Source organism: Lactuca sativa, chromosome 8, assembly GCF_002870075.4.
Source record: "Lactuca sativa cultivar Salinas chromosome 8, Lsat_Salinas_v11, whole genome shotgun sequence".
In the NCBI taxonomy this organism is placed as follows: domain Eukaryota; kingdom Viridiplantae; phylum Streptophyta; class Magnoliopsida; order Asterales; family Asteraceae; genus Lactuca; species Lactuca sativa.
In genome coordinates, this window is record NC_056630.2 from 15,380,069 (window position 1) to 15,500,627 (window position 120,559).

General features: G+C 38.2%; 8 protein-coding genes and 1 long non-coding RNA gene across 44 annotated transcripts; 5 read left to right on the forward strand and 4 right to left on the reverse strand.

Moving 5' to 3' along the window:
* Positions 1 to 848: 848 nt before the first annotated feature.
* Positions 849 to 3,881, reverse strand: LOC111905862 (glutamate dehydrogenase A). Its single transcript, XM_023901594.3, has 9 exons — positions 3,626 to 3,881; positions 3,426 to 3,539; positions 2,369 to 2,590; positions 2,205 to 2,279; positions 2,019 to 2,135; positions 1,690 to 1,940; positions 1,536 to 1,611; positions 1,322 to 1,408; positions 849 to 1,227 (listed from the first exon to the last, which is right to left on the reverse strand). Exons 1-9 carry the CDS (start codon positions 3,737 to 3,739, stop codon positions 1,042 to 1,044), a joined length of 1,242 nt encoding a protein of 413 aa, XP_023757362.1. The 5' UTR covers positions 3,740 to 3,881; the 3' UTR covers positions 849 to 1,041.
* A 37,730-nt stretch (positions 3,882 to 41,611) lies between these two features.
* On the forward strand, positions 41,612 to 43,045 carry LOC128127650 (uncharacterized mitochondrial protein AtMg00810-like). The gene is made up of 3 exons (XM_052766308.1): positions 41,612 to 41,693; positions 41,874 to 42,115; positions 42,494 to 43,045. Exons 1-3 carry the CDS (start codon positions 41,612 to 41,614, stop codon positions 43,043 to 43,045), a joined length of 876 nt encoding a protein of 291 aa, XP_052622268.1.
* A 17,340-nt stretch (positions 43,046 to 60,385) lies between these two features.
* LOC111905864 (mediator of RNA polymerase II transcription subunit 31) lies at positions 60,386 to 62,102 on the reverse strand. 2 transcript variants are annotated; one of them, XM_023901596.3, is made up of 6 exons: positions 61,957 to 62,102; positions 61,465 to 61,553; positions 61,285 to 61,382; positions 61,119 to 61,215; positions 60,694 to 61,038; positions 60,386 to 60,574 (listed from the first exon to the last, which is right to left on the reverse strand). In XM_023901596.3, the coding sequence occupies exons 2-6, from the start codon at positions 61,509 to 61,511 to the stop codon at positions 60,562 to 60,564; spliced, it is 600 nt and encodes a 199-aa protein (XP_023757364.1). In that variant the 5' UTR covers positions 61,512 to 61,553; positions 61,957 to 62,102; the 3' UTR covers positions 60,386 to 60,561. The 2 variants fall into 2 exon arrangements, with proteins under 2 accessions (XP_023757364.1, XP_023757365.1); XM_023901597.2 differs by having other exon boundaries at positions 60,677 to 61,038; positions 61,957 to 62,101.
* A 73-nt stretch (positions 62,103 to 62,175) lies between these two features.
* LOC111905863 (polyadenylate-binding protein 2) lies at positions 62,176 to 63,929 on the forward strand. Its single transcript, XM_023901595.2, has 6 exons — positions 62,176 to 62,443; positions 62,587 to 62,689; positions 63,092 to 63,165; positions 63,257 to 63,448; positions 63,543 to 63,667; positions 63,751 to 63,929. Exons 1-6 carry the CDS (start codon positions 62,306 to 62,308, stop codon positions 63,794 to 63,796), a joined length of 678 nt encoding a protein of 225 aa, XP_023757363.1. The 5' UTR covers positions 62,176 to 62,305; the 3' UTR covers positions 63,797 to 63,929.
* A 210-nt stretch (positions 63,930 to 64,139) lies between these two features.
* On the reverse strand, positions 64,140 to 65,711 carry LOC111905865 (pectinesterase 1). The gene is made up of 4 exons (XM_023901598.2): positions 65,229 to 65,711; positions 64,867 to 65,073; positions 64,542 to 64,783; positions 64,140 to 64,341 (listed from the first exon to the last, which is right to left on the reverse strand). The coding sequence occupies exons 1-4, from the start codon at positions 65,709 to 65,711 to the stop codon at positions 64,140 to 64,142; spliced, it is 1,134 nt and encodes a 377-aa protein (XP_023757366.1).
* A 3,517-nt stretch (positions 65,712 to 69,228) lies between these two features.
* Positions 69,229 to 71,286, forward strand: LOC111905866 (superoxide dismutase [Fe], chloroplastic). Its single transcript, XM_023901599.3, has 8 exons — positions 69,229 to 69,400; positions 69,478 to 69,521; positions 69,844 to 69,918; positions 70,005 to 70,365; positions 70,453 to 70,571; positions 70,674 to 70,700; positions 70,804 to 70,827; positions 70,916 to 71,286. The coding sequence occupies exons 1-8, from the start codon at positions 69,337 to 69,339 to the stop codon at positions 71,129 to 71,131; spliced, it is 930 nt and encodes a 309-aa protein (XP_023757367.2). The 5' UTR covers positions 69,229 to 69,336; the 3' UTR covers positions 71,132 to 71,286.
* A 940-nt stretch (positions 71,287 to 72,226) lies between these two features.
* Positions 72,227 to 75,808, forward strand: LOC128125865 (uncharacterized). Of its 33 annotated transcripts, none has more exons than XM_052766058.1 (6): positions 72,227 to 72,635; positions 72,821 to 72,939; positions 73,800 to 73,891; positions 74,130 to 74,250; positions 74,858 to 74,903; positions 75,456 to 75,808. In XM_052766058.1, the coding sequence occupies exons 1-5, from the start codon at positions 72,606 to 72,608 to the stop codon at positions 74,880 to 74,882; spliced, it is 387 nt and encodes a 128-aa protein (XP_052622018.1). In that variant the 5' UTR covers positions 72,227 to 72,605; the 3' UTR covers positions 74,883 to 74,903; positions 75,456 to 75,808. The 33 variants fall into 33 exon arrangements, 6 of the variants coding, with proteins under 6 accessions (XP_052622018.1, XP_052622019.1, XP_052622020.1 ...); XM_052766059.1 differs by lacking the exon at positions 75,456 to 75,808 and adding an exon at positions 75,019 to 75,418; XM_052766060.1 differs by lacking the exon at positions 75,456 to 75,808 and having other exon boundaries at positions 72,228 to 72,635; positions 74,703 to 75,418.
* A 17,468-nt stretch (positions 75,809 to 93,276) lies between these two features.
* Positions 93,277 to 103,560, forward strand: LOC111905867 (superoxide dismutase [Fe], chloroplastic). Its single transcript, XM_023901600.3, is given in 10 exon segments — positions 93,277 to 93,424; positions 93,520 to 93,563; positions 101,266 to 101,340; positions 101,444 to 101,632; positions 101,726 to 101,897; positions 102,002 to 102,075; positions 102,183 to 102,209; positions 103,111 to 103,134; positions 103,238 to 103,345; positions 103,347 to 103,560. Coding segments are annotated over 10 exon segments (801 nt in total). The 5' UTR covers positions 93,277 to 93,393; the 3' UTR covers positions 103,404 to 103,560.
* Positions 94,068 to 97,217, reverse strand: LOC111905870 (uncharacterized). Of its 3 annotated transcripts, none has more exons than XR_008225385.1 (3): positions 96,651 to 97,217; positions 95,805 to 96,008; positions 94,068 to 95,715 (listed from the first exon to the last, which is right to left on the reverse strand). It is a non-coding gene; the product is annotated as an uncharacterized LOC111905870 (long non-coding RNA). The 3 variants fall into 3 exon arrangements; XR_006185715.2 differs by having other exon boundaries at positions 94,068 to 94,469; positions 95,565 to 96,008; XR_006185714.2 differs by having other exon boundaries at positions 94,068 to 96,008.
* Positions 103,561 to 120,559: the final 16,999 nt, after the last annotated feature.

The following is a 120,559-nucleotide window of genomic DNA, read 5'->3' on the forward strand; positions in this document are numbered from 1 at the left end:
TTCATCCCTATGATGATTTTAGTGGATAAACATTTCCTTGTGGGCTTATGTGGAGTGGCAAATGCATTTTATCTGGGAGATATGTTATTACAAGGTTTTGTATTTTTAATTTTTTGGGAGATCATTGATCTCGTGAAAAACTGAAAAAGCAACTCATGTCATGTCCAGGTAGAGCCTTTACTGAAGCTAAATTCCATGCACTGGACGAAGTGACTTGCAGAATTCCTATAGGTTTTGAAAATTTTGAATGATCAAAATGTGACTAGTGTAATTCATGTTGAGTTATGTTGCGATAATAGGGTTGATGTAATGCAGATTGCAGCTGACCCTGTCTTTCATGAATAATGTATCAAGCACAAGGTTTCTGATGACTTAATTAGGACTTCAATTTGGATGTTGGTTCCATTGAATGAATGAATGACTGATATTGGGAAACATCGGTATCTGTGAAAGAAATAAAGATTTGTAAGGGGAAAAGTTAAAAGTGACGGAGTTATGTTACATCCAATCTTGGCATGGAATTTTGGAAACCATCTAACATAGCAATGTAGTTACCATTGTTTGTTTTCTGGTGCAGTTTTTGATATCTAAAATGTAAATGGTCAATTAATAAAGGTTACCACTAGGAGCTATAATTTTATAGTATATGAAATTCGCATTCTTTTCCTCGTTAGGGTTCCAACTGAAACCTTGCAATCTGTCAAATTTCTCTTTCCAATATTCCATTGAATACAGATTAGATCTTACTGCATTTTTCCCCAAAATAAAATCCATCAATTTTACCAGATTACACCAACACATAATTTGTTAAAACTACTCATAGAAAAGCAAAGCAGTTAACCCGAAAATGACCACCAAATGTTATGTGTATTACTCCAATTATGTAATAGTGTGTTTGTGTGATTCACATCACATCACATCACATCATGTATCAGAATGAAAGCAACGAATTCAAGTTCTGATGAGGAGTTATTATTTGTAAATGGAAAAACAGTTAAAACCAAACAAAGTATCAAAACTCAAAAGCAAGTCTTATTGTATCTAAGCCTCCCATCCTCTTAAGATGGTAGCACGTGCAACCCTCTCCACTCCCAATGCGAATGCTCCCATCCTAAGGCTGCAATTGTGGGTGTGACACATGTCCTTGATGTCACGAAAAGCTTGCCTCATGTATTGTATCAAGAATTTATTCACCACCTTTTCCTCCCACATAAATCCCTGAATATTCTGTAAATTTCATACAATTCATTCAGCTTTTTCATACCAACTAACTAACTACATATAAAGCTGTTTTTTCTTCTAATTTAATGCATACAAATACCTGAACCCACTCAAAGTAGCTAACAGTCACACCTCCAGCATTTGCATAGATATCTGGAAGTATTACAACTCCTTTCTTATACAGAACCTGTGTTGTGTATATATGTACCAATCAATAGTAGTATATCTTATCAAATAAAGACCAAAGTTGTAAAACACAAGTTTTTGGGACCAAAACTGCAAAAATCAGCTACACTCAGGGACCAAAATGTTACCTCATCTGCTTCAGGAACAGTAGGATGATTTGCAGCTTCTATGATGAACTTGGCTTTAACATCGTCAGCATTTTCACTTCAATGGACAATTTGAAATTTTAGAAAAATCAGTATTTAAATATGGTAGAATTATTGAAATGGTAGAATGATGAACCTGGTGATAACACCACCTAAGGCACATGGAATCAGAACATCACATTGCTGAAATAGCAATTCATCAGGATCCATGGTTTCTCCTCCATTGAAATCGCTTAAGTCCCCCCCTGTCTCTCTATGTTTGAACAATTCCACTATATCGATACCATTTGGGTTCTTTATAGCTCCAGTGATGTCACTCAATGCAACAATCTTACCACCTTTTTCATGAATCATCCTTGCAGCCCAAGACCCCACATTCCCAAAACCCTGTAAAACTCAACTACGTACATGGTCAACACAATAAAATCTTGAGGACATGAATCCTGTTACACGCAACAATCATACCTGAATAACAAAAGTTGAATCTTTGATCGACTTCCCATGTTCGTTAAGTAACGCTTCCGTGGAAATAACTACACCATACCCAGTTGCAGACTCTCTTCCAAGGGACCCACCAAGTTCCTAGTCATTAAACAAAGAAAGGCTATGAATATTCCAATTATAATTTAATATAATTATAATTACTCTCACCAATGGCTTTCCGGTGACACAAGCTGGTGAATAACCATGGAATTTCGAATACTCATCCAGAATCCAAGCCATAGTCTGTCATTAATTATCCGAGACATGACTTAAAATCTTAATTAGTAAGACAGCTGGCAAATCGTATTAATTAATTCTAGTTGTGTGCAAACCTGAGGATTGGTGCCCATATCTGGCGCGGGAACGTCGATGTTTGTTCCGATGAGATCTTGAAGTTTTTGTGTGAAGACACGTGTCATCCGTTCAAGCTCAGACTTGGTTAAGTTCTTAGGTGTGCATGCGATCCCACCCTTTGCTCCACCGTAAGGAAGGTCCATCACAGCAGTTTTCCAGGTCATTAGTTGAGCCAAGGCGTTGACCTCGTCAAGGTTAACCTTGACAAAATTAACATAAACCAACCATATCAACCAGTTTCAATTTCAAAGCCATATTCAATGACGCCAATAATTAAATAGAAACACAAAAAATATAGATCTAATTGGAAAATAATTAACCGGATGCAATTCACCAAGGCCAACCAACTTCTGAAAATACTTTGAAATAGGAATCGTACTTAAAATGCCTTTTTCAGAATGTAGAACATAGTCGGTGAGAAGTATGATGAATCGTGGTAATGAATCGATTGAGCAACCAAATCAAGAACAGATAACATCAAATCAAGCAAGATGAGATAGATTCAGTTACATTAATTTTGATCAGATCGCGATTTCGTTTGGTTATATTGTTAGGTTTTGCTGATCATAAACATGTTTTGCATGGCATAGGTTATGATCCAAACAGTAAATTTGCATTTAACAGACAGAACTATCACAAAAATTAATCAATTAACAACAGTAAAATTAAATATATATTCCAGACATGATCGGAGAAGTAGAAATGCATTTGACAAACAACAATCAACACAGGAAGATTGCATATCAATCAACACAGTAAAATTCTCACATATTCAACGAATCAACAGTAGTAAAATGAAGTTGATATTGCAAACATAATCGGTGCATGCAGTAGAAATGCGGTTTGACAAACAATCAGTACAGCAAAACTGTAGTTCGATCAGAGTAGAATTCTCAAAAAAACTCAATAACACAGCAAAATGCATATCAATTGCAGAGATGAAACAAGAAGTAAAATCCTGAAAACTAAATCTAAGTTATCACTAAACACAACCATATGACACAGAAACAAAGATCAAAAGATGAATCAAATCACCTTAGGATGATATCTGATTCCTCCTTTCATCGGACCACGAGAATTATCATGTTGAACTCTAAATCCAATATAAGAAACCAATGATCCATCATCCATCGGGATTGAGCACTCCACCTGATCGAAAAACAAAAGCATCACATCAATACTCGATAGCATTCTAAATCAGAACAATCAACTACTTAAAAATCATTTCTACGCACCTTGATTTCTCTAAAAGGGATCAAGAGACTCATCTCGAGCTTTTGATCTACGTTAATAAGACGACAAGCATGACGGAAGTTCCTAGTCGTTGCAGCGAGAGCATTCATGGTCATTGTCTGTGAGAAACAGAGAGAATCCCACAGGTCCGAAACGAAATAGATTGAAGTAAATGAGTAACGCGGTTTTCGAAGAGGATTTTCACAAGAACATTAAGAACAAATTGAGAAGTTTCTGCAATATGTTTGAAGGGTAACTCATATTTATATGTGTATATCTGAATTTGCGTGGTTTAAAGTCTAAACCCTTATTACTCAAAGGGGTTTCCATTTTTGTTTTCTTTATTTTTTTTTTAGATTATTTTTAATCAGAGAGGGACATGGTATGAGTATGTTCGTAAGTTAGTTGGAAAATCACGCGACTGGGGTTAATTATTTTTTTGACCCATTTTTGTCTGAATTATATATCAAATTAAAATATTAATCCTGTCACAATATCTACCCTAATAAATGAAAATGACTTTGCCACATGTCCTCTTCTCATTAATTTGGACACATGGCATTTTCTAGAAATTTTAAAATTTTCTATTTTCCACTTGTCATTTTATTGTATTTTTGATTTTATTAAATTAAAATTCACATTTAATATATATAAGGTAATATATATGTAAGGTATTTATTAGAAAATGGTTTATATATGTAATGTATCCAATGAATTAAAGTCTCATTAATTTTAATAATTCAAAAAATTTCTTATTTTTCTTATAAATTTAAAGTTTTTAAATTGTTAAAATTTTATATTTAATTTTTTTTAAATAAACCCATGTAATACATGGGTCTCACACCTAGTAGATACATATAAAACAAACAATTGATCTTGAACACGTGACAAATTTATTATTTATTATAAAATAATATTATATCAAATCCAAACAGTTTTTACAAGAGACAAAAATAGCGGTCATTCCACGTGGCATGTCATTTATGGAGCATTGACTTAATTTGGTGTAACAGAAAGCAGTGACGTAAGAAGTTTGTTAGCACGTTTTGCGTCGCGTCATCTCCGTTTCCAACTGTTTTCAAAATCGTTTTAACAAATGGATTCGGATGATGATCGCTTAAAATTTGGATTTAGATAATTTGAAAGTCCACTCCACAGTCCACATTATATATACTTGATTTTTATCTTGTGATTATTTCATATTTTAAAATTAAAATTAATTTGATATTTTGATGAGTTTTTTTTTTTTTTTTTTTTTTTAATTTCGTCATTTGCATTTAACTATAAATGAATAAACTTGTTCAAATTTGTTGATTAGTAATCACAAATATGTCTACAAAAAATATTTAAATCCAAGATGTTACTTTGTCACATTGGTCGATTATAGTCAAACTATGTCCTCATATCAACAAACCTTGATATCACGAATCATTTCCTCGATCTTCAAAACTTTGAACACTCTCATTGCTCGTCAACGTGTGCCTGAAATTAAAAGTCAACAATAAAGCTTGAGTGAATTAAATGTTGGCAAGACGATAAAACATATGTTTTAAAAACCAATGTCATGGTAACAATAATGGACAAACGGGTTTGCCCATATTGATTTTTCTTTTAAAACAAAAAATTGAAATACAGATTTTGTATCTTGCTGAAATTTGAAATAAAAAGATGATTTGAATTTTTTTGTTCTTGTCAGTGTTGCCATTGACTTTGATTAATGCACAATTAATCACGAAAGTATGGTGGGTGAATGGGTGTTCGATGGGTTGCAAATGTGAACGGAAATTGGCTTAATAGCACATTTTTTCTCTTTTGAGCGTGTAGAGGGTTCAAATGTGAATCGAAATTGGATTCAATTAAGCGAATTTGAGTGCGAACGTGCATCAGGAAAAGACGAAAGCAACACTGATCGATCGAAAAAGTTTAAGTACATTTTGTCATCTTTTTCTTTTCATTTTCCTTAACTAGGAATTTAATTTAGTTTTTTTTGTCTGTTTTAAAACCAAAATTAAACATAATTTGTAGATAATGTATTTCATATGGAATATGGAGACAATCTATACTAGTTACCTCGTGAAGGGATGTAAAAGTAAAACACATTAATAGCCTTTTTCGTGAAGTAATATGTTCCTAAAGAGAAAGTCACGCGAAACTAGGTGCCATTAAGGGGCCGTTTAGTTTGCAAAAATGTTTATGAGGAATTGGAATTTCTTAAGAAATTGAAATCCAATTCCTTATCTGTTTGGCTAGGAGGAAATAGAATTTGAATCAAATTTTATATTGTGTTTGGTTTATTTGGAGTCTTTTGGTATAAATGTTTGGAATTAGACTCTAATGAGTTTGCTCAAAGACCATGCCACGTCTTTTGGTATAAGTGTTTGGATAAAAATTTGATAATTAAACTATGAATTGTCGTTCGCGGTTAGAATTGGAACTAGTGATGTCAACGGGACCAAACAGGAACGGAAATAGCTGCCTCCGCCCCTGAATCCCCCGTTTAGGTAGTCTCCAATCTCGTCCCCGAATACCTTCATCACCCCACGATCCCGCCCCCGTTCCCTGTTTTATAGGCATAAAATTGACCTTTTTTGCTAAAAAAATGTTATATTTTGGACTAAAAAACTATTTTGTTTAACTTTAAAAGCTTATAATCTAGCTTTTTAACAACTAATTAAAAAAATTAAAATTCCAACACTACAATTTCAACATTACAAAACGATAGATCCAACAAACTTACAGATATAAAATACGACAAATCCAACATTACAAAAAAAGTACGACATGTCCAAAAATATATGACTAATTCACTATCGTAATATCGTATGCTATGAAGTGGAAGAAAGTCAAGAAACCCTAAAATTTGATAATGTATTGCATACATATATTTTTGGACAAATTACACGAATGGTCCCTATGGTTTGGTGTTTGTTACGCGCCTAGTCCCTAACTCCATTTTTTAACCCTGCCAATCCTTAATAGTTTGGTTTAGTGCACGCCTGGTCCCTCATCTAACCTTCCGTTTGATTTTGGAGTTAAAACCCCCACGTGCCTTGCACGTTGAGGGGTATTTCCGTCATTTTACTTATTCTTCATACCGCCAGTTTAAGAAATCGATGCGTTCAATTAAACGATCATACTCTACATTACACAATCGTATACCCAAAAAAACACATAGCTATATTCAAAATCCTTACGTGAAAACCCTAGTAGCGACGACTGCAAGAACGAAGAATCGCAATGGTTTCTTGGTGCATTCGTGGTGAAATGGCTGAAATTGACGTTGATCAAAGTTATGGTATGTTTGATTGAGTTTCGTTTGAATGATATTGACTGTTAAAGGTTTAATTTTGTTAGCTAAAAACGATTCTCTCCTCTACAGCTGGACATCCGACAATGTTTTCAATAAGAATGCACCATGGAGGTGAGTTTACAAGCTTTCCTGGAAGGAAGTATATTCGTGGGAAGCAAACATTTGTTGATTTACTGGACATTGATACCTTTTCCGTTCATGACATTGATGAGATGATGGAAGACCTAGGGTATGCTTCAATAGGTAAACCACTTTACTATTACTTTCAAAGGCCTTTAGGCGATTTAGATTTTGGGTTATTCGCTTTAGCTAGTGATGAAGATGTTCGTTATTTGGGGAGTTTTGTGGCTAAGCATAAGTTAATTGAGGTATATATAGAGCATGACAAAACTACTCTGCACACCTATTTAATGTCCCCAACCCACAGTAAAGTTCGTATAACGGAGATTACTGAACCTCCATCTTGTTCAAAGAGACTGTTCCTGGAGTGGCATAGCACACCTGCTGTTGACATGGAGGATGACATGGATGACATGGAGAAAGAATCGGGTAACGATCCTACACCCACTGGTCATCTGGAGAAGGATTTGGGTAATGATGCTACTCTCACTGATCATATGGAGAATGATTTGGGTAATGATGCTACTCTCACTGATCATATGGAGAATGACTTGGTTAATGATGCTAATGACTTTGGTAAGTTTGGTGAGTTAGAGAGTGACAATGATGAAAGTGATGATAGTGATTTTTTTGTGGACATTGAAAATATATTAGATGATATTAATGTGGATATGCAAGATTTTGAAATGAATATCGACAAAGATGTGGAATGGGTTGGAGGGTCGTCTAACACTGTGGTTGATAAAGGCACACAGGATGAAGCTTTAGAGGTGATTAACACTGACTTTTTAGCATCTGATTCATCATCAGATGAGGGGATTAATGGTCAAAGAAAGAAATCAATAAGAGCAATTCAAAGGGCACATGAGAATGATGAAGCGCTTCTTAGTGAACCCTTCTATATTTTTCAAAAATTTGGTTCAGCAAAGGAGTTTAAGGATAAGGTAAAACTCCATGCCATAGAGACTAGAAGGGAGCTGGCCCTTGAAAAAAATGATAATATAAAAATACATATATTTTTATATTAAATTTATATTTTTATATAAATATACAAACAGGCCCCCACGGGAGTACGGGACGGAAATACCCACTCCCGCCCCACCCTCACCCCCCCCCCCCCCCCCAATTTTTTTAAAATTAATCACGTACGGAATCGGGGTCCCGCGGAAGTTTTTGACATCCCTAATTGGAACATTTGTTATGCTACCTCTTGAAGGTCTGTAAATAAGATCGACAAGGTAGATGTTATAGGTTTTTTTATAAAACTTATAAAAGAGGTCATACAAATGAATGTGATTCAAGATACATTATATTCTTGTATCATATTTGTTAGGTGCATTTTGTGCACCTTTTTGCACTACTTTTAGCCTTTTTTCTATGTATATCCTTAGCATAATTTCGTTGTTTTTATTGCATTTTAGCATATCTAGGTTAATTTCTTGAACAACCTTATTTGCACTCTTTCATGTCATTTTCAGGTGAACCGAAGGTTTGAGCGCACTTTTGGAGGTGCTAGGGAGCGTTGGTGAAGATTGCGGGACGATTGGGCAAGAATCGGAAGAATTAGAAAAATCAAGTTTGGACTAGCATCCAGAGGGCAACACGGGGCGTGTTGGGTTTGCCTTAGAATCAAACACGGGGCGTGTTTGACTATCAAACAATTATTTTTTGACTTCGATGAACACGACCCGTGTTCATTTAGCCTATATGGACACGGGGCGTGTTGGGCTATCTGGGCATTTTTGAGCATCGTACTTCAAATTTGGAATCGAGAATTGAAGGGTTGGTTTACACTCAACACGACCCGTGTTGATTTGCTCTATTTCGACACAGGGCGTGTTCGACTTAAAAACTGTCTTTTTGGCAGTTTTTCCTCTTTTCTTATTACGGGAATGAGGTCATTTTGGGGGCAGGCAGAGCAGAGAAAAAGCATTTTTGAGGAGAAGGAGTTGAAGTTTTTAGCAAGGATTGTCTGTTAAACATTTAGAAACATTTTGATTTCGTATTTGTAAGCATTTTAATTCTCGATTTCATCTTCTAGATTTCTAGTTTTGTTCTAGTCATGTGTGGCTAGAACTCTAATTTCTCCAACTCATGTTTTGACTTTCTAGTTGTGAATCTAACCATATAACTTGATGTTTGTTCTTAATTTCTATCTAATGAATTTGATTTTGCTTCAATCGAATGTTTGATTCTAATTGTAATTCTTATTGGCCATTTGAGTTAGGGTTAGATCACTCCAGTTATCTCTTTTACAAAATCCGTAATTGTTTTGTGAAATTGAACAAGTAACAAGCATTAAATTGATCTCTATTGAATGAATTTAGTGTAAATATTATTCATACACTTTTACACTCCCGAGCTTATGAGGAGTATTGGGTGTTGTTGGGAACATTCACATAAAGCTTCATGCAATCTTCCAATCTAATTCTAAGAGCTTGTTTAGATTAGGTTAGTAAGGTTAGGATTAATCAAAGAGCTTGTTTTGGTTAATTATTATGGTGAATGGAAAGTGTTAGAGCTTGTTAACACTTTCAAGTGCCAACTTAGATAGAATGAAACAAAAGTCTTGTCATCTTGGATTCACATTGTTGAACCGTCATACATGAAGTTGGAGTCTTTATAATATCTGAATTTAATTTGCTCATTCAGCCAATTACTTGTGATTTTACTTTATTTGTCTAATCATTTCAATCAAACCCCCCCCCCCCCCCCTTTTCTTTTGTCTTTTGTGAACAAGTACCTTACGCAAAAAAGGTATAGACTGATTGTCTCGTGTCTCTATGGATCGACCCTACTTGCCTTGTACTACTTTTTAGTGCAATAGAGTAGTGTTACTTAGGAGTATATCGTACCCGTATTATTTGTTGGGTCTGACTCCCCTAACAATATTCATTTGAAGCCTCTGTAACATTTCATCTTTCAACCATTTAATCATAAACACTCAAAAGTTTAATAGTAACGCCTCAAATTTCAAGACAATTTTTTCATTTTTAATTCTCAAAATATTACTCATAAATTCAAGTCATCACATATATTGTAAGTTATTATCCAAACAATATCAAAGTATCCTAGAATCCTCAAATCTCCATAAGCCAACGGATGTATACAATCATGCCTCCGCCTTCCCAGAATATACAGAAATACCTGAAACACATTTTATACAAACACTGTAAGCACGAAGCTTAGTGAGTTACCCAAAATACCACACACACAAATAGTTAGCCTCTCATGGCTATATCTCGATAAGGACCCTCCGGTCATGTGTCTTAGTGAAGACCTCCGGTCTCACGGCTCACTATGGACCCTCTGGTCCTGTGTCTCGGTGAAGACCCTTCGGCCTTACTCACCGGTATGGACCCTCCGGTCATAGCTCAATAAATGCACGGAGTAATATACAACAATAATCACAAAGATAGAATGCATAATATCACACATCTCAGTATAAGCAAATAAGACCCTCTGGTCAATAATACGAATAAGACCCTCCGGTCAACAACATGAATAAGACCCTCCGGTCACACATAAATTACCACACATGTAAGTATATTGAGAAGATTCACCTCGACCGCTACACGCGAAATCCTACACTGTTGTTATCGTTACGCACTAGTTCCTGAACTGGCCAAAACAACCCAACACCATAATAAAAAACTGTGCAAGGCTACACCTCATCTGTAACGCCCCGTTTATTTAAATAAATTAATAAATGTAAGTCCCAGACTAAGTTGTGAAGAATTTTGAAAGTCGAGGGTTAAAAGTGTACATTCGGGACTTAAATTGAAAAGATTTGAAGGCTTAAGGGTTTATTGGTGATTTAGAGATCTATTATGAAAGAAATTTATGGGATTAGGGTTTAAAAGGTAAGTTTTGGATGCAGTTTGTAAAGATTTCTGAGGGGCAGGGTCTATTTGGTATGTTTTGGATTTAGATTGAAAACAAAGTGGAGTGGAGGGGATGAAGTTGAATAATTCGATCATATATTTGAAATAAGATACGGGATATACCCGTATCCTTTCCCCACGTCGCTTCCTTCAACCCTAAACCTAAGAGACCATTTCTTTTACTCCAGCCGCCATCACCATGCGTTACTCTTTCAGCCGTCACCTTCTTCTTCTTCTTCCGACCAGTCAAGAGCGTTGCCTGTTGCCTCACCGGCGAGTACCACCACATAGCTGCCACTGGAGACGTTAGGGAGTCGGAGGAGCCACCGAGACCAACGAAGGAGGCGGTGAACGCCGCTGTTCAGTGTGAATGACTTGAAACTCTAGATTAGTCCACCGAAAACCACCCATCTATCCTTTCTTCTTCGTTCTTTCTGTGACTTGGTGTTGTGTGCGTCAGGTGTTGTCGCCAGCAACCCTATGGTCGCCGTTTGGGTCACCGCCGCTGTTGGTCACCATCTCTAGGATTCCGTTCGTCGCCTGCCACCCGTAGTAGCCGAGTTAGAGATGTATCAGCCTTTAGATCATGTTTTTGAGTGTGCACATAGGTTTGCTTGATTGGGAATCAAGAGAAAACGCCGTTGTCATCGCGAAACCACCACTGCCGCCTCTCTGGGAATCTGTCTTCGCCAAGCACCACCAGGTGGTGGTTGTGTTAATTTTCCGAGCATAGGGGTGGGTGTGTGTTATTTCAGTGATGTATCTGGGATTGTTTATCCGGAAATCATGAAAAGGGCCGCCACCACCACCGTGAGGTGGTGGCTGCCGCCAAGCACAGGCGCGCGGCCACCATGGTGTGGCTGTGTGTGTTAGTGTGTGTGTGTGTTTATGTTTGGATTAAGCATTGTAATTGTAATTAGCTTTGGTTAATAATAAAAAAATAATAATAACCACCACCGTAAGGTGGTGGCCGCCGCTATGAGCCACCATCGACCACCACTACCCGAGGTGGTAGTGGGTGGTGCCCCGCTAGCAAACCCTAATGGGCTTAGAGATTGGTTTTGGGCCTATTGGGCCATGTTTGGGTGGAAAACCCTAATTATGAGTATTGGGCCTTAGACTTATTGGGCCCACTTGTGGGCCATTGGGATTGGATTGTGAATTAAGCCCAAATTATTCCATGTCATTTATCTAGTAGAGTAAAGGAATTAATGGATCAAGTCCTTGATGGGCTAATTGAGAAAATCCTAATATTTGAGAATTTATCAGGACACACACGAGAATTATTTAGTAAGTGAAATATTAAATAATAATCATTGGCAAAAATTAATCTAAGCAATAATGGACTTAATGGATTAAGTCCTTAGTGGATTAAGTCTTTAATGGGTTAAGTGAGAAACACTTAACTCTAATCGTCATTTTATGAGAAACCCTAATTTCATTTGGGGATATTATTGGGCCTTAATGATTGGGTTGTTAATGGGCAGCCATCCAAGAATAATCAAATGGACTAGGGTAATTAATTGGGCTTTAGGGTAAGGCCCAAATGGAAGATTGGGCCCAATTTGGAAAATCAGACCATAGTTTGGGCCTAGAGGGTTGTATGATATTGGGCCCTTAGAATGGGACATGTTGGACTGGACTGGACAATTGGGCTTTAAGGGAAGCCCGTGTAGAGGTTTGGGCCCAATTTGGAAAACTGAGCCATATGTTGGGCTTTGATCCCTAGTTGACTTTGGGCCTATGGATTGGACCTTAGGCTTGCGTAAGCCAAGCTTAGGGTAATGTAGTAATTATCCAAAGTATATAATTATAGTTATGTAGTGGAACCCAATTATTAATTGGGTGTTATTTTGATATTGACAGATCGGGAATCTGTCATCTAGCAGCTGGGGTCGAGTCTGCGGGACTTCAGCAGTTTGGGATTGAGTCTGCAGGACTTCAGTAGTGTGAGGTGAGTTTCCTTCCAGTAGGAGTGGGTCTATGGCCACAATGTCGGCCCGTTTAGTTTGCAGTAGTTCCGGACCTCGATCTGATGCAGTAGTTAGATTGGTTGATGTCTTTGTGATTCAAGCATGTTTTGTGTTATGTGTTCCGGACCCTAGTCCGATGCAGTATGCAATATATGTGTTCATGCTAGTTGATATGTTTATGCTATGTTATGTTCAGTCAGTTCTGGACTTCGGTCCGATGCAGAGGATAAGGTCCCAGTCAATTTCAGACTTCGGTCCAATGCAGTCAGTTCTGGACTTCGGTCCGATGCAGTTAGTTCCGGACTTCGGTCTGATGCGGTTTCTGGAGTTCGGTCCGATGCAGAGGGCAAGGCCCTAGTTAGTTTCCAGACTTTAGTCCGATGCAGAGGGCAAGACCCTGGTCAATTTCCGGACTTCGGTCCGATGCAGTTTCTGGACTTAGGTCTGATGCAGTTTCCGGATTTCAGTCTGATGCAGTGGGCAAGGCCCAGTATGTGCTTTATATGTTATTGTATGGTATGTGGTAGTTTGGGGGAGCTCACTAAGCTTCATGCTTACAGTTTTCAGTTTTGGTTTCAGGTACTCAGTTTTCAAAAGAGGAGCTCGGGGAGATTGCAGTGCACACACCACGGTTTAGCCTGGGAGTTCGACTCTGATATTTTGATAATTGTTATGATATTTTGAGATACACTATTTATGATTTTTATATGATGTTCGATGACTATGGTTTTATTATTAAATTAAATTAAATTTTCAGACTATTTTTTTGGGATGTTTCATCATCACTAAGCCCAAGGGTGACCCGGCTAACCAGGCCCACTACTGACCCAACTCATTGGGCCCACCATGGCCCAAGACTAGAAAGGTTCACATAGGCCCACTAACAACCCAACTTTCCAAATTAGCCCTAACCCCCATATGTGCCTTGTCTCAAGCCCAACGCTTCTCTTAGTCCAACAATACTCCAAGATGGCCCAAAGGCCCAACAGCAAGTCCAACAAACGAACCAAGGATGTGAAGCCCAAACGCAATGATCCCACAACAAGACTACACGGGGCGTACCTCCCCTGGTACGCTCAGTGTACACACAAATCCTGATTGGGACAACTAGTCCTGTACGCGGGGCATATTGGGACTTACACAAGGCGTAATAGTCAGACCCAAAAACTCCATTTGCGACTTAACCACTTCAGCCAAAAGCATCCAAACCTCAGGGAAGCTTCATTACAAGCCCTTAACTAATAAAGTTGGCGACTTTATCAGTTTGCATGTCTTAATGGGACCCAACTTCCAAAAATATCCATTAAGACTCTCTTTACTTATCTTAACACTTGCATGGGGAGGTCTAAATGACCAAAATCTCATTTTTGTGAATCTAGACCACCAAATACTCATGAAAGGACAGGTATTATGCTCTGTAGTTCATCAAACACATAAAGCTTCAAACTTGGGACATAAAACCGTAGAAATGGACCCAAAACCAAAACTATCACAAAAATGAGCAAGTTTCGAAATTGATACCTCTAGAGGATGCTCTAACTAGATTAGAACTCAGATCCACAAGTAAGAAGCACAAGCTTTCCTTCCTTTAAGACTCCTTCTTCACCAAAAGTTCCATAAGAACACTCAAATAAGCCAAAAACCCTCACACAAGCTAGAGAAACGGAATTAGAGTTTGAGAGGGCTTGGATACTTGGAATGGTGGCTGGAAATGAGGCCATCATGTTCCTTAAATAGGGACACTCCAAGATATTAGTGTTTTCTTTATGGACGTTGTACGCCCCGCCTACCCTCTGGTATGCCCAACGAACCCTCTGGTACGCCCAACGTACTAGGTGGCTCCCACGATCATGCAAAGAGCATAAGTATGTTGCGCGTACTCAAGTGTACGCCCGACGTACCCAATTGCCACCCATTTCTCAATAAGGACTAATCATGCCAAAACTTCAAACTATCATATCTTCTTCGTTATAAGTTCATTTCCAACGAACCTTATATCCATGAAAAGGTGGCAAGAAGCCCTACACTTCAAGCAACTCATCACAACCTCAAAACTCCACGAACAAAACCCAAAATTCATAAAAATCTAACCAACGCCTTCACCGATACTCTTGGACGCTAAAGCACAACCTGAACTCTTTTATCACACAAGCTACCTTATCCATATCCAAAATTAGCCTAGACTTTCTCCCTTTAAGCCTCAAAACCTTCTTATACTCAGATTACAACTCACGAGCCTTAAAATCATAAAACGATCCGCCTACCCTCTGGTATGCCCAAAGAACCCTCTGGTACGCCCAGCGTACTAGGTGGCTCCCACGATCATGCAAAGAGCATAAGTATGTTGCGCGTACTCAAGTGTACGCCCGACGTACCCAATTGCCACCCATTTCTCAATAAGGACTAATCATGCCAAAACTTCAAACTATCATATCTTCTTCGTTATAAGTTCATTTCCAACGAACCTTATATCCACGAAAAGGTGGCAAGAAGCCCTACACTTCAAGCAACTCATCACAACCTCAAAACTCCACGAACAAAACCCAAAATTCATAAAAATCTAACCAACGCCTTCACCGATACTCTTGGACGCTAAAGCACAACCTAAACTCTTTTATCACACAAGCTACCTTATCCATATCCAGAATTAGCCTAGACTTTCTCCCTTAAAGCCTCAAAACCTTCTTATACTCAGATTACAACTCACGAGCCTTAAAATCATAAAACGATCCGTGTAACAACCCGTCATTTTCAAATCAATAAGAGTCTAAACCACCTTGCAAATCCTTGTTGTATTATACCCTCTATTACCTTAAGACCATGTTTATAAACTAATAACTAAATGTAGCTTGAATCCTAATTTGCTTTATATTAGTATAGATTAATATAAGTCAAAAGTTAAAATCTAAGCTATGAATAAATACATTAAATAAAGGTTTTGGGTCCAAGCATCCATGAAACATGTAGTTTTCGGTTTGGAATTGATTCAAAAGAGTGTTCACGGTTTGATAAGGACCGAAATCTCAAACCCTTTGACCGAAATCACTTCACTTTTTACTTAAAACCGCAAAACCTTCACCAATTGACTTCTTGGCCGAAAACACTTTCTTTATGGAAGTGTATGACCGAAAACCCAAAGGTTTAGGCCCATTAGGACCGAAAACTATCACTATATATATAGGTGTTTGGCAGTAAAATCAATTCATTTCTCACTTTTCCAATCGTAAACTCCTTCAATTTGCTCTCAAAAGTCATCCGAAATCCTCTCAAGTATCATTCGTAATCATCAAATCTTCATAGGATTTTGTCCATATCTTCATCCAATATTCAAATCATCATATTTTTCCCAAGAACATTCATAATCCCCTTCATATCTTCAAGTGCTTTCCCAAGAACACTCAAGAATACCAGAACACACCGAAAACTCATCAAGCCCACTGAGAACCCCCATTTGTCCACCGAAAACACCTTTCAAAACTCCAAATAATTCTAAATAATTTTGTAAGTATTCCTTACTTAATTAAATCATTATTTAACCTATTATTTAAATTAATGTCTTATTAATTTAAATACGACGTCGGATATAATTATTTTTAGGATAACATTATTTGCACGTACGCTAGCCCAAGGATCGTCTCTACAGTTTTGTTACCCGATCGCGAACACGTACTAAAGGTGAGTTCATACCCCTACGTTTTTACTATTTTTCATGTTTGGGGGGGGGGGAGGAATACAAGTAAAACACAAGGATTCTTGTGTTAACATTCAAACAATTTTTAAACCGTTTCAAATCATTTGCAATTGTTTCAAATCATTTTACCATTGCATTTTATCAAATATATTTTATTATATTGTTGACTCTTTTGTAACATGTCGAGCAAAAGGGTATGACTATACCTTATTCACACTATTAAATTGCAAAGGTTTTCAGTTCATTAAAAGAATATACATTCAAACTATAATAGGTATAGTTTGTGAATCGCTACACTATTTTGCTAAGTCCAACAAACGATACAAAAACAAGTATATAAACTATAATAGGTATAGTTTATGGAACCCTACTCTATTTCACTAATACAATGATACACTACTAAAATAATTATTTTACATTACAAAGCACACTATTATAAGGCAATACATACATTTTCAAGTACAAGAGAACACTACTACACTACATGTAAACTAATTAATATAGGGTTGTGAGGCACTACTTCGGTGTACCCATCAGGGTACATGTCTAAATCCTATAAATTATAACCAGAGTCTCCTGGAGGGTGTAACATCTGTTTCGAGTATCAGTTAGAAAGTACCATTTGAGGGAAATGTTATGCATAGACTCGACGAGTTAGGAGTCCAACTCGTCGAGTAGGGTCAAGGCATTTTGGGCACGGGTTGAAAGAGACTCAGTGAGTCAAGGCTGTTTAAGGAAAACCCCAATTTTAGGGTTTCCCCTTATATAAACATCATTATAAACCCTAGTAGCCTCCATTTTACACCCTAGAAGTTGTTCACAACTGCAAACCTCTTGTGAGAGAAGAGAGAGCATTTGGGAGCTTGTCTTTGGGATTTTGGGGTGGTTTTCAAGCTTGAAGAGGAAGTATCAAGGGAGGAGCTCTAGATCGAGTACCTATTTCGTGTTGGGCATCGGTCTGAGGTATTAATCTGCTACTTTAAGCTTTGATTTCTTTATGGAGATTATGGTCATTCTTGAGGAAATGGAACGAAGTTTGGATATGGACCTATCACAAGGATATGGTTCCAGATCTGGAACTTCTTAGGTCCCAAATATCATAAAGTTGTCTCCTTGGTGCACCCTAACTCTTATTCATGCATTTGGGACTTGTAAGAAGCTTCTTGATGTGGTTTTGGCATTATGAGACTTAGTATGAATGTAAAGTTGACAACTTTACGTGGTATTATCACTAGGAGAATACGGATCTGAAGTTTGGGACCTTAAATCCCACTAGAAAGGACCGAATACGTGGGAACTCGTTGAGTTGTTCTTGTGACTCGACGAGTCGAGAGGGTTCACGGCCAACGATTTACGGCCAAGGATTCATGGTCAGGAGTGTTCGGTTGGGAGTTTACGGCCTTAAACATCAAGGAACTCGACGAGTCTCTCTGATGACTCGGCGAGTTGATGAGTTAAGCAGGAAATCCGACGAGTGGCTAATTGTACTCGACAAATGAAGGTCAATATGGACTGTTGACCTTGACTACAGACATAGACTTTGACCAGGGTTGACCTGAGGGTATTTATGGGATTGTGTCAAGCTAATCACCTGATGATTATGGGCAGTTGAGAAGGATCAGCGTGTAAGATATGTCTGACTTCAGCTTATCAGTTCAGTGTTCGAGAGGTGAGTCTTCACACCATACTATTGGTTCTAAGGCACAAAGGCCAGCCCATTTTATGATAGTTGGTAAAGTTACTATGTAGAGGTGTGTGATATGTATGTATGTGTGATATGCGGTAGAGATAGCCTTTGTGGCTAATGGTATAGACAACCTTTATGGCTGATGGTAGAGATAGCCTTGTGGCTAATGGTAGAGACAGCCTTTATGGCTGATGGTAGAGATAGCCTTGTGGCTAATGGTAGAGATAGCCTTTGTGGCTAACGGTAGAGATAGCTTGTATAGCTAATTGATATGTGCTAATGGTAGAGATAGCTTTTATAGTTATTTGATATGTGATATGTGGCAGAAGTGGCTTTTTTATAGCTAATTAATATGTGCCAATGGTAGAGATAGCTTTTATAGTTATTTGATATGTGATATGTGGCAGAAGTAGCTTTTATAGCTAATTGATATGTGCTAATGGTAGAGAGAGCTTTTATAGCTATTTGATATGTGATACGTGGTAGAGTAGCTTTTATAGCTGATTGATATGTGATAACGGTAAAGATAGCTTTTTACAGCTAATACGATATGTGTTATGTGGATTGTGTGTGGGGTATGATCTGGGGGACTCACTAAGCTTTGTGCTTACGGTTTACAGTTTTGGTTTCAGGTTTCATCGATTTGGAAATGAAGGGCTCGGATTGATTGCAGTGCACACACCTATAATTTCCTCAATGAATGGTTGTGGGACGAACTCTGATAATTATTTTACTTAATGATGATTTGTATGTTTGAAATAAATGGTATCAATGTTTTAGCCATATTAAAAATGAAATTTTTACCCTTGATTTTTGGGTTGTTACAAAGGGAGAGCATGAAATTTGTGTATAGATCTACACGGGATTGACAATCCCGCACCTAAGCTGCTTGCAACAGCTAGCCCGGAAGACCTGGGGTGACAAATTTTATAACATTCTGACGCCTGAAGAACGTCGTAGAGGTCGCTAGGTCATATCAAGCATGGTTATATGAAACTCACAATAATATCAACTAAAGTAATTGTTTACGGGAAACACTACTTCAAGGGTTTTATTTTAATTAATAAAACTACGGTACACTACTATACATTACAGCTGGTGGTATCCAGGCATACATACAAAGGGCTTTTCATACAGCACACTACTATACATTACAACTGGTGGTATCCAGGCATTCATACAAAGGTTTTCATAACAAACACTACTACGATACACTATTTTCCTAGTATAGAGTACACTAGTACTACATACAGCTTGAGGAAAATATACATGATACAGTGTTATTCATTAATAAGACTACATATATTATTATCGAATACAGTAACAAACATACATTTTGGTCTTAAGGCCTAAGACTACTCTTCATTACTAAAGATAATATTGGATTTTCTGGGAGTTCACTATAACATTTTCAAGGAACAAAGCCAAGCTTTTCATCTCAAAAGCATACTTATGAACTCACCAACTTAAATGTTGATACACTTTCAAAACTACTTGTATTCTTAGGGAACCGGTAGACAGGTACACCCACAGGTTTTGAGAAGACGGAGCTTTTAGAGTCACATCTTTTATACTTTTGTTAAACATTTTGATGTCATACAAACTATGTATTGAAAGATATAAATACGATATTTTATCAATGTAATGGTTGTGTTTGCTTTGATTACTATTATGCAATTGTTGTGATACTATACATGACGTCATCCACCCCAAACGTTTCCGCCGTTCTGGTTTGGGGGTGTGACAATCCGGAACAGGATGTTAGAATTCTCCCCCGCTTAAATTAGATTTCGCCCTCGAAATCGCCCCTTATCAACACGTAGAACAAATCAACAACCCTAGGAGTGCAACCGAAAAACTCAGAACATACAACGATCTCCCCAAGGCAACCGAAACCAATCAGGAACTTCCAACCCGGTGAAGGATGAACCCTTTGCCGATGTAGAACCACTTTTGCCTCTTCGAAACCTAGAATCTATATTGGTATGTCTCCCCGAAAGACCGCCTCTGCAGAATATCACCATGTCGATCGCTCAGCGAATAACAGACCTGATAAAACACTTCTAACCCTGATTATCTTGTTACGACTGATGGGAACAAGTCGCTGACTATAATCAACTAATGATCACTCATGCCTGACATATTGGTCGATCCTAAAGGAAAATCAAAAGGAACAGAGGGGTCACCTCTCACCAAGGACCAATCACCGATACTGCTATCAGAACTCATCTGGAGAATGAACCCCAATACTCTGCCCTCAAACACTAAATGAAAACATGCCGATCCACATGGAAACCGAAGCCCTACACTAGGTCTGACCTCCCATCAAACTGACCCATCTCACCACCAATCCAAGGACGATTCAGCTTCGACCCCGAACCGAATGACCATGCCCGTCTGAAACTATCCAATGATATCCGAAAAGACAACTCCAACTACCTTCCAATGCTGAAAACCAAATCCAAATATAGGATTGACTCCCTGACCAATAGTTGGACCGCCAAGGCTACCCTAGCACATCCGGCAATACGACTCCACAGTCGTCCAATCCAATTGGGCTATCTCAACCAATCACACTGTACATGCAATCACTAAGTTCGCTTTACCCCAAGCGAATATTACAATCGATCTGCAGTCACACATCACCTCCAACCTCCGTCGTCTACCGCTTGCTAATTCCATACGTGTCGTGGTCCTCTTCAAACCAAACGAACCGATCCACTCAAGTCTAAAACATCAGATGGAATTCATAACCACTCAGAATGAAACCCATTCGAAAATCCAAAATCCCAACCTGCCCATCCTTTACACAGACAAAGCCAAACTCAAGCACAAGAGTCTAGTCCGACAACAAAATTGGAATCACTCATATCCAATTTGATACTCAACTTATGACCCGAGATTCGCGAATCTACGCGTGCATTACTCTCCAATCCTTCTGATTTGCAACAAACCCTCCCTAAAACAACATATAACGGTTCCTAACCATTGTTGAGACCCCAGTCTCTCCCCTGGTCCGGCTACCAGGTTCCCAAAGACTCAATTGGCAAGGCTCCCCAAGCCTAAGAACCCCTCTGCGTCACACTCCGACTAGTGAATGCTACGGCTCCCCGCAATCTTACAACACTATCTCACTGACTAATGAGCGCTACGTCTCCCCGAAATCTTACAACACTTTCTCACGGACTATTGAATGCTACGGCTCCCTACAGTCTTACGACACTCCCTCACTCGCCATGGGCTCACCCCATGGTTTTCCCCACTAGTCCTAAGTGATTACTCCCACCTGGATCTATCTACTCTCTTATCACCTCACATCCACTAGTTTATCGAATAATCCCATAATCTCATCATCAAACCATCACCATACTGAGTTCACTAAACTCATGCTCCGCTATCCAACATAGATAGGTGCACACGCCTACCCAAATTAAGCATCACTACTCTTGACAAAAATTCTCGTAAACAAAGCACTTTCCCTCAATACAATTTACACTTTTGGACAATCCCCGTCTGGTGACAAATAACTGATGCGTTCACAACTGGAATAGATAATAGTCGCTCGATGCTCCACTTATCATCTAACAAACCCGAGTCTCACAATAGTCCAACAATTTAGGGCATCATACTCGGATACCACGATACACCATCACAGAATCTCACGATAGCTTGCCACGACCATTGATCTTTAACTTGCACAACTCAAAACCTTTGAAGTACTCCAACTCATAATTTGAAGTACGGAGGAATCATCAATGACTGAGAACGCGTTGACGATAATCCAAAACCCCATCCTCTACTAATCAAAACCCATGCGAAATTACACATACTGACTCTGAAGTTGATCAACTACTACCACTCCTAGAATATAGATAACAATCTATACGTTGAACTAGCAAATCTATCAACAATCGAAACTTGACCTCACGACCAGATATGTGCATAATTGGTTCATATTAAGTATACATTTTTATTCATTTATTTGCTAAATTATTGCATTTTATGGATAAAAGGTACTTAAAAGTGTTAAATTATGTTTTTCAGTCCAAAGATGAAGCTCAGAAGCGAAAGGAAGCGGGAGAAACAGTTAGAAGATCGAGAATGGAATGAAGAAGAAAAATACTAAAAATGGCACCTACTCGGCGAGTCAGATCGACTACTCGGCGAGTCTAATCGAAGGATCGAGAAGATAATGACTCGGGATCCCAGAGAGTTATCACAATACGGGGAATGTGAGAGGGACTCGACGAGTCGATTCGTATATTTAAAGATAATTCCACAGATCGATAGAGAGGAGTTCTGGGACGATTCAGAAGAGTTTAGCTACGATTGAGAAGCCAGAAAAACCCTAGAAGACGACGAAGGAAGCTAGAATTCAATCCCGGAGAGTAATTGAGGCAAAATTTCATCATTCCACTTATTCTTTTGTTTTATCATTATGGTTAAGCAACTTGACTTTGTTTGTTTGCTGTTATTTACTTCAATTATGAACTAAAACCTTTAGATTTCTATTTGGGGATACTAAGTTGACAATATGGTTTGATTGATTGGTAGGATTAATTCCAAGTTGGTGAATTTTTGTTATTTTAGCTTGCTAAAGAACCTTGTGTGTGAATAATAATTAATTTTCTGTTAATAGGAAGATAATTGATTAGCATGAACATCTATTGATTATTAACCTCATATGCTATGTGATCACTATGCTATATGTCTAGGATTAATGAATATGAAACTAGAATTAATAAGAAAATTGAGTAAATTCATGCGCAAGCTTGTAAGATGACCATCAAACAAGAAGTTAATTAAAAGAATAAATTAGTTAACTATTGCAAGTCTAACTTAACCCGAATAATTAATCTAGTGAATTTAATTAAATTAGACAATTGGCCACTGTTTAAGTTAGTTTATTTGCTAAGGATTAGGGTAGTGAATACGAATCTAATCACTTGAATCGGTAACCAACAAAAGAATTAATCCATTGCACCATTACCATGAAATCAACCATAGAGTTAACCAAGTTGAACTAAACAGAAGTTCCTTTCCAATTATTGAATTTAGTTAAGTCGTTATTTTCTAGTCTTAAATTAGTAATAGTTAGTAAGTTTCTAGTCTTGTAAAACTAGAGAACACCCCTACTTATTAATTAACTTAGATAAAATTAGTTTTTAATTTAATTTGCCGTTCCTTGTGATCGATACCCTGCTTATTTAGCTATACAACAATTGATAGGTCCACTGCTTTTTGTGTGTTATTTGATAATTAAAAGTAGGTTTAAAACTAAGTGAGTTTTCACACATCAAGTTTTTGGAGCCGTTGCCGGGGAACGGTTCTAAAATTAATATTAAATTCTAGTTTAATCAATCCTTTGTGTGGGATTTATCTTACACAAAGTTATTTACAAAGTAATTCAGTAAGTAGAATTAGTTTCAATAAAATTTTGTTTTTAGGATAACTAGAAAATTTTTCAGTTTTTGCCTTGAACTCGCCGAGTGCACTCGTGCCGACTCGGCGAGTACATCGCTGTTTCAGCTTTATTTTTTTTTATTTCGTTTTTGTTCTTTTTACGCGTTTTGTTTCTTTTGTTTTGTTTGTTTACAGTTGTTTCATGACCCGAGGATCTGATACACCTCTGGTCCCTCCTTTGGAAGACCCAGAATCCGCACTAAGAAGAAGCAAAGGAAAAGCCGTTGGAGAAACCACATCTTCAAAGAACTCACCACTCAAAAACTTAAAATCCGTTTTCAGCAAGAAGAAGAGCAGCAAATCAGGAGCATCCAGTGCCTCATTGACAGTTGAAGAACCAATTCAAGAAGATATCGAGTACAAGACCGAGGAAGAAGAAGAGCATACTTACGAGCACGAAACCGATTCCGAAGAAGAGTTAGCTATCACAATGGCTAACATTGATGAAGTCCCCATGGGGGAATGGAAGAAAAGGATGCGTGATGACACCGGGCCGGGACTTGTGCAACCCGCAATTCCCGCGACCGCTACTTTCAAACTAAAAGGCCATATTCTCGCCCAACTCAAGGAGATAACTTTTTACGGGAAGGATCACGAAGACGCTTACAAGCACTTGGACGAAGTGAATGATGTGGCCGATTACTTCAACGTATCGAATGTTCCACGCGAGACCCAGCTTCTTCGCATGCTTCCTGTCACATTTAAAGGAGCTGCAAAAGATTGGTTAAAGTCACATCCTCCCGGTTCAGTCACCACATGGGCCAAGATGAAAGAAGAGTTCATAGACCATTTCTGCCCGCCCTCCAAGATAGCCAAGCTAAAGAAAGCCATTGCCAACTTCGAGCAACAACCCGGAGAATCTCTTTATGAAGCTTGGGAAAGATACAAGAGCCTACTTAGAAATTGCCCACACCATGAACTTAATAGCCAACAAGAGGTCTCCATTTTCTATGATGGAGTCAATGTCACCACAAGGCAATTGCTTGATTCTCAAGACCCGCTCACAAAGAAGGCGCCCCCGGTAATTAAAGAATTAATTGAAGAATTCTCTAAGCACTCTAGAGAATACGACAATCCGAGAAACGAAGTAAGTCGGGGGGTAGTAAACGCAGCAAATGATAGCATGGCGGCGGTGATAGCTAAGCTTGATAGTCTAGATCGAAGAATGACAAAAATGGATCAAACAATCCATGCTATTAGGGTAGGATGGTAAAATTGTAGAGGCCCCATCTCACAAAGGATTGTGATTTGGATGAGAATGGAAATAAGAAAGCTCAAGTCTTCTATTCAAGTGGTGATCGATATGATGAAAATTGGCGAAAACCTAAGAAGGAATGGCTACCATACGAAGAGTATAAGAAGGCAAAGGAGGAGAAATACAAGCAGAAGGAGAGGGGACTATACCAAAAGGAAGAACCGGTAGAAAAGAAAGTTGATTTAGAAGAGTTATTCACTAGATTCATAGTTGTGTCCGAAAAAAGACACAATGATCACGATGCTGCCATACACGGGGCCAGAAACATGCTTAGGAATCAGCAAGCATCAATTCTCAACATTGAGAAACAGCTGGGCCAGCTTGCGCATCAAGTGAATGATAGAAGACCGGGTCAACTTCCGAGTAACACCGAACCCAATCCAAGAATGGAGAATGTAAGTGTAATAACCTCCAGCAGTGAAGAAACATTTACAGAAGCACTGAGAATCTCCAAGAAGAAGGCAGAAAAGGTAGAAGAATCGGACCCAGCAAAACCCGATCCGACTCGCCGAGTCACTCCACTGGACTCGACGAGTCCATGCGAAAAGGAGAAAACTGTCAGTTCTTTAAAGCCTTATAATCCTCCTCTGCCATACCCAATCAAAGCCATGCCTGTAGAAAAAGTAGAAGCATACAGAACCTTCATGACGCATGTTAAAGCTTTACAAGTTAATGTGCCATTTGTGGAAACAATGCTCCAAACACCTAAGTACTTCAACTTGCTTAAGGGCCTTTTTGCTGCTAGGAAAGATTTGGCTGAAGTCGCGGAAATATTGATGAGTGAGCTACTTGAAAAGAAGGGTGATCCGGAAAATATGGTGATTCCGTGCCAATTTGGTAATGAAGTTTTCACCCGAGCATTAGCTGATTTGGGGGCAAGCATCAATTTGATGCCTTTGTCATTCTTTAAGAAGTTGAATTTACCAAAACCAAGGCCGGTGAATATGAAGATCCATTTGGCGGACAAGACGATAATTCATCCACAAGGCATTTGTGAGGATCTCCTTATAAAAGTTGACAAGTTTATTTTCCCAGTAGACTCCGTGGTAGTTGATATGAAAGAAGACCCCGAAATTCCAATTATTTTGGGGAGATCATTCTTGAACACCGTGTGTGCTTTAATTGATATATGTGAGTCTACATTAACATTAAGGGTGGGTGATGAATCTATAATGTTTAAAGCTATTCCAGAAGCCAAGCAAGAAGAAGAAAAGAATGAAGAAATCTCAATTATCCAATTGGATGATGAGATATTACAAGAAGAGCTTGCACGTTTGTTAAAAGAAGATCCAAGAAAATTTTTGATACACTCTGAAGAAAATGTAGATGTTAACAAGGACTTGGAAGAGTTAGAAAAGCTACTGGAAGGAGCCAATTCAGAAAACACCCAAGAATTGATGGAACCCGAGCAGACTCGCCGAGTCACTTTAATGGACTCGACAAGTCCAGTCGAATTTGACAAAGACTTGGCCGACTTAGATCTGTTTGTTACTAGTTCTTCACATACCTTGAATTTAGATATTATTCATGATTCTTTAGAAGAACAAACAGCAGAAGGAGGAATGGGAATGAAAGTTCAATACGCCGATGTAGCATGTCTTGATACGATTCCGTTTGAAGATGGGTTGAGCACAGGAAAGGATGAAGAGACAAAGGAAAGGAGGGTGGAAGCTGATCAACCATTCACTACTAAACCTAAAGCACGAACCATCATGAAATATGAAGTAATTAAATTTAAAGAGAAGGAGGTGCAAGAGAAGGTGAAAAAGAATGGGGTAAAGCAGAAAAAGAGGAAAAGGGAAGCCCAAGCAGCTGAGGATGATGCTGTGAAAAGGAAAAGAGATGCATTGAAAAGGGCTTACAAGAAGAAGATTCACGCTTACAAGACCAAGTACAAATCACAAAAAGTTAGGCGTGCGTTCCCGATGCTCGAAGATGACGAAACGTAGATGGGAAGGAGTCTAGCTAATGACTCCTTAAAAAGAAGTGCTTGGCGGGAGGCAACCCGTTGTTTAGAGTTTGCTTTCTTTTACTTTGTAGTTTTGTTTAAAATTTTTCCTTCGTTTTTAGAATTTTAATCTTCCAAATCATCGGACATGTCTGCTTGAAAGTGTGCATAGGTTAAGTGTGGGGTGAAATGATTTTAAATAAATAACAAAAATTATGAAAATTATGAATTTTTTTGCAAAAGACTCGCCGAGTCTGACCACGACTCGACGAGTATATATGGATTTCAGAAAAGTTTGACATCGCGACCAGACTCGCCGAGTCTGACCCCGACTCGACGAGTCGGTATTATTTACAGAAAAAAAATAATTTTGAAATTACTTTTACAACCGGTAACTAGGGTTTTAACCCTAAGAATCAGTTTCTTTTCACATACACACTCGTCGTGCGCCTCTCTCTCAACTCTCTCTCAAGCATTCATCTTTGTTCTTCAAGTTTTCTTCAAATTTCTCAAGTATCATCTCAAAAGGTAACAAATTTCTTCTTGTTTTATGTTAATAACATGATTATAAGGCCATCCATGGTAGAAATTGCATGAAAAAACCCGTTTTTGAAAAGTAGTAAATTTCTAGGGTTTTGATTTTTCATGAATTATGTTGTTTAGAATGCTTATTCTGGCCTTAATACGTTAATACTATGTGCCTAGACAAAACCCTTGATGAAATTTCCAGGTTTCATGGTCCAATTTCCATCGACCAGCCGACTGACTCGTGCAGTATGTGCGACTCGCCGAGTCGTACCTGGACTCGACGAGTCGAGTCGGGGAACATATGCGAGACATTTTTTTAATTATACTCTGTGTTTTCTGGGTTTTGTGTATTTGTTTTGCAGAAATCATGTTCAGAAGGGGGCAAAGTTCCAGTGGCAACCAAGGGGATTTTCCGTGGTTAAACTTCCCACAAATCGAGTCCGCTTCAACATTGCGGAAGTGGAAGAAGAAGCTAGCTGATATTAACAAGAAAGAGATCTATGTGCCCAACCGGATAGATTGGGATTGGTTGCAGAATGTTCACTATGAGGAGGAGTTAGCTCCTTATCTCTTGAAGGAGTTTCACCATGAAGGCGAAACAATGATTTGTGACGGGTGGAGCCGGGTCTTCCGTATTCAAGAGCCGGTTTATTTGGAGCTATGTTTGGAGTTTTTCTCCACGGTATCTTTCACCGGGGGAGTGGATGCTTATCACCCGTCCAGCTTTAGTTTTTGCCTTGGGGGAGAATTTCATCAATGCTCTATGGTGGATCTTGCCTGTCGATTAGGGGTCTATGATCAGCCCTTGGTCTCAACACCCATCTTTCGGGCCTTTTTGGCACAAACCCATATGGTGTTTCCCGAAGGAGTTACGAGTACGGGCTGGTGGAATACAATTGGAAACAAGGTCTATATTCCGAAGTCGGCACAGGAAGGGAGCATTCGATCCCCAACACACCGCCTCATTCATCGTCTCATTTCATCCACCATCAACCAGCGAAAGGATGATGACAAGGTTTCCAACCTTGATGTCTTCTATTTGTTGAGCATCATTACACCCGGCGTTTTTTGCAACATTCCTTGGTGTTTAGCTTCATATCTTTCGGAGGGTGCAGTCAAAGATCGCAAAACTTCTAGAATCAATGGTGGGATGTTTGTCACCCGGTTAGCCAACTCATTCGGGTTGATGAACCGCGGTGCGTGGAACTTCATGACGATGATCCCTGCACCTCCATTCAATCCAATTCTTTTCCGGAGAGCGAGGATTATTGAAGATTATGGTGGTGGCCATTATGCCGTTCCGAATAATGATCCGGTTTGTGGTCCCGAAGCACCGGGGAGGAGGGTTCGTTCGAGGAGAGAACGAGATGTTGAGGAGGAGCCGCTGGTGATTCCGGTTGATAACGACGAAGTACCAATGGATTGGTACAATGTGTAGATGAGGCGACTACAAGATCAAATGGCGCGGGGATTGAATTTTAGCAACCAATCTCATATCCAACTTTTTGACCACTTTAACATTCCGCACATTGATCGTGGTAACTTTCCATATATTCCATCATGGGAAGAGGTGATAAGTGTAAGAAGAAGTGGTGCTGGAGGAAGTGGAGCGGGGCTAGATGATGATGATGAGGAGGATTGATTTCTATGCATTTTTATTGAACAAGTTTCAAACTTTTTATTTTTTGTGTTTGTTTTTTATTTGATTTGTTTGATGATTTTAAAACTTGCTTTTGATGTTTAATTGATGTTTGATGCTTTGACAATTTTTCAGAATTGAATTAGGAGTGCTAGCTTCAAAAAGGGTTTAGAGTTATAGAATCAAAGTGAGAAAGAGAGTCAAGAAAAGGAGCGTTAGAGTTGAAGTATTGAGCCCGGTCCTTAGAGATGTTGGCAAGGGAGTCTAGAAGTGAATAGAAAGTATAAAGAGTTTATTGGAAGCTGGATCAGATGCAGAATGTTATTATTTTCATTCGGTGACCAACTCGTCGAGTGCACTAAACTGACTCGACGAGTCGCCCTTAATTCTCACAAATCCGAAGATTTCCCGAAGTAACTCGACGAGTATGGTATATACTCGACGAGTCGTTTGGTTTCATGACGAAGGGGCTGCTGATTTGATGCTGATTAGAGTACCACTTGACTATATATTCTTTCCATATTTATTCCTGAAGATCTTACACTGTTTTCCGCGTATTTGGAGCGACCCACACGAGACGAGACACCCAAGGCATGTATGAGATGTTACCATGTCTAAAGTCAATTGAAGTTGGAGCTAAAATGACAGTGATCAACCTATCGACTGCTATCCCAGGGGAGTTTGTTCCAATTCCCTCTTTAGTTTCTTTTTATGTTTTTATCATACATAATATGCAATGAGGGCATTGCATCAAATAAGTGTGGGGTAGGGGGTTGGTTACATATTAGTTGAATTAGAATCCTATTTTAGGTATAATTTTATAAATTTTGCATACCAAAAATGTTACTTAGGACTTAATTTAGAAAATTTTAGTAAAAATAAAATTAGGATTCCATGTTAGAGTTGTGTTGATAATTGCATGAAGACCCAAATGTTTAGTTGAGCCTATATACGTTCTAGTGCATTTGTGGCTTCCTTATTCTAGTGAAATCATGGGACAAAAACACGACCCTGCTCAGCCCGAGGGATGCAATATGTTTAGCAGCCTAAACCTGAAATGTATCCAGGAAGATTGTTATCATTAGCCAATAAAGGTTGAGATTGAGCGCCCCTGCTTAAGCATGTAGGGATTTGAGTGAAAAAAAAAAGTGAGGTACATGTAAAAAAAAAAGAGAGAGAGAGAATTACAAGAGAAATTGTATGAATTTTGGAGCAATTAAAGTAAAGATCAAAAGATCAAAATTCCAAGAAATCCAAAAAGTTGAAGATACCCGAAAATCAAACAATAAAGGTGGTGAATTCAAAGAGATCAAAGATTAAATTACCAAAGGAAGTGAAAAATTCCAAAAGAGCTCCATAGTGGTATCGAAAAGTTGTAATTCTAGATTATGTATGCTTGGGTTGCTCAATTAAAAACACCTTGAGGGTAAGAGGTTTTCTGCGGATGGATTCGGAGGGTTGCATAAAATGAGCATAGTTTGGGATGAGTGGGAAAGTGTTTATGAGGATTGTGAATATTTGGAGTATGGGAGGTCTTTAGGAAAAAAAAATTTAGACACAAATGCATGCGTTGCGGTCTTGGCATAATGGCTGGGTTAGATTGGAGTTGTTATATATGATTCTAATATGTTTAAAATTCAGTTTTGCTTGGGGGCAAGCAAAAGACAAGTGTGGGGTATTTTGATATGTGCATAATTGGTTCATATTATGTATACATTTTTATTCATTTATTAGCTAAATTATTGCATTTTATGGACAAAAGGTACTTAAAAGTGTTAAATTATGTTTTTCAGTCCAAAGATGAAGCTCAGAAGCGAAAGGAAGCGGGAGAAATAGTTAGAAGATCGAGAATGGAATGAAGAAGAAAAATACTAAAAATGGAACCTACTCGGCGAGTCAGATCGACTACTCGGCGAGTCTAATCGAAGGATCGAGAAGATAATGACTCGGGATCCCAGAGAGTTATCATAATACGGGGAATGTGAGAGGGACTCGACGAGTCACCAATTGATTCGACGATTCGATTCGTATATTTAAAGATAATTCCACAAATCGATAGAGAGGAGTTCTGGGACGATTCAGAAGAGTTTAGCTACGATTGAGAAGCCAGAAAAACCCTAGAAGACGACGAAGGAAGCTAGAATTCAATCCTGGAGAGTAATTGAGGCAAAATTTCATCATTCCACTTATTCTTTTGTTTTATCATTATGGTTAAGCAACTTGACTTTGTTTGTTTGTAGTTATTTACTTCAATTATGAACTAAAACCTTTAGACTTCTGTTTGGGGATACTAAGTTGACAATATGGTTTGATTGATTGGTAGGATTAATTCCAAGTTGGTGAATTTTTGTTATTTTAGCTTGCTAAAGAACCATGTGTGTGAATAATAATTAATTTTCTGTTAATAGGAAGATAATTGATTAGCATGAACATCTATTGATTATTAACCTCATATGCTATGTGATCACTATGCTATATGTCTAGGATTAATGAATATGAAACTAGAATTAATAAGAAAATTGAGTAAATTCATGCGCAAGCTTGTAAGATGACCATCAAACAAGAAGTTAATTAAAAGAATAAATTAGTTAACTATTGCAAGTCTAACTTAACCCGAATAATTAATCTAGTGAATTTAATTAAATTAGACAATTGGCCACTGTTTAAGTTAGTTTATTTGCTAAGGATTAGGGTAGTGAATACGAATCTAATCACTTGAATCGGTAACCAACAAAAGAATTAATCCATTGCACCATTACCTTGAAATCAACCATAGAGTTAACCAAATTGAACTAAACAGAAGTTCTTTTCCAATTATTGAATTTAGTTAAGTCGTTATTTTCTAGTCTTAAATTAGTAATAGTTAGTAAGTTTCTAGTCTTGTAAAACTAGAGAACACCCCTACTTATTAATTAACTTAGATAAAATTAGTTTTTAATTTAATTTGCCGTTCCCTGTGATCGATACCCTACTTATTTAGCTATACCGCAATTGATAGGTTCACTGCCTTTTGTGTGTTATTTGATAATTAAAAGTAGGTTTAAAACTAAGTGAATTTTCACACATCACGACCCAACCTCCTCAAAACTCGAACATTTGCGAACCGAAAGAAACACTGATCACAACAAGATCCCTACCCAATGGCTACCCGCCATGAAGACACTCATTCTCTCCTGAGCACACATAACATGCATCATCTCGCTCTGTACTCTACCTTGACTACCACAAGATCCAAGTCTCATATATTCAGATCGTAGATCCCCATAACCCAATCTTCTGAACCTCAACTCAAAAAGATTCATGATCCTCCTAACAGTATACCTAGTTCTCCCCCACTTAGGGTTTGAACCATCGCCAAGCGGCATACCAACTAGACTACACTATAGACTGGCTCACCATATATACCATACTCGACTCTTAGAACGTACCCCGCAACACACGATGATCTTCCAGATAAAGGCCAAGCAACACCAAGTATTCCGAATCTCAGATGGAAACCTCAGAAACCTCCCAATGTGATTGCCTCCGGTCACCCAGAATCTCATCCAGCTGCACAAACAAATATTTCGACAGCCCTAAAATAGCACTGACTCTTTCTCTGGAAATAATGGACTAATGCACACTTCATTCTCTGAGTCCTTAATCACCACCCCATCGCAATAATTGACATAGAAACATGAGACCTCACTCTCACAGTCGATTCGCAGCATAGACACGAAGGTCGTCGTCCCGAGATATTCCCCCTAGTTACCTGGAACTGTTGCTAGAATACGCCTTACCATACTCATTTGAGGCGCATCTCTGTCCTCGTCTGTCACAATCCCCACTAATGACTCCCTCCCGGCATAAGGAATAACTCAGGGCACTCTTACCATAAAAATCCCTTTCGTTCTAATACCGCAACTATTTGGTATCCCACGGGGTCTTCCTTTAATCCCTGAGATTAGAAGCTCACTCACACTTCCTTCCAACACAGAAAAAGGGAATAATGTAATTCTCATCATAGAAATTTCCCTCATACTCCATAGGCCGATCACTCAACTCAGACTGCAATCCTCCACAACGCATCATTTCCACTCCCTTTTTGAGTCATGCGACTCCAACTGGCACCTCACCAGTCAAATCCCTCGAGGCCTAAACTTTATTTTTCCTCGCAAGGTATACTCCATTTAAGCTCGACCGACAGGGCCCTCTAGCCCCACAAATTACCATATCCACTCTCAGTCTGAACAACCACAACCGGATAACCGGTAAAGACAAAAACACACTCTGCCACGAATCATGGTACCCAAACCATGTTATCTCCCCTCAATCTGCTACTTAGAACCTCTGGAATTCTTTTTGTTTCGAGTATGGGTCCTCTGCTTTTAGTAGTATGGGCCCAATACTATCTTCCACATCTACCCATACTTTCTTCAAGGGTCGTCCCCGATTTCCTAAGTAGCTGGTCAAATTTCCCTATCGACCAGTCTCATTCCACATGCTCGCTCCCCAGCGAATACTCACCGCTAAACAACGCACTCACTGGACTGAAATTACTCCCTAGGCTCTCTTAGGTTCCCATACTCCTTTCACAGCAGCTACTGAAGAACCCCTATCGCTCATGAGTTCCAAAAAGCACAAAGCAAGCAGCAACACCCTCCACTAGCACATAAAACCGCTACGGCATACAACTCCAATTGCTCTATCCACATCACAAAAGGCATCACCAAATTCAGGCAATCCTACCTCTCAACTCCTAGGAGATCTCTAAACATATATATGCAACACTACCAGCTCACATAACAGACATAAAGGCATCTCTCCTAAGTAGGCACACTAGCATGCAATTCTCGGAAGACCCTAGCCCTAAACTAGCATGCAGTTCTATCAGCTCATAATAACAACACATAATCAAGTAAGGGTATTTTGAGAAATCACCGCTCAAGCTCTGGCTGATTGTACACACCGCTTTGGGTCTACTTCCAAAACTCTTTAATCTCTTTAGAAAATCATGTGATGAAAAATTATTCTCTTTTGAAAAGTTATCAACTCCACAGTTTGAGTCCAGACATACCCGAGGGTGCGCCCGAATCCCTCAAACCAAGACTCTAATCCAAACTGTAACGCCTCAAATTTCAAGACAAATTTTTCATATTTAATTCTCAAAATATTATTCATAAATTCAAGTCATCACATATATTATAAGTTATTATCAAAACAATATTAGAGTATCCCAAAATCCTCAAATCTCCATAAGCCGACAAATGTGTACAATCATGCCTCCACCTTCCCGGAATATACAGAAGTACCTGAAACACATTTTACACAAACACTGTAAGCATGAAGCTTAACGAGTTCCCCAAAATACCACACACACACACAAATAGTTAGCCTCTCATAGCTATATCTTGATAAGGACCCTCCGGTCATGTGTCTTAGTCAAGACCCTCTGGTCTCACGGCTCAGTATGGACCCTCCAGTCCTGTGTCTCAATGAAGACCCTCCGGTCTCATTGCTCGGTATGGACCCTCCGATCATAGCTCAATAAATGCACGGAGTAATATACAAAAATAATCACAAAGACAGAATGCATAATACCACATGTCTCAGTATAAGCAAATAAGACCCTCTGGTCAATAATACGAATAAGACCCTCCGATCAATAAAACGAATAAGACCCTCCGGTCACACATAAATTACCACACAGGTAAGTATAGTGAGAAAGCTCACCTCGACCGCTACACATGAAATCCTACACTGCTGCCGTCGTTGCGCACTGGTTCCTGAACTTGCTGAAACAACCTAACACCATAATAAAAAATTGTACAAGGCTACACCTCATCACTAAGCCCAAGGGTGACCCGGCTAACTAGACCCACTACTGACCCAAATTATTGGGCCAACCATGGCCCAAGACTAGAAAGGTTCATATAGGCCCACTAACGGCCCAACTTTCCAAATTGGTCCCACCCCCCATATGGGCCTTGTTCTAAGCCCAATGCTTCTCTTAGTCCAACAATACTCCAAGATGACCCATAGGCCCAACAACAAGTCCAACAAATGAACCAAGGATGTGAAGCCTAAACGCAACGAGCCCACAGCGGGACTACACGAGGCGTACCTCCCCTGGTACGCTCAGTACACACAAATCCTGATTGGGGCAACTAGACCAGTACGCGGGGCGTATTGGAACTTACGCGGGGCGTAATACTCAGACCCATTAACTGATAAAGTTTGCGACTTTATCAGTTTGCATGTCTTAATGGGACCCAACTTCTAAAAATAACCATTAAGACTCTCTTTACTTATCTTAACACATGCATGGGGAAGTCTAAACGACCAAAATCTCATTTTTCTTAATCTAGACCACCAAATACTCATGAAAGGACAGGTATTATGCTCTGGAGTTCATCAAACTCATAAACCTTCAAACTTAGGACATAAAACCCTAAAAATCGACCCAAAACAAAAACTATCACAACAATAAGCAAGTTTCGAACTTAATACCTCTGGAGGATGCACCAACTAGATTAGAACTCATATCCACAAGCTAGAAGCACAAGCTTTCCTTCCTTCAAGACTCCTTCTTCACCAAAAGCTCCATAAGAACATTCAAATGAGCCACAAACCCACACACAAGCTAGAGAAACGAAATTAGGTTTTGATAGGGCTTGGATACTGAGAATGGTGGCTGGTAATGAGGTCATCAAGTTCCTTAAATAGGGACACTCCAAGATATTAGGGTTTTCTTTTTGGACCTAGTACGCCCAACATACTAGGTGGCTCCCACGATCATGCAAAGTGCATAAGTACGTTGCGCGTACTCAAGTGTACGCCCAATGTACCCAATTGCCACCCATTTCTTAATAAGGACTAATCTTGCCAAAACTTCAAACTATCATATCTTCTTCGATATAAGTCCGTTTCCAACGAACCTTATATCTACGGAAAGGTGGCAAGAAGCCCTATGCTTCAAGAAACTCATCACAACCTCAAAACTCCAGGAACAAAACCCAAAATTCATAAAAATCAAACCAACGCCTTCACCAATACTCTTGGACTCTAAAGCACAACCCGAACTCTTTTATCACAAAAGCTACCTTATCCATATTGAAGGGTCTGATAAATGGTTTGGGATAGGCTTTATGTGATTTGTTTGGTTTTGAGTCTGTAATAGTGTTTTGAGTTGTTTACTGTTTTGCCTTGTTTACGACCGTAAACACGTTTACGGCCGTAAACGTGTTTACGGCCGCAAACTTAGTTTGCTGTCTAGACTAGTATTTAAAGGCTAGGAGTTGGTCATTTGTACGGTTCGATGCCATAGAGTTTATAGCTAGTCTTTGAGTTGTACCTGACGATTCAAGTGTTTAATCGTGTGCAAGCTCAATTCATTCATCTTATTGTTGTTATTCTCGACTTGTGATTGTTTGATTACTAGTGAAAGATCCAGATTTGGACCTAACAATTGGTATCAGAGCGTAAACTGGTATCAAAACTCATTCTATTGAGATTTTGTGTGTTCAAGCTGTTATTCTCACTGTTTGATCATTAGATTCTATGTTCTAGGCATTTAAGGAACTAATTTTATCTGAAAACTCGAGTTTTGAAGGCTATTTAAGAGTTTACTGCCAACCGTAAACTCAGTTTATCGTCGTAAAAGGATATATTCAAAAACCGTAATCTCTTAATATTCAAGCACCGTAAACAGGATTGAAGAACAACAAACCCATAAACTGTAAACTCCATAAACCGTGAACTTACACCGTAACCCAATTTACGGTCGCAAACATATCAACCGTAAACTCTCTTTACGACCGTAAACAACTTATTTTCTAGATTAACCGTAAACCTTTTTGGAACTTCAAATCACTTCAATTTAATGGATTCTCAAAATCAAACTCAATTTCAAGAACTTGATGCTGTTATGGGCACTACCACTCGTATTCAAAGGTTAATGTCTGCGGAAGGTTTTCCCGAGTGGAAATACAGAATTGAGAAATACATTAAAATGAAAGATTTCAAGATATAGAGAAGCATTCTTAGAGATCCTGTCAAAGTCACTGTGACAGTTGGAGGTCAACTAATTGACAAGGATATTGAAAACTACACTGATGAGGATTTTGAATTGATTGAGGAACAGGAAAGAGCCTTAGCCACCTTAACCATGGCATTATCTCCTAATATTGCTCAAGGTTTCCGTGAGTACACTTCAGCTAAAACACTATGGGAAGCACTTATTGAGGTCTATGAAGGCAATGAAGATATGAAAGAGAGTCGGCAGGACATGCTAAGACAAAAATTCAACCTGTTCAACTACATTCCAGGAGAGACTCTTGAAGCTCAATTACAAAGGTTCACAGCACTCACAGCTGACATGAATATTTCAGGGATTTACTTGACCAAGTCAGAATTCAACAAGAAACTTCTGAATGCTCTTCCTAGATCATGGGATATGAATGTTGCTGTGATTAAGAAAACCAAGGATTTGAATCGCCTCACTCTTGCAGAAATCATGGCGGTTATCAAGGCCAGTGACATTAATGACAAACAGAGAGGAATCAATCATGTGAATTCATATTCTACTGCAAATCTTGGAATTTCATCTAACAATGCTTTATCATCTTTCATGACTTCCTCAGGTCAAGCTTTCGCATTTCAACAACCTCAGATTCAAACTTTCAATGCTGTACCATCCATCCCTCACCATCAAACTCCAAATGTGCCATTTACCATTCCTCAAACCGTTTCTGCTCCAAATGTGTTAGTTAATGCATCTTCTTCAAACTCCAAAGAATCTGATGAAAATCTGGCTCTAGCCACTGGGCTAGTTAATTGTTATAATGCCTTTGTAGCTAGAGATCTTCCACCTCAGCTATCATTTGCTGATTTGGACCAGATACATCCTGAAGATGTAGAGGAAATGGACATTACATGGCAAATTGCCATGGCTGTTTTCAGAGCCAAACAATTCGCTAAGAAAACTGGGAAAAACAACTGGGCCATGAATACTGACAAGAAGGTGGGATTCAATAAAAGCATGATGAGATGTTTCAACTGCCACGAGCCAGGTCATTTTGCTCGTGACTGCCCGAAACCAGATCGCAGAATCAACAACAACAGGCAGATGGTTGCAGTGGGAAACAATCGTGCAGGAGCTACAGCTAATGGAGAAACAACTATGGTTGCTCAATCATTTGACTAGGAGGACCAAATTCAAGCCCTGAACATCTTAGGACCAGAAAATGCTTACCTAGCTCAAATTGATGATGTTGCTTCAAAGAATACTGATGCTGATCCAAAAGCAGAGATGATGGAACTACAGCTTGCCCTGATGGTATCTACCTCTTCCAAGCCCAATAAAAGCGAGGTAAATCTACCGTCTTGTTCATTTGCTTGTAAAGAATATGTTAACCTTCTTTGTGATGAAATTCAAGTTTTATGTAGGCAAGTAGAGGACCTTAAATATGAGGGTTATCAACTTAGGAAAGGACAAAAACCCCTTAAGGCCCAACTAGAAGCAAAAATAAAGGAATATAGAAAAATTCAATTAGAATACAGTGAAAAATGTGAACTGTATGATTATGTTAAGAGACAATTTGATGCAGTAACCAAAGAACTTGACACTTTGAAAATTAAAAATGAAAAAATTGATGTTTGTTTCAAGAATTACACTGCGTCAAGTAAGACAGTTGAGTCCTTGTATGACACCTAATTAAAATTCAAAGAAAATCAAAACAAGGGTCTAGGGTATGATAGTGTCCCTCCGCCTTTCAATCATAACTACACATCCATTCCTATGACACGGGACGAAATTGACAGGGAGTCACATCTTCGATATGGCAAACCTGCTGGTTTTGTTTCAGGAGGTTTTATTAACATTGAAAGTACTAATGTTTCTACTTCCTCTGCAGATCAACCATTAGATTAGGCAAAGCGTGAAGCTAGAGAATTTATATCTGTTACTAAACCTGATGTTTCTGTCATGAATAATTTTGATTGTGTTTCTGATGTTAAGACTGAAAATGTTTCTTGTGTTGGCTCATCATCTAATACTGTTGAATTTAACTTTTTCGATATGTTTGATGAATTGTTTGGTAATTCTGATGCTTGTGATTCTCATGAGGAACCATCAACTCCACAAGTCAAATCGAATGAGGAACCCTCACTTATTTCTCAATCTAATTCTCATGCATGTTCTTCTAAGAAGAGTAAGAATGTCTGTAAATAAAATAAATCTGAAAAATGCAATACAAGTTCAAATAATAAACATATTTGTTTTAATTGTGGTGTTGGTGGTCACATAGCTAGGAATTGTCAAAATAGGATCTTTGTAAACTATCTGTCACCAAGAGGGGAGAATGAGTCTCGAGGAAGGTCTTTAATTAGAAAATCCTCAAGAACTCGTTCTCGAAATAATGATCAGAAAGATAATAAAAACAAAAAAGGGTTGGTCTTCAAACAAATAAAAAGGTTTTTACTGACAATGCTCAAAAAAGTTTGCCAAAACCGAACAAGGCTCCGCCAAGATCGGTTTTGTCAAAAAGCAATTCTAGATCTTCTACCAATTTTGGTAGAACATCCAGAAGGTTTGTGCAAACTCCTGTGAAGTCTATTTCAAAACCACCAGAGAATGTTGTAAAACCTAAACTTCAATGGAAGCCCAAATCACTTTCTAATTCATCGTTACCACCCTCTGAAGTGATTAGGAATGAAGATCATAATTTGAAATTTTTAAAATCTAAATCAGAAAAAGTGAAAAGGAAACCCAGGACAGTGATGACCTGGGTTCCTAAATCTAAATAATTCCGCTCAATTTGCAGGGACAGTTGCGGAGGAATGTCGTTCGTCCTTGGTACGTCAACAACGGCTGCTCCCGGCATATGACTGGAGACATCTCCTAACTGAGCGAAATTCAGTCTTTTAATGGGGGTTATGTTTCCTTTAAGGGCGGAGATGGTGGAAAGATCACACAGCACGAAACTATTACGAATGGAGTGCAGAGCTTCGAAAATGTCAACTACGCTCCCGAGTTAAAGCATAGTTTGTTGAGCGTTTCTCAGATATGTGACAAAGGCTACTCAACCCATTTTACTGATAAAGAGTGTATGATTCTCAAGCTTGGCATTGTCATCCCAGAAGAGTGGATTATAGTCCAATCTAAACGGGATGGGAATGCTTATATCATCGATATGAACAACAATCTCCCTGAACAAGTCACTTGTTTATTCTCAAAGGTTTCTGAACACAACGCAATGTTGTGGCATCGAAGACTCGGTCATGCTAACGCGAAAAACCTGAATCGTCTTGCGAAAAATGAGATGGTCCGAGGCCTCCCTGTCAGAGATTTTATCACGTTTGAAAAGTGTGTTTCATGTGCTCAAGGCAAACATCATCGGAAACCATACCTGCCCAAGCAAGTCAACTCCATAAGTCAAGTTCTCCAATTGTTGCACATGGATTTATTTGGACCGGTCAACGTCCTGAGCATTAACCGAAGCTCATATTGCCTCGTTGTGATCGATGATTTCTCTCGATTTACGTGGTTCTTCTTCTTATCCAACAAAGCAGGGGTTGCTGATAAAGAAGTTTGTGGTGATGATTGAGAAGCAGACCAACAATCAAGTGAAGGCACTTCGCACTGACAATGGAACTGAATTTAAGAATTCGGTTCTTGATCATTTTTGCGCAGAAAAGGGGATAGTGCGTCAATATAGCTCTGCTCACACGCCTCAACAAAACGGTGTTGCTGAAAGGAGAAATAGAACGTTGAAAGACGCCGCAAGGACGATGCTATGTGATTCCAAACTACCTGGTCTTCTTTTGGGCCGAGGCGATTAACATTGCTTGCTACGTGTAGAACCGTGTTCTAATCAACAAAGCAAAAATGAAGAATCCGTATGAACTTCTTTATGGACACAAGCCTTCTGTCAGCCATTTCCGTGTTTTTGGTTGCCCTTGCACCCTTCTTCACTTAGAATCCAACCCGAAATTTAATGCCAAAGCTGATGACTGTTACTTCGTGGGATATGTTGTGCGCACGGCATATAGGGTTTACAACAAAAGGACGAAGCAGATCGTTGAATCCTATGACGTGCGCTAGTTGGAGGAGAATGAAACAGACGCTCGAGTGGGTCCTGACTGGTTATTTGATTACACATCTCTTTTCAAATCACTTAATGTGTCTTCAAAAAATTCAAGTGGATCCTCTTCTGGTTCAAAGTTAGTGTCTGAAGACGAAGATGAAGAAGTTGTCTACAGACCCCCATCGGTTGAGGGGGAGTTCTCTGCTCCACGTGATGGAGAATCCTCTACTACACCTGAGGGGGAGTCAACTGATCAACCATCTAGTCTAGAGTCTAAATTTCAAGATGAAACTCTTGATGCTAATGCTACACCTCTTACCCCTATTGAAAGACAGTTCATGTCTAGAGATGCTTCCGCTACCACTACAACCCCTATTGAAAGAGAGTTCATGTCTAGAGATGCTTCCGCTACCACTTCAACCTTTATGGAACTACTCTTTCTTGAAGAAATTGCAAATGAGTTTGTAGCAGAGTCATCTAATAGGACTCAATCAGCAGATGATGGAGGTTTCAACATTCACACTCTTCCTGTTTCTCTCAATGATATCAGCCAAGACTTACCTTCCAAAATTCAATGCGATCATCCGATCGAAAATGTCATTAGCCAGCTGGGTGATGGAGTTAAAACCAGAAGTCAAAATGGAGACGTAAATGAATGTATCTACTCTTGCTTTATATCTCAAATAGAGCCCAAAAACGTTGAAATGGATTTGAATGAGACCAGCTGGGTAGACGCGATGCATGAAGAGCTTAATCAGTTTGAAAAACTCGGGGTTTGGAAATTGGTTGACTTACCAAAGGGAAAAAGGGCTCTTGACACGCGTTGGGTCTATCGTAATAAGCAAGATGATTCGGGAGTGATTGTCAGAAATAAAGCAAGGTTAGTGGTTTGTGGGTTTCGACAGATTGAGGGTCTTGACTATACTGAGGTATTTGCTCTCGTGGCTCGGTTGGAGGCTATTCGCATCTTTCTCGCATATGCTTCTTACATGAATTTCACAGTTTACCAAATGGATGTCAAAACTGCCTTCTTGTATGGCAAGGTGAAGGAAGAAATTTATGTTGATCAACCCCCTGGGTTTGTTGACTCAAAGTTCCCTAATCGTGTCTACAAGTTGGACAAAGCACTGTATGGGTTACATCAAGCTCCTCGAGCATGGTATGCGACTGTCAAAAATCATTTGCTCGAGCATGGATACTCTCGCGGCACCATTGATCAAACTTTGTTCATCAAGCATGTGGGTAATGATCAGATACTTGTTCAGATCTATGTTGATGACATTATCTTCGGGTCAACTTGTCCGCAGCTTTGCAAGGAGTTTGAAGGCGTAATGAAAAAATGGTTTGAGATGAGTTCTCTTGGGGAGATGACCATGTTTATGGGGCTTCATGTCAAACAATCTTCTACCGGAATCCTTATTCATCAAGCAAAGTATGTGGATGATATACTGGAGAAGTTCGGGTTCAGAGATGCGAAAACTGCTCTTACACCCACGGCGAAGAGACCTCTACGGGCTCCTAATCATGAAGGCGAATCCGTAGATCAGACGTATTATCGATCGATGATCGGTTCGCTCATGTATCTGACTGCTAGTCGTCCAGACATAATGTTTGCAGTCTGTCAATGTGCACGCTTCCAGGCCAATCCTAAACTTTCTTATCTTATTGCTGCTAAACGGATTTTTCGGTATCTCAAAGGTTGCCCAAAAATGGGCTTTTGGTATCCGAAAAATCCAGAATTTGACCTTTATGCTTTTGTAGACAGCAACTATGGCGGGTGTGAGCTTGATAGAAAATCGACGTTAGGAGGATGCCGATTTCTTGGAGATAGACTGGTCTCATGGCAGTGCAAGAAGTAGCATACGGTCTCTACCTCAACAGCTGAAGCGGAATATGTCGCTGCATCTGCCTGTTGTTCTCAAGTTATATGGATCCAACATCAGCTGTTGGACTACGGTTTGAATTTTCTAGAAACCCCAATTCATTGTGACAATGAGGCTGCTATTCAAATCACTAAAAATCCAGTCCAACATTCCAAAACCAAGCACATTAACATCAAAATTCATTTTATCCAAAATTGTTATGAGCGTTCACTCATCAGGCTTGAACATGTTCACACTGACAATAATGTGGCGGACCTGTTCACAAAGCCTTTTCATAAAGCTCGATTCAATGTGCTTGTGGGATTTTTAAAAACGATTTGTTTTGAGGATTAATTTTTTTTTAATTTGTGCATTTTTAGTCATTTCATTCTCTCCCATGCACAAATTTAGGGGGAGAAATAAACAAAAATCCAAAAATATTTTGTTTATGTTTTATTTTTTTCAGAAAAACTCTAAGAGATTCAAAAACATCAAAAAAAATTCAGAAAATTAATATATATATATATATATATATATATATATATATATATATATATATATATATATATATATGTATATATTCGCTAATAGTTTTGTTTACTGTTGAAGGACTGGGAAGTGATATTATCAAGTGATAACAGACAACCTGAGTCTGCGTAACGTACCCAAAGTTGAAGGGTCTATGCTCTGGTTTGATGCGTCGGTAGGCACGAAAATTTTTAAATGGACATGACTAGGTAGAGCTGAACTTAGGAAATTTATAGACTTGACAAATTTTGACCTAGTTAGATCCATTCAGCCTGACAATACGACGCTCGGATAGGTTGAGCAGGGAGATATATATGGGAATCTACTTGTCACATTAAATGAACCCGTACTTGGAACCGTGGTTTAACTTTTCCTCGATGTGCGGATTCTGTCCTTAATTCCGGTTGGATGGGGCGATTGGTAAATTCCGAAAAATTAGGTCTGTAGAATATCATTTTCTTTCTTTTCGTCTGTTAGCCATATGTTGTCTCCTTTGCGTGACTTCCAATCCGACCTGGTACACAACATATGCAACTCTATTTCTCTGCATGTTATATATGTGAAATACCTCTTATCTGTTAGCCATATGCTGTCTCTTTTGCGTGACTTCTAATCCGACCTGGTACATAGCATATGCAACCTTCTACTTCTCAACCCCTCTGAAGTAATAAGTAATAAAATTCTGAATCTATCCTTTCTTTGAATGGTTGTCTGCTCACCCGGTGTAAGGAGTACTCTGGAAGTTCTTGATGGCCGGGGCATATTAGGAAGCGGGAAACACGTTCCAGTACAATTAAAATTGAACACTCAAAGATTGTCTATAGATCTCACTGCTCAATTTAGGTGGACAACAATATCCCTGGTCTTCGTCAGATGAATGGTCCTTAAGATATAGTATCTAAGGAATTAGGATCAAATATAATTTTTAGGAACTTAAGTTCACCTTGTCTTGTAACAAATAGTATGTCCTAAATTTGTCACAAATTTTTCGTGTTTAAGTGGACCACAATACCGAAGATCGACCAGACAAAGATGTGAATATGAAAGGTACCGAAAAGTAGATAAAGATTGTCTGACAACTTTGATCCCAGTATCACAAGATAAAGTCAAAAGTTTACCTACGCGTATTATTTTGTTAGAATTTCTTTTATTTTATTTTTGAGGTTATTTTATTTTTATTTTTATTTTTCAGAGGTCAACTTTTCTTTTAATTTTTGAAATTAGGATAATTTTATTTTATTTTTATTTTTATTTTTTACTTTTATTTTAATAATCCTCAAAAAGTTTTATTTTTTGTTAAATTCTGTTTGGAAATTTGACTGATAATCTAACAGTGTATGCGGTTTGAAAAGTCAAAGTGGTATAAATGTGGGAGTTTACTCTGGTAAACCCTCTTTACTACCTCCCTCATTCAGAAATCGTAAACAGCTCCACTTTTCTCTCTAATCTTCGAAAATCAAGTGTTAGCTTTCTCAAAATCATTTAGTCCACGTCAAAGGTACGTCAATTCTGACCATGAACTTGTAATTTTTTGTTCAAATCGACTTAGAATCCTAGGAGTAATTTGTGTTCAAAGTCTTTCGGAGTTTACGGTGTTAGAATGTTCATAGACCGTAAACTCATACACTGTAAATTCATAGACAGTAAACCTCGTTTTGACCTTGCGACCGTAAACGGTCCTTTGGTCTTACGACCGTAAACTAGGTTTGACCTTACGGCCGTAAACCCTGTTTACGGTCCATTGACCTAGTTTGACCATAAACTATATTTTGACCTCTGTTGACCGTAAACCCTTGTTGACTTGTTAGTTGGGCAAAATTAAGAAAACCTTGAGTATTTCAATTTTAGATACCTTGTTTTCTTACTTGGCTTGTTTAGTGCAGATAATGGCATATCTTAAGGCAGCTGAGATGCACAACCTTGCAATAGTGTTGGATGATCCACTAGAGGCTCACAGAGATTTCATGTCCATGATGTATCGTTTACGAGAATGCTGCTTGGCCTATGCTATCACAGTGAATCCTGTCATCTATGAAAGTCTTATTCAAGAATTTTGGAAAACAGCCAAGGTGACCGAGAAGAATAAAGAAATGATTATTGAAGCTGTAGTGCAAAACTGCAATGTCAAAATTTCTGAGCAATATATCAGAGACACATTGACGATCCTTGATGAATCTGATTATCCAACTGAAGCTGATGCTGAAGATATTCCAAAAATTCTTGAAAGGATGGGATATGAGGGTTCTTATCCTCCAACCGTGAAAAAGCTTCTGCCCCCTTATTGGCACTTCTTGGCTCACGTGTTCATTAGCTATGTGTCAGGGAGGAGATAAGGAGCAGATGAGATCTCTATCAGAAACACAGGAGCAATTGTGTCTTTGGCAGCCGGCAACAAATTTAACTTCTCAAAATATGTCTTTGATGAGTTTCTAGTGAACATTGGTGCCATGACTCGGGGAAACAGAGACGCATTTCTGATGTATCCTAGATTCATTCAAGCTTTCATTGATGATCAATTCCCTAACATGATCAAGTCTAGTGATAAGATGGACACAAAGTCCTTAGGCCCTCACACTCTTGGTCTTATCAAACAAAATCGAAAGGGCAAAGTGGTGTTTCAAGGTCTACATCCCTTGGTGAATTTCGGACAATTTGCAGAGATCAATGAGTCTTCCGAATCCCATTGAACTTCTGAGAAGACTCTATCAGAGCCGAATTCATCAGAAAAGGTGTCTTCAGAATTTATCATCACTGTTTCCGATCATGAAGATGATGAGACTCCAGCTCCCAAGACTCAAGTTGATGATGAACACGAATTGCAATCTGTTCAAGTTCTGAGTGACTACAATGAGGGTTCGAGAAAAGATGACAAAGAAGATGAGGATGTTGACTTAATGGGATTTGATAGATATGATATCCCATAGAACTTTGGTGGCGATGACGACTTTCTGTCTGAAATAAACCTCGACAACTTGCTTGACAATGTCAATGAAGTTGCTCATGTGGCCACTGAGACAAGGGTAGAAGAAGATGTTTTCGTAGCCCCTCCTCCTGTTTCCAATCTAGCGGTGGAAATAGCAATTCATATGGTTACAATGTCAGGGATTCCTTCCCTTGACACTGGTTTCCTACATCCATGCCAATGGAAGAAGATCTCACCACCACTCAAGCCATTCCTCCTCCAAACAAACATCGTAGACTAGTTTTGAGACTAGCAAATCAGAGTTCAACGACTCAAGGTGCTACAGCTTCACCAACAATCACGCCAGTCATTGTCTCGGCTGAACCTATCAGTGAAGGTCCCAATATTGTATTTGAAGCTGGTGGTTCCTCATTTCAAGCAGATCTCTCACCTCCAAGGAAAAACAAAGACGATGCCTCAGTCAAGTTAGCCCATCTGTTAGCTAAAGAACAGTTTTCTACACCACTTCCTCGTGACAAAGGAATTTTCATCAGAGGTGACAACACAAGAGATGACTCCCCTTCACTCCATGGACTCCAAAGTCAAATTGACGTCATCAATCAGAAGAATGTTGAACTTGATCAGAGAAATATTGAGCTAGTTATCAAGGTCGCAGACCTCCAATCTGAAAATACAGAGCTCAGTATCCAAGTGGCTGAGCTTCGCGAAGAAAATGTTCTGAAGACTAAGCAAATTGCTGACCTTCAGATACAATATGGTCACTTGGCTGCTAACTTCCTGGAGATGCAAAAGAAACTTGAAGACAAGTTTGGTGATGATTTTAAGTCAACAGTTGATGAACCGCATGTTGATCCCCCTATTCCAGACGATCCTAGTATTCATGCTCACACCTCTTCTCAACCAATTAGATCTTCCGTCATTGTGGATCGCTTTGAAGTAGAACCTGAACAAGCTCAAAGGGTAGGTGCCTCAAAGAGTTCCAAGAAGAAGAAGAAGAAGAAGGTTGTTACCGAGGATGACCAAGGCAAATGGCTTTTCAAAAGAAGCATAGATCATAAGGCGCCCTGGGATCAAACACGAATTACTCTTACTGATCTTAGCACTCAAAATTTCAGGGATATCTATGGTGATAGGTCAGGAATCATGTCTTGCGGATTCCATGACACGCAGAACATGTTTATGGTGAGAAGGAAGAGCGGGAATAAGGAACTATACAAGGATGCTCATGATTTTCATTCTTTCACTAAGGTTGACCTCATTGAGTTATCCAAAGCTCCCTTTTCAAATCCCTCAGGAAATCCTAAGACCAGTCAGTTCAAATCTTTCCTGTAAGATCAAGTCGCCAAGGGGTTTCGGTCAATGAAGACTGCAGAGTCGGTTGTCAAGGTTCACTCCAAGGTATTTGATACTTCAACAAAATAGCCAATTACATCAGTGATGTGGCCTGCTACAGCTCAGGTTAAGCAAGTCCCTGTTCTTCAAAATTACCCTGATGGTTCTCTTGCATCCATGCTTTATTGGGTGTATGATGAATCCACGGATGCTGCGGTCATCAAGCTAAAAGAAAATTGCATTCGTCTCTATGAGAAAAGGGATTTACTTCAATTTCACGAGTGGGAATGTCCCATCACCTTGCTACTAAACAGATTGTGGTGGCTGAATCCATATTTGAACCTGCTGCGAAAGAATATACGGCGATGGTGGCTCAAATTATCGAGAAGAAGATGTGGAATGGAGCAATGGGGAAATCTGATGTGTTGGTCGTCAACAAAGACTGAATTCATGCTAGCACCAAACCAAGGGGGAGAATGAAGGGTCTGATAAATGGTTTGGGCTAGGCTTTATGTGATTTGTTTGGTTTTGAGTCTGTAATAGTGTTTTGAGTTGTTTACTGTTTTGCCTTGTTTACGACCGTAAACACGTTTACGGCCGTAAATGTGTTTACGACCGCAAACTCAGTTTGTTGTCTAGACTAGTATTTAAAGGCTAGGAGTTGGTCATTTGTCCGGTTCGATGCCATAGAGTTTACGGGTAGTCTTTGAGTTGTACTTGACGATTCAAGTGTTTAATCGTGTGCAAGCTCAATTCATTCATCTTATTGTTGTTATTCTTGACTTGTGATTGTTTGATTACTAGTGAAAGATCCAGATTCGGACCTAACACATATCCAAAGTTAGCCTAGACTTTCTCCCTTAAAGCCTCAAAACCTTCTCATATGCGGATTACGATCCACGAGCCTTAAATCACAAATCGATCTTGAACAGGATGTTACATTAATTAAGTAATCAAATTAACATATATATATATATATATATATATATATATATATATATATATATATATATAGTAAAAAGGAAGAAGTTAGGAACAGTACTTAACAAGGGTATTGTTCCTCGAGTTACTACTTGATTAGTTTAATTAGTTTTCATGCTTCTAGACACGACCATTCTCTCCTGATCCTCCGCCTCAATCTATCTCTCATCAGTTTCTTCTTTTCCTCTGGTTATGAGGTCCTTCAAACGTCTTAACCACCAAGCGATTGTGTGTATTTTGATTGACTGGAATATCGACATATAGAGATCGAAAGAGGCAAGAATAAGTGAGATGGTGTCGCTATAATCCAATTTCCCCTAAATTTCATCTTTTAAACTCAAAGAACACAGCGACTAAGAAGAATCATAACGACAAATCCTCATAAATGTTGATTGCAAAGAAAGGGCTTCAACAATACTTGCTTAAGCTACAACAACATCCTATAAGAACAAAGTTCTCCATTTCCTATTGTTGGTTTTGAATTCATAAATTGGGTTTTGTTCTATTGAATTGCTTTTAGTTTGATATCTCTCATCGGCTTCTTCTTTTACTCTCGTTAATATAATATAAGTTATGAGTATTAGATAGTTTAATAGGTTTAACTAAATGATTTTTTATATTCTTAAAATTAATGACATTTACTAATAACTTTACATTTTTCTCATGTCATGTCTGTTTTAGTAGTATATAAGTAACATTTTCTAGCAAAAGATATTCATGTGTTTGAAGGGTTGAAAAAAAGTTTTGCCGCATCAATGATTATTACAAATTGCAATGAGATTTTTCTTGCAATAATAGTGTTTAAGTTGAGAGGTAACGCTGTAAAACCAATAACCACCATTGTTACGAAAAAAGTGAGAGCTTTAATTTTTTTTTCTCAAATGACAAAACATTTCTATATTTTTTTTCTCACTAAGCTTCGTGCTTACGGTTTTCAGTTTATTGTTTCAGATACTTCTTGTGCAAAAGGGAAGAGCTCGGGGTGATTGCAGTGCACACACGATATTATTTCGTATATTTTCTTGATTACATGTTTGATGACATAGATGATTCATTTGATTTACTATGGATGTGATGATGTTTTGGATAACAATTTTATTAATTTAAAAATCAAAAAATTTTGGTCTATATTTTGGGACGTTACAGGCCTAAGGTTTTCGAAATGGGGAGGTTAGAAGCTAAAAATGATGCTCAAACTTGATGTTAAAGTGTTTAAATATGGGTAAAACCCTAAAATTACCGGCTTAGGCTGCAGCTGCTGTCACGTTGTGACCCCCTTTCATCACGTCATAACAGTCATCCTGGATACACGTTCTTCATTTGAGATGTCACGTCGTGACACCCTTCATATCATGTCGTGGCATAATAACTCTCATTATTTTACATACTAAATAATCATTATACCATTCATTGATCCATCCTTGATAACGGGTGTTACATAATAACTCTCATTATTCTAGATACTAAATAATCATTTTTCTCGATTATTATAACATAATACTAATAAATATAATTGTAAGTATCATAAGTATCAATTGAGTAGCATAACTTAACAAAAAGTTATACAAAGTTTTTGAATAGTTATAGTTTAATGCTAAATTATATTTAATAAGAATTTAAGGAGGTTTATTTTTTTATTTTTATTTATTTATTTATTTATATTATCAAAATAATATTTCATTACAATAAACCAACTTTATTAATTTTTTTTGTAGCCGTTTAATGATGTTAGTAGAAAGTTTAAGAGTTGTAATCTACTATAATAAATGAAGGTTTTTTGCCACATGTTTTCTTCTTATTCATTTAGATACATGTCATTTTCTAGAATTTTTAAATTTTCTATTTTCCACTTGTCATTTTATTAAATTTTTCATTTTATTAAATTAAAGTTCCACATTTAATATATAAGGTAATATATATGTAAGATATTTATTAGAAAGAGTTTATATATGTAATGTATTCTATACATTAAAGCCTCATTAATTTTAATAATTCAAAAAAATTCTCATTTTTCTTATAAATTCAAAATTTTCAAATTGTTAAAATTTTAAATTTAATTTTTTTTAAATAAACCCATGTAATACATGGGTCTCACCTAGTATAAAACATAACAAATCAATCTAATTAATCAATTTTTTACTTATATCTTTTATGTGGTAGTTGGTTAGCATCCTTTCATAAAAATTTAAACGTTATAATATTAAAACATTAATTCATCTAAATGTTACTAATGTTAGTTCATTAACAATAAGTTTAAAACAAGATGTTTGTATAATAAAAAATACCAACCGAAAAATATATTTATTTCTTATATTTAACACTGTGTGATGAATTTATTTATTTATTTATTATGATATGAAATTAACTAATTTTTATTTATGTTATGATTCAAGATATTTCATTAAATAAGCATAAAAGAGAATTTTTTTCACTACTAGCCTCATATTTTTTATTTGTTAATATATTAAATTAATCACCGTAAATATCATTCACTATATTTTATTAATATGTATTTATTGATATATAAATTAATCATCATAAATATCATTCATTACATTATAAATATTGTCTATTCATTAAAATATTAAATTAACCATCATATATATATTTTTTATTTTATTTTATATATATAAATGTTAAACCTATATTATCTTACAAAAATTGATTTACGAATAATAATTATTTTTGCCATGCTAATCAATTCTCATAAGTTATAGTAAATTTTTTTTAACTAATTGACCCTCTTTCTTATTTATTTATAAGACCAAACTAATATTATATTATAAGTTTAAAAAATATATCGATCTAATTAAATATTGTCCGGTTGCTTTTGTTAACCCTTTACCGTTTTCGTTTAGTTTAAACACCTACACTCTTGTGGTCATGAATGTTCGTTTGTAGTGATTCCAGACATGAGGTATAACTTCATGTTCGCACGAGGGATTAGTCGAGGTGCGCAAAAGCTGACACAAACACCCTCGTTAGAGGAGAATCCTCTTTCCAAAAAATTTAATTATTTTCATAATTACCAATTACTAAGTTACAAAATACTTGGAAAAACCGAAAAATAAGAATTTCAGCGGATGATACACTCCCACCACATGTTGGCTTAGAGATTTGAGATGGTTCGATGGGATACCCCCATGGATACTATACCATTTATTTTTAGTTTGACAAATATTATTAAAAAAAAGAAGAAGAATAATATAAGGTTTAATAACCCACACCAATGTATATTGTATTTCATGATATTTATAATACATACAAGATACAAAGAGATAATAGCAAATCAAATACTAGATTATAGGAGATAATATAAATCTTATCTATTCTTAAGTTTTATCTCTAATACCCCCCCTTCAAGCGCAGAGGTGGTGGACCAACACGTAGTTTGGCATGAAATTGCTCAAATAAGGGACGGGGAAGACTTTTGGTGAAGATGTCTGCAAGCTGTAGATCAATGGGCACAAACCTTGTGTGCAACTTTCCGGAAGCAACAAGCTCACGAACAAAGTGACAGTCAATATCAATGTGTTTGGCACGTTTATGAGATATTGGGTTTTGACTGAGGAACAAAGCACTCCTATTATCACATAGCAAGGTGGGACGTTCCGGAGGCAGAGCAAAAAGTTCGCGTAAGAGATGAGTTATCCACACTATTTCAGCTGTTGTGTTAGCCATAGCTCAGTACTCCGATTCACAACTCGATTGGGAGACAGTAGGCTGCTTTTTAGCACTCCAAGACACCAATTTTCCTCCTAGAAAAATAGAATAACCATAGGTAGATCTCCGTGTTTCGATACAACGTGCCCAATCTGCGTCTGAATAACCAAGAAGAGAAGAAGAACGAGGATGAGTGAAACAGAGCCCATAAGAGAGAGTACCCTTAACATATTAGAGAATCCGCTTTACAGATTGAAAATGATCGATAGTAGGAGCATGAAGAAATTGGCTGACTTAATTAACAGCAAATGACAAGTCAGGACGTGTAATTGTTAAATATTGCAATGCACCTACTAAAGAGCGATATGTGGTTGGATCAGAAAACGGCGATCCAGTGGAAACAAGCATATATGTGGTGGATAACGCAGTGGATACTGGTTTGCAGTCAAGAAGATCAGCTTTAACTAGAATATCATGTGTATATTTGGCCTGAGATAGAAACAACCCATCATCCATATATGAGACCTTGAGACCCAAAAAATAGTTCAATGTTCCAAGATCCTTAACAACAAACTCCGAGTGAAGTTGGGAGATAAACTTGCGAATAAGAGATGGATGATTACCGGTAACAATGATGTCATCAACGTAGACAAGTAGGTACAAGATACGAGAGTCACGTTTGAAGACAAATAAAGAAGTATCAGCTCGACTGCATATAAAACCAAGGCTAACAAGAAATGAGCTTAATCATTGAAACCATGCTCGTGGTGCTTGTTTGAGCCCATACAATGCCTTCTTTAATCGACACACATGATTGGGAAAACGATCATCAACAAATCCAGGTGGTTGCTCCATGAAAACTGTTTCAGTGAGTTTTCCATTTAAGAAAGCATTATTTACATCCAATTGATGTAAAGACCATTTATGTATGACAGCTAGAGACAACACAATACGAATAGTCGCAGCTTTGACGACAGGACTGAAAGTATAAGTGTAGTCAGGTCCAGAAATTTGACTGAATCCTTGAGCAACTAAGCGAGCCTTGAATCTGTCAATAGTGCCATCAGAATTGTTTCTAATGTGATAGACCCATTTAGAACCTACAACATTTGATTCACGAGGACGAGGCGCCAAGTCCCAAGTATGATTAGAGCGTAAAGCTCGCATCTTATCTTCCATTGCAGATAACCATCATGGGTTTTTGGCAGCTGTTTTGTAGCCACGAGGTTCTTTAGAGGCAAAGAGAAGTTGATGTAAGGGAGACTGATGAAGAATAGCAAGATCAACTATATGTCTTGGTTTCACAATACCATCTTTTAGGCGTGTTATCATTGGATGAGTATTGTGATAAGCAGCTGGTGTGGAAGGCAAATTTGAAGATGGAGTCAGGTCATCAGCAGAAGAAGGAGAACCTGCGGTTATTGGCTGCTGTAGCGGTGCAAATGGCATTGTTGTATGATCAGTAGTGAACCAAGGTAAATATGATGGCGAACATAAAGAACATGGAGAATCAGTGGTTGCTGTGTGCGTCGAGTCAGAAGGAGATGAATCTGGAGAGGATGGATTAGATAGCGAAGAGGAAGAAACATCATCAAATTCAGAGAAAACCATCTTTGCTTGATCGGGTGGAGAAGTAATACAAGTGAAAGGAAATTGATTTTCATCAAAAACTGCATGGCGAGTTGTGTAAATTCGTCTGGATGTAGGATCTAAACATTGATAGCCCTTATATTGTGAGCTATAACCAATAAAAATACAAGATGCACTCCTTGGTTCCAACTTGTTTGCTGAGTAGTTACGTAAATAAGGAAATACGGTGCACCCAAATGCTCTAAAAACATTATAGTTGGGAGAGGAGTGATAAAGTAGCTCAAATGGACTTTTGTAATCGAGAAGCTTGGAGGGAAGGCGGTTGATGATATAAGTTGTTGAACAGAATGCATCAACCCATAAAGTAGCTGGGGCACTCGGACTAAACATAATTGCAAGGCCGGTTTCAGTAACATGACGATGCTTTCTCTCCGCTCTACCATTCTGTTGCGGTGTGTGGGCACATGATAAACGGTGATGTGTGCCATTGTTGACTAAAAGGGTGCTAACAAGATTATTAACAAACTTAGAACCACCATCTGTTTGAAAGGTTTTCAATTTACATGCAAATTGAGTATGAACAAAGGAAAGAAAAGTTGTTAAAACCGTAATGAAATCTGACTTGAGCTTGAGTGGATAGAACCATGTAAAGCGAGAGAAATCATCAACAAACACACAATAGTATCGATATCCTTCCATAGAGACAACAGGTACAGGACCCCAAAGATCACAGTGAACTAAGTCAAGAACTTGAGAAGCTCGTTTAGTGTTAAGTTGGAATGGTAATTTCTTGCTTTTGGATAATTGACATGAAGAACAAACATGTGGTTTAGGCAATAAAGATGTAACATATAAAGCACCATTTTTATTCAATAAAGAAATAATGTCAAATGAAACATGCCCAAGTCTATTATGCCACAATTCATGAGATGCACATGATTTAGAAGATTGTAAACTTGAAAGAAAAACTTTGTGTCCTTACTTGAGCACGTACAAACCATTCTCACATTTGCCCCTTGCGAAGATTTCCTTTGTTGCCCGATTCTAAATTGCAAAGAAAGGATTATAAAATAAAACATCAATCGGAGAATCATGCGTCAGTTTACTGATGGATAGCAGATGCTTGGTGATGTTAGGGACAACAAGAACGTCACTAAGTTTAATATCTTGAGAAAGAGATTTGTGACTAATATGTGAGATAGAAGAGCAATTACCATTACCAAACATGAACTGATCATTACCATGATAGTGATTGTTGGAGTCAAGATTGCTGGGGGAAGAAGTCATGTGAGTGGTATCACCTGAATCAACGTACCAATCAGGTGAGTCATTAGTCACATGACATTGCGCTTGAAGGGCCTGCACTAGATTGTTGTTCCCTGAAGTGTTTTGGTGAGCCTAAAAAGTACTTAATTCGGGACAGGAACTTGCATAATGACCATTAGTTCTGCACAATTGACAATGAGGAGGTTGACGTCCCCTACCACATCCACCAGTTTGACCACCACGTCCGCGACCGATGTTATGATTAGAAGTAGAAGAACCCCCACGATTTGACTGTCGATTTGCTATAAAAGCAACAGTAGGAACAATTGAACCATGGATTGCTTTGAGGAATAATTCATGAGACTCAGCCTGAGGGATTAAGTCACGAAAAGGGGGTAGGAGGCTTAATAGCACGGTATATGGTTGAAAAGGTTTCAAAAGATGCACCAAGACCACAAAGAAACCAATGATTTTTGTCAGTTGCATCAACAGGATGGCCAATTGCTAAAAGCTGATCACAAAGACTTTGGAATTTGGCACCGAATTCAGAGACTGTGGAAGTACCTTTCTGTAGCTGTCGAAGGTTATCTTTGAGAACATGCATCCGTTCATGGGAGTCCTGGCGATAGGCAACCTGCAAAGCAGTCCAAACTTCATATGCAGTAGTGAGGCCAAGAGTTTCAGCCATGGCAGCCTCAGTGAGAGAGGCCTGAATGATTAAGAATGCCTTCTGATCATCTTCTAGCCATGAAGTGTAAGCAGGGTTGGGACTAGAAGAGCTGACAGCATCAGGGGCTGTCGTTTTGGAGGGGGCAACAACAGTGCCATCAATATGGCCTGATAGTTTCTGATAAGCAAGCAGAGTAAGTAACAGATTACGCCAAAGAAGATAGTTGGTGGACGAGAGTTTGACTGTAATCATATGAAGAATAGTGTTGAGGGAGAGGGAGGAATCAGAAGAGGAGGTGCCGCCAGCCATGATGAAGAAGAGAATAGAAAACCTAGTATGATACCATATAAATACCATATAAGGTTTAATAACCCACACCAACGTATATTGTATTTCATGATATTTATAATACATACAAGATACAAAGAGATAATAACAAAACAAATACTAGATTACAAGAGATAATATAAATCTTATTTATTCTTAAGTTTTATCTCTAATAAATAATAATGGGTCGTTGTATATTTTTCTTGACGTTTTTAACTTTTACATCATCTTTTATTATGTATTTTAATATCGAGTTGCAATTTTTACTCAAATTGTCATAGTTATAATAATAAACATCATCTCCAAAAACTCGGAATGTTACGGCTCTTAGTGCCGAATATCACAAACATTTATCGGCTAATTGTATCAATCTTGATATTAACTTGTCGAAGCTATCGTAATTGACACGGCTATATAAAATCCAATTATTTGTTGACGTACACAAGCAAGAAAAGCCTTAAAAGTCCATATCACTTTATTTATGAAGATCAAGAAAAACTATTAGGGAAACGTGAATGAGAATCCACACGCAAGAGAGAATTATTAGCGCCTAAAGGGGTAATGACTCGAAAAACCAATGGACTTTTAATTTTGTTCATATTTAGTCACTAAATTTTTTTTATTATTTATTTGCCACTAAACTATTGAAACTGTTCACATTTTATCCTTATGACCGGTAACAACCGGTCACAAGGATAAAATATGAACAGTTTCAATAGTTTAGTGGCAAATATATAATGAAAAAAAGTTTAGTGACTAAATATGAACAAAGTTGAAAGTTTGTTTCCCTCTCAGATATTGTTGGTTAATTCGTTGGGCAGTTTCAGTTTATATTTGACTATATGTGTTTCCTGTACAAAACTAGTCAAGAAAGTTATTTTGTATATGTTTAAAGTAAAAATATCATATTGTTCATTACCGTTTTTTCTTCTTCAAAGAAAATAAGTTCTTCAAAGAAAATAAGATGTTTTAAACTCACAAACAGATTAATACTATATCATTTTATTTTTAAAATAAAAACGTTAAAAATGAAAAAAAAATTAAAATAAAAAAAATCTAACTAACAAGGGAGAATTCCTATAATAACTTTTTACATACGGGACTACTTTTGAAACTGTAATATAATATGGATCATTTATGTATCTATATATTTATATATTTGAACGCATATATGTTTTCAACTATATGTATGTATATGTTAACACAAGTTACATAAAAAAAATTAAAAAGAATAATAATATTAAAAATACTTCTAAATGTACGTTGTATGTAATATGAAAATTTCGATATCATTTTTCATAGTAAATATACTAATATGATGTATGTCAATACATAAAGTATAACAACATATATAATGTATCAATGTATGTAAGTATTCTTTTATAAACAACGTATATGGTTTAATGTATGTCAATTTATATGTTGCATAACTTTATAATACAAAATTCATACATATAAATAGGATAATTTTTATACATATAATAGTGCATAGTTTTATAACATAAAATTTATACATATAATATTGGTTTTGTTTTTCGTTTTTTATACCTTTTTCGGGGTATGATATTAGGATAATTTGTGAGGGAAACGAACTTTCAACTTTGTTCACATTTAGTCCCTAAACTTTTTTTCATTATCTATTTGCCACTAAACTATTGAAACCGTTCACATTTTACCCTTATGACCGGTTGTTACTAGTCATAAGGGTAAAATGTGAACAGTTTCAATAGTTCAGTGGCAAATAGATAAAGAAAAAAAGTTTAACGACTAAATGTGAACAAAGTCGAAATTCTATTACCCATTCAAGTCATTATCCCGCGCCTAAAATGACATTACAGCTCGAATTTGACGATTACATAAGGTTTGTTTGCTAACACAAAATTCAAAACCAACTTAAATTGAGGATTACAAAAAAGATTGAGGATAGCTCTATTAGGTTATACAGAATGGAAGAAAGTACCATTCCCGTGAAGGTGTGCCACATCACCAAAAAAATCAAGTCAATTGTATCTCATTAGGTATAGGAAATGGTGTTCAATGGTTAAGTTGATAGTGAGTAAGAGATGGAAAAGGAGAAAAGATGGGGAAGAGAGAGATAAAGAGAAGGTTTTTCTCTCTCACTTGTTAAGGATGAAGGATCGTATCTTCATAGAAGTTCACAACTTCACAATGAAGGGATGGTCATTTTTTGTGCTTCAAAGATAGCTTCATACATGCTATGATGATACTGGATGCCAGACAATACTTCATGATAATGATTGTGTCTTACTCGTCATTGGCACTAAACCAATGTTGGCTACGCTTAGGCACCAATCTCATGTCTAAGAAGGATAGACAATCATACTGTATTAGTAACACAAAATGCAATACATGCCACTTTAATGCTCGTGTTTTCCCGATTATCGGCATAAACCTAATGTTGGTTGCGTTGTTAGCACCAGACGCACGTCAAACAATGATTAGCAAGCATATCGTGATTGTATTGCCAGACAAACAACATCATCTCATCCTACCAAGGCTAGACCATAACCCTGACATCGTTGCCGCAACGACCTCATTTTATACAAAACAACTATGATTTATTCATAATGGGCAACACCCCTATTTATAAACAGGGAAGACTCTTCGAGAGTCTAGTACAACACATATGAATACAAATAATAGAATGACTAGACATTCTTGCTTACACACGTTCTATTGTCTCACATAATTATAATTGACAAAACATAATAAAAATTCCTAACCTTTTAAGATTTTCCTATTTGAATATCTTTCTCTCTCTCTCTCTCTCACTTATATATATATATATATATATATATATATATATATATATATATATATATATATATATATATATATATATATATATATATTCATCTAAATATAAGAACTATTTTAGTCCATTAGATCAATAGATAACCGTTCATTAGGTTTGATTGATTAATGTCAAAGGGTATACTAGCCTATTTGTAAGTTTATTAATGTAGGATCATATCCAATCATTTAATTCATGCAAATCATAATATATCGTATTAAGTGTATTTTGTTAGAGTATTATCGTCTTCATCTTATATACCTCCTAGGAGATGTTATGTTTGTGGTTAGATTGGTCATCATGATTCATGTAATTGTCCATTGAAGAAGAATGAAGATGAAAATGACATTTGTCTTAGGAAAGTGACTTAAAATGACATTTGTCTCTAACTAAATTGTTGTATATAAAATGTATTTTTTCTTTATTAGAAGGGACATAGGTAAATGGTTCGAGTCTTTATACAATAAGCAGTTTTTATTCGATTTAACCCATTAAAATTAAAGTAAAAAAATCTTGAATTATTGTCATATTAAGAGATTATGCTAATAACCCAATAAGCTCGTATAGTCAAAATGAAACAACTTGTAGCAAAGTTGTCGAAATAACGATCCTATAATTTTGGGTATTAAAAACGAATAGGATCGCAAGTAAAATCGATGGATCAGGATCTGATCCCACCATCTCTTGATTTTTTTTTTAATTTTAAAATTCAAAAAGTTCAAAAAAGTTATAAAAACTTGAATTTACCGCTTTACGACTTTTACCCTTTACCAATTTAGCATTTACGTTTTTTTGTTGTGACTAATGTTTAGAAGTTTTTATAGGTTTTTAACAGAATACTGAACATTGAAGATATTTTTCATGTTTTAAACTTATAAGTTAAAATTAAGTTTTTAATGAGATCTTAGGATTCCGATCCCGATCATGTAAACCAAAAACGATCATACATTAATTCATGATCTTGACAACCTTACCCCATAGCCTTATTTAAAAATAGTGAGGATTTGTTCTCTTTTTCAATAAACAAAAAATAAATAAGTATTTGACCTGAAAAGTCCATGCACCCCTAGCCCCTACCCCATTACATGTAACACACAACGAAGAAAGAACATTCCACTCTCATCATCAGTTAACTTGTTAATTAGTTTAATCAGAAAGTTTTCTTCATGACATGTATTTGACACATCATTAAAGGATACATTATCATCCTTCTAATATATCCAACTCTTTAACTATGTAATGTAAACAAAAACAAATGTATATTTGAATTTAATAAAAGAATACACATAAACAAAATATCAAGCTCTCATTGCCAATAGTAAAATATAGAACTTAGACAACACTACAAAAGGAAACACTAAACCTCGAGTTTTATGTTCTTTCAACCATGAAGTATTGCACAAATACCTCAAATCAAACTATCCATCTTTCCTGTAAAACAAAAAGATTTAACATTCATCAACATTTTACCACATTCTTACATATAAAAAACAATATAACATTTAAAGAAAAAAAAAGTTTTTGTCAACATACAGATAAAAAGATTTTACTTTCTCTTTCTTCTATCAATCCCACTCCTAGGGTCACTTTTTAGAGGTGGACCAGAAGGTACACCATACTGCATAGGCGAGAGTACTGGCGGCACAGCCACAGGACCACCAGAAGAAGCAGCAGCAATGGTGGTGGTTGGAGGTGGTGGAACTGCATTGGATGGTGGTGGTGCAGTAGTTTCCGGAAGGGGCCTTGGTAAGATATGTTTCAACCGATTATTCCTGTAGTTCTTCCAAAAGTAAAACTGCTGCCTATGTGTCAACTCCTTATTGGCTGGATGTGCCATTGCATTGCGGAAACTTGCATTTTGTAGAAGTTCTAGAAAGTAAAGACAATGTGGATACCTGTAAATTGGTATCCTCCAAAACATAAGCAGAATTTTACAAAGAGTAAAGAAAACAAGATTCTTAGGCTCTTGGTTTACATTATGTATTTTATGTACTCTGGTCGTTGCCAGTATTGAAGGTATTTCAAGTAGCCAATGAAAGCTTCATCTTCAAAATAACGATTCTGAGCCAAATCTGTATCAGAATTTGCAAAAAGTTAACATCTTTCATGGAAACGATTCTAACATTTTGAATTAAACTTACAGTGAATATAAGTTGGATTCGCAAGGCATTGTATGAATTCCAGTTCAAGTAAAAATCTTTGACGCCCATCATCTGGATCTTGGTATACTTTCTTGGGCCTGGAACATGATTTAGGTCAGAAAAATGGTTGTATCATGCAATAATTATAATCTGTATTAAATATGACATATAAAAGCTTACGAGCTGTGGGTATTTGAGGAGTCATCATCTTCATGACTTGAAGCCATGGAGTTGGCGACCTCCGATGGAAGATTTCAAGACTCACGCCTCTGGATAATCAGCAAGGTAAGTAGAAAAGGGAAACGTTAATGGTATACCCCTTTGCTCCAGAAAATTGAGCCACATTTCGATTTATTAGGTCGAATTCATCTTACAAATTATTCCCCAATTATTCCAGTTGAAATACTTATCATAAAGTTTAATGTGGCTAGCGAACCCTAATCGTAACTCGCAATTTCAATTTCCTAATCATATCACAATTCACGATTTTATTATAGGGCTCTAAGTCGGAATTGAGAGTTTCAGCATTTAACTGTACATTTGATCTTAAACAACAGAAAGCAAACTCAAAACAACTGAAAATCGTTCTTCGAATTCAAGTCACAAATGAATTCAACAAAAAATGAGCTAATAGAAAAATAGCGATTTCCAGATTCAGAGTAAGGGAGGTACTTGCTACTTCAAGAGCGAGTAAACGCCAGTCACCGTCCGAGGGAGTAGTCACCGCCGGAGAATCCACTACCGATCAGCGTCGTTTGTTCACCGTGTGTCGAGAGTGAAGAAGATTTTTGTTCGTGTGAATTGGGCTTGGCCCAATATATATAATAAGGTCGATAAGTAATCCAGCCCAAGTTTGTACAAATATTCAAAAACTACCCCCAGGGATGAAACAAATAACAGTGTTAGCCTTCATCATCGTCATCTGGTTTCGCCATCATCGGTCACAAACTCTCACCTCTCAATACAACCCCTAAGTCGAAGCACTTCGTGTTTGTGCAGAGACAGATCGGAGGTTAGAGCTATGGATCACATGGCGGAGCAAGACCAAGATCAGGAACACGAAGTGTACGGCGGAGATATACCAGATGAAGGAGAAATGGACGCCGATGTTGAGATGTCGAGGAACGAAACGGAAGGAGATGAAAACAACAACTCGAAGGTTAATATTTCTGTTACCTCCAATGTCGACGTTTTGATACTTATGGTTTGGGGATTTAATAATTATGCGTTCGTGTGAAGTGACTTCAAGCCCTAATTTAATTTCGAAATTTCTTTCTGTATCTCTTTTGTTTGTGAATTTAGGATTTAGAGGATATGAAGAAGAGACTGAAGGAGATTGAAGAAGAAGCTGGCGCTCTTCGGGAAATGCAGGCAAAAGTTGAGAAGGAGATGGGCTCCGTTCAAGGTTTTTGTTCTAATCTGACTATTTTTGGCTTATCCTGCTTTCAGTATGCTCTATATTTTGAATTGTTTTCATTATTCAGCATCTGTTCCATTTGTTCATGGATACATCATACATCAATCCAACTTTAGGTAGACATAAACTGCATCAAATAAGGTGAGTGCATATTGTGTAATAAGATGAAACATAACCCTAGCTTAAGATTTTTAAGACCTTAGAAAGGTTAAGGTTAAGGTTAAGGTTCTATTAAACAACATTGAATACTTTGGAAGATTATATAATATTTGTTGTTATGAGATTACAAGACTTGTTACCTTCATTAGTGACATCATCTCCAAGTTATTGGCTGGGAATTTAAGTCTGTGTATTAAAATTTGCTTTTGTTTTGATTATGGCCATGATTAGATGATCCTTCGGGTGCTTCTGCAACTCAGGCTGAAAAAGAGGAAGCAGATGCGCGTTCTATATATGTTGGTAATGTGAGGTTCTTTTATCTTTCACCTTATTCCATTCTAGTGAAACAAAAATATATTTTGATATGATTAAAGTTGCTTATAATCTGAATTTCAGGTGGATTATGCATGTACACCTGAGGAAGTTCAGCAGCATTTTCAATCATGTGGAACAGTGAACAGGGTGACAATTTTAACAGATAAATTTGGTCAACCAAAAGGTTTTGCATATGTTGAATTTGTGGAGCTTGAAGCTATTCCAAATGCTCTCCTTTTAAATGAATCAGAATTACATGGTCGTCAACTCAAGGTCCTAATCCTAAAACTTTATTCCTTTCTTCCATTTTGCAAAATTACCAAAATGGCCTCATCAAATTTTCATGTTACAAACTGTTTTCATTCAGGTTGCTGCTAAAAGAACAAATGTCCCTGGAATGAAACAATTCAGAGGCAGGCGTTCCAATCCTTATCTTGGATTCAATTCCCGGAGGCCTTTCATGCCTGGCCCACCAATGTACTCTCCATATGGGTATGGGTATATGATTTGATTTTTTAACATATCAAAATAATAGCAGAAGCCTAACATTTTCATTTTTTTTTTTTTTTTTGCAGAAGGATTCCAAGGGCAAGAAGGCCAATGAGATACCGACCATATTGAGATTTAAGTAAACAAGTGGTCAAACGAGTCAATGCTCATACAGGGTCCCACTTAGTCTTTTAGAACATGTATGATTATGTACCATTTCCCAACATTCTTGTAGCTTTATCTTTTAAGAATTATGTTTGTTGTATGCACGTTTTTTTTTTTTAACTTCCTTTCATACTCATCATAGTCCAAAGAATGGAACTTAAACCTTTTTTAGTAGTGAAAGTGTTGTGGCTTATCTTTGGATTTGAAGTTATATAAATGGAATAGAAATCTGAAGTAACGAGGTTTTAACAATTTAGTCTTAAATTTGCTTGAAAATATAAACCAATATAATACATGTTTACTCTCCCTTCTAACTATTGAAGACTTGCAATTTTCTTTTGGGCCTAAACTTGTTAGGTTTTGGAGGTGGAAGAAGCCACTTGCTGCCTCCAATGTACGAAAGGCTGATAAACCGCTTAGCTTCTGCGTCTGTAAGCTTCTTCACAAATCGCTCTCTTCCTATCATATCCGAACCTTTTCCTTTGTTCTTATATTCCGCAAAATACAGGTTCCTACAACATGTTTCAATCAAACCATAATTTGTTTACACAAGAGATAAGTTTTTTAGGGTTATTTTTGAAAAAAATAAAAAGTTAGGCTTTGTCCCACCTTTTTGGACGAGACAAATTAGTTTTTGTTCTACTAACATCGGTTTTAGTTTAATACATGTCAAATACAGTATAATTTGTTATATGACTTGTCATTAACTTACTTGTCAGGTAAAGGTTTATTATTAGAGCTCCACCCTTTAGGATCGACGATAGGACCTAATTTCGAGTAAGCAAACACCACCCTTGAAAACCCCTTCCATGCTCTTCCTAAGTACCAACCTTGCCCTAATCCGGTCACCGGGCAATGCACAAACACATATCCCGTGTCTGTTTCATCCATTTCCCGTGCTTGTGCTGTTATCCACGACTGTAATTCTCCTGGAATGCAATGTACTTCCGTGTTCTACAAGTAACACAACAACAAAAAAAAAAATCGAATACAATACAACCAACATTAAAAGATTCTTCACAATCGTGTTCACTTACCAGATAGATAGATCTTGCATTACCAAAGATGAAATCAGCTGTTCCTTCGATGTAACAATCTTTGAAGAAATGGCGGCCACGATCATCGCATAAAGTATCTTGAAACCCATAAAATCTTACGTTGTAGAACGCCGCCATGTCCCCTCCAATCCTCATTGCAGCCGCTTGGCTTCCTTTCGTTTTTCCATTTGGTCTCGGGCTCGAATTCTACATGTTTAAAAGGTGTGGAATTAATTTCTGTCATATCCAGGCTTGAACCTACGACATTTCTTATGGATTCTTATCTCATTACCAATGTTACACGGTTATGCAAGGACATGCATTTTCTTGAAGAAAAAAAGATGTAAAATTGTTTTACGGACCTTAATATGCAAATTGGCCGCGACAAAATAATCACCATCAACGGTTAATGTCCCGCTTTCAACCGTGGTATAAGTTGCGGCATTTCCATTGAAAATCAAGGTAGGCATGTTGTCAGGATCTCCCATTAAAGTAACAAACTTCATTTCCCTCTCCATTTTTATCTTTTCAACATATTCTCCTGGTCCGATGAACACAATAACCCTTTTTGTATTCTTTAATGGGATGGTTTTTACAGCATCACAAATTGTTGTGAAATCACCACCACCTTTCTTCATGACTCTTATGATCCTCGGTTTTTTTTCTGCAGCCACTAAGTCAGGATCAAGGGTTGCTTTTCGGGCTTGTAAAGGTTTTACGTTTTCTTTGAACCATTTCTTTACTTGGGATCGTTCTTGTGGGATTGGTATACTATCGTCCGAAATGGTTGAAGGAAGAATGATTAAGATTATGTTGAGAATAATCAGAAACAAATATCTTACCATTTCCCCCCTTTTTTCTCGATATATATCGTTCCTTATGTTTAGGCAATCCAATGTCGTGTTCTATGCTTGTTATTAATGTATATAGAGAGAGAGATATAGGGGGGATATCTGAAAGATGATGCAAGAAATGAATTTCGAGAAGGTTTATGGTGAATTGAGTTATGTAATTTCCTTTCCCCTCCTCGATTCTTGATCGCACCTTAATATTTCTTACTATTATTTCTCTCCACCTCTGAATAAATTAATGTAAAAATGAGATGGCCATTATTAATCCTTAAAGAGGGAGTTATGTATATGTTTTAATATCACATGTCAAGATTTTTAGGTCGAATTGTATTTTATTTAGTTTTTTTCTAGAATATATTTAGCGGGGTGTACGTTTTCAAAGTGAGCAACGGTGTTAACATAATAGTATCTTATTGAGAATTAATATAATTTGTTAATATCGATTAAAACTAACTAGTCGTAAAATGTATATTTGTTAGATCACTCTTACTATTTGTGATTGTCCAGCAAAAATAGTTGAAATATTGGTAGCTAGAGACTGGAAGATGTATTTTTTTATTTGTATAGAGTATTTGACACAGTAATTACACAAGTAACGGAAAGTTTATGATATAAAAGTGAATATGGATATAACTAAAATTGGAATATAATGATTATAATTTATTTTTTCTAAACTATAATTATCAAAAGTTAAAAATCATCCAAATTTTAATACTAAATGTATCGTTTAAGCTTCTTAATTGATAATTTTTTTAGACATATTGATAAATGATGAATTTTAGTCAAATAAAGTAAATAAGACTTTTCAATTTTTCTAAGAACTCAAACCAAATATTTTAACATATTAGAAGTGTTTAAGTGTACTAAACAAAGCAATATTTTTATGATATTAATTTTGGTTTATTGGTTAATATAATTGTTCGTAAGGTTGTTTCAAATAAAGATATCATAATTGTTAAAATATATTTATATTTAATCGTATAAGATATATTTTGTTTCAAATAAAGACATCATAATTGTTAAACTATATTTATATTTAATCATATAAAATAATTATCAAAAGTATGAGCATGATTTATTTATTGTAAAGTGTATTTAGGTCAATTTATTAAAATCTAAAAGAATTTTTTTGTTAAACACTAATTGAAGTAGCTTTTAGATTTGAAGATTTTTGTTTAACGAAAAACTAAAAGCTTATGTTGTTGAACAAAGCTTTATTATTATTATTATTATTATTAAGCTAGAAGCTCCTAAAAATGTGTGTGAACATGTCCGTATAGAATATCCACTTCATAGTGATTTATACATGTCATTAGGTTGTGGGAAGTGCGATTTACATTTGTTGAGTCAACTCGGCATACACCGTCCCTCCAACTCGACATGTCGAGTTCGACAACCCCTATTTGGTAACGACTTGTAGAGAAGAGTGTGTCAAACTCAAAAAAATATTCGTTTTAACCAAAAATTCAATTTTTTATATACAATTTTTTAACCAAAATAAATATCAAAAACTACCTTCATTTCTTACAACTCTCAAACCTTCAATATTCATCTTACTTCTTTCAAACCTTCAAAATCCATCTTATCTCTCTCAATTTTATCTTTGCAAAATGTGTTCTTCAAAAGCTCACCCAGATTCCACTAGCAAAGGGAATACCTCAATTTTGTACATTGGACCCCAATAGAAGAGGTGACTTTGGCTTGTGTATGAGTTGATGTATCGGAGGACCAAATGGTCGACATCAACGAAAATGAGTCATTTTTTTGGAGCAAACTCATCGAACTTTTCCTCAACAAAATGAACTGATGCCACTACTGAATCAAAGATACAATCTACACAAAATGAAGGATCACGAACAAAATGGTAAATGAAGTTTGTCGCTTTTGTTTAATAAAATGAAACAGGATTCACCAAATGGTGAAAATGATCCAATGGTTTTAAATATTACTTTTCAAAATTTCCGTCTAAGAAAATAGGAAATTTTCCACCATATAATTGTCATGGGATGTGAGAAAGGACGTCAAGTGGAATACATAACATGTTTATTATTTTATTTCTTAGGTTTTAATTTAATTTTATGTATTTTATTTTAAAATAATAAACTTTATAGTTTTTATTTTATATTATGTAATTTGCACATTGCAAGATCTGATCAATGGCAGAACCCTTAAACCACTGCTAATCATTCATGTTGTGAAGATTTACGAAGAAAAAAGATTTTGTTACTAATTTAGTTTCATTTTGGTTGTTTGCGATTGACTTTCTTGTGTTAGTGGCTGTTTTTGGTAACATCTAGATATCATGTAGAAATTTTGTATGTACTATCTAGGACCTCTTGTTTTAGGGATAATGATTTGGTAGGGTAAGATACTTTTTGAAATGTACATATTTAGTCCTTATTCTTTTCTTTTTGTAAAATAAACCCTTATACTTTATTAATATGTACACATTAGGTCATTTTCACCGGATTCTACAGGTTTTGCTGACGTGGAAGGGTTTATTTTACAAAAAAAAAAATAATAAGGATTAAATGTGTACATTTCAAAAAGTATCTTACTCTATCAAGTCATTTTCTCTTTCTTTAATTTTTTTGAAATGAAATACCCATGTGGCATCCACATATCCGCAACGAGATTTTTCCAACTTTTATTCATCATGAAAAAGAGGGAGAACCCCGATCTCCGGCGACTCCTTTGTGTGTTCCTACACATCACTGGTAGCAAGGAGGAATGATGACAAAAACAACAAGGTCGAAGGGGGAGGCTGGAGGAAGTAGAGACGGTAGTTGGCGGCGAGGAGCTACTCTGGTAGCCCCCTGGTCGATTCTTTCTTCTTTTTCTGGCAACATATCTCAAAGATAGAGGCAAAGAGAGACAGATCGGAGAAACACAATAGGTAAATGATGTTTGGCCGTTGTTGTTCGACTGGAAGGAAGAGAGACGAGAAAGAGAAGGGTCGCCGCCATTTTCTTGTTGCTGGAGGATCACACACCTCCGGTGACTAAGCTAATTAATTGCTATCTAGTGCCACTTGTGCTTCCACATCAGCAAAACCTGTAGAATCCGGTGAAAAGGACCTAATGTGTACATATTAATAAAGTATAAGGGTTTATTTTACAAAAAAGAATAAGGACTAAATGTGTACAATTCAAAAAATATCTTATCCTATCAAGTCTTTTTCCCTAAAAGAAAATTTATATATGACAGGTATACCGGGTATAGCCGGTCACAAGGATTGCAATGTTACAAAAAATAAAGTATAAGGGTTTATTTTACAAAAATAAAAAAAATAAGGACTAAATATATACATTTCAAAAAGTAACTTACCCTATTAAGTCATTTTTCCCTGTGTTTTCCCATTTTCCAACAAAGTGTCATCTCTCATCTGTCATGCAATAAAATATAATTTAAAAAGATATTTAGTTAAAACTTAAAAGTTCCAATGAATTAATTTATATTATAAAATATAATACAGTAGTAAATAAGTTTTAAATGAAGTCCTGGAGCCTGGAGGATATTAACATATGTCTTGAAACCCAAAAACCCTCCAAAACCCCACCCACCTTCTCGAAACACCCCCAACTCAAATATCCTCATCCTGTTACAAGCTCTGCTGCAGATGATGCCAATGGCGGCTGCCACGACAACCGCTTCTCATCTTACTTCATTTCTTTCCACCCCAGGTTTTGCCACCGTTAATTCTATCTATATATGACACTTAGTTGATTTCTGATGGGTATACAAATTGAATCAATTGCAGAATTTTGTGGCCTATCTCGGAGCTTACAAGGGCCACAGAGACAGGTCAGTCATCTCTGTTCGAATGTTTCTTCTAAATTCGTTATTCTAACTGCATCAAACAATTCAACGCGGATAAAATTTCTTGGCTTTCAAAGAAGGGGTTTCTGGGGAAGCAAGCATGGTGTTCGACGAAATGCCTCTGCCACTAAATGAAAGTTTTCTATCATGTTTGGGATTTCATATTAGATGTTCATTCCCGCGTAATCCTTTCAGATGTTTACGTGTGTTTATGCTTAGTTTGTACTGATATTGGTTCCAAACAAGGATGCAACTTTTCTGTTATCTTCGTTTTCTATCGTTTGAAGAAGCTACAATTATGTTACAGAGACGGTGTACTAGTAGATCTGTTCATTGGAAAATATCAGCCAGCGTTAATCTGAAACCTCCTCCTTATTCACTGGTACGTCTAATAAACATTCTGACATTTATATTCCTTCTCTTACTACAAGACCTTCACACCTTCTCTTCTTGTTCCATCTATGGTAGCATGCTCTAGAACCGCATATGAGCAAAGAGACATTGGAGTATCATTGGGGAAAACACCACAGAGCTTATGTCGACAACCTGAACAAACAAATTGAAGGAACTGAACTAGATGAAATGACATTAGAAACCATAATATCGACTTCATATAACAAAGGCGATGTTCTTCCAGCCTTCAACAACGCTGCACAGGTATGGAACCACGAATTCTTCTGGGAGTCCATGAAACCTAATGGTGGTGGAAAGCCTTCTGGAGAACTTTTAGCATTAATAAACAGAGATTTTGGCTCGTTTGGAGGCCTAATCAATGAGTTTAAATCAGCTGCCACTACTCAGTTTGGTTCTGGTTGGGCTTGGCTTGTTTGTAAGTATTTGTTTTACTTTTACCTAAAGGTAGATATAAAAGAAACACACATGAAATGACAATTCTACCCTTGTGCTATCTTTCTAGATAAAGAGCATAAACTTGACATACCAAATGCTAGAAATCCACGTCCATCAGAGGAAGATAAGAAGCTTGTTGTGGTAAAGAGCCCAAATGCAGTTAATCCTCTTGTTTGGGAGTACCATGTGAGTAAATTGTAAAGTAAAGATAATAATTAGTTTGCTATTTTGTGCATTTAGTTCTTCAATAAAGGCATAACTTGGTTTCTTTCATTTTCTAATTTGCAGCCTCTCCTTGCCATAGATGTCTGGGAGGTAACATATCTTCACTTTCATTCATAAAAGAAACTATTTTTTACAGTATCATTTACTCCTACTTGTATTAATTTCACTTTTTGAATCGAATCTGTACTTGCAGCATGCATACTACCTTGATTTTGAGGTAAAACTTCATATGCATATAATGATTTCAGAATCTTGTTTTGATGAAATCATAAGTAAGAGTTTTTAAAAATTGTATTTGTTTACAGAACCGTAGGCCGGATTATATATCAGTGTTCCTTGATAAGCTTGTATCATGGGAGGCAGTGAGTTTGAGGCTTGAAGCAGCAAAGGTTTTGGTGGCAGAGAGAGAAAAGGAGATGGCAGAAATAGATGCGGTTGATGATGTGGACACGGGAGAGCCCGAGGATGCAGATAATATGTACTTTGGAAGTGACCCTGAGGAGTTTTTGGATGATGAATGATTGTTTGATGGTATCATTGTTGTTTAACTTGTGTCAAAGTTGCTTGATGTTTGTAATGCTAGCATATAATGAAATGTATTAGATGTTATGATTAGTAAAAAATTATGAGTAGGTTGCTATTATGGGTTAAAAATGCAACGAAGTTGGTTGGAAAAGTCTCGTTTTCCTTACATTCTCTATTAAGTCTGGAGCGTGCAAAACGACCAAGACACAATCAAAATCAGTAAATGGTGCCTTGATTTGTTATTGTTCTACGATTCAACCGTATTTTCATCATGTATTTGCACGAGTTTTCTTGTGGTATTTTTCGGTTTCCTTAAAGAAATTATCAGGGCGGATCCAGAAATTTTTGTTAGGGGTAGCACCAAAACATTTTCCTAATATAATAAAATAGTTAGATAAAAAAATATGATTTCATTAGATATAACAAAGTAGTTTATATATTACATTTTAATGTTGACCTCTTCGTTTACTCGTTGATTTCATTAGATATAACAAAAGAGGTATTTTTGAAAGTGATACATCATTTTTTCAATCTTAACATCCATATGTACTTTTTTATTCTTACACTACAAATCATTATATTGATCATAAACCTATCACCTATTTTATTACGAAAAAACATCTTTTAACTGTTACAGTTGAATGTGTAGATTGACTAGTTAAGTAACAAGTTAAATCTAGTAATTTTGCATCAAAATAACAAATTGGGTCTTGTTGTTTGATATCAAACACTTTTTGTTCCGACTATTTTACTACTTATGAATAATTTATATAAGGAGGAGTTTATTAATGATTATTTATATTTATTTATAGTTGACCAATTGAAGAGGTAGCCTACACTAAAAATACCTCTTTTGTTTCCATTTCATTATTGCTTTTATGTTACCTATTTGACTCGTTATACAGAAAACATATTTTTAAAAAAATTGACATTAACCTACGATAAAAGTAGCAAACACTCATATATATATATATATATATATATATATATATATATATATATATATATATATATATATATATATATATATATATATATATATATATCAATTACCTATATACGAGACCCTTCTTTAGACAGTAAGACTATGCACGTCACTGCTTGCCTGCTGCTTTCGTCATCCAATAAGAAGTCTGGCGGTCATTCTTTAACTTATGTGGAGTCGGTTTGCTTTCCTTCTCCACACCGCCTCAATTAGTTGCGTGAAGCCGAGTCACTGTCTATTTTCTCATGTTTTTCCCTTTTCCCGCCACCTCCTACTTGGTTTTGCGCACCGACCACTGGGTTCAATAAACGGCGTCGTTTGGCTATTGATGAAGGTCACCTAGACGTCACGATGAGGTAGAAGACTTAGCGGTGGGTTTTCCTTCTTGGCGGCCACGTTCCCCCCAAAGCTGCATACCTTTTGGATCCCCTTTTACCGCCACCTCCCATTGATTGCTGCTGAGTCACCCTTTTGACTTCCTCTTCATGCCGCTCCATGTTTATTCTGTATTTAAGGTTCGCATAATTTCACATGTTTGTTGTTGGTTGTTTTTTTGCGATTTAATATTTGATTCTTCTTTCCCCATTTCCATAATCGGTTTGCTGTTGTTTCTCTCTTAAAGATTTTGCTTCGTACTCGCATCTTCTTCTTGTCGTAATGTTTCTCCCTCCTCAATACATCTTCCTCTTTCTCTCTCTAGGGTTTTGTTGCTTCACGATTGATGTTGAAGAGGACGAAAGGGAAGGGCCTGATGAAGAGACGATTTAGCCTAAAGACCGTTACTAATGACAAATCGATGACATGGAACCTTAAATTAAGGTAATCTATTTTTCTCATTTTCTCTTTCTCGATTACTTATTGACGTGCACAGTATCCACCACCATGACCAGCTTGTATTCTTACTCTCATCTTTTGTTGACTGTTAGATAAAACTAATTTTCCTTTTTTTTTTAATAATTTAACATATACAATGACTTTCTTGATTCTCTTTTGATTTTAGTAATCGTACATGAAAAAACCATCATGACCACCTTCAGAATATAGTTCTTTTAGTGCCTGGGTTTGCTGGATCTATTCTCAATGCTAATGATGTTGAAACAGGGAAAGAAGAGATGGTTTGGGGTTCAAATTGGGGAATTTGATTGTCAATTTTTGTGGGAAACTTTGCTGTCAGTTCGTACTGATTGAACAAAGTATGTTCTTATCTAACACTAAATTTATTAATCAGATTTCTAATATATCTACATGCCCTTCCAGATCATCTTTCTTGATGTTTTTTTATAATCGTCATACCCAGGGTATTTGTAGTCTTGTCATGGTTCTACTTAATTAGGGTTTGGAATATTCATATGAGACGCATTTGTGAATCAAGGTAATGGTTTCAATTTCGGTATGTCCTTTAAAAGCGGAGTTGTTCTTGATCAAAAAATAAGATATCTCAATTACCCTTTAACAACAGTGTCATCCGAAAATATACAGCAATAGTAGAATATCATTCCATCTTAATGTTTAATGACTATTGAGTATTGATTGCATGTCTATCATCCGAATATAAACGTCAATGATGTGCTAGAAATTGAAAATTTATAATGACTAACAATTCTTGGAGGCTCTTGAAACCTTTTTAATTGTGTGGTTTGAAAGTTTCCATTGTGATTACTTTGTTATCTCAAGTTTAGTGTGCTAGAATATGGAGATTTGGCAGGAGACATGTTTCTGAACCTTTGGATACCACTCGATAAATTTGTCGAGGATGAAAATGTAGTTGCAGGTAAGGATACATTATCTGTCAGATTAGTAATATGGTTTTTGTTGGTTACATAGATTGTAATTAATTCATATGAGATATAATAAGGTTAGGATGAGGACTTATTTGTGTTGAGAATTTAGTAGCATTTTCCCCAGATGTTGGTGGACTAGCTACAAGCTCGAGAGTTTCATGATCTTTTAATATTTTTCTTAGGTTAAAACTAACAGTTTATTTGTTATTTTCATACAAAAAATGAAAGGGATTATTTCACTAAATCCTTTTGCGGAATATAGAAACCTAGATTGCAAGTCAACCTCAGACCCTGTGGACTCATCAAACACTTTCACCGCTCCATTCCGAAACAAAATACTTCTATGGAGGTTAGTTTCCAAAAAACAATTTGATTCAACTTTGTGGGTTTTGGAATTTGACTTACTATTATCTGATATGGGACGGAATCAAGGAATATAAATAAGAGTACATAACATTAAATTTCTTGAATTTAAAAAGAATGGATCTTGGTACTAGCATAAAAAGATATGAAAGTTAAAGTTGAATCCTACTTTAAAGTTTAAAAAAATGGCAACCAAGATTAATAAGATGCTATTTTCAAATTTAAAGTTTGAATTTATGTCTAATTGGAACCTGAAATAACAACCTATTTAAAGTTATTAAAGATTTGAAATGATTGTAATTGACATTATACATTTAGAGCTTTTCCTTCAACTTGCATCTCAAACAATGGCCCATGTTTCTTCATTTCTTCATTAATGCTCTAGGTGCTCAACCAAGGTTGTTGAGATCTTATAACCTTAAAAACTAATGTTAGCAGGTAATCGTGATAGGGGAATGAGCATGGTATTTCCAAAGGTTTTTGGATTCAAAATGTTGGGGAAATAAAATAATGGTGCAAAAGCAATAAATATAATTATTATATAATTTACTTTATAAATCAATATCTTATCTTATATGTTGGAGTTCTTTTAGGTATGCAGCAACAAAAACACGCTAAAATCCCCTTCCTCAATAGATGGTACGACAATTTAATAGCAACCTCATGCTTCCCTGATTTCAAAAGGATATTTGAATCATCATTGACACATTAAAAAATTTAATTTTTTTCTGAATATTTTCTAACTGGCAACCAGGAACAAAGTCTCAGCAGAAACACATGACACCATTAGTTGATGCAAGAGTTTTATATAGCTGGAAAAATAAATCCTTTATGAGGATATCAAACCTTGAGCATAACGTATATATAATAAGTAGTACTACATGAATCATAAATGCATATATTATATCCAACGCATACCAACTGTTCGATACAATGCTCATGACAATTCTCTTTCCTTATGATCTCAATTTTAATAAACTTATACATATACTTTGCAAGAAAGGAAATGTTTAGGAGAGTGAGTTTTTTCCACAAGTTATCGAAGTATTTATGAATATTATTTGTGTTTATTTAGCCAACTGTTGGTTGTCTTCATTTGACAGAAGTGTGTCGGGTGTAATTTTGATACCTATAAAAAGTTTACATTTTGATTCTTTTTTTTTTTTTTTTACCTTAAACTTTACTGCTCAGAGAACATACAAACCCATCTCATTTAGAGCTTCAAAAAAACTGCAAATCGAGGAAGAAGATGCACATGGGAGAAACTTTCAGCCATTAAAGGCAACTGTGGAAACTGACTTGTTCTTGATGAATTTGTTGTAATTTTAAACCGCATGGATACTTAGAACTATCAGGCTTGTTCTGCTGGTTTTGATGTTTTTCTTTTGACTTTGGCCCAATATCCACCCCTTGACAGTGGTTTTTCATAGCAGATACCAAGTTGGTATATAGAAATTTAGATATTTGTTATTTGTATTTACAGTTTTTTTTCTGTATTTGATCATTCTTTAGATCAAATAAATCCGATGGTAACTGACAGCAAATTCGAGTTTCGTCTAATATCTCACCCTCAGCCAATGCACCTTCGCAAAATTGTCATTAACATCAAATTTAAAAGTATCTATATACCCACATTACCATTATGCCCTTGTAGCCTACCTATATGGCCTTTTTATAATAATACAATGAAAGCATTTTACCTCATGCTATTTCAAGATTTGGTGTTCAAATACAGATCCATAAACACACTCCAAATTACCAAAATTGTCCCTCAACCACACTAAAACCCTATATCAAATCAAGTCTCATGCCATATAATCACCATAGTCCTCCATATAATAAGTCTTGAAAGCATAGATTACATTTTCAAACTACAATGCATAAACAAGAAAAACAATCCATAAACAAAATACCATATATCTCTATTTTACACACATCTATCCCAAAATTATTAAAACATAACTTTCGAAATTCCCAAATTACCCTTCGTGGGCTGTGCTCAGCACGGCCCTCCTAACTTCACTAGTATATATATAACGAAGACTATCATATCTACTTAAGCCATATCAACCAATCAATATATGTACCAAATATATCAATGACAATTTGACAAAACGGCTAATTAATCAATTGTTTTTAATGATTCGTTATAGTTATTTTTAACTGAAACTAAATAAATGCAATATATAAAGAAAAATATCACCCTAAAATACAAGTAATATATGGGCTAATTGATTGGGCTACTGATGCGCATTTTTTTTGTTAGGAGTTTCATTAATAAAAATGTTTTAATAACTTTAACACTTCTACGGATGAAATGAGGGGTAGCACGTCCTACACCTACCAACCAGCTAAATCCGCCAATACAAATTATCTCATGTTTTGCATGGAGTTTTCATTGGACCCTCAAACATTGTACACAAGTCCAAATGTTGCCAAATCATCGGGTTTCATTCAAAAAAAAAATTGATCCTAGATGAACGACAACAACCACTAGTACTTCCAAATCGATGATAACTATTATATATGTGTTTTGTTTTTTTGGGTTAATGTCAATATAGTCCGACCAACTTTCAGGTATTATTTAAAAAAAATAACTTAAATTATTTTTGAGCGCTTTAGACCATTAAAATGATAAAATCTATCTCATGAATGCCATTACAACAAATAAGAAAAGGTAAGCAAGTGACCTTGCTTATGTGTTCATACACGTGGATAAATCTTTATTTTCAGAAATCCATGTGTGTAAATCCTGATGGTAATGTTTATATATAAACAATGAAATGGACCCTACACACATCCCCTCACCTTTCTAGATGCCCCTACCATCCATTGTCTTCTCCGATGAATAAGGATGTAAATTTGACCTGCGGATTCGAGTATTTGCGAGTACTCGACCCTAACGGGGAGGGTATTCTCCATCTTAACGGGCAACGAAGCTGGGAGGGGGATTAAACCCTAATTTTTAGAGTTTTGCACTCTATTTAAAGGCCTTAAGTCCCTTGGCTGGCCTCCTTACCAACATCCTCTGTCCAGAAACCCTAATAGTGTGTATCATCTTCCTTTGTGAGTGTGTGAGCTTTTGGAGGGCCTTGAGTGTTGATATTTTTGTACTCTTTTGAAGAAGCTTTGAAGTTGAAGATGTATAGCTTGGAGGGAAGACTTAGATCTTGAATTTCCCCACTTGTTGCCGTCTCTTGGAGGTATCAAGTTTATACCTTGCTTTGTTATTGTTTAGATCTCCTTGTTTTGGGTTTTATCTTGATTTCAGACTCATGGTTGGGTTGTCCAAGAAGTTGTGTGTTTCAAGGATTGTCATGTTAGATCTAGCCATTTTGTGGCCTCATTTGGCTTAAAGTTGCAAGCTCTACTAGGTTCTAGGTCTCATTCATGCATGAAGTGCTTTATTCGGCCCTTCTTGAGCCCTAGAGATTCTTTTTAGCGTGCATGGACGTAAAGTTGAAAACTTTACGTGTGACATCCCCAAAATCTCGACCAGAAAAGACCGGTTTCATTTATGCTTTTTAAACATTTTCAGAGTAAATCCTTTTGATTTTAAAAGAGGTACGTAATTTGTTCCCAAAAACAAAACATGATAAAATAGATTTTTATCAAAATATTTCATAAAGAAATATAATTTCATTTCATAATCAAAAATCGGGATGTGATGTTCCGATACAGACCATAAAGCATAAATGATAACATTACAAGTCATTCAACAAATAAATACATATATAGACTTGTAATCAAAACAACTTGATGATTCATCCATCTTATGCCCTTGCGCCAGTTCCTGTAATACAAATAAAATTAATGGGTCAGGCTTGGGAGCCTGGTGAGCATATAGGGTTTTCAACCCACAATAAATAATTATATTTAATTCAACAATCAACAATAACCCGATTATCCATTCCCGTTATCCTCACTTTACGTCCCTAAAATAACATCTATCTCAAGGGACCTAACCTAGGATTTTCATCGGGACGGATATTACTGCAGAGGGGCTTCCTCGACAATAAGTGTCTTAAAGGCAACCATGTGGGGGATAGAGTACACCGGTGAACATATCGTTCACAACACCTACAGGTTATGAGCCTGCTAGTGTTCCACAGGACTATCTAGAAAGAGTCTGTGGTTGTCATCCATACTCTGCTGAATGACTAGAATAACACCAACAACGAGGCCACTCATCAATTTATTTCATTGCACACCAACTGTCTACCCATGTTCTACCCACTGTACCACATACCATATAATCTCATAACATACATATATTGTCAGGCATATCTGGGTTATACCTCAAAGGAATCACTGAGAGAACACTAAGATGCTTGGCTTCCTTCCCTTCCTCTTGATCTACTCCACTTCCTTCTCAAAACCTTCAAGAACACACACTAATGCTTCAAACTCTCAAGTAAATAAGCTTTGAACGAGGGTTGGGAGCTCTGAGGGTGAATGGGGGCTGGCTTGGGGCGGACATGAGGCTTAAATAGGGTGCAAACCCCTGAAACTTAGGGTTTCATCCAACAGCGGTGACTCGCCGAGTCCGGAATATGGACTCGCCGAGTCACCAACTTAAACATGTCCCGGGTCCCGTCTCTACTCGGCAAGTCGGACCTATGACTCGCCGAGTCTAAGGCTAAAAATGGAAAATACTCAAATAAGATTTACGTACTAGGAACCAGGTGCTACAAATCTCCCCCACTTATTTTAGATTTCGTCCTCGAAGTCTGCTGCTCGATCCTGAAACAGCTCGGGATAATGTTCCATCATCTCGTCCACCGGCTCCCAAGTCCATTCCGAACCCTTGCGGTGCTGCCATTGCACCTTTACGAGCTCCACTCTCTTATTCCTCAAATCCTTCGACTTCCTGTCGAGGATTGCGACTGGGCGCTCAATGTAATTCAGGCTGTCATCAACCTGAATATCCTCTAACGGCACTACTGCCGAATCGTCCACTAGGCACTTCCGCAGCTGAGAAACATGGAAAGTGTTGTGGATCTGGCTGAGCTCGACTGGCAGATCTAGCCTATACGCCACTTTGCCCACCCGGGCCACAACTCGGAACGGTCCGATGAATCTCGGGCCCAACTTGCCTCGCTTCCTGAATCGAATGACGCCTTTCCAAGGCGACACCTTTAGGAGAACCATATCCCCGACTTGGAATTCCAAGTCGGATCGACGCTTGTCGGCGTAACTTTTCTGCCGACTCTGAGCAGTCTGAAGCCTGCTCCGAACCTGCTGGATCCTCTCGGTCGTCTTGAGCACCACTTCGGTGCTCCCCATGACTCTCTGGCCAAATTCACCCCAGCATATCGGGGTCCTGCACCTCCGACCGTACAACATCTCAAATGGGGGGACGGTCAATACTAGCGTGGTAGCTGTTGTTGTAAGAGAGCTCGGCCAAGGGAAGATAGGTATCCCAGCTACCACCGAAATCCAACACGCATGCCCGCAATATATCCTCCAAAGTTTGGATGGTCCGCTCGCTCTGACCATCCGTCTGCGGGTGAAAGGCGGTGCTAAAATGTAAACGAGTGCCCAACTCGTCATGAAATCTCTTCCAAAACCTGGAAGTAAAACGCACATCCCTGTCCGAGATAACCGATACTGGCACCCCGTACCGCGCCACGATCTCCCTGATATAGATGTCGGCCAATTTCTCGGCCGATATGCTCTCCTGAATCGGGATAAAGTGGGCACTCTTGGTCAATCGATCCACGATGACCCAAATCGAATCTACTCCATGCGCAGTCCTGGGAAGCTTCGTGATAAAATCCATCGTGATATCTTCCCATTTCCACAGTGGAATATCCAACGGCTACATCTTGCCATGCGGTCTCTGATGTTCGGCCTTGACCTTCCTGCAGGTCAAGCACCGCTCAACGTACCATGCCACATCCCGCTTCATGCAGGGCCACCAATAATCTGGACGAAGATCCCTATACATCTACGTCGCCCCAGGATGAATAGAGAATCGGGACTTGTGCGCCTCCTCCATCAAGATCTGGCGCACACCTCCGTGATACGGCACCCACACCCTACAGTGTAGTGTCAATAGTCCTCGACTATCATAATCGAAGGAGGAAACCTGGCCCACCACACGCTCGCTCTTCCGATGTTCCTCCTTGATAGCCTCCTGTTGAGCCTCCCGAATTTGCTCCAACAGGGGAGTCACTATGGTCATCTTCATGCAAACATCCCTGATCAGCGCCGCCTTGCGGCTAAGCGCATCGGCCACCACGTTGGCCTTCCCCGGGTGGTAAAGGATCTCACAATCATAATCCTTCACCACGTCCAACCACCGACGCTGCCTCATGTTCAGATTCGGCTTATCCATGAGGTACCTCAAACTCTTGTGGTTCATGTAGATGGTACATCGAACCCCGTAGAGGTAACGCCGCCAAATCTTGAGGGAAAAAACCACCGCCCCCAACTCCAAATCATGTGTCGGGTAGTTCGCCTCGTGAGGCTTAAGCTGAATCGAAGCGTAAGCAATGACATGCCCCCTCTGCATCAGTACCGCGCCCAGCCCTGAAATGGACACATCACAATATACCATAAAATCCTCTACGCCCTCTGGCAGGGCTAAGATTGGCGCCTCGCACAATCTCCGTCTCAGCGTCTCAAACGCCGCCTGCTGCTCGGGTCCCCACCGAAAGACTACGGCTTTCTTCGTCAGCCGCGTCAGGGGTACGGCTATCTTGGAGAAGTCCTGAATGAATCTCCGATAATAGCCTGCCAATCCTAGGAAACTCCGAATCTCAGATGGAGACTTCGGAACCTCCCATCTCATCACGGCCTCGACCTTGGCCGGATCGACCATAATCCCGTTCTGGTTGACAAGGTGTCCGAGAAATTACACCTCGCGCAACCAAAACTCACACTTGGAGAACTTGGCATACAAGCTCTCCCTCCTTAGGGTCTCCAATACCTCTCTCAGATGCTCCTTATGCTCTTCCTGTGTCTTGGAATAAACCAAGATGTCATCGATAAAGACTATCACAGACCGATCCAGCATCGGTCTACATGCGCGGTTCATGAGGTCCATGAACGCGACAGGAGCATTGGTGAGCCCAAACGGCATCACCACGAACTCATAATGGCCATAGCGCGTCCGAAACGCGGTCTTCTGCGTATCCTCCTCCCTGACCCTCATCTGATGATAACCCGAACGCAAACCAATCTTAGAGAACCAAGATGCTCCCTGAAGCTGGTCAAAGAGGTCATGAATCCTCGGGAGTGGGTAACGGTTCTTCACCGTTACCTTGTTCAGCTCTCGGTAATCTATACACATCCGATGCGACCCGTCCTTCTTCTTCACGAACAAAATCGGGGCTCCCCAGGGTGAACTACTCAGTCGAATGAATCCCTTGTCTAACAGCTCCTGCAGCTGTGTAGATAACTCCTGCATCTCAGGAGGAGCCAACCGATACGGTGCGTTGGCTATCGGAGCCGCACCAGGAACGAGGTCAATCCTAAACTCAACCTGTTGCTCCGGAGGTATCCCAAGTAGCTCCTTTGGAAAAATATCTGCGAAATCTCGCACCACCGGAACCTCACTCACCGTCGCCTTACCCGCCTCCCGGGTATCCATCACGTATGCGACATATCCTGCGCATCCCTGCTGAAGGTATCGTCTAGCCCTCGCTGCCGAACAGACTGTAGGTCCACACTGTGGCCTTTCGCCATGAATCACTAACTCTCCCCCACCTGGGGTCCTGACTCGCACTAGCTGCTGTGCGCAATCTATCACCGCCCCATTGGGGCTCAACCAATCCATGCCTATAATCACCTTGTTCCCACGCAACGGAATGGGAACCAAGTCTACCAAGTAGCGCTCCTCAAACACACGCAATACGCAATCTCGAAACACCATCGATGCTCGCACCGATCGATCATCAACAATCTCTACCTCTAAAGGGCAATCTAACTCGCCCGAAGACTCATGAAACTTCTTGCTAAGCGCAAGGGAAACAAATGATCGGGATGCACCCGAGTCGAACAACACCTGTACTGGGATGCCGTTCACATGGAACGATCCTAATTCATACATATACATACAGAGCACATATCAATATCATATCATTATAAAAATAAAATAGAGGGAAAGAATCATACCCGTCACCACATCGGGTGCGGCGCGTGCCTCCTCGGCGGTCAGCTGAAATGCTCGGCTCCTCACCACTGGAGCCTCTGCCCTGCCCTGTCGGCCATCTGTGATCCGCAGGGTCGCTGGAGCTGGCGCTGAAACTGTCAACTGGGGGCAATTGGCCTTCTTGTGGCCCCTCTGGTTGTAGTGGAAACACAGCAACTCAGACGTCTGAATAATTGCTGCTGGAGCAGTGCAATCCCTGCTATAGTGCCCAGACTTTCCGCGCTTGTAGCAGCCTGATGATCCCAACCTGCACGCCCCCTCGTGAGTCTTGCCGCATTTCCTGCAGCGTCCCCGTCCCTGTTGGCCTTTCGGCCCCGCATCTGATCCCTTGGGCTTCTTCCCCGAAGCCCCTCCTGACTGAACCTCTTCTGCCTTCCGTTTCCGGATGTGCTCCAAATCTATCTCCCTCTCCCTCGCCCTAGCAATCATGGAGTCCAAGGTGGGGCAAGCTGAAAAACTAACGTGCTCCCGGATATCAGCCCGGAGCATGTCATGATAGCGGGTCCTCCTCATGTCCTCATCGCCCGCATACTGGGGCACCAACAGTGCCCTCTCCCGGAACTTGGCGGTGATCTCCGCCACAGTCTCCGTCATCTATCTCATGTCCAGAAACTCCCCGGCCAGCTGCCGAAGCTCGACAACCGGCGCAAACTCTGCCCTGAACCTGGTCACAAAGTCTGACCAGGTCATAGCCTCGATATCCGAGGCTCCCAACGAGTCACCCACTGACTCCCACCAATCTCGAGCTCGGTCTCGTAAACATCCTGCTGCATACCTCACCTTGGACCCCTCGGGGCAGAAGCTAGTCAATTGTGCAGACTCGATGTCCGCAATCCATCGCCTGGCAGCAATGGGGTCTTTCACCCCGTGGAAATCCGGCGCACCACTGCCCCTGAAGTCCTTAAAGGACAGCGTGCGAGATCCCGACTTGCCAGATGCCATGTCACTCTTGAACGCCCTGAGGCGATCCTCCATCAACTCGATGATCCCTTCCTTGATCGACCCAAAGATAATGGGAGTCGACTCAAGGATACCCTTGGTGATCTCTGACGCGATGAACTCGCGTAGTCCCTCATCTACCGGCTCGGAACCTGATCCCGAACCTGACCCTTCTCCTGAACCGCCATCTATCGGCCTCGATCGAAGTACCACCATTCTGCAATACATAATAACAATCATTAGTGATACTGATACTTCCTGAGGGATCACTGCTACTTACAAGTTCCCCTGGTCTTATCTTGGCCTTCCTTGGTTCGGGTACGGATCCTCTGCTTTCAGTAGTACGGGCTCATACTACCTTCCACATCTATCCGTACATTCTTCAAGGAATGCCTCGACTCCACCAGATCCCTTTCACTATTGCTGATCACTGTTATACTCATCCTAGGCTTGCCCTAGGGAAATCTTTGATTCTACTCTATCCAGTCCTCAGCTGCTGCAGGCCTCCTTGTAATGCCAATTAGCCATTACCCGAATACCATCACATGTGACGAGGCTCAGATAATCCTTCGAGTACCCAACTCGTCCCTACAACGGTTGGACTCAAACAAGAGCTGTGCAGTAGGATCAAATCCGACACTCTAAGATTATTCAACCCTGATCACATGTGACGTGACGTATTCGCCTAATGGCGAACTCCCATTATTCAGAGTCCCACATAGCACGAAGCAAGCAGCATTCAGACAAGGGTAACAATCTCAATCAACTCTATCTGCTTACAGGAACTGTACTAGCATAAAATGCTAAGCTCATATTACCAGGCATAACCTAATCAGGCTATCCTACTCGCTGTCTACTCAATACTAGCATGCAATTCTCATACAACTGAAACACATAAAGCAGGCACATAAGGCATCACTCCTAGATCCTTAGTCCTATTCTAGCATGTTGTTCTACAAAAGCTGATAAACATAACATAAACTTGTATGGGTACTTTGGGGAATATTTACTTGAGCTCGGCCGGTCGCGCACATCACACACTTCGTTCTTTCTTAAAACTCTTTTCTCAATCTTTAGAAAACATTTTCTTTTGGAAAATCTTTTAATCCCTCGATTTGAGTTCAGACACCCCCGAAGGTGTGTCCGAATCCCTCAAACTAGGGCACTGATACCAACTTGTAACGACCCAATTTTCACGTCCAAAAATTTCGTTTTTAAAACATTACTTAGAAAACATTAATAAGTAAAGCATTGTTTAATTAAACCATTTCACATCGAAAACCAAATTTGAAATCCACAACATTTGAACAACCAAAATATCAGAGTATCAATCCCAGAATAAACTCATAACTGCGGAAACGAGAGTGTGTGTGATATGCCGCTACCGCGCCGGCTCCTTCCCCTTCGAAGAAGAGGTACCTGAAAACCAAAACTGAAAACCAAAACTGAAAACCGTAAGCACGAAGCTTAGTGAGTTCCCCCACTGTACCACATACCATATAATCTCATAACATACATATTTTGTCAGGCATATCTGGGTGCCCGACCTACCCCTTCGTTCCTCTCGACCGGATACTGCCTAGCATATCTGGGTGCTGGCCTCCCCTTCGGTCCTCTCGACCGGATACTGCCTAGCATATCTGGGTGCTGGCCTTCCCTTCGGTCCTCTCGACCGGATACTGGAGAACTATTTCTCCCCTCTACTACTACCACATAACATGTATCACAATATCAGAATCTATCTATCATGGCTGGGTATGACTACCCCTTCGGCCCTACCGACCGGATATCTCGGGGACTATCTCCCCCTACTGTCACTAGCACATAGCATCATATCATACTAGCACATAAACATAACACATGTAGTAGTAATCCCTAGATGAATATCATAGAGACAATCATCTACATACAACTCCTACTGGTGGGCCGGCATTGTGGCCGTAGACCCACCGCTACTGGAAGGTAACTCACCTCAAAGTAGCTGCTGATCTGATCGGGAACTGACTGTCTACTGCTGCTGCTGCTGCTCCGGAAATCCTCCGGCTGTAATTCCCACAACATACTCAATCAAACACTTCTAACTGCCCTTTAGGTAAAATGACCATTTTACCCCTAATCATGCCCTAAGTCAAAGTCAGAGTCAACTTTCAGTTGACCCAACTCGCCGAGTTGGCTCGCCAACTCGCCGAGTCCCTATCAAACCGGCTGTCCTGAATCTCCTCCCTACTCGTCGAGTTAGGCGTTGACTCGACGAGTTCTCCTTCTAAACTGAGGTTCAAGCCCTTCATCCTACTCGCCGAGTTGTATGAACAACTCGCCGAGTTCATCTTCATCTTAAGAACAGTTATGCTGCGACTCGCCGAGTTGTATGAACAACTCGCCGAGTCTGTTCTTGATCTAAGGAGATTGCCTTGAACTCGCCGACTCAGGGCATTGACTCGCCGAGTTCCTTCATGGATGAGTTTGGCTTCCAACTCACTGAGTCACACCCCGTGACTCACTGCTCACACTCGACACTACGAAAAGGGGACAAAGTCGGAGAATCGCGAGCAGACTCGCCGAGTCAGATGAACGACTCGTCGAGTCGTTGCCATGCAACCACTAACTATGCGGTTTTGCTCGATTCCAGTCCATGCCATTCACAGATCTGGGTTCCTAGAGCATGAATCACACGTAAAGTTTCCAACTTTATGTGTAGATATTTGCCAATAAGGGTTTTAGGGTTCAAAATGCACCCAAAAGGGTAGATCTAGGGTCTTCATGCAATGTGGGTCCATAAAGGCAACAAATCTGAGCTCCTGGAGCTTAACCATGCCTAGATCTAAAGGCCAATCAACTTATTACGAATTATATTGCACATACAAGCTTGGGGAAGGGCTCAAGAAAGACCTAATGGAGTAATAAGCATAGAAACAGAGGGAAAACGGGTTATACCTCAAAGGAATCACTGAGAGAACACTAAGATGCTTGGCTTCCTTCCCTTCCTCTTGATCTACTCCACTTCCTTCTCAAAACCTTCAAGAACACACACTAATGCTTCAAACTCTCAAGGAAATAAGCTTTGAACGAGGGTTGGGAGCTCTGAGGGTGAATGGGGGCTGGCTTGGGGCGGACATGAGGCTTAAATAGGGTGCAAACCCCTGAAACTTAGGGTTTCATCCAACAGCGGTGACTCGCCGAGTCCGGAATATGGACTCGCCGAGTCACCAACTTAAACATGTCCCAGGTCCCGTCTCTACTTGGCGAGTCGGACCTATGACTCGCCGAGTCCAAGGCTAAAAATGGAAAATACTCAAATAAGATTTACGTACCAGGAACCAGGTGCTACATGTATAACATGCTCTTTCAATATTCCATCCAAATAGCAAGTAATACGTAAACACATATCAAGAAATTTCAAGGAGAGTCATATAAGTCAATGTGTTAGAAGGTAATAATAATACCCTCACACAACCTGTATTCTTAAATACATTCAACGATTACTTGTATAATATCGTGTATTGAAAGGGACTATACACTTACTTGATCAGAAGATGATCGGACAGCACTACGACTTGCAGAAGTAGTATTCTTCGGTAGATCTGGAAGATCTTTACAAAAACCAGGCTCCTCGCGGGTAGAGCTTCGACTCAGGAATCTCATTGCTCGGGATCCTTGGGGCTTCAGAACTTGCTTCGGGGCTCTGGAATGATACCGGTGCTTTGGGATATAATTGGCACGCAAATCGGGGAAAAACTAGAGAGAAGAAAGAAAATGAGCAAAGAAAATGGTTGATCTCGGTTTCTATTTATAGGCTTCTGGGTCTGGGATTACGTTGGGCGTAATTTCCAAGTACGTTGGGCATACTCAGTACGTTGGGCGTACGCTTCGGATAAGCTTTAGTATGCGTGCCACGATCTTCAAAAATTCATAAATTTCGCATACGAGCTCTTTTTTCGACGTTCTTTATATCCATGCGTAGGCGAGATTATGCTCTACAACTTTCATTTAGACTCCGTTGGCTAATTTTGATTTTATTTTTATTATATTATTTTTAGTAGACCGGGACAGGGAAACTCCGTTATAAATTCATAACTTCTTCATCCGACGTCCGTTTTCGTCTGTTTTTTTACCGTTGGACTATTATAGATGAGATCTTCTATTCTCGTTTAGATTGTTTCGGCTAAAAACCGCTCGATCTCAAATCGAGTATTCGGACTGCATACTGCTAAGTCGAAACTTCAAAAAATCATAACTTCCTCATACGAAGTCAGATTTGGGAGTTCTTTTTATCCACGCTCTCGGTTTAACGTATTCTATGACTTTCGTTTAGATCACTAAGGCTAAATATCTCTCTAACGTAAATTTTGCTTTTTACGTCATTCAGCGTCGTTGGTTCTGTCGCGAAACTTCGACAGATCATAACTTCTTCGTTATAACTCGGATTTCGGCATTCTTTATATCTCCGGAATCCTTGTTTCAACCAATACATCTTCATGCAAAGATATCGGGCTTATCTCACACTTTAATTTTGACGCTTATTTTATTCTTAATTCATTAAATTATAATAATTAAGAAAATAAACACATAATTCACATAATATTCAAATATTTCATCATTTATACTTCAAAAAAAGAGTTACAAGGGTTAACCTAGACTATTACATTGACAATAATGCCTAGCCTGGAAACGCGGGCGTTACATTACGTGATTTTCTAGCCTTTAGATGCCAAATCTGCTTTTTGGGACTATGTCTTTGGAGATTAAGGGCTTAATTAGCGGGTCAAGCTTCACTCTAATGATTCTAGGGTTTGGGTTTAACTCATTTTGGTGGTTCCTAAGGGTAAAGTTGAAAACTTTACCCTTCTAGACATCATTTTGGAGGAGATCTGAAATTTGGAGCTCCTAATTTCGATGGAAACAACTTAATGCTTTAAGCTGTTAGAATTATGGCTAACTCGGCGTGTTACTTAGTGAACACGACGAGTTGATAAGGTTTTTCCCGATCTTGCAGTAGATGAAGAAACATGGCGTGTTTGGTCAAGTCAGACCGTTGACCTGGACTTTTGACTTTGTCTTTGATCGAGTTTGACCTATAAGGGGTTCGGGGCATGTTGAGTTGTATTTAAGGAATCGTTTTTGTTTTAGGGATTGAGTAGAGCTGACATTTGGAGCCAAGACCTAGTCATATATCGTCCAGTATTCGAGGCGAATCTTCTCACTACACTCATGGGTCGAAGGCACCAAGGCCAGCCCATTAATTGAGATTATATGATTAGTAATGGAGTATGTAATGGTTTTCTATTTGATATATGTGTGAACTTATGTGAAGACCATGGGAGGAGCCCATAACACTTGGCAAGACCATGGGAGGAGCCCATGGCTCGGGGATACAAGACCATAGGGGTATCCCATGACATTCCAAATGAAGATTATTGAGGGCGTCTATGGCAAACTTATATGTATGTGTGCATGGCATTATGTGATTATATGTTTTGTGTGTTTTGGGAAACTCACTAAGCGTGTGCTTACAGTTTTGTTGGATGTTTCAGGTACTTCTAGCTCTAAGGACAAGGGCCCGACTTGATGGCACAACATGCATTCTCCAGTGTTTTCATAATTAGTTTTGATATTTTGATCTTTTAAATCACTATGGTCATGTAATGGAATTTTCTGGAAACAATTGTGGTTGGTATTTATGATTATAAAAGTTAAAATTTTCTGTAAAATTTGGGCCGTTACATTAATGTACACAAATGACAGATTTTTAAATTTTTTTATAAGAACGTCAATTTAAAGTTAGATTCGTTACTCTTTAAAGTCAATACACATCAACTATTTATTTTGAACATATATCTTCATCTACGACTTTGTTTTTAGAATTAGGTTGAAAACGACATTGTGTTCCAAAAAAACTTTAACTGATATAAATTCATGTACAAAAAACATTTTTTTTCACAAGAAAGTTGATTCATACTCAAATTTATTTTCAATAATGTTATTAGACCAAATTTTAGAAACTAGGAAATGGCTAAAGCATCATGATAACATATTATGGTGGAACCATCAGTTGTGCAATGTCAGAGTAAAAGATGTCCTTATTTTAATATTAAATTTTTTTTAACAAACAAAACATATAAATTTATGGGCTAAATTCAATTGGAATCCCAACTTTGATGAAGCACTCAAGGTGTTTGTTAAAATGTCTATACGAAGTTAAATGCACATGAGGTATTTGGAAATATTTTCTAAAATTTTGTTGATTTTTACGCACACAACCTGTTTGTATTTATGCTTGTGTGAGATGTAAGTGACTTATTTCATACTCTTCATTTACATTAGTTTTTGGTCTTCGTGGAAAATTATTAAATGTAATAGATGTCTGGATGAAAGGGTAAGAGAATTGTGGATTGTGGGTGTGTGTAGAATAAAGATGATTATAAAAAAGAAAAGCATATTGGTAAAAAGTAGTTTAAATAAATAAAGACTGGCCTCCTAAAGAAACAATTATAAAAGTCTATTAAGTAAAAGAGAAACACTCATTATATCAGATTAGTTCATGTCAGACTAGTTATATATACTAACACACAATAAATATGTAATGTTGTTGCAACTTACTTATGTTCTATTTTTTAATATCTTTATTTGGAGCATTGTGTTATGAACCATAACATGTTTGTATCATAGAAAGTATGAAAAATAGATCATATCATTGATTCTTTTATACTCTTTGGCATTAGATCATATCATTCATTTGTTTATCATATTATTTGTAGCATTAGATCATAACATGTTTGGATAATAAATATTTTGGATCATACACAATTTGAATTGGATCATTATGTTGATTGATTTGTAACATTTTGATCATAAACTATTTGCATCATATCATTCTTAAATCATAAAATTGCGAATGATATATTTTTAATGTTATGTTTCTTAATCTATCGTTTGGTTGTGTTATTCATAATGATATATCATCCGAAGAACCCTAAGTAGTGGATGGGACATGTGCCCTTGTAAATAGATATCTTTTCTTAGTTTGTATAATAATTAAGTGCATTGTTCATTTGACTAATTTCTAGCAACCGTGTTTTTATGGTAGATTTTTTTTGTAAGCTCCAATCGGAGAGTTCTTTATTCTCCATCTTGATGCAAAACTTCCATCGAGCCATCATCTTCATATTTCGAGCAGCAGTCTGTATACATTGTCAATATCAAATGTCATATAGGCATAGAAAAAAATGAAAGCTTCCTTGTTTGTGTTATTGATATGCCTCACCTCTTAGAGATCTTGAGTTTGAGTACAGTTTCCACAAGAGACGTGGTAACCCTTTGATGTTGATATGTTGTTTAAGCATAAAGTCAAAGTATTGATGTAATTTAACAATATGTACATCTTAGTTTGTATATGAAAACGGGTGATATGCTGCATGTCTTTTAAAATGTTCAAGCATTTGACATTTTATATATTTTGACAAATAGGTTATATATAATAGATTATTATTTAGTTATAGGGCAAATGGTTTTATGCTTTGAGTTATGTCATCTTTTATAAGAAATTGTTTAGATCAGGTTTATCAATATTATATGATGCATATTTGTATACACAAAAAGTAGTTATGTGATTTGAATTATATTATTTTGAATATTATCATTTTGAACCATATAATTTTTGAATCATATAATTTTGAATCATTAATAGTTTTTCATATAGGTTTTAGTTCATATTAAAGTTTGGTTCATAATAAGTTTTGGATCATATCTGAGTTTGGATCCAAGTATAAAACTTATGGCAAATAGTGGTGAAGCAATTTCACAACTTGAATGTTCAAAGGTTATTTGCTGTTTGATGTATGATATGACCAGCACAAGACCTGATATTGTGTTTGCTGTAGGAAAGCTAGGTAGGTTTACTAGCAATCCTAGTACTTATCACTAACAAGCAGTAATGAGAGTGTTGAAGTATCTAAAGAAAACCATGGACTTTGGTTTGACTTATGTAGGGTTTCCTTCGGTTATTGAAGGATATTCAAATGCTAGTTGGATCACTAATGTTGAGGACTCCTCTTCTACGAATGGTTGGGTGTTTCTTCTTGGTGGAGATGCCATTTCATGGGCTTCTAAGAAACAAACATGCATCACAAACTCAAATATGTAATTTGAATTTATAGTCCTTCCCGCCACTGGAAAGGAAGCATAATGGTTGAGAAATTTGATCTATGAAATTCCTTTGTGGCCAAAGCTTATATCACTTATTTCTATACACTGTGATAGTGTTGTCACCTTGGAAAAAGCATATAGTCAAATGTATATTAGAATGTCGCGACATTTGGGTATTAGGCACAACATGGTACGTGAGCTCATTACTCGTGAGCTCATTTTTGTTAAGTTTGTTCGATCTTAACAAAACTTAGCTGATCAGTTAATGAAGGGGTTAGCTAGAGACTTGGTAAAGAAGTCTGGTGTAGGCACTGTTGTAAAAATCCCGACTAGGTCCCGATTAATCCTTAGGCTTTACCTAACCGATTAGAGGGCTCCTAGCGATTAATCCCTATCTACAAAATGTGTGAAGTAGTAGAAAACGATGAAATGTTAACAATTTGAATAAGTTCTAACTCAATAGAAACTATTTGACGAATGATTATTATTGTATTGATCATATTAATAATTTAGTGGTATTTACGAACTTTGTTATGATATTAGTCATATATAATTTTTTAAAATTCAACGAAATAGCAATTAATGGTCCGCGATTAATCCCCCGATTAATCCCCGTTTAGCCGATTAATTCCTTAACCCTAGTCCACCGACTCGCTAACGTCAAACGTTTTTTACTACTTGGTGTAGGGATGGGTTTAACTCTACTTTATCACGATCCAATATCCAAGTATTATTGTTATTCCAAAATCCTAACGATCAATCAAACAGAAGCAGCATCCATTAACACTGCTCGTGGTTGCTGGTGGAGTGAACAAGATTAAGTGAAGTGAAACGTAGGTGAAGTTGTGGGTTATCAGATTGCAGCATCTCCATGACTCCATGTTCTAGATCCCCTACTAGGGAAAACCTCATGGTCTTTACTCTTTAAATTCACAATAAAAACAGAACTTGCATCCATCGACAACGCCACAATCCCTACTATTGATGCATCAAATTCACCCTTCACCCACCCACAAAACCAAAGTCACTGCACTTATTTCTTCATTTATATTCCTGATCTCTTTCAAACAGATAATTTTCACCCAAATATCGCATTCCATTTTCTTCATGATATCAAACAATCAAACATGTCAAAAAAAAAAAGCTCGCTTTCAATTCATGATTTAGAGAAAAGAGAAGAAACAGGGAGAAACAGATCGGGGCTGGGAAGGGGAAGGCGTGAGGAAGAAGAGGATGAGCAAGTGAAAAACATCTGGGTTCATCTTTAAGATTTGTGTTCGTATTCAAAATACAACACAAGTCTTTCTCTTTCTTTAGCCAAAAATCAACTATTTAAAACCAAAAATCCCCAAAATCGGAACAGATTCGAGTTCATCTAACTGTTGAAAATCCAAAAACATCAAACTCTCATTCTATTTCTGAAACTAACTGTTTTCCCTTTTTGGTGGAAATGGGTGACAGAAAGAACGAGACGAGGGAGCTAGGTTTAGGTGATAATGGAGGAGAGGATGAATGAGAATTTGAGAAGATAAAGATTGTGTGACTGTGATGTTCTGATGCCTTTTTTTTTTCCCAAAAGAAAACAGAAATCAGGTATTTTTCATTGAAATTACATGTGGGCATCTTACATACGCTATTTTGGACAGGTTGGCATTTATGTCGACATAATGTCTATTGCCCCTGTAAAATATGAGGCCATACCTACTCTCATTTAAAAGAAAATATTATTTTGTAGTACATAACTACATACTTTTAAAATAAATATAGGGACCTTTTAAAAGAAAATATTAGTACATACTTTTGAAAGTACTATTTTGTAGTACAACTTCATCAACAGTCAACCAAAGTATCCTCGCCTTGTTACAACAAGCACTGCTCTTCTGCACAAGGATGGTAATGGCGGCTTCTCATCTCACCTCAGGTTTTGCGGTTGCCCATTGCTTAGTCTATCGATATTTGACAGACAGTTACTTAATTGATTACATAATATTCAAATTCCAATTAATTGCATTGCAGCATTTTCTGGATTCTCTCGGAGCTTACAATGCCCACAGAGGCAGGTTAGTTTTCTCTGTTCGACTGCATTAAACATTTCAACTCTTTTTTTTTTTTTTTTTTTTTTTTTGTCAAGTAACCATGCATGGTGTTGGACCAACTGCCGCTACCACTGAATGAAAATTTTGATCATTGTTTGTGGTGAGTTGGACATGTCCCATTTCCCAAACTGGTTTTCCGAAATGAATTAAGTTCTTTCCTATAAGATTTGTTTCCCTTGAACTTGAACGTATCCTTATATATATATATATATATATATATATATATATATATATATATATATATATATATATATATATATATATATATATATATATATATATATATATATATATATATATATATATATATATATATAAGGTTATAACCCGTGGAAACCACGGATGGTATGTTTATAATTATTATATAGACAAAAAGGAATATTGTTAATAAAATTTAAAGTCATCTAGGAACACTGAAGCATAACCAAGAGCCATCATCGAGAGTAACATCCTATTTTTGCTCCACAAATGAAAATAGCATGCTATTTTTGGTTTAAAAATAAAAATGGAATGTTATTTTTACCTAAAAAATAAAAGAACGTGTTATTTTTAACTTAGAAATGAAGCCATGCTCTTTTTTATATCAAAAATGAAAGCAACATGCTATTTCTACCATTATAGTTAACAGCTTCTTTGTAAACAATACACCATCTCTTCTCATAAAATATAGTACAATAAAATTAAAAAAAAATATTCCAAAAGGAAATAAACTACTCCATCTTTTGGTACACAAATCAACTAAATGCCTTAAAAGAGCACAAAAGTAAATTGAAAGAAACTTGGGTTTCCAAACCTCGTTCTTCCACTCAACAGTTACCCGATTAAATTTTGGATCACATCTTAGAACTACAAAACGCATTTTGTTGAATCCTACAAAAATTACAAATTCACACAATAAGGGTAAACGCAGTTAGAGAAGATAATTAATATTTCAAATCATAAAGCTTTTTGTTTTAGGAAACTATAAGAAAGTTGCTCTATGTCAAAAAAAAAAAAATCTTATTCCTAAAACTATAGAAAGTTTCTTAAAGTGTGAAGTTTCGTTCCAAGCTGAATTCACTAAATGTAATAACTATAGAAAGATTCTTAAAATGTTTGATGGGCCATAATTAAAAAGTTAAAAAAATCCATGGTTTTATTTTTCTTAATAAAGACAATAAAAAATCCAAATTATAATGTTAAATGATCTTATGAAGCATAGGTAATATTTATAAAAGAAACAAAAAATACAATATAAATTAGTTAAAGGATAGCAAGGTAAAAAAAAAATGAGGTCTTAACTCTTAATAGTAATAATAGATAAAGACACCATCCGGTTTGTAACTTCTTAACCCAACTGTTTAAACAAAAAGTTATCATTACATCTTCAAGAAACAACATTAGATTTAAAAAAATGTTGCAAGAAAGACTTAGACAAAACCTCCAGGTACAGAAACCGGTTGGACTTGGCCAAAAGAATCATGTTCATTTTAGTATCTAGACGTTGAGTAGCCTAGGATGCAACCAATATCAAAGTCCAACATTCTTCCTAAGTGGTTTCATTATAGAGGAACACCATGATTCAGACACCGAATATCGAATATAATAGTTAGATTATACCAGAAAAGATTAATTAGATTAGTTGCCCCTTATTCTATCTTGAACAAATGACGATTATGGTGTTGTTTTAATCTCTCATTTGAATAATGAATGCATAATTGCTCGATGCTATTTACCTAGAAATGTCAAAAAAGACTCATTGTTAAACTATAAAAAAATCTACAAAAAGGAGAAATGAAAATAAACAAGGTAAAAAACCTACATCAAATCAACCACTGGTTCAAAGTTAAGGTTCAATATGATGTTTTCATCTTTAACAACATATCTTTCAACTATACCCTGTAAAAATGACTTATTTATCTTTTATTTGTTGAAAATATATACGATTATTAAATTCAAAGTGATTTAAAAGAAGGGTGAATTTACGTGAGAAGTAGCACAAGTGACCACCAAGGATTCTATGAGAATGTTGACTCTTGGGGCAGGCCCTTCTAAATATAACACAACTCGGTCAAGCTTCTCGGGTAGCACAAATGTACCCTCTAACTTCTCCCATCTCTCTTTGGAAACAGAAGTCCTAAAATAAAAAAGCTTACTCTTCTAACAACTCCTGAAATTGTAAATCATATATACAGTGGCCCACAAGTGACTGAAATATGCATTTACCTTATGATTTACATATACTTTGTTTGTGATCCATGATATTCAAGTTTAAGGGTGGCGATGACATCAAAATGGCCATGGCCATGGCCATGGAGATGGAGATGTGGATGTTCAACCGAAACTCCAACATGTGCAATTAGTGTGTAAGTTAAACCCGGTGCAATTAGATGTGACACTGCTGCTATCCATGTTCCAGTCCGTCGATTTCTGTAAATTAAGCAATGTTAGTCATTGTGGAATCAGATCACATCAAAAATGAACACATACCCATAACAGATGGATTGTGAGAAAGGGGTGAGGGAGAAAAGCCACAAAAAAACTCATCAACCAATAATGAAAGTAGGCGATATCTATGAGGAATTAACACAAACACCTGGTGGGCGAAACTGATGGCTGATGGGTTCTTCATAACTTTATTGTTTTCAATATCTTATAAAAATTAAGCACATTTATTAAGAAACTGAAACGGCCTAATGTGAAATTTAAAATCAAAAAGAGGTTTACCTACGATGTGTGGAGCTTTGTGTGATCTTTAATAAAAAAAAATCTAAAAATGAAATTTTGAATAAAAAAATTATAAGATTGTTGATTATTCAGATTTTTAGATAGAGTACCATTTCAATTGATCAACCTAAACCATAATATATGGTAGATTTAATTGCAAAAAACATTAAATTTGTCTAGTTTTGTTAAAATTTAAACCTTCTCATACATTTGCACTTAATTATTGATGATCATCTTCATCAACACAAATCTGAGATGGGGTAAAATTCTTCTTATCAAGCTTATAGATAAAAATGAGCACAAATGAAATAAATTCACAGACAATTGATGATTATCCTATGTCACCTTCGTGATTGTCTTCTTGAAGCTCTTTAAAGTCTAGAACTCTGCAATTGAAGGAAGCAATGATTGTAGACATATATACAAATAATTGGTGGGTAAACCCCTAAAAAATCAAAAAAAATTCAGCTTACATCACTAAAACTAATTAGAACTGATACAAATCACAAAAATAAAGAAATGGGAAAGGGGGAAAGAAGAGACATACGTGAAAGGAAATGGAAAGAACTACGACAACCTTACCACTACAGTTGCAAAGATGAAATATCGATTAAGAGGTATCCCATCTCCAGTTTCTTAAAGCGAAAAAACATCGTGATCACAATAAAAGAAATGATTGTTTACCTCGTTCAGTCTTCAAGTCTTCACATTCAGAAACCCTAAGGTTGAAGAACATAACGGTGGAGATGAGGTAAAAGTCTTTTAGGAAAAGTTGCAAAAATAGTTGCAAAAAGTGAGAATTCTCTAACTTTTTCAAAAAGTTTATTTTTTCTTATATAAAAAGTAGCTTTTATAAGATTACCAAACATCTTTTGCCTTTTTTTTTCTTTTCCTAAAAGCTAAAAGATGTTTTAAAAGATAAAACAAAAACCTCCTGAGTCCTGATTTTATGGGATTGATGGAAAATTTTGACTGATATACGGAATCAAGAGGATATCATATGGCCAGATTGAGCGGACAATGAATTTTAAAGGGTCGAAGGGTATTTTTGGAACTTCAGTTAAAAGCTATTGGCGGGATAAAACGATTTTAGGGGCTAATAGAATGTCACCTGGAAAAATTGCTTTTATTTATTAGATTAGGGGATATATATATATATATATATATATATATATATATATATATATATATATATATATATATATATATATATATATATATATACACACACACACAACAACTAGCCTTAAATACAAGAGATTAATTAACAATACAAGTACTATCTAATCTTATCATTATCTCTAATATTAGTTCTAATATTATCGCTAATACCCCCCCGGCAAGCTAAGCGGTGGTGGACCAACACGAAACTTGGTACGAAAACATTCAAACAACGGGCACGGAAGACTTTTAGCGAAAATATCGGTTTGCTATAGATGGGTAGGAATGAACTTAGTGTTTAGTTTAGTTTTCCAGAGGACACCAATTCACGAATAAAATGATAATCAATATCAATATGTTTTGCTCGTTTATGAGATATGAGATTTTGACCAAGAAATAAGGCACTTTTGTTGTCACATAAAAGGGTTGGAACTGAATCGGCATGAAGCTCACATAGCAAATGGGTAACCCAAATAATTTCTGAAGCAATGTTTGTCATGGCTCTACACTTGGAATCACAACTAGAACGGGTGATAGTGGGTTGCTTTTTAGCACTCCAAGATACAATATTTCCTCCAAGGAATATAGATTGGCCATAGATTGAGCAACGAGTCTCAATTCATCTAGCCCAGTCAGCATCAGAATAACCAAAGACAAATGAAGAATGTGGCCAAGTAAAGTGAAATCCATAGGAGAAGGTGCCTTTAACATAACGAATGATACATTTTATAGCCTGGAAATGATCGATGGTAGGCGCTTAAAGGAACTGACTGACTTGATTGACAGCAAACGAGAGATCGAGACGTGTAATCGTGAGATATTGAAGAGCACCAACAAGTGATCGAAATAAAGTGGGGTCGTCGAACACAACACCTATAGTGACAAGGTGGTTAGTTGTGGACAACGAAGTAGTGGTGGGTTTTGACTCCAAAAGACCAGCACGAGTTAAGATGTCATGAGCATATTTGGCTTGAGTAAGGAAGAGACCATCAGAGGTGCATGTGACTTCAAGACCATGAAAGTAGTTTAGCCTACCGAGACCCTTTGTAGCAAACTCATTATTCAGACGAGTTATAAATGTGCGAATCAGTGTGGGATCATTTCCAGTAAGGATAATATCGTCGACATACACCAAAAGATAGAGAAGAGTAACGCACTGATGAAAAACAAACAAAGATGTGTCCGCCAGGCTACAGAGAAAACCAAGACTTATTAGAAAGGTACTGAGACGTTGAAACCATGCACGGGGAAGATACCCGGTGCTTCGGTTTGAAGATACCCGCTCGAGATCGAGTTATCATAGGGTGCGTTGGTGGGACAACCTGTGGAGAGAGAGCCAGAGGTGGTGAATTTGGTATCAGAGATTGAACAACCAGATCAACTGAAGGCTGCTGATCAGTTGCAGGTTGCGTAGGTGCTGATTGAGGAGCCGCAGAGACGTCGACACACGGGCAACAATGATCGGCATGGGAAGAGGCATGTGAACCTGTTTGTTGCGATGTTGGAGGAGAATCCGGTATGTAAGAAATGGGCAGCGATTCATCAAAGGAAGTGATTTGTAGAGCCTTAAGGGATGATGAAGATGAAGAGCCAGCATAAGGAAAAGTTGTTTCATCAAACTGGGCATGTCGTGTAGTGTAAATGCGATTAGAAGTAGGATCTAAGCACTGGTATCCTTTATAGTTTGTGTTGTACCCAATAAAGATGTATGGGGCACTTCTTGGTGCTAATTTGTGAGGTGAATAATCTCTTAAATACGGAAAAACACGACAGCCGAAAACTCGAAATAATCATAATTCAGCGATGAAGAGAATAATAACTCAAACGGCCTTTTGTTGTCAAGGAGCTTTGATGGTAACCAGTTGATAATAAATACCGCAGATGTGAAAGCACCGACCCATAATTGGGCGGGAACTTGTGCATTAAACAAAATTGCAAGGCCCGTTTCTGTTATGTGGCGATATTTACCTTCCACCCTACCGTTTTTTTGGGGAGTATACGGACACGAAACACGGTGATGAGTCCCATTACTCACAAAGGTTGTTTGACATGGTTGTTAAGAAATTCTGTACCACCATCACTTTGAAATTTTTTAACCTTGGAAGAGAATTACGTTTGGACAAAGGTTAAAAATTTTGTGAGAATCAACGGGAAATCAGACATGTGCTTGAGTGGATAGAACCATATCAACCTGGATAAATCATCCACAAAAACAACATAATACATATAGCCCTCTGTAGAAGGTATTGGTGATGGTCCCCATAAAGTGCAATGAATAAGGTGTAGGACATGTGAAAATTGTTTGTCATTTTCATTAAAAGGTAATTGTTTGCTTTTGGAGAGTTGACAAGAAGAACAAATTGTGGGTTTTGGCAATACTAAAGTAACAGATAAATAACCCAATTTTTCTAATAAAGAAACAATGTCAAAAGCTACATGTCCTAGTCTATTATGCCAAACTTCAAAATAAGCACTAGTCCTTTAATTCCGTAATGCTGCTAAAAACGTCTCATTTCCTTGCTCAAGTATGTAAACTCCTGCTTCACATCTACCTTTTGCAATGATTTCCTTGGTGGTTAGATTCTGGATTGCAAAAAAAGTGTTAGATAAGATAACGTCTACTGGTGAGTCATGAGTGAGTTTGCTAATGGAAAGAAGATTTTTAGTGATGTGAGGAACCACTAGAACATCTAATAATTTGAGATTTTTTAAGACATGAGAAGTACTGGTACTCGTTATGTTTAAAAGATTACCATTTACAACAACCACTTGATCGTTGCCAGCATATGAGGAGTGATGAAGATGTGTAGAGGAGTTTGTCATGTGAGATGAGGCACCTTAGTCAACGTACCAGTCTGATATGATAGTATTGTACTTGTTTTGAAAAGCATGAACAAGGTTTGCATCAACAGTTGAACTTTGCTGAAACGTTGGTAGATCAGGACATGAGGATGCATAATGTCCATTTTTGCGATACAGTTAACAATGGGGAGGACGTCTGCCACGCCCCCTGCCACCAGAAAATCCACCACGTGACTGAGAACCTCGGCCCCTGGTGTTTGACCAGCACTTAGATGAGGGTTGAGTTTGAACTGTGAAGGCAACAGTAGCAGTTGTGGCATGATTTTGGATCAATTTGAGGAAGAGCTCGTGACTTTCTGCATGTGAGAGAAGAGTATGGAAAGAGGGACATGGTATGACTGCTCGATGAGCAGTGCAGAATGACTCAAAGGCAAAATCGAGTCCACATAAGAACCAATGTACTTTGTCCATGTCTTCAACCGAGTGACCAACAACAGCTAATTTGTCACACACAACTTTAAATTGTCGACCAAAATCAGAAACAGAAGAATTACCTTTGGTCATTTGTCTCAGAGAGTCACGAAGGGTATGAACACGCTCCATGGAATCATGGTTGTAAGCGTGTTCAAGAGATTGCCAAACAACATGAGCAGTAGTGAGGTTGAGAGCTTCGGCCATGGCCTCTTCTGAGAGAGACGACTGGATAATTAATAGAGCTCGCTGATCTGAATCGACCCATGTCTGATATTCTGATATTCTGGGTTTGGACAAGGCTTTTTTTCAACTACAATAGTAGCAGGTGGAGAAGGAGTAGAACCATCAACATGGCCATATAAGATGTACAACAACTAGCCTTAAATACAGGAGATTAATTAACAATACAAATGCTAGCTAATCTTATCATTATCTCTAATATTAGTTCTAATATTATCGCTAATACTTCCAAATAAAGATGCAATTTTTTCTCATCTTCTAACTACATTTATTTATATTACAGAGACGGTGTAATAGGAAAACTGTTCATCAGAAGATATCAGCCAGCATTGATCTGAAGCCTCCTCCGTATGCACTGGTAGGCCTAATATGTTGTATGATGAGTTACATTACATTACATTATATGTGTTTAACTCTGTAATATGTATTTTTACTGTTCCTGTTACATGTGTGTGTGGTAGGATGCTCTAGAACCACATATGAGCAAACAGACATTCGAGTATCATTGGGGAAAGCACCACAGAGCTTATGTCAACAACCTAAACAAGCAAATTGAAGGAACTGAACTCGATAAAATGACATTGGAAACCATAATTTTGTCTTCATACAACAAAGGTGATATTCTTCCAACCTTCAACAATGCTGCACAGGTATCGTATGCCATTTGTTGAATTTTTTAAACTTACTTTCAGTGGTGTCAGATTTTAATGTAAATCCATTAATTGTTCAAACTCTTGGATCAGATATGGAACCATGAGTTTTTCTGGGAGTCTATGAAACCTAATGGAGGTGGAAAGCCTTCAGGAGAACTTTTGGAATTGATAAACAGAGATTTTGGATCGTTTGAAGGCCTAATCAATGAGTTGAAATCAGCTGCTGCTACTCAGTTTGGTTCTGGTTGGGCTTGGCTTGTATGTAAGTGGTTGTTAGGTTAAAGTTAAAGTTTGACACAAAATAAAATGCGCACCCATTAATGTTTTGATGAGTTTTGACATTTCTACCCTTGTGTTTCTTTCTAGACAAAGAGGATGAGAAGAAACTTGCTGTCGTGAATAGCCCAAATGCAATTAATCCTCTTGTTTTGGACTACCATGTGAGTTAAAAATTAAAGATAATAATTATAATATTTTTGTTGTTTTTTTTTTTTGGTAAGCATGGATTCACTAATATAAATTGGTTTCTTTTTCTTCTATTTTGTAGCCTCTTCTCACCATTGATGTTTGGGAGGTAACACGTGATTCCCTATTTCCCTTTCATTATAAAGAAATGAAATTTATGCCCCACATGGTGACACTGTCATTTTAATTGAAATCGATGGATCCTTAAAATTAAACTTTATAGTTTTGTATATATAATCATGTTCTTTTTACAAAAGAGTCAGCAGTTAAACAAGCAAACTATTTGACTGTTCATTAAGCATTTAAAGTATAAATGAACATCATATATAAACAATGTTTTTGCTAAAGTTATTGATAACCACTTTTTATAAGTTACGTTTAAAAACATCATAGGTCTTTGGTGTAAACAATGTTGCATAAGGAAATGGTCTTTCACAGTTTCACTCCTCCTCTCATATATTTTTTTTTAAAGAAATAAAAACAATATTAACTTACCACATAAAAGTATTAACAAATATAATTAAAATCAAAATATTTCATTTAAAATTAATTGACTTAATCAGTTGGAGTGAATTAGAGAAGGGAGTTCAATAAAGAGAAAGGGAAAGAAGAAACCGGAAATACTATTTCTTTTAAAATATACAATGCTTGTATTCACATATGGATCCACTTTGGATTTATATGTGGATCCACCCTTTAAAAATATAGCCTTGTTTTAATTAAATACAGGAGAGACATGGTAGAATTCTCCCTCTCCATATCCCCATGGCCATGCCAAATTGCCAATAGTCGTTTTAATTTTACACAATGTTTGTATAACAAACACCATTATATATATTTTGTTTTTTTCTTTTTCTTTTATAGAAATATCTAGTTGAAGGATCTATTGTGTAAACTTAAATTAAAACAATAGTGATCAATTGCGCATCATGATCATTAACCCATAAAGAAGGAAATTAAATTATATATATGACACATTCACTTTGAATCTAATATGTTGTTACTTGCAGCATGCATACTACCTCGACTTTCAGGTAAGAATGTGTCCCTTTAATTTACTCATTTAATCATATATAATATGTGTGTGTGTGATGAGATATGAAAGGTTGATTAGTGAAAATTGTATATGTTTTGTAGAACCGTAGGCCTGATTATATATCGGTGTTCCTGGATAAGCTTGTATCATGGGAAGCAGTGAGTTTGAGACTTGAAGCAGCCAAGATTTTGGTGGCAGCGAAGGAAAAATGAGATGGCTGCAATTGATGTAAATATACGCGATAGAGGCCCGAGAGTTTTTTTTTGACAATGAATGATATTTGTATTTGTATCTGTATCGTTATTTAACTTGTGTCGAAGTAATTGGTTTATGATGTCGTATGGTATGTATGATATTTATCGGATTACAAAGAAAATTTGAAAAAGTTATCAAATCGAAGGGGATGCAGCCTACTTCTTATTTAGTGATAAACTATTAGAAAATAAAAACTATTTACACACACACACATATATATATATATATATATATATATATATATATATATATATATATATATATATATTACAAATTTATTAGCGAAAAACAGAAAACTAAAATATAATATACAATTACACATTACATAATACATACATACTTACACATTACAAATCATACATAGCATGCATGTGAAAATGGTACACCTTCTAGTGGGGGTTAGGTTGGTCATTCTCCTAGTTATGTTAGTTTAAAAACAAATTTTCACAAATAGTCCTTATGATTTTGATTTTGTCCCAAAACAATCCTTATGAAATCTTTTTTCTATGAATGTTTCATTTGGATGAAACATTACACTTCAATGGTACTTATGACTAACATTATTAGTTTTCTGTTAAATTTAATATGAAAATAATATATTGTCTCTCTCTCTCTCTCTCCCTCTCTCTCTCTCTCTCTCTCTCTCTCTCTCTCTCCATTAAGAGCATCAAGAATGGCTTGTACCATCAATCAATTTGGTCCCTATCCTGTAACCTCATCTTTCTTGTCTCATTTTATGTTCTTGTTGCAAACATTGATTTGGCCACACCATAACCACCAATAATCACTACTTCTGCCAAAAAAATTAAAAAAAATCAAGCCTTCAAATTGCAACTCATCATCCCCATCTGTCATGTTCTTTGATTAATCTTATAATCGATAAGTGTGACCTACGATCCAACAAAAGATGAAGAAGAAGAAGAAAGGGGTGGGGTTGCTTCGACTAATTAATGTTCCCATATTGGCCTTTCTTTTGTGTGCATAATCTTGGTTGAACTACTTAGATGAGCTAAACATTGGTGATTATGAGTTAAGCACCTTAATGTTATTCAGTTCATAAATTCACCATTTTAAAATACTAAAATATCTAAAGAAAAAAACCAAGAAGTAACTAATTTTATAGAAATTCCCCCCAATAACCATTTATTTCTCAAGTCTAAATACGAAATGAGGACCTCACTATGGAATTGGGTAGACCTGACAAAACATGACACAATACGAACACTCGACACGAACCCGACATGCAATGTAACAGGTTTGGGTCAGAGATTTCGCCACATTTATGATCCGTTTAATTATATATTATTTATTATAAAGTTCATACTTTTATAAATATATCATGTAACGTCCTATTTTCACAACAAAAATTATCATTTTTATTAAAGTAAAGCTTCCAAATTATAAATCTATTATGAATAAAACTGTTTATTCCAAATACATTTATTGAAAATCAGAGTAATATTAAAGCACGTAATCTTCATTGTTGTTGATGAATGTGTCCAGTCACGTCTCTGCCTTCCCATGACGACCGATGATACCTGAAGCAATAAACAAATGGGTAAGCACAAGACTTAGTGAGTTTTCCCAAAAATACCCCATACAAGCATGCATAACAACCCACATTAATCATCGGATTGGAATGCCCAGGCTCCCATCAGTTCTCGGACTGGAATACCAACATGCAACGGGTTGAATCAGCCATTGGGCTAGAATACCCAAGGTTTGTTGGCCCACCGCCTCAAACCAACCACTCTTACCGAGCCTCCGTGCCTACGGGTTACAGCCTGCATGCACCGAGTATCATGGCCTACAGCACAAAGCAGGACTGCCTAAAACCACTACCACCATATGTCGACATATAAAAAATCAAGGATCAAGTAGGCACAGAATACAAGAAAACATCAAACATACAGCTCACTACCACCTATTAGTCCTCTATTAGCACACTATCCCGCTACCAGCTAACCTCCATGAAATGTGTAACCATAAGTAACCAGAGGTGAGATAGCCATCCGAACATACAATCCTAATCTAGAGCCACAACCAAACAAGGAACATGCTAGAAAGCCTATATCAAGAGTTCTCATGCTATCCTACATGGCTACATACAACCCCTAGGGCACTCCACTAGATGAGCCAACAAGTACACGTAGACATACATATCTACATATCACTACCGCATAGCAACATCTTATATACTAGAATACAGATCTAGCAGATCACTACAACATAAACAACATCTTATATACTAGGATATAGATCTAACAAATCACTACAACACGACAATATACTAAATACCAACAATCCAAGGAATATATAACCGTATATACTTAGAGGTGAGATAGACACCCGGACAAGTGATCCTACTCTAAAGCCACAACCAAACAAGGAACATGCAAGAAAGCCTAGATCAAAAGTCCTCAGTCTATCCTACACGACTATATACAGTCCCTATGGCATCCCTCTACTAAAGATAACCAAAACTAGTGGGACAACATTGGTTCCTTCGACTCACAAGTACAATGAGGCAAAAATCACATGAAATGAAGAACCCGAAAAATTGAGACGTGTTTCCCTTTCTACGTACCTAGCGTATACAACTTGATCTTATTTCTCTATTAAGTACTTTATCACTTAAGACCTTTTGTCCAAAACTCAGATCTAGACTCAAAACATTGACTTAAGTCATAAAGTTTTCACATTTATGAATTTCCATGGCTATAAATGGTCCAAAAGCTAAAACCTTAGTTATTAATCCATTAAGACATCATAACTTTTGCATGGAAGGGATAAAAGGACCAAGATCACATTTTTATGGTTCCTAATAGCTTTATAGTCCAACTTTATCCATTACAACGATCCCAACAAACAACTGGAGGGTTTTGAGCATTCTAACACTCCTAAGGTGTACATGCAACCCTAAATACATTGGATCTATGTTTTCTCTATTACACATGCAAACTTTCAATTTCCAAGGTATTACCCTAACTAGCATACAAAACTTTGATACTAGGGTAATAAAACAAGTTAAATAACATACCTTTTCTTGTAGCTTGTTGCTTGGAGCTTTAAGAGCCTAGCACCAATAATGTGAATGCATCAAGTGGAATCACAAATCATCACTAACACTTGGAATACTTGGAAGATGACTCCTTTGCTCACAAAATCAGTCTCAGGTAAGTCTCCTCACTTACTCTTACCTATATGGTAGGATAGTTGTAATATTATGACCAGTTGGGTCTAGCTGTTAAGTTATGTTATGTTATGTATATGTTGATATGGTAATTGCTTTACTAGGTCTGCTAATAGCCTACCCGAGTGTAACACCCCAAAGTTTGGAAAGTCAAGAAAAGAAGGAAGACCTCAATTTTAAGGGGAGACTCGGCGAGTCCAAGCGGGATCCGGGTCGAGGTGTAAGCGACCGACTCGGCGAGTCGGCCAAGGAGACTCGACGAGTTGGGTCTGAACGAGGAAAACCCTAAATCCGGGACTTGGAGCCTATTTAAGCGTCTCATTCTCCTTCCTAGGGTTCCTTTACTGCCTCTCTTCCCCAGAACACCAAACCCTAGCCACCATATCCGTTTTAGAGCTAGATCTTGCCTTGGAGAGTGCACTAAAGCTTGGAAAATGAAGAAAGGCTTTGGAGGTGCAAGAAGGGACTGTAGATCCGAGATTAAGAAGACATTTCAGACCAATTGGAGGTAATAAGCTGTTGCTTGGAATCCCTTTGCACCTATATCTATTCTCATGTGTGAGTTTTGGACATTTTGGCATGATAAGTAACCATTTCAAGTTAGAGGTCCAGATCTGAGGTTGCTACCTCAGATCCATGTTTGTTTTGGTCTAGAATTCCCTAATGTATCAGCCCTTGGTATGTTGAAGAAGTATGTTGGCTCGAAAAGCCACTGCATGGATTAAGGACTGAATAGACTCGGCGAGTCCTTCGAGTGGACTCGGCGAGTATCTTGAAGATGAGGAGGAACTTGACGAGTGGGATGAACAGCTCATCGAGTCGGATGAAGTTGGGCATCAACTCGGCGAGTTGGAAGAACAACTCGACGAGTTGGTTGAAGATTGCCTTGGACTCGGCGAGTCTATTAGTGGACTCGGCGAGTCAGGTCGTGAAACCTCAAACCCTTCGAGTTGAGACTCGAATCAGTGAGTCGGGTGGTGACTCAGCGAGTTGGACAAGACCGGACTTGGAACTAGTTGGACTCGGCGAGTCATAGAATGACTCGGCGAGTCGAGTCGCGAATAGAAAGACCCTGAGCTTATGAACTCGGCGAGTCATTATGAGGACTCGGCGAGTAGGGTTGACCTGGAAGGTTGACTTTGACCAGAGTTGATTTAGTTGACTGTCAGACTAAGTGTTATATGTATATTGATATCCCGGAGAGCTAGAGGAGCAGCGGTTCAGGGGATTGTCGAGTAGCAGCCAGAGGTTTATCAGCAGAGCTCAGCAGTTCAGGTGAGTTTCCCTTCAATAGGAACGGGTCTAAGGCCACAATGCCGGCCCGTTTAGCTAGCAGTAGTTTCCGAATTTGATCTAATGTAGTAGCTAGCATGTTTGATGCCTTCGTGGCTCAGACATGATCTATATGTTATGTGTTCCGGGCTATGGCCCGATGTAGTATGCAGTTTAGGTGTGTTCATGCTAGTTGATATGTTTATGCTATGTTCTGTCCAGTTAGTCCGGACTTCGGTCCGATGCAGGGGACAAGGTCCCAGTCAGCTTTCGGACTTCGGTCCGATGTAGGGGGCAAGGCCCCAGTTAGTCCGAACTTCGGTCCGATGCAGGGGACAAGGTCCCAGTCAGCTTCCGGACTTCGGTCCGATGTAGGGAGCAAGGCCCCAGTTAGTCCGGACTGCGGTCCGATGCAGGGGACAAGGTCCTAGTCAGTTTCCGGACTTCGGTCCGATGCAGGGGGCAAGGCCCCAGTTAGCCCGGACTTTGGTCCGATGCAGTGGGCAAGGCCCAGTATATGCTTTATATGTTATTGCATGGTATGTGGTAGCTTGGGGGAGCTCACTAAGCTTCATGCTTACGGTTTTCAGTTTTGGTTTTTGGTACTCGGTTTTCAAAAGAGGAGCTCAGGAAGATTGCAGAGCACACACCATAGTCAGTTGGCTTGGGAATGTTTGACTCTGATAATGATATTATGTTTTGATTTAATACTCGAAAGTTATGTTTGACTTATGATACGTTGTTATAAATCTAGTTTTAGTAATGTTTTAAAAGATATTTTTAGTCGTGATTTTTGGGTCGTTTCAAGTTGGTATCAGAGCCTTGGTTTGAGGGATTCGGGCGCACTTCTGAGTGTGCCTGAACTCAAACTAAGGAAGTGGTATAGAGTTTTCAAAAGAAAAATCGTAGTTACAAAAGAATTTTGAGAAAAGAAAACAATTTTAGAAAAAGTGTAAAGAAAAAGTAAAAAGAGTTTTGAAAAGAGAAAACGGTGTGGTGCATGCAATCAGCCGAGCTCAAGTAAGTACTCCCAATTTACCCATACAAGTTATGTTATGGTTATCAGTATCAGTTTTAGTATCGGTTTCAGTTTCAGTTTCAGTTCCAGCTTCAGTAGAACAGCATGCTAGAATAGGACTAAAGATCTAGGATGATGCCTTATGTGCCTGCTTTATGTGTTCAGCTTTATGAGAATTACATGCTAGTATTGAGTAGACAGTAGTAGGATAGCCTGTGTAGGTTATGCCTGATAGTATGAGCTTAGCATTGAATGTTAGTGCAGTTTCTTGTTATGAGAATGGTTTTGTCTGAGTACGTTTCCTTTATCCGAGTGCTGCTTACTTTGTGCTTTGTGGGACTCTGAGTGATGGGAGTTAGCCATTAGGTGAATACGTCACATCACATGTTATTAGGGTTGAATAATCTCAGAGTACTGGATTTGGCCCTACTGCGCAGCTCTCGTCTGAGTCTAACCGTTGTAGGGACGAGACTTTTACTCGAAGGATTATCCGAGCCTCATTGCATGTGATGGTATTCAGGTGGTGGCTAATTGGCATTACAATGAGGCCTTCAACAGCTGAGGACTGTTTGGGTAGAGTCAGAGGTTCCCTAGGGCAAGCCTAGGATGAGAGTATCAGAGATCAATATTAGTAGAAGTGATTTGGTGGAGTTGAGGTAACTCTTGAGGAAAGTGCGGATAGATGTGGAAGGTAGTAGGGGCCCATACTACTGAAAGCAGAGGATCCGTACTCGATTCAAGAGGGGCCAAGACGAAACCAGGGAATGGTAGAGTGTGTGAGAAATCCCTCAGTAGTAGTGTGTAAATTGATCAGGAATTGTTATATTTTCAGCATGATGACGTTGCGCGAGATATCAGTTAGCAGTTCAGACATCGAGGAGGGATCTGGATCGGGCTTTAGAGCCGGGCAGCTTGATGATCAGATGAGGGATTTCATTTCCGCAGAGATCACGCGCAACATCATTGATCAGACTCCAGTGATTTTCGGTTCGGTTAGAGAGGCCATTGTGGAGCTCATGGACAGTCATCTTGAGGCCTTTAAGGCCGGGATAGTTTCAGGACAGGTTGGGGCTCGTCTAGATCCTGATTCTTATGGAGTTCGGGGATCCATCAGGGAGGGAGACCCCATTTCTAGTTTTTGCCATCAGGGGACAGGAGTGAGTGGGGCACCCTGTCTCCAAGAGAGACCTCTGTATGATTGGATAGTTGAGGAAGTTTCGCGAGCCATTCGCGAGGATCTGCCCGACATGGTCGTGAGGATCACTGATAGATTGATCGAGAGGCTCCAAGATCAGACAGCTGTTGTTCAGTCGGCGGGCAGGGAGTCGGAAAGGAAGAGGAAAGCGGATGAGACTCAGGTAGCCTCAGGTTCGGGTAAGAGGCCCAAGGGTTCGGATTTGAGGGCGAGGAACTATCAGAACCACAGTCGATGCGGGAAGTGCGGAAGGACGCACATGGGTGTGTGCAGGTGTAGAAAAGGTGATGATTTGGGCTGTTTCAGATGCGGTCGAATGGGTCATATCAGCAGGGATTGTACTACTACCAATGCCCAAGGACTTGACCCGATATGTTTCCATTGCGGTCAGAGAGGCCATAAGAAGGCCCACTGTCCGAGTTTGTTTACAGCAAGGCAGGTGTCAGCTCCTGCCCCTGGGACTTCGAGAGCCCAACGGACATCAGGGCCGGGCAAGGGTGCCTACGGCTCGGAGCCGAGTTTTCCGGTAGATTTCAGCAGGGATTCGAGCAGCACTGAGTGATGGAGGTATGTATCTTTTGCTTTTCTGTCATCTATTATTGTGATATTATTGTTATGTTGCTGCATTACCTGCTCGTGGTTGAGTTTTATGCCATCTGCATACCTTGGAATTCGAATAGTGAATTGGATATCGTTCCCTCTAGATCAGGTTATTTCGGATTCAGTATTTGTAGCATGTATGTGTAAGATGCAGTAGTGCTTTACTACTTGCGGAGGGCGTTAGTCGAGTAATGATCAATTATATTCTCAGTTGTGATAGTTCAGAGTTTTTAGTAGAGTAGCTAGCGGTCAGTAAGAAAGTGGGTTGGGGAGGTGCACCCCAAACGCAGATTCTCGGGATGTAGTCCCTAAAGCAATTACAGTTAAGGATCAAAGGGTGCGCAGTCAGATAGCAGGAAGGGTGCGGACCTGGTAGGAGTTAGTTGGAGCGCTGGAAGGGGTAATCGTCGGCGGTCAGCATATCGCCCTTCTAATGAAAGGAATGTTGGAAACCCTTTCGACCAGTGAGCAGTAAGGATCTAGTCGAATCCAAGTGGGGGAGAACCCTTCCAAGTATACAAGAATAAGAGCCACGTAGACTCAGAATGATTGCGCGGCCTCTGAAATGATTGTAGCACAGTGATCGATGGATTGAGGAGTTCAGATTTGGGAGTTCGAGGACCTTTCCAGCAGTTAGTTCATGTAATCGATATGGTTGGAAGCTGGTTGAGAATCCAGGATTGGAGGACCACCTGTAGAGGCTCAAGTGAGTCGGAATGAGGATCCTGAGAAACGGATAGTTGGAGATGTTTTCGTATTAATAGCCAGTGGCAGAGTCAGCATGCAGGATTGCGTGGATTCAGGAGTTGGGAGTTTGGAAACTTCCCAACGAAAGCTTCTTGTATCCGGATTAGTAGACGGTTGGTTTGGGAACCAAGCCGAAGAGTTCCTCGACGAAGCGCTAAGTATATCAAGGATATAAGATGTCAAGAATGATGCAGTATTCAAAGAATAAGGGCTGTTTTTGGGAAATCGGGATGAGGAATCTCTAGCGGGACTAGGGATAGTCAGGATGTCCTCGGGATAATAGTAGTAGTGTTGTAAGTCTGCGGGGGTAGCCGTAGCATTCACTAGCAGTCAGATAGTAGTAGAGTGTTGTAAGTCTGCGGGGGTAGCCGTAGCATTCACTAGCAGTCAGATAGTAGTAGAGTGTTGTAAGTCTGCGGGGGTAGCCGTAGCATTCACTAGCAGTCAGATAATAGTAGAGTGTTGTAAGTCTGCGGGGGTAGCCGTAGCATTCACTAGCAGTCAGATAGTAGTAGTAGTGTTATAAGTCTACGGGGGTAGCCATAGCATTCACTAGCAGTCAGATAGTAGTAGTGGTGTTGTAAGTCTGCGGGGGTAGCCGTAGCATTCACTAGCAGCCAAATAGTATTAGAGAGTTGTAAGTCCGCGAGCGTAGTCGCAGCCTTTATCAGATTGGTAGGTAGCATGAGCGCGTGTTAGACGCGGGAAAGCAGTAGTACCCACCAGTTCGGGTGCAGCAGTGAGGATATGGGAATCCACGGGTTAGATTTCGGATTTCCCAAATGGTTCAGATATGGCTAAGTCAGCAATTTGGCTATAGATCGTCACATCAGTTATGAGATCAGAGTAGCAGTGGACCGTTGGGGTTCGGATATGTTAAGGGCTACTGTCAGTCTGGGGGCCATCATGTTGTTAGTCGTGGAATTGATGATGTCAGGATGTGACGTATGGACCCGATCGGTTGGATCGGAAGGTTGCTAGAGCCACAGTGACAGAATAACTAGTGGAAACTAGTCCTAGAGGAAGATTTCGTTCAGAAGTCGTGGAAGCGACTAAGTAAGGAGTCCCTTGACTCCACAGTTGGGTTGGAGTTCAGTGTTTCAGGCAACTCAGTGTTTCAGCTAGTTCAGTGTTTCAGGGAGCTCAGTGTTTCAGTCAGTTCAGTGTTTCAGGCAGCTCAGTGTTTCAGTCAGTTCAGTGTTTCAGGCCGTTCAGCGTTTCAGTCGGTTCAGCGTTTCAGACAGTTTAGAGTTTCAGGCATGTTCAGTATGAGCGGTAGAATGGATAGAACAGTTATAGATAGTCGAAGTATCTTCAGGAGTCGCTGGAAGCGACTAGGAGATTGCGATGGAGTGTAGTGACCGGTGGGAGTCCGGTAACTCAGATATCGGTAGATTAGCTGGACCAGAGTGGTCTCAGTGCATCCAGTAGGCGGATGAGGGGTACATAATTCTCAGTCGGAGGAAGTAACATTGAGGAAATTAGGGAAAGGAGAAGAATTCAGTATGTACCAACAGTAGTGACCAGCACTGTGAGTGGCTGGAGTGATGGACAGAAGGGTGTTAGTTTTCCAGATAGAGAGTTGGAGGCTGTTCGCAGGACAGTTGGTCATAGCAAACTTCGAGGACGAAGTTTAGTTTAAGTGGGGGAGAGTTGTAATACCCCAAAGTTTGGAAAGTCAAGAAAAGAAGGAAGACCTCAATTTTAAGGGGAGACTCGGCGAGTCCATGGAGGGACTCGGCGAGTCCAAGCGGGATCCGGGTCGAGGTGTAAGCGACCGACTCGGCGAGTCGGCCAAGGAGACTCGACGAGTTGGGTCTGAACGAGGAAAACCCTAAATCCGGGACTTGGAGCCTATTTAAGCGTCTCATTCTCCTTCCTAGGGTTCCTTTACTGCCTCTCTTCCCCAGAACACCAAACCCTAGCCACCATATCCGTTTTAGAGCTAGATCTTGCCTTGGAGCGTGCACTAAAGCTTGGAAAAGGAAAAAAGGCTTTGGAGGTGCAAGAAGGGACTGTAGATCCGGGATTGAAAAGACATTTTAGACCAATTGGAGGTAATAAGCTGTTGCTTGGAATCCCTTTGCACCTAGATCTATTCTCATGTGTGAGTTTTGGACATTTTGGCATGATAAGTGTCACACCCCCGAACCAGATGGCGGAAACGTCCGGGGGCTGTCGTGACTCAATTGAATACCATCACAATGAATATACATGAAACATAACATCATTCATCACCAACATTTGAATATTACAACTGATAGTGTTTACATTCATTACATTGTCTCAAAACATTACAATTCTCGAAAGTGATTGTTCGATACTAGTTAAACGACAGCAAAACGTCATAGAGTACAATTCATCCTTCACTTTATCTGTTACCTGAGAATACAAGTATTTTTGAAAAACGTCAACATATGAAATGTTGGTGAGTTCATAAGTAGTGTTTGAAATCCAATGTTTGTACTGTTTGAAAAACCACCAGAAAATCCGATATTTTCTGAAAAGGTAAGCTTTTGAAAACATTTGTGAAGATCCGTAGGTATGCTTGTTTGTTTCTATACTTGTAAAAAAAATGTTCATTGAAAATGTATGCATTTCAAATCTGTACGTATTGAAAACCCTAGGAAAACCCGATGTTCCCCTAGTTCCTTTGGAATCCATTAAGTTGCGTTGAAACCATTACGAAGATAGCAGTGTCAGTCCCAGGCGACGTTGGAAGGTTCTCGAGCAGGATTATTTACTACAAACCCGCGTTACGCAAACGCCCAGTTTGTAGATATACTAACGATTCCCGAAGGCGTCGTCAGTACTAATCGCGTTATCCAATCGCCCGGACAAGGTGTAGTCCCACATCCGAAGAGAAAGAGGTCACGAAGACCCCGGTGACTCCATTAACCGGTTGGGGAAAATATGCGTGCGAGGGGTCCCCGACCCGCCTCGTAAAATATGCAGACTCTTCTAGCAATACCAAGGACCCTTGGGGACCAGTGGTACAAGCCATTGAAAGTCACTCTACGTTGTGCCAAGTCGGTGAAACTCAACACTTCGTAGAAAATATGTGTCTTCGGGCCTTAAGATCAGGTCATTGGGCTAGCTAGGCCCAACAAGCAAGATTTTACACTTTTGGGGCCCGAAGATGGTGCGTAGACGTCTGTGCACACTCGTATGTATATGTATTACCAAACGTTATTTGTATGAATCGTAGTATCGAAGAGTTAGTAGTTGTAGATTTCCATTGGCTCGAGACCGAGCCAATTCGTTTAACAACGACTTTTGGTATTGTAATGAGTTGTATTTCGTCGATAGTCGCGGTGTCATTATTTGATCAAATTGTACATATTGAATCAGCCTTGAAATATTTCTGTTTTCAGCCCCTCATTATTTGTAAAATTTACATTTTCAACCCTTTTTATGTAATATTTCCCGGTTTGGTCCTTAAACTATTTTTCTTGACATTTTAACACCAAAAATTATTGAAATTAATATTTTCCAGCATATTTTTCATAGAAAACAGTTTAAGTCCCGAAAATGCAGTTTTTCTCGGTTTTAGCCCTTCTTTTCGCAATTTTGACAATTTTGGCCCAAATTGGAAAATTTTTGCAACTTTGGTCCTTTTTAAATTTAAAAAGCATTTTAAACCTTTGAAAAGGATTTGGGACACTTATAGTCCACTGTTTTACAGAAATTCATAGTTTTGGTCCTCCAAAACAGAAAAATTCGCATAATGGGCCTCCTTGGGCCGAAATTTTCATTTTTAGCCCAATAAGCTTGAAATTTATGTTTTTAATCCTCTATTTGAATATAATTCCAGAAATAGTTTTATGAAAACTGTTTTGGCACATTTCATCCATCAGAATCTGTGAAATGTCAATTTGGGCCCTTAATTTTGTATTTTTCACATTTTTGGCCCAAAATGTGTGTTTTTAGCTTAAAGAAAATTGTTGCTAACCACTTAGCTATTTTTCTTGTATCACTTTATATGTAGAAATATATTTGAAGCTAAAATCATAAAACATAAGTTATGTCTCGGTTTTGAGGGGTTTAATGGCTAGATCCAACATTAAAACACATAAAAGCATACATATAAGCATGGAAATCATACAAGGCATACAAAACACATATAGATCTACACTTTCACTTGTATTCCCCCCCCCCCCACAAAACTCATAAAAACAGAAAATAGGGGGTATGAAGCTCATCTTGGGTGAAGGTTTCGGTTTTTGATGAAGAAAGTGAGAGATTTCGGCCTAACTTGCTTCTTGAGAGGATCCTCAAAACTATGATGTTTCTAGTAGGATAATCAAGAGATTTGTGATGTTTCTAGGAGTATTTGATCATAGATGAATTTATACAACTTGAGGGTGAAGTAACTTACCTAGTATGTGAGTTTGATGAACTTTCTTGTGCACACACACCCACTCACGGGTTTAAGGAGAAAATGGAAGAGTTCTTGGGGTTTTTGAGAGTGAAAGGAAACATGAATGATTTTTGGTGAGGGAAAATGGCCTTAGGCCGAGATTTAGAAGGGAGAGAGAGAGAAGAGAAGTGAGGTGACATTGCATGGATATCCACCATGCAATAAGTAGGTGGCATCCTCACAAATTTTCCCATAATTTCCAATTTTTGTTTTTATTTCCTTCACCATTCTTATCTCTTTTCTTCTTTCTTTTTTTTTTTATTAACATGGGCCTATTTGGGCTAAGGAGAGAGGAAAGGAATCATCTTGGGCCCATACTCGAATTTATGAAGCCCAAAAAAATAAATTTTCGGCCCATTGGGGAAAATGAAATCTTTTATGGCCCAACAAGGCTCATTAGAGATAAGATGGATTATTTTAGGTCCACATGGCCCAAATACTAAAGTTTTATGAATGTGGTTTATTTAGAGCCCACTTAGGGCTTCTAGGCCCAATAGGATAATTTTAGTTCATAAGGAACTTGGACCGGGATTGCTAAGGTTTCCAACCCTTAGTTGAACATATGAGGTGTATTTTGATCGAGGATAGAGTATTGTATTCACTTAGAGTACATGCTTTTACAATGGATGATGTTTATATGAGGATAGAATTTCCTAGCTAAAAATGCTAGTTGTGACATCATCCCCCTGTTAGAGGGAATTTCGTCCCGAAATTCTTTCTAAGGATAGGTTTACGAATGAGAGAATAGGCACTTCATCTGTTCTGCACGTCTCCCATGTGAATTTTGGTCCACGCTTAGCGTTCCATGGAACCTTCACAATCATAATGGGGCTTTGTTTTGTATGTTCTACTTCCCTACCCAATACCTTGACTGGTTCTTTGACGAACATGAGATTCTCGCTTACTCCGACTTCTCGTAAAGGAATGATATGAGTGTCATCGGATATACATGCTTTTCAGATTCAAGACACAGAACATAGGGTTCACGTTGCTGAGCTCTACCGGCAGCTACAGCCTGTATGTCTTTGGAGCAATCCGAGCAAGATTCTCGAACAGTCCGATGTATCGTGGGTTTAGTTTTCTTGGTTCCTAAAGCGAGTCATTCAATTCCCAGGTGATTCCTTTAATAATGCGCGATCCCCGACTTGCCATCCTAATGGATTGCGCCGCTTGTCAGCAGAGCTCTTTTATCAGTCTCGCGATGCTTGAGGTCCAGCCTTGGTTTGGATTATCTTCTTCTGTTGTTTCGTTAGTGGTTTCCGGTCTCATGAGAGTACCACCGGGTGATATACATTTATGACTATAATGAGTTTTCGAAAGGAGCATCCTTGATGCTCGTGCGGTAGTTGTTATTGTATGAGAATTTTGTCAAAGGAAACCGGGTATCCCCTGACTTGTTGAACTCACACACCTAGACTTGTAGCATGAATTTGAGTGGTCGAATGGTTCGTTCACTTTGGCTATTGGTTTGAAGGTGGTAGGCAACGCTTATGTCTAGTTACGTTCCCATAGCCCTCTGAAGTGACTGCCATAGTCTTGAAGAAAGTCTGTTATCTCTATTCGAGATAGTAGGTACCGATATTTCATGGAGTCTTATGATCTCCTGGATATAAACCCAAGCTAATCCTTCCATCTTGTTTGATTCCTGTATTGGCAGGAAATGGGCAGATTGGGTTAACCTATCGACAATCACCCAGATAACGCCCAACTCTACTCTTATAACAAAAAGCTTCGTCTTTCGACTGCGAGAGTTTTATCCATCCATGTAGTGCTTTCAGCGCGACACTCCCAGCTTTGATGCTTTCTAGGCTGGTCGTAGATGATGATGGTGTTTCGTTCTCGCTTTGTGAGCAGATGAGTATGTTATCGATGAAAATAGTGAAAGGGCTAACTAGGAATGGTTGGGAAACTTGGTTCGTAAGGTTCACGAATACCTTGGGAGCATTCGTTAGACTGAAGGGTATCACAATGAATTTGAAATGGTCGCGACGAGTTCGGAATGCAGATTTGGAATGTCGCCTTCTCGGACTCAGAGTTGATGATAACCGATTCTTAGATCTATTCTAAAGAAGTAACGAGCTTCTTGGAGCTGGCCAAATAGATCGTCAGTCCGCGGAAGTAGGTATCGGCTTTTAATAGGGAGATTGTTCAATTTCCTAAAATCAATGTACCTTCGGAAGGATCTGTCTTCTTGAAAAACAAGACCAGAGCTCTCTAGGATGAGGAGCTTGGTCTAATGAACCCCTTGCGCAACAATTCTACTCAGTTGACAGGATAACTTGTGAATTTTTGGCGGGAGTCAACCTATAGGGTGAATTGGCAATTGATGTGGTTACCGATATGAGGTTGATTCGAAATTCAACCCGTCTCTCTGGGGTATTCCCGAAAGTTCCTTAGGAAACACATTTGGGAAAATCACAAGCTCCTGCATTACTCTGTATGCCTACCTCTTCTTTGATCTTGTCCACAACATGAGTGAGGAAAACGTAGTTCTTCTGGTGCAGGCACTTCTGTGCCTCGATGCACGAGATAGGAAGAGGATTAGCGCCAGGTTTATCACCATGGATTATTAGAGTTTTCGTGATTAGGAAGGTGAAGGCAAACGGCCTTCTCGCGGCACATAGCATCAGCACAGTGGGGGCTTACCCAGCCATGACGATTATCACATTAAAACTCCTAATATTTACTGGCATGAAATCTATTTGTAATGAATGGTCGTTTAGTGTTAAGGCGTACTCCACATGAGTACCCTAGATTAAATCATTTTTCCCCTTTGGCCATGTCCATTGAAAAGGCTTAGCTTAGCTTTGGGGATGTTGTTTTAGTAAGTGTTTGAAGTTGTTACTAACCAAAACTTCACTCGGATTTACTATTGAATAAGAGGTAAGCAAAAGAGTTGTTAAATGGGAACATACCAGTAACAACTGTCGGGTCTTGATCTGCTTTGCCTTAACCCAAGGTCCGGACCATTTCTGATCCTTCTGCTCCTCGATTGTTATCCCTGGGTCAATTGCGCATGACGTGACCAGTTCCTCCACACCTATAGCAAGTGCGACTGGTTTCATCATTGGTGTTGTTGTTAGGGTTGTTGCGATTGTTGTCATTTTCATTTGGCTGACGATTCTGGCATGGATAAGTTCTACAGAATTTGGCGATGTGATTCTTTCGGTTGCATTTGTTACAATGCATCTCCCTGCAGGCTCCATTATGATGGAATTTGCACTGGTTGCATTTTGGAAGGTTTCCAGCATATGGTCTCCTGGTTGCTGGTGTAATAGGGGTCGTGGTCGCATGAACAGCAACAACACGTTGCTCCCTTGAGAACCCTTGAGTGTGTTGCCCCTTTCTCTTACCTCCAGAACTTAGCTTCCTACTCTTAAGCTTGGGGTTTGGAGTTCCTTGACAGGTTGTCACTTGTTGGTTTCCATGTTTGTTCCTTTGGCTGGAGTTGTCAATGCTATTCCTGCCTCCATTAGGGTTGTTGGCATTGATCTGTGCCATGGCAGCGGTTACTGCTGCCATTACAGCAACTTGGAATGTAGCAAAGTCCATCTGCAGGAGTGGTGTCTCGCGGGTGCGCTTGTTATTCTTGCGGGATGGCATTTTCCTGATGCACATTGATAACCCAGATCGTAAGTGATGATCGGCATTCCTGGTTGTACTCTATAAATTTTCGCATCTTGTTGTAAAATTCTTACTGCCTCCATCTACATCCCTATGATGTATTTTGTGGTAATAGGTGATCACAGATCTGGAATGATTGTTACGTCTATCCTTAGATTATATGGGTTGTTTTAGTTTCGAGATCCTTAAGTATCTAGTGGTTCCGAGGGTTCGCTTGTGCATATAATTGAGTCGTTGCAGCAATATGAAATAAATATAACACATAATCGTTTCAGGGGTATGTACCATCTTAGTACACGAAAGAGAGTCATGTCGGATAGTAGGGGAAATTAGAAAAGGCTGGTCCTAGTCGTGGCGAGAAGTATCTGGTGGTGATGCTGATGAAGTGGATGCACCTCGGAGACGAGCTACTTGTTGCTCGGTATATCGTAGGCGTGCATCCCAAACTAACTGTCTCGCTCGAGAGTCTCCATTCACTTGCTGTGTTTTCCTTTCATCCCTCTTAATAACAAACCACATTTGTTTCGTTCGATTTGGGGTGTCCTGAGCTTGGTTATCGATACCTCGAGTGCGTCGCACCACGACTGGGAGGGCCTAGTCAGCTGGTCCTCTGTGGCTAAAATTAAAGAGACCTCAGCTCTTACCGTGGTGTGGTCGTATTCCTTACTGGTGACTTTATCCCCAAATATCGGGTGCCCGAGGGGGCATGGGGTCACCGGGGACCACACTATAAGTCGGTGCCCTGGATTTACATGGAGGATTGATGTCATTGAATTCTACATCCGTGTCGTCATCATCATTGCCCTCCGGCTCTTCCTCTTCGAGGTCCACCATTGACTCAGCGGGTTCACCTGCGTGTTCTACTTCGTGTCTCTCCTGGGGTTCTTCCTCTGGGTCGAGCCACCCGACTATTCCTTGACTAGGGTGATAGGGTTTCCTGGCTAATGATACTCGTCTATAGCGTATTGCACGATGGGCTATGAATACTAGAAACAAATAGCATACCAATTACTCCTATAGCTCTACGACTATTGCATAGATTCAGTTGAGGTTCTTTTCTTGGAGATTAAGGGGTATGATTTTAGGTTCCTAGTTATCA

Excerpts from the sequence above, each read along its gene's own strand:
- LOC111905862 (XM_023901594.3), bottom strand. The coding sequence starts at position 3,739 with ATGACCATGAATGCTCTCGCTGCAACGACTAGGAACTTCCGTCATGCT. Across the intron at positions 2,591-3,425 it reads GAATCAGATATCATCCTAAG|GTTAACCTTGACGAGGTCAA; the intron begins GTGATTTGATTC and ends AATTTTGTCAAG. Across the intron at positions 1,941-2,018 it reads ATTCAACTTTTGTTATTCAG|GGTTTTGGGAATGTGGGGTC; the intron begins GTATGATTGTTG and ends TGAGTTTTACAG.
- LOC128127650 (XM_052766308.1), top strand. The coding sequence starts at position 41,612 with ATGGAACTACTCTTTCTTGAAGAAATTGCAAATGAGTTTGTAGCAGAG. Across the intron at positions 41,694-41,873 it reads TCAATCAGCAGATGATGGAG|AGCCCAAAAACGTTGAAATG; the intron begins GTTTCAACATTC and ends TATCTCAAATAG. Across the intron at positions 42,116-42,493 it reads AGGGTCTTGACTATACTGAG|CTTTGCAAGGAGTTTGAAGG; the intron begins GTATTTGCTCTC and ends ACTTGTCCGCAG.
- LOC111905864 (XM_023901596.3), bottom strand. The coding sequence starts at position 61,511 with ATGGCTTCAAGTCATGAAGATGATGACTCCTCAAATACCCACAGCTC. Across the intron at positions 61,383-61,464 it reads TCCTCAAATACCCACAGCTC|GCCCAAGAAAGTATACCAAG; the intron begins GTAAGCTTTTAT and ends ATCATGTTCCAG. Across the intron at positions 61,216-61,284 it reads GAATCCAACTTATATTCACT|ATTTGGCTCAGAATCGTTAT; the intron begins GTAAGTTTAATT and ends ATTCTGATACAG.
- LOC111905863 (XM_023901595.2), top strand. The coding sequence starts at position 62,306 with ATGGATCACATGGCGGAGCAAGACCAAGATCAGGAACACGAAGTGTAC. Across the intron at positions 62,690-63,091 it reads GGAGATGGGCTCCGTTCAAG|ATGATCCTTCGGGTGCTTCT; the intron begins GTTTTTGTTCTA and ends GGCCATGATTAG. Across the intron at positions 63,449-63,542 it reads TACATGGTCGTCAACTCAAG|GTTGCTGCTAAAAGAACAAA; the intron begins GTCCTAATCCTA and ends GTTTTCATTCAG.
- LOC111905865 (XM_023901598.2), bottom strand. The coding sequence starts at position 65,711 with ATGGTAAGATATTTGTTTCTGATTATTCTCAACATAATCTTAATCATT. Across the intron at positions 65,074-65,228 it reads CGGCCAATTTGCATATTAAG|AATTCGAGCCCGAGACCAAA; the intron begins GTCCGTAAAACA and ends TTAAACATGTAG. Across the intron at positions 64,784-64,866 it reads ATGCAAGATCTATCTATCTG|AACACGGAAGTACATTGCAT; the intron begins GTAAGTGAACAC and ends TGTTACTTGTAG.
- LOC111905866 (XM_023901599.3), top strand. The coding sequence starts at position 69,337 with ATGATGCCAATGGCGGCTGCCACGACAACCGCTTCTCATCTTACTTCA. Across the intron at positions 69,401-69,477 it reads TTCATTTCTTTCCACCCCAG|AATTTTGTGGCCTATCTCGG; the intron begins GTTTTGCCACCG and ends AATCAATTGCAG. Across the intron at positions 69,919-70,004 it reads AACCTCCTCCTTATTCACTG|CATGCTCTAGAACCGCATAT; the intron begins GTACGTCTAATA and ends CATCTATGGTAG.
- LOC128125865 (XM_052766055.1), top strand. The coding sequence starts at position 72,606 with ATGCCGCTCCATGTTTATTCTGTATTTAAG. Across the intron at positions 72,636-72,820 it reads ATGTTTATTCTGTATTTAAG|GGTTTTGTTGCTTCACGATT; the intron begins GTTCGCATAATT and ends TTCTCTCTCTAG. Across the intron at positions 73,892-74,129 it reads GGATGAAAATGTAGTTGCAG|GGATTATTTCACTAAATCCT; the intron begins GTAAGGATACAT and ends AAAAAATGAAAG.